The sequence below is a fragment of the Ischnura elegans genome, chromosome 6 (genome assembly GCF_921293095.1).
Source record: "Ischnura elegans chromosome 6, ioIscEleg1.1, whole genome shotgun sequence".
NCBI classification, from domain to species: domain Eukaryota; kingdom Metazoa; phylum Arthropoda; class Insecta; order Odonata; family Coenagrionidae; genus Ischnura; species Ischnura elegans.
The window spans coordinates 11198476-11342654 of NC_060251.1; the positions used below are offsets into that span (position 1 = coordinate 11198476).

General features: G+C 38.5%; 4 protein-coding genes across 5 annotated transcripts in view; 3 read left to right on the top strand and 1 right to left on the bottom strand.

The window, feature by feature from the left end:
* Positions 1-10215: 10215 nt before the first annotated feature.
* On the top strand, positions 10216-69459 carry LOC124160445 (protein takeout-like). Its single transcript, XM_046536300.1, has 10 exons — positions 10216-10395; positions 20024-20116; positions 26793-26934; positions 30484-30617; positions 32399-32551; positions 33587-33732; positions 54969-55075; positions 65583-65716; positions 68067-68219; positions 69225-69459. Exons 1-10 carry the CDS (start codon positions 10317-10319, stop codon positions 69380-69382), a joined length of 1299 nt encoding a protein of 432 aa, XP_046392256.1. The 5' UTR covers positions 10216-10316; the 3' UTR covers positions 69383-69459.
* On the bottom strand, positions 56724-57587 carry LOC124160477. The gene is made up of 2 exons (XM_046536330.1): positions 57413-57587; positions 56724-57243 (listed from the first exon to the last, which is right to left on the bottom strand). Exons 1-2 carry the CDS (start codon positions 57516-57518, stop codon positions 56750-56752), a joined length of 600 nt encoding a protein of 199 aa, XP_046392286.1. The 5' UTR covers positions 57519-57587; the 3' UTR covers positions 56724-56749.
* A 23924-nt stretch (positions 69460-93383) lies between the features above and the next one.
* Positions 93384-114620, top strand: LOC124161503 (protein takeout-like). Its single transcript, XM_046537841.1, has 6 exons — positions 93384-93730; positions 103240-103332; positions 105771-105921; positions 109057-109190; positions 111135-111287; positions 112767-114620. The coding sequence occupies exons 1-6, from the start codon at positions 93652-93654 to the stop codon at positions 112922-112924; spliced, it is 768 nt and encodes a 255-aa protein (XP_046393797.1). The 5' UTR covers positions 93384-93651; the 3' UTR covers positions 112925-114620.
* Positions 114621-129479: 14859 nt separating this feature from the next.
* The window catches only part of LOC124161505 (protein takeout-like), a 29316-nt gene continuing 14616 nt past the window's right edge, over positions 129480-144179 (top strand). The window contains exons 1-2 of one of the 2 annotated variants that reach the window (XM_046537842.1): positions 129480-129840; positions 142062-142154. In XM_046537842.1, the coding sequence (XP_046393798.1) occupies positions 129762-129840; positions 142062-142154 (172 nt within the window). In that variant the 5' untranslated portion in view covers positions 129480-129761. The remainder of the gene's footprint in view (positions 129841-142061; positions 142155-144179) is intronic. The other variant, XM_046537843.1, reaches the window with a different exon arrangement.

Below are 144179 nucleotides of genomic sequence, written 5' to 3' on the forward strand. Positions count from 1 at the left end.
GCATTCTATTGGTATGGTGAGAGTAGAGCTCGCCCGAGACTAACCAACGCGATGTGAAAGTTCAAAATTCAGGTTAGTGGTACCAGTTCCTTTGTCTTGACCATCTCTCACTTCGAGGAATTGTTATTTTCACGTCCGAAGATATCAGCCGAGATGTAAAATCCCAGACCCTACTGTCCGTAGCGCAAAGCTCCACCCAATACTAGTACATATATGCCACCATATTCCCTCCGGAGGATGAGGATCCAGAGAGAACCTTCTGAGGAATACAACGCACGAGGAGTAGGGTTCAAGTTCCGAAACTGATTTGCCCATAGATCTTTTATACAGTTCAGTTGAAAGTTTATGAGTTGAAAATAGATTGAAAATAAATCTTACTTGTTCTTAATCTTGATTGATTATTAGGTATTCGAATTTTATTTCACGAACTAAGTTATTTGTCTGATTTTATTCAAAATCTTGCTCCAGGATATGGTCCCTTAAATGTAGAAATAGGGAAGTAATAGCTGTCAATACTTTCATCGTCAATACACGGAAAATATCCTTGTTCCGTAACTTGCCGGATGCCTGAGATACTATGAATGCTTTTATTTTCTTATTAAATAGCGCATGCACTGCATTACACGTACCGTTACTCAGTAATAAATATATTCATGGCTAATACGGCATTATTTTTAACAAGAAAAAAACTTAGCAGTGAAAAGAAACACAAATTCCTTTCAGGAATCTCTCATCGCAACCGAAGGCACTACGCGTATTCACCACGATGCTGACCCGAGTCACGTGATACACGACCAGCTTATGTTGACCACGTTTACGTGACGTCATGCGTCATCTACCTATATGAAAGATCTATGGATTCGCCCGGTCATCCCGGAGAGGGGCTTGGTGGGGAAGGAAAGAAACAAAATTCACTAAGTCTTGGTTAACTATGTGGTATTCCATTATTTCCTGGATATAAACAGTTACTTATACCACTTATTTAATATTACTATTTAATTTACTATTTAATAAGTGGTATAAGTAACTGTTTATATCGAGAAAAAAAAGGAAAGAAACGCCGCGGCTCCAGGGTGAGGATAGGGTTGGGAGGGAGGGGGGACAGAGCCGTGATTAGGGCGACGTGGGCCACTGCTGGCGGTGCATGATTTGATGTATCTACGGAAGGAGCAGATTTCTCGAAGGAGAAGGAAAATCTTTCAATTCTTCAGTAGATTAATTCCGTAGATAGATTTTCCCTCAGTTCTCCCATGAGCTAAAATGCTAACTCTGCCGTTGTCAATCTCTTTCGCGTCCTTCATTACCTATTCATATATTGCGTTGGAGGCATAGATTCTTTACCGATCTTGCCAACTACTTACTCCTAAGCGATTGTTTTCATCAGGCAATCATTCAGTTTGGTTGTCTTTATTTTTTTTCAAGACAAGTGAAATTTCAAAAATCCTCTCCGTTTTTGTAAGTTCCTGAATTTGTTCTCGCGAACAGGGATAATTTATCGAATTTCGCGTCTAGAATAAGAAACTAAGGTTAGTTAGTGACGCAATAATGCAATTTAAGGCACATAATAATTTGCCTTTTGTCTGTCGGCGAGTAAAAAATGAATGCTCTCCATGGATGAACTCGAAGGCTGGAAAAAAGGTAATTTGGTATTCTAATGAGAAGAAAACTATGAATGCTCGTGAATGAAAATCACCGAAGGAAATCATCCGAAAACATTTTCAAGGCATCAACTTTACCGGAACGGAGGATATTTGGTGACAAGTGCCATTGCAGGTCAGGTAATCCGCCTAGTAAGCCAGGCATTCAAGCGAAAAAAGAAATCGTGCATTGATATATCGACTTCAGCATTTGTTCTCTTATTTTTTAAAATAATTTTACAGACGAATCCATTCATAAATAATTCGTATTATAGGCCGATAGCAAAAACATAGAGGCCATTTATGCCATATTAACTGGATATTGAATTTAAAACTCTGACCACACAAACTTGCTTGATGCATGAGGAGCATTAATCTTCAAAGGAGAGAGACGTTGACGTTGACAGTAGCAAGTAAAATCAAGAAGGAAAGCATGCAAATTGTGGTGCTGCCGAATAATGATGAAGATAAAATGGATCGACCAAGTAAGTTATGAAAAAGTGCTGAGAAGAGTGGGAGAATAGAGATGTGTTCTAAAAGCCCTGAGAAGAAATTCGGACGAGTAAATCGGCCACATAATGAGACATATTGGCCTGATGATCACAAACGTCGAAGGACAGGTAGAAGGGAAGAAGTGCTAAGGGAGGCCCCGAACGGGTTACACGCGAAGTATTAAAGATGTAGAAGAGAAAGTATGCGTCAGTAAGAAAAGTTTAGCCACTAGGAGAGTGGAGTGGACAGCTAAGTAGCACAAAATTTTCGGGTTGCTGACTTTTGATGACAATGGTAAACAGGCTCGCCGAAATGACGATAATTGTGTCAGCTTACTAAAAACATTGATCAATGCTAGAAGGCACGTCGTGTTTACTAAGAACTGACATTATACTCGTTTTAGCATAAGAAAACTGGCAAAAATAAAACTAGGACTCGATATTACACTACATTTTAAGTTCTTAACAAATGAATACTGCAACTGGAATTGAATAAACCTCATTGTCTTGTGAAAATGGGACCATAGTCAGTCCAAATAGCAGGAAAAATTGAGCGCTAATATTTTACGATTAAAACATCCACATTTTGTTATCATACGTTAAGTTTTTTGTACCGTGTGGTATGCATGTGGGAATCCTATTGCATGCTGCATGCTGGTGATTGATCACCCCCTGCCAAACGCCCTGGAGGTGGCTTGCAGGGTATTATGTAGATGTAGTTGTAGATGAAGAAGTCAAGACTAACATTAAAATTGGGAAACAAAACTGGTAGAGGTGGATACTTTTGTTATCTGGGATGCTGGACAACTAGCAATGGGAGATACTAGAAAGAAAACATCAGCAGAATAGCCCCTTCGAAGAGAGAATTGCACATAAAGAAAGATCTACTTACAGCAGGAAATTTAGACATACATATAAGAAAACAAATTATAAGAACTTACATTTGGAGCATGCTTCTCTACGGGAGTGAGGCACGAATATTGACAGCAGCGGAGAAATCAATGGTATAGGTCTTAGAAATGTGGAGTTTAAGAAGAATGATGAGGATGAAACGGATCGAAATGGAAGTCCCAAGAAGAGTAGGAGAGAAGAGAACCCTCATGAAAACTTTGACAAGAAGAAGGAACAACCTAACATCCACCATATCTGGAGACATGATGGCCTGGTGAAGACAATCATTGAGGGACAAGTAGATGGTGAGAATGGAAAAGGAAGACCTCGAATGAAATATGTGAAACAGGTAAAGAAGGATGTGAAAGAGAAGAAATATGTAAAAAATTGCGTGAAAAGATTAGGTGATGGGAGAATTGAGTGGAGAACTACATACATGCATCAAACAAATCTTAGGATTGTTGACCAGTGTCTGATGATGATGAATGGTGCTAAACCTGATTTTATTGAGAATTTTGAAATAATTACATATACCATGCTGAAGACGGTCTTCGACGGACAAGTAGATGGCAAGAACAGAAAAAGCAGACCTTGAATGAAACATATGCAGCTGGTAAAGAAGGATGTGAAAGAGAAGAAATACGTAGGTGTTAGAAGATGAGCTGATTGGAGGATTGAGTGGAGAGATGCGTGAAACCAATCCTAGTATTGTTGAGCAGTGATGAAGAAGAAACTTTTTTCAACATGACTTGCCAAAAGTATTCGTTTTGAATCGTGAAGTGGCTGCTCAACCCCTTATACAGAGAATGAAGGGGTATGGGAGAAGTTGATTCGTTACTTTTCCCGAAAAAATTATCTTCAATTCAAAAAATAAAGTTTCATATATTATCTAACTTCAGTGAGCCTTCGAGCCACTTTGTGTTGCACGTTTCATGTGGCTCTCGGTGCAAGTCATATTTCTCTGAATCGCGTTTCTAGGTATTGGCCAGACATTGCGGGAAGATAAGCGTTGTGTCCTTACGTACTCACCATATGAATGTCCCATGTTTTTCCGTAAATGCCGCCAGATATATCCATAATTTATATCTGATAGAAAGTTTGTATGCATTAAAATTACGACCAAAAACGTTAATAAACCCCATTGCTAAAATATTTATGTGACAGCATCGTTTGTTTTCTGCAGGGGCAACACTAACAGCACTTGAGTTCGTTCAGAAATGTTCACGATCAATTTTTTGAGTGGGGTGCATTAATGTGTTTCAAATTAATATAGCCCAGAATAATACTTTCGAAATTACAACACTTATTATTATTAAGAACTAAATCTAAAAATCCACCATCCGCTTGGGTGGCAAATTAAATCAATCTTAACCAAGCTAATACATAACCTTACGATTAAAAAAGGAAATACATGGGGAAACACATAACTAGTAATACAATAAAAACTTAACCCTAAACATAGTAAACATGCAAACGTGAAAGATCCTCACAGGTTATGTTATGGGAAAGGTTCAAAAACTGCCTTTTAAAGACCGTCGCAATCCACTATCCCCGATGAAGGAAAAAAATATATCAAGGAATTTGAAATTCCCGGGTCCAGCTTCACCTAAGCCTACGTATTAAGAAAATATGAAGTTTTTCTGAAGCCAGTGGCTACAGAGGCCATATAGAGATATGTAAATACTTTGTAGTGTGTGTAATTTTCTGGAAATTATTATCTTTATCCGGAAACATTCCGTTAGGCAGATATATGCTATGTAAACTTTGCAATCGCAGATGATTCGCTGCTCGGCTTACGGGTACAGTAATAGCACAGATAGAAGGATAACGGGTCATACCTTCCAATAATAAAAGTTAAAATAAGAGTTTAAAATTGAATATAATAGTCATACCGGTGCAATATTTCATAAAATGGACGCTACACTTAATAAACACTGAATTTGTTACCTACGACGTTGCACATGTTTCGGGTGCCTCATGCATTGTGTATGTTTACATTTGCTGTTGATCGGCCAAAGTTGAATCTTGTACATAAATAATGCCAAAATGGAATTGTATCGTGTATTAATGTTTATGAAATTTGCCTGTCAAATAAATCTTTATGCTTGGTTTTGTTTTTCTTTGACAATCAAAATGTTTCGACCTTTTCGCCTAGTTAAATTTAGGATCACGCCCTTAGTCGAGTTCTCGCGTGCAAAGGTTCATTAAATGAGGTAGTAAGGCTCTTTTTCAAGTGCTTGGATAGTATAAATTTAATAATAAACGGAAAACCTAGTCATTTGGTAATTTTTCTTACATAGTTGGGTTGAGCACTAACTAAGAGGTAGCACCCCTCTTTTTCAGAGGCTTTGACTTTGAAAATGGAATAATGTAAAATAAAGTCTTAAGGTATTTCTGTGTAATGCCATTAAGAAAATTATTTTAACATTGGGTTTGGTCAATATTTGCATCGCACAGGAGCAGTTCATGACGAGTTGAATGGAGACGAATTATGTACGCTGAATTAACGACAAGTGCATAGCAACATCTTCAACCGATCTTTCATTTCCGATTTTAAGATTCAGATAGTTGAAATTAATGAAAGTTTCGAATTGCCAGCCATTTCTTTGAGACTAACACTGAGTCAATTTTGTTTGACAAAACACCTCACTGTCCGTCGATAATTGTCTTCCTGCGGGTCACAACGGCTCTAATCGTAAATAAATTAATTCATTGGGCATGTAATATTACTTTATTCCATCGTACCTTTCGCGAAAAATGTCCAAAGGCATTATTTTATGAGTAAAGAGCAAAAATTGGTCGTTGCCTTGTAAGAATCTGTGTTATAGCGGGGCCTCGTAACATGGCTAAATGCGTAATTTGGCCACGCCCCCTTGGCTTCACTCCCCGCAATTACAGAACATAGGGGGCGCCCCCTCCAGAAACCTCTATGTTGCAACAGCTACGGGGTGAAGGACGTCAACCCACGCCCCGACCTCACCCTCCCCCCCAGCAACCACAACCCGACTGGGCATAAAACCAAGCAAGAAAGAAGTCTCCTGTGCCACTAGTCTTGAGAATCATACAGTGCATCGAAACTAGCTGACGACAATGCGAATGTGTTTGTAGAAAAGCAAAGTTGTTATTTCTTCCTAACCCTGCAATGGATTTTTACAAAGTTAAGGCCTCAACCATTCAGTGCACCGAGGCTTTTGATCAATCATACTTTTTTACTTGTCTTGAGGTCTTTGCTCCGCAGACACGATTTTATTTTTTTTTTTACTTTTACGTCCCAAACCGTCATCAAGTTCAATTTTTTACTAAATTACTCTCAAGGATGGACTCATTCAAAGATGGCCTTGGAACGCTTGAAATCGACACTCCGTTCAAACCAAGGATGGGGGCAGGTTTTCAAAACGACTCGTGCGTTTTTTCTGTCCAATAAATCTTACCCTCTCGTCTAAACTTGCGCGGATTACAACGGCTAAGCAGTCTCCTTTATGGCGGATGGAATCCTTAAAAATGGTCGTCAAGGTTATCGACTCCTCGTCCGACTTGCGAACAGGATGTTTAGAGGAAAAGATTGGAAGTGCTCCTAATCTACCACAGAAAACGAGTGCTTCAACGTAAGAACAATTTTCCCTCCAAGAATAAATTAAAGCCGGCAGCTGAACAGCGATGCATATTGGCCTCTAATCCTTAATTTTAGAATAAATGTTATTCTTCTAACTTATTCAATGAGTTAAAAATATATGCAAAGACGAATTTTAGCTATTTCCACTAGGTAAAGCCTCAAACTGTTGCTTTGATCCTCATGTCCTATTCAAATATACTGGCGACACTTTGGAGTAAACATTGAATACTTACTTAAAAGTTTTTACTTAGCATAAATTTTAAGGTAACCTGCTCATATTTTCGTTAGTTGTCAGGATAGAAATTTCTTGAGAGTTTCTGTCAAAATAAAACTAGGTTTTAGTATCACCAACAATTTCCAAGGTACGCTAGTATCCTTAACATTGGTAAATGTGTGGGAAAATTACAGTTCGATTAAAAGTAGAATGAATACTGTTTTTTGCGAGGGGAGTAAAAGGAATGTCATCACAAGAAATGGGTGAGGCTGAAAATCATTTATTCCATCCAAGACTCAGTACACTCACGATACCTTCCCTAATTACACCAAATAAACAATATTTACTAATCCAATCTGTCGAGGAACCTCTAGCTATCATTAACTACATCAAATTTTTCTTTAAAATCCTCCAGAAAATAGTTTTATCCGATTCGAAGCGTATGAAACTCGAATAATTAGTAATAAAAGCAAGTAAGATAGCAAATAGCCAATTTATACTATCTTTATATGACGAGTAAAAAAACTGGTGAGTCTATAGAGATTTAAATCACCAACCTTGCTGGAACTTAAATTTTACATAAACTTAACCCCCTTCTCATTTTAAGGAGGTATATTTCTCCCTATGGAATAAAAATAAATAGCTTTCCTTTGAAACTACCTTTCATGCATTACTTTTCAGAATATATGCACCCAATCGCAGCACAAAGAAGTATTACAAATGGTGGAAGAGGAGAGGTAACATAAAGAGGAGAAAAGAAAGAACCAGATGGTGTGGATTGAGCAAGAAACCAGGAGAGAGGAGAGGATCCTAAGAAACGGATAGGAGGATGGAATGTTTGTTAAATCGAACCGGGAGAGGAAAAAAACACGGTTCACGGATAGAATGAAGGATAATAGGAACTATGCAAAGATGTATAAATGAATAGCACATGAGAATGGGGACTGGGAAGGGAAGGGTAAATTGGTAAAATTGTTGCCTTGTGTTTCATGTAACTGAAACTTAACCGACATACTACCAGCATATGATTGCAGCTCATCTGGAATTCCCCCTTCGTATGTCTGATATAAACAATTTTTTTCATGCTTGCTTAACCGACACTTTGACTGCTGGATTAAAATGCCTCCAATTAATATGAGTTAAAACTCTTAATGTAATGGAAAGATAATTATCATGACAAGGAAAAATTGCATTCGAAACTATATGCGGAGCATGCTTCTTTGCAGGGGCGAGGGATGTACGTTGACAGCAGCGGAGAGGTAAAGAGGGTAAGCATTAGAAATGTGATATGTGATGCTACCGAGGAATGATGGGGATAAAATGGTTCGACAGAGTGAGAAATGAGGAAGTGCTAAGAGGAGTGGGAGAAAGTAGACGTCTAATAAAAATCAGAAGAAGAATACGAGACAACTTAATCGGCTTTATAGTGAGGCGTGATAACCTGATGCAGATAGTCGTGTAAGGATAAATGGACGTGAAGAATTTTATGGGAAAGCTCGGAGTGAGTTACATAGGACGGCTTACTAAGGATGCAAAAGGGAAGGAATGCGCGGATATGAAAAGATGAGCAATCACGAGAGCGGAGTTGGGAGCTACGTCACACCAGTCTTCGGAGTTTTGACCAACGATGATGAACCTTTAGGGCTGGAGAAAAACCGAAGTCTAACACAGCTCCACCACAAAATGTCACCTTCTCTACGACAGCAATAGCTTGATAAGTATAATAATGGAAAACTAAAAAAATACTAGATTCAGTCGTCTTAAAAAATATCTACCCCAGTATCAAACTCATTTTTTGTAAATTCGCTGCTTAATAATAGCGTTCTCCAGGTGAGAGTTGAGAGCGATTCTAATTTGAGGCCTATCTCTAATGACTTCATTTTTTTCCCAGTTTTTAATTTTCACTCGCTACACACTGCGCAGGGGTACATTAATGACTAATGTTTAAAAGCTCATTAGGTAATGTGGAGACCAATCACCGAGAGGGATTTCAAAATATTATGAGAGCAAAATGCCGAAATGTCTTATTTACCTATTTATACGAGTATTGATTACAGAGAGATTTTCATAAGTGGATAAAAAAAGAGACAAAACACACGTACTCGATGTAAAATTTTGATGTCTTCTGTACCTATCCTTGGACGGTTGGGTTTAGCTCGAAATAATCACGAGTTCTTGCGTAGCCAAACAAAACAAAAGTAGTTAAAATAAAGGAAGCCATTAGGGCTTCCAGCATCATCATTATAAGTTAAGAATTAGACTTAGATAAGTTTGAAGCAGCTCTTCATTCCAATCTTAAATCTATTAGACTTTTCATATAGACTTATTTATACTCTTTTACACTATCAATAATAACTGACAGCCTGCCCTACGTAGCTCACTCGCGGCCATACCTTATCTTTCTTCCCGCACACGACCATTATCTTCATCGGGCCGTCATATGTCATAGCGTGGCCGACTAAGATCTACTAAGGTCTTTTAGAAGTTAAATACGCCAACGGATGAAGTTCGCCATGAAAAAATATTTGACTTTGCCGGGATTCGAACCCGGATCTCCCGCTAGCACCATTGGTGTCGGAAGAAATGTTTCCGATTTTAAGCTTTTTTTGTGAAACAGGTTGAAATATTGCCTTTAAAATACAGAGAGGCATTAAACCATCCTAGAAACTCATTTTTCATAGAGCCAGAAGCGTTTAGGAGTAGCACTTTGGAGAAAGTTAATTCAATTTAAAACAAAGATACCATAAAAATACAGCATAACACTAACTTAGAACAGTCCTCCTCGGGCTCTATAATTCGACAGTTTGAGGGTTAATAAAGAAAAATCAATTTTCATTGTTTTTATTAATAATCATTTAGAAGTTAGTACGCATAACTAATATCAAAGCTAGGGTCCCTTAATCTTAACTTCTTCCCACTGAAATTTGACGTAATATAGAAATATTCGCTACTCCAAATTGAAGCCGCTATTTTACTTATTCTGATTTCGTATTCACAAGGTCTTGCTTTGAAAATAGAATTTGGAAGTTATTAAAACGCTGCCTCTCTTTCTAATCACCCAAAAAGGTAACTTTACAAGGATAATTGCTTACCTTAAGTAACATGTGCAAAACTTATTCCTGGGTTTTAACCTTGAAGCAAATATATCGTACGGGTGAGTCGATTAATAAGTTAAAAAAAAATATCGAACCAGAAATTCGAACACGACTCGGGAAAAAAATGACGCGGTTGATGCTGCAGGAAATCGATGGCGGATGGCGTTTCGTCTTTTTTTTGGGAAACTCACACGAGAACGCGTGTTGGTGGGATATAGGCGTGGAGGGGGTTAATGGGGGAGGGGTGGAGGGTTGGTCTTATTAGCGAAAGGATAGCGATCCGTGGTCGGAATTGAAGACAGACGTCGCAGCGGAGTGAAACTGGTGGGCCGAATCTTCCGGAGACTTCAACGAGCGGAGAGACACGCACACACCATGGCTGCGAAGACTGCGCTGACTATGGCGGCGCTAATCTGCATCTGCGCCAACTCTATGGACGCCGCAAAACCACTGCGTGAGTGAGCTGTGGCTTCCCCGCTACGAACCGTGCTTCTAAAGGCGTTTCAATCCGTGTGCGATTACAGGAGTTAGCCGATTTTTTGCAGTGGCGAAAATAAGAAAGGCCTTATCAAGCGTCTGATTTGTGCGTCGTAGCTATTCGATCACTCCGATAAACAGTTACTCAAGTTCACTCCGTGGAAATTCATTGCATAAAGATGCAAACATAGGGTTTAGTTTGCCGCACTATGTTACTCACTCAAATAAGAATTAAACTTTATAAATTGATAGAAAGAAATTTTAAAAAGAATACAAAGAAAGATATATGATTCGCTTAAGAGCTAATAAAATACTGTGGAAAATGACTTCATCCATTCGTATCCTAACACTGCAATTAAGTCCGATTGATCAATGTTTTCGCCATGCAAAAATTCCAAGGGAGAGCATTCGTTGCTCAAGACTTAGATACGATAAAGGACCTTATAAATTTGCTGTAATTACTCTTAGCACGGAAGCATCCAAAAAATCGTCTCCTCCTCTTGATTTGTGATGAATTCAGAGTCGAACCACTTAGCTACTTAGAGATTCTAATAAAACCTTAGTTGCTAGAGTGTATTTACGAAACAAAGGTTTTTCTTGTTGGGCCTTCAAAAATTTTCAGAATGCTAAAATCGCATTGAATGATACGTTTAATCGTAAAATAGAGAAAATAGTTTTCATTGAAGCTCTACAACACCTGAGCTAGTGCAGTGTAGTAACTATATGATTTCCTAAAGTCTCCATAAATTTCCGCGGTGATGCTGAAAAAGATACAGCAACAGTTTTTTTCTCTAAAAACAGCTCTATATTGAGGTTTTTCAATGAATTCAATATCCTCTCCCACACCTTAGCAGTTAGATCAAGAATACAGGGCTGTTATTAATACAAGTATTATTGTGTATTACCAATTATTTTCGGAGAGATGACGTTGAAATAAATAAGTGTAGCAAAACTATAATAAGACAGGAAAATCTGTTCGTCTGATATGGAAAAAGGAGACACTTTGCGTTTGAATTCGAGTGATTACATGAGCTGACCTTCTCATTCCCAAGTGAAGTTGTGTAGAACGTCCCAAAATGGCTCGTTTGGGCGCAAAAAATTCAAATGAATTTACGAATTCACGAGGTCATAACATGTGGAACGACCAATAGGATTGATTCCCAGGAAGCCGATACAGAAGGCGAAGGCTGTTAGGATATCAGTCGTATAAACGAAAGTGTCTCAGATTCAAGTTAAAGCAGTACATACTAGTAAAGAAACTAAAAAAGTACACTGGATAATAAGCGATCGTAATCAAAAAGTAGTTCATATAGGAATTAGCTCTGATCCAGTTAAAGTGAAATCAAGTATCCATCAAGGAAGCGTAATTGGCTCCCTTCTATTTATTACACGTATAAATGACCTCTGATCCCGAATAAGCAGTAAAATACGTTTATTTTCTGACGACGGTGCCACCTATCTTTGAAAGAAGTCATCACTTTGCCTTGAAAACGTAATCATCGGATCTTAACAACGTTCATTCGTGTAGCCAAGATTGGGGACTGGAATAATCTCAGAAAATGAACGGCGGTACGTTTCTATTTCAGCTACCCCATATGTTGTGGATGGCGTTACCATAAAAATGACAGATGAAGTGAAATGTATAGGAGTTACAATAACTTCAAACCTTTAGTAAGAACAGCATACAAGAAACATTGGTGGCAAAGTCCTGAAGATGCAAGGATTAGTCAAGCATGCCGTTGGACGATTTTCGGATGAGAAAGAAAAAGATAGTTGCCATTCACCACTTGTAGGACACATCATGTATTAATACAGTGAACGCAAGGGATCCGGCGGAGAAAGAGTGAATCCAAGAGCTTCATAAGATAAAAGGAGAGTAGCGCGATTCGCAATAAAACTACTACGGGCGTTCAGACTTGACTTAGATTTTATTTAACCTGGTCCAGGTGAGGCCCCAATCCGGCCCCCTCTTCCCCTGGGCCAGGGCTCTTTTACCGAGTTTGAGGAATATTGTTGTATCATATATCAGAGAAAATAGTGTTTATGGTTCGTAGGCCGATATAAATTCCCGTTTTTCTAGTCAAGCCAGGAAGACTGCCACCGGAGTGTCTTTCATCCTCCATGATTTGTCATTAGGCAGCTACCGTTAAATCTCAGGTCGGGGATGGCAAGAGTAAACAGAAAATAAATAAGATATAAAAAATACATAAATAAAATAAATAATAGATATATTACTCTGAATAAATTATTGAATTTAAAGGCTTTAAATTATTAAAATTTGAAGGTAAAATTAAAAACGCTTGATAAAACAAAATACTGACAACGTTACAAAGATGTTTAACGAATTAGGCTGGGAACCGATAGACTCTCGAAGGCTAGGCTGCTTGAGCAATTACATATCTTCCAAAGCAACACGAAAAGCATCAAGTAAGATTCTTACTATATTTCCAGCTACGACTGAAACGACAAGTTCAGAGAAATATTTTGTCCACGAATAAATATCGGAATTCGTTTTTCTCCTGAACAATTATGGGGATTAAACGATAAAACATGCGGTATTTAAGCTGACAGGTATTGCTGCACAAGCATTGTTCCCAATTGTGAGGAGCTTACAGCCATATTTTTAGGGAATCCAAAAAAATATTTTCAAAGTTTCTATGTGAGGATAAATGAGAATTCAAGCAAAGATATCGATGGTCAACTTTATATTCCTGTGGTATTAGTGCAACAGCCAATCCACATACACCCGTGTTCATCCGAAAAATGCGATTAAATCCACGCGTAAGTTTTCTAGGAACCAAAATTTTGCTTTTCGATTTTACAAAAACAGGTAGTGCACTCAAATGACCTTGCGATAGCATAGCCACATAATATACAACAACTCCAATTTCCACGGTATAAAATATCTTTTCAAATTTATTCAAGTCAGGATAGTAGCTTTGTGGGTTAAATAGTTGGATTAACGATACTGCGGTCCCGGCTCTAATTAAGTTCATGCCACTGGACTCCGCATAAAAATTTTACGCAAAAATGTAATTGTCGATAACGTTGTGTGATTGTAAGGATAATATGCCTACTCGTCTACTCATGGCATCCATTTTCTTAAAGTGTTATCAGAGTAAAAGGAGGTGAAAATATCGCTTATCATTAAGACGTTGCAGCAATTGCCAAGAGCAACCATTTATATGTAGGAGTAGGTGTTCATCGTCTTACTACATAGCTTTAAATGCTTCATTTCCACAAAGGCTAAGGAAAACAGTTCTCAGTGATCATGAACTTAACATCTTTGTCCCTCAACTTATTTTCTAATATAGACCACTTAAATAACTTTTCATACTTTCCAGGCCAAGGTCGAAGTCAAGTCTTCTCCGTAATAATGCGAAAATATAAATGTTATGGATATCGCACGCATCAGGGCAAGATGTGATTCAAATTCATTATTCCATGTCCTTCAATTAGCAATAATTACCCATAATAACCTCTTTCACGTTCGCTAGCGTTGAGGTCATTTTGAGCAATCTTTTCCCTTAGATGGAAACCTTCCGCGATGTTTTATTTAAATGATTTCCTGACTTAATGAACCCTTCAACTCTGGCAAAGCCATTAAATAATCAATTTTAACGGAAATGATTTACGTTCCAAGCCACAGAATGCTAAGATAGATACTTGAATTAAAGCAAGCTAGGTTATATCCTTAGATGCTTATTAAATAAGGGCTAGTAACGAACTAAGATCCTTCAGCCATTTACAATTTAAAATCAGGAGCCAACACTTCTCTTTTCTTTGTAGAAATGGTTTGAAGTCAATCAAAATAACATTTCAAAATTCGTCAGTTATTTGTGATGACATAATGTTAACGCAGTTCGAAAAACATCGGAGACGAAAAAATATACATTCAACTATATTTGGCTATACTTCGAGGGAGAATCTTATATCAATGAAGTCATGTGTACTTTATCATAAGAATACTGGAAATGGAAGAGAACATAATGATTTCATGGATACAAAAAATGCCACTCTGTGGTTAAATATAGTCTTTATACGGTCTTTACAACCAGTGGCGTAACTATGGCGGGGGAATGAGGGAGATAAATCCCTCCAAAGCTTCAGAGAAAAAATTATTATTAAACTATTGCCTAGTTTTGATGCATAATGAATTCATCTACATAAAGAAATTTTAAGTCCTAAAACGATGTAAAATGAATTTCCCGGCATGTCATTTTTCAAACATTTTCTCGGACCCCGATTGCTTGGGGTGGGGGGAGCCGCCCCCTCGGCCCCTCGCCCCCCCCCCCCCAAAGCATATTCCTAGTTACGCCACTGTTTAAAACTAGAGGTCGCCATGCATAGTTTTGTTGGTGGACCAAACGCGACAAAAAATCGACATGTATATTCAAAAATCAACATTCATGTTTCATTCAACATGTATATTCAAAACATGCATTCCTACTTGCTATAACCTTTACTCGCTGTCTTATTATTTGCATAGAAAAATTGTAAAAAAATGAAATAATTAAATGAACACTATCGCATTTGGCAGATTTATTTGCAATTTAAACAGAAGTGCCGAAAATAAATTTTGGTATCCTTGGGACAAAAGGCCTTATTGAGGTGGGTCAACGACAAGTTGATTGTTTCAAAGAATGATAGCAGTAAGAGACCCTTATAGGGGAAGGTTGGGGAAGTCCTACCGGTTGGAGATAACGTGGAGGCTTAGGATGGCAAAGAGGAATGACCACAACTGGTTCAGAGAATTCCCCTTCCAGAACATTTCATTCAGAATTTCAAAGCGCGTCAAGGTCGCTAACCTATATACTCAAGTTTTTTTCAAGGTAAACCTCAAAATCACAATCGCTGAGATTAATTTATGATTCACGGTTGAAAAAATAATAGTTTGGGTTTGAGTTTCTCACGCTAGTCTGGTTCTGACTAAAATCTCTATTATTTCATCTATACAAATAAAAGAGGACGTCTGTTTGTCTGTCCGCAACGCGTTTCCAAAGGGCTGCACGGATTTCGACCAAAGTTACTACATAGGTGTACCTCATGCTCCCAAAGCCCATAGAGCTATTTTGGTTGCGTCCGACGTTTTCTCATTACACTTTGTTACGTCACGTCATACAATTTCTGTGGTTGGGCATCCTGCCGGGTAGGCACACCTCTCGACACGCTCAAAGGGAAAACATAACTCAAAGGATTATACACTTCACCATCAATCCTCTTGCTGCGAACCTATTTGCTGGAGTTTGGGTACGCAGGACGTATTTATTCTGCGCACGTACGGACACGCATCACGATCAATATTGTGGAGCACAGTGGCGTAGGTAACTAGGAATATGATTGGGGGGGGGAGGATTGGGGGGCTTTGGGGGGTGGGAGGGTGGGAATGAGGTGGGTTAGTGGGGGGCCCAAGAAACGGGGATTTCAGAAAAAGTTTTGAAAAATAACATGCCTGAATATGCATTTTATATCATTTTGGCACTTAAAATATAACTTTTAGAAGATGCAGTTATTGTATATTGTTGTTTGCTGTTACGTATGTATACCACCATCATACATACTTTTTTTCAATAATCTAATGTTCCTGCTGTGTGACCATGAATCCCAAGCTCCAAATTTCTCACTTCTCTGGGTAACATCCTTCCTGAGCAACGCCGGGTTGTCTGCTAATATTTAATATATTTTCGAAAGAAGTGACCACACCTATATTTCAGTCAGGTTTTGGTTAAACATTCTATCTCAGGTGAATCGTATTATATAGTGGTGAACTAATGTTGGCTCGGAATGGAGTACCTTAGAATTTCGTGGTTGAACAATTCAGAATAACACATGACGCACTCAGGACAACAATTATGGCCACAGTGTGGCCGAATTGTGGTTTACCTGTGGCAACTATGGCTATGGCTATAGCCACAGCTTGCAATTTTATGGCCCGACTGTGGTTGCCATCTGATAAGCCATAGTTTGGCTTGCCGAACACATGCGCAGCTATGGCCACACTGTGGATCGTCTCAGGAAGGCCACAGATTGGCAAACCAAACATTTGTAAACATAGGTATATTACGGTTGCTATTGATACAGGTTAGTTGGTGAGACAATTATAATTGAGGTTGGTTGATTCTATTGATATAAAGAGAGAATATAAAGAAAGAAGAAAACTTTATTATCCATACTTAAGCCACATTATGGCGGGCCACACTTTGGCCACAGTGTGGCCGGGGGTAAAAACCATTGTGGGGCCATAATGGCAACCCACTATGGCCACAGTACGGCCACATTATGGCCACAATTTTTGTGTTGACTGGGGAAGCAATCATATTTCATCCAGACGGTTTAATTGTACCACACTGGTTTCAACGCATTAGCGTCATAATCAAGAGGTCACAAAAAAGATGAGACGCTTTTTGTAACCTCTAGAAATTGATGCCACCACGTCGAAAAAGGAAGAATACAGTAAAACCGTAAGGAAAAGTAAAGAGTTATTTCATTCTAAACCATAAGTAAAGTTCGTTAAGAAACCCCGCCGACGATTAATTTTATATCATGGCAAAGTGTGAGTGTCAAGAAAAATTATTTTTTTCAGCGGTACACAAACACCACACATCGCTCGGGTCTGAGACATGAAGATGCTCGAAGGATACCGAGAGAAACGTCTGTCGTCACATCGGTGTATATGCGGTGGCAACCAGGAAGATGGTCAACTCTTCATATCTCCTGAATTCACATCCTTGCAAGTGTTCAATTTTGATTAATAAAGTTTTAAAATTACAAAATGAAAAGCATCCAACAGTATGATTTGAGGAGACCTCATAAAACGTAGAGGAGATTGGAATATCATTGGAACAAAGATGAAGTCAATTTATTTCCAAGTTTTAATCAACACATTGAAATGAAAGATAGTAGCACTTTACCACAATTATTTAAAGCGTACGACGCGTCCCGGATAACAGAGCCATCATTTGGTACCAGATGATGGCTCTGTGATCCGGAACGTGTCGTACCCATTAAGTAATTGTGGAAAAGTCCAACTAACTCTAATTTCAAATATGTCAAACTTCCACTTTATCACGCCTGAATAAGTTGAAGTTATTATGATAAATAATTACGCCAGAAAAAGGCCAGGTGTGCCCTCTTAATGTGGTTCCTTGGTAACAGAAGGTTTCAAAATAATACTTTTCGCATATACTTCAAGACAGAGGAAGACCCTCTAACAAAAATTTTGCTTTCCTGAATTTTATGAAAATAACCTTACCGCAATGGCATTTTTTCATTCTCAGAATGTTCTTCTTTCCTCGCTCTCCCGTTTCTCCGTGTCCTCATCTTCTCGTTCCTTACGTTGGATATTATTCAGTCAGGGCCGGAACTAGGAATTTTTCGGAGGGGGGGGATCAATTTGCCGCCCCCCATTCCGTCTCGCTACCTCCTTCCCCTTATTCTCATCACTTAAATATAATACGTCCGTAAGCTACCTTTTTGAGATGTGGAAGTTTGAAATTACGCACCGTATGTTTGCAATTAAGAAGTTTTATTAATACTCGTATTATAGCTCAATAATTTTTAATTTAACAATTACTGTTGTAATTGAATTATTAAAATGCTGTTATTAAATATTTTATTAAGAAAAAGCAAATAACTTTTTCAATAAGCTTTTCAAATTTTACCGCCCCTTATGCCCTAGTTAGGGGCTTCTTCTGTCTTCAGTAAATATTGCTGTGTCCACTAATTTTATGATCCATCCGAGACCGAGAGTTTTGCGATATTTCGGAGAGGAAAAATGATGATGAGAGCGATAGAAAGTGAGTGGGCAGTCTTGGAAGTAGTCCCAATGTCAAACGGCCGGCCGTAAAGTGAGAAAGAAGTTCAAGGTCGAGCGCTGATGGACGGCGAATAAAAAAAGGAAATTACGGCAGTTACGTGCGGATTCTCGGATGGCCTAGTCCGAAGGGGAATTGGGAACCATTTCTCAAGGTGCAATAGCATGCGAGCAGAAACATCCTTGGAACATTAAGAAAAAGAAAAATGCGGCTTTGAACCGGTTGCTCTAGCCCTACACACACAACTCCACAAAAAAAGTAACAGCGGCTGATATTTAGACATCATTAAAAAAAGCCAACGACTCATTTTAATTGAAAACTGGATTAACTGAACGGCTAACAGAACAGTACCATTTTACAATACCACCTTATGCTTCTCCAAACTGTTTCTTTCTCCCGCCTCATAAACTTTCTACGAACGCTTTTCGTCCACTTTAAACATCTACATATACATACACCCTGCAAGCCACCTGAAAAGGCATGTGGCAGGGGGTGTTAGAACACCATCCGTCTACACATAAAAAGCAAATGCTCCAACAAAATTACGACTAGTATTTGTTAAACTCCTGTATGGTTCGGGGGAAAACTAATTTCCATATATATCCGTTCGGCAAAATATCTCTCTCAACATATTGCCTCAGTGGGATATGGAAATATAGCAGGGTTCTAAAATGATGTTCTACGTATCGCTCTTAAAGATATCTATTCTCAATTGCTCGAGCAATCTAACTGTAAGCCTGTTTCGCAGCCTCCGAGTCTCAAGCGGCTCCCAGCCTAATTCGCTTTATATCTGGGTAACGCTGTCTGTAGGCCCGTAGCAGTTTTTGACGAACCGCGCAGCTTTCCTTCGTATTTTATTCAGTTCGCGGACTTGTCTTTCTCAAAGTGCCAAAGGATGTGAGCAGAAACATTCTTGTATCATTAAGAAAAAGGAGAATGTGGATTTAAACCGATTGTTCTGGTCCTTCTCACACAACTCTACAAATAAGTAACAGCGGCTGATATCCTCAATTACAAACGTGAACACAACTGAACTCAATTACAGCATACATCGTTATTTTGCGAAACATTTACAGAAAAATATATTTCCTGCAGACATAGAAACTATTTTAAGGGCCAATATTACAGCTTGATCACTATAATATAAGCCTTTTAAAAACTATTTTCCGTTGTTCAAAAATGATACGCACGGATTCGTACCTATTTCAAATCCCAAACCCAGATTATAATGAAGCATAAACCTGGCCGTGGTTCTGTGTAGTTTTACCCCATGCCCGGGAAAAGTTAACAGTTGAAGAGGGATAACAAATAATTTGTTTTGGAGACACTGATAATTCAAGAAAAAAAAGTACACGAAACGGTAGGAAATATATTGATCAGTATTTCGGTGCAATATTTGTTTTTTCTTTGTAATTTGAGGAAAAAATACAAATAAATCTAAATAAAATATCACAAGACCTTAATCCGTCCAAATATGCCCCTATTTATATGTTTTTGTTCTTCCCGGCGTATGGTGCTGGTGAAATCATCTCGGGTTTTCCATCGGGTGAGTTGTTTGTAGGCCGACGCTTCGATAGCTACCGCTGTCATCGTAGGGCATGGTCATCGTCTCATGTCAGAGCCAGCCATCGATACATCGGCCTACAACTCCCCCTATTCATTTGAGAATTTTTTACGCCACCATTATTAAATCATCTGCATTGAATATGGACGAACTGAATCCATGCATCCACGATGATGGAAGCATCGAATATATTATTCTAATTCCAATATTTTTCTTTCCTCTTGCAGCTAGCATCATCAAGCCATGTCCGAAAAATGACCCCAAGCTGAATGAGTGCGCGGTTGTCAGCGGTAACTTGGCCATACCAAAGCTTAAAAGCGGTAAGTTTCACTGCAGCGTACCAGGTGTCAATTATTTCAAATTTGAGATACAGGCAAATATTTATAAGAATCTTCTAGCATATACAGACAGTGTTTAACGGCAAGCATGTAAGTAAAACAATTAAATGTACGCCAACGTGAGTGCATAGTTTAAAACAAAAAAATTGGTTTATATTGTACATAAAAATGTTTGCCCTCTTGTATTATTCACGCTTTCTTTGAGAATAAACTCAAAATTCGGCGTGAAAAATTGAGGAGAACTTTTTAAACAGCACTAAAAAATATGAGGGTTGGTTGACTTTGATTCAATTCACTAATCCCGAATAAAATCCGAATTCAAGTGTAATGGAGTGGAATTTTTCCGCATTGAAATAAATATTGTTGCAATTTTCGACGATTATAAAATATATGACGAATTTGATTTCAATGCTACTACATCATCTTCAAGGGAAAGATGTAGTGACGTTGAACATTGGGTCGTGATAAATTTTATATCGTCGAATATTGCAAGATCACTGACCCCGAAACTCACAGTATGAAATTATGCGACGATAATCTCAAAATGGATCACATTAGGCCTCACAAAGAAAGCGATTTTTTCTCCCAAAAACCAACATCGAAGATAACAAAATTAATGAAATAGAAATCGCATGGCAAGTAACATTAACTGCAAACGTGATAATACTTCTCGAGTTTCCAACTGGCTGATGACTTGCAAAGAAATGCACTGTATGATCAGCGTGGCGAAATCAGCAAGAGTGAAGAGTGAAATATGATTTTATGCTTTCCCGGCAAATGATGTGGGCAAACTCTTCACCGGATTCTCACCGGGTTAATTTTTCCATAATGGCCAACGTTTCAAGCTCTGACTCAGGGCTGAACGAGCCAGACGTGATTAGCGTTCAAAATCGATCAGATGCTTTTTTCGGCGTATGCTGGTAGTGGAGGCTGCTCGGGTATTCCACCGGGCAATCTCTTTCATGGCTAACGATGGGATACGAGTCGTACTCCATCATCAGGGCTGAGTCATGAGGATGCCCTGAGGATGAAGTTCGACGCGTAGACCGAAACATCGGCAGCCATTGAGGATATAGCCCTGTGGAACACCCGAGCAGCTTTCACAAGTGATTAGCGTTCATTTTCCCGAAAAATCTGACATCCCCTATTTTTTCGTCTTGAAAAAATCTCTCAAAGATTACAATTACATTATAAACTTTCACATGAATCACCTAAATTGGGAACGTAAGTTATATGAATTCCTCTATGGTTTTCCACCTGGCCCGGCTTTCTGCTGCCGACGTTTCAATGGCGAAGTACGCCGTTGTCCTCAGGGCGTTCCCTTCCCATAGCACGATGGTGGAGTCAGCCTCAGAAACGTCGGCAGCGGAAGAGCTGGTCTGAAAGAAAACATGAGAAAATTTAATCGAATAATTTCCAAATAATAAGTCCTTCCCAACCCAAAGGAGTTTCATTCGATGCGTTTGACTCGCTAAAGACATAAATAACAAGTTTATTTCTGTCCCACATAATAATTGCTCAAACAGCACGAAACTGTCAACACAACACAAATTGTCATTTTACCCTAAATTTAGCAGAAGTAATTATTAACGAGATCGATAAAAAAGAGGCTCCATGAATAACAATGATTTCTACGGATAACCTAACTTAAGCAAGGACTTAAAAACATTGATCATGGACGCACAAACGCTAAAATGTTTTTCAAAGTTGAATAGTACCCAATATTGCCCTAGCATGAAAAAGAAATTTTATGCAATTCCTTTTTTTTTGTAAGAGTGATAAATAATGGGAGACTGCACTAGCTATTGCTACACGGACATTTTAGAAGTAGGTATAGCACATTGAGCGGCTTTTGAAAAACAGGTTTCATTACATTTCAACAAAATTATAATTAAAACTCGGTATCGAATTCAACGACAACCACTATTTCTTCGAGTTTTGCGCAACATTGCGAGTGAGAGGTCGACATTGAGCCATTTACGATCAATTTCCTTTTCCAGATGCGGAATACCTGCACGAAAGGGCGGGTTAATGTCAACAATCATACTGTTTCTCTCCAAGGACAGCTGGTGACAATGATTCCTTCAGTTCGGTCTGTGGTCTCTCGCTTCGAATGCTGCGTTCTTCAGTTTTGACCGCAAGAAGACATTTAAATACGAAGCCGAGAGATGGATTAAGAATTCAACGAGACGATATGTTCGAGTAAGGGTGATAACTGTCAACCACAATGAAATGGTTTCCCCGACGACTGAGTTTTGTTTCCGAGGGAATATAAATTAAAATAGACTACCAATATTTATAGAAAATACTACAACGCAACCAAATCAACAGACGTGTGATAGGACATCGGCAGTCTACAAAAAACAACGAGAAAATTAGGCTCCTTCTGGAGTGGTTTTTTTATTCTAAAGCCTGAATCACACGACCATTTTATCCGTCATTTCCGAGTGATCACTATCGCGATCGCTAGAGTGATCTCTCGCAAGTGATCTTCGCCGGCAATTGTTCTCCGGCCATCACTATTTTGCATCACTTGCCCGGTCGCTTTTTCCGTCGCTGAAACCGTCACTTAAACCCCATATCAGCCATTCGGAACGCATGCCCGTATGGAGCGATTTCAGTGCAACGTTTGACAATCGTGGGAACGACATAGATAAACAAACACGCAATATATTTCCGTTGTCCGGGTCCCATGGCAACGAGCTGTGATGTCGAAAGTGATGCGAAAGGCGACGGCGGGAGGGACAGTGAGGGTTTCAGGAAAAGGATCACTCGAGCGATCGCTCTAGTGATCACTTTTCGCGAAGGAAGAAAATGATCGTGTGATTGAGGCTTTAGTCCCGCTTCTTCGTATGGCTATGCCTATTCGTTCGGCAAAATGTATCCCTGATGATTTAATTTTCTCGGACCTAGCAATCAATCTTAGCCTAGCACGTACCCTCCGAGTCTCTCCTAATATCAGGTCATACTAGTCTAAGAGCCCGTCTGCCTAATTCGTGTGAAATATGTGTTACACTCTCTCTGTTCTCGCTCAGTTTTTTTTATTGCGTAGCTTTACTTTGTGCTTCATTTACCCTTCTAAAGCGGAGTTTTTTTCCGAGTTTTTTTGTTTTTTTTCCTGAAATACCGCTTAATTACTGCCCAAGCATTCAGACAAACTATTTTGGCCGATGTCCTATCACCCTCATCCTCGCTATTCAGATTATGATTATCATCTGCAGATGACGCTGTAGTTTATAGGGAAATCCGTTACAGTAAAGATAGGGATGAACTAACGAATGACCTTGTGGCTATCCAAGCACTGTGCGATGCATGGCAGTTCGAATTATACTTGAATAAATGCGAAGTAATGAATTCCTGGAAAAAAATAAGTCTCCACAACATCATTCAGGATACCCAATTAGAGACTAAAATCCGTGAAATATCTAGGAGTTGGACTCAATATGATCTATCGTGGAAGAAGCATCTTAGGGAAGTAATAAGCAAAGCTAATCGTAAATTGTGTTTTGTTAAAAGAATATTAGGAAAGCGCGACGACAAAGTAAGAGAATTTAGCTACTTCTTCCTCGTTAGATCCGATATAGAATACGCTGCCAGCGTTTGTGATCCTCATGAAAAAGGCTTAAAAACAGTTAGAACTCGTGCAAAGAAGAGCTGCTAGGTACGTGAAAAGTCATTACGATAGTCTTGTTAGTGTTACTGACCTCTTAGATAAACTCGGATTGGAATCTCTGCCAGACCGTAGACTGAAAAACAGACCGAACCTTTTAGATAAATTCAAGAGCAGTGTCTTTTCTAACGAGGTTAGCCATCTTATGAACGCCAACATACTACGGAAGATCAGATCATATAAATAAAATAAGAGAGATAGACAGTAGAACACATTTAGAATGTCTTTTTTTCCACGATCAATGAGAGACTATAATGGCATCGTTAGAACTCAAAAATAGATTGGGTGACTTGTATTGAAGCCTATTAACTTATGTGTACAGTAATACATGTGTCTGAATTTTATTATTTTTTCTAACAGCGTGTTTTGTATGTACGAGCTTTGTTTGCAGACAACTTAATGAGTAGTTGACTAGTTTTGCCTTTGATTGAATGTGGAAGCACAATTTGTTAAAATGCGTAACTTTATTTTGGACCGTGTGGTGTGCATGTGGGAATCCTATTGCTGGCACTGGCATCCTTCATTATTTGGTCTATAAACTGGAGCCGTGGTCTTCCTCTTGGCCTTTTTCCATCAACATGTATCTCTAGGATTGAAAATAGGATCCCCCCTATAACTCATTATGTGCCCAATAGGTTGGGATCTTCCATTTGCGACCAATATCAACATGGTTCTTTTCGCTTTCATTTGATTCGATGATTCTTCATTTGATATTCTGACGGTGCAATTAATTTTTAGCATTCATATACATCACCGTAGTTCGAATGAATTCAGTCTGGTCTTATCCTGTGCTCTGAGACAAATAAACGGTAGGATTAAATTGAATACTTTACTTGACAGTCACCTAGCAGGAATAGAATAAAATTCGTCTTACTACAACTTGATTTTCGAAATTATTCTTTGTAATACTAGAAGAGGATATGTATTATTATGATATAAATATGATATTCTACTTAGAGATAATGAAAGTTCAAACAACTTGATTAAAAACTACTAATATGTTCCCAAAAGTCCTCAAATAAATGGAGTACGTATCAGTGACGGATAAACAAAAATGAATGCATGAAAAAATGTAACACAACAGTACAAGCATGCCTATTGAAACAAAATATTTCCTGAACCAATTCGTCATACCGCAGGACCGCAGGACCGTGACGAGCTTTCGTAGCAGTTCCAATGAGAAGCAGCAGATGGCGACGGACGGTGCAGGTGATGTTGCTATCGATCGCGGCGGGAAGTTCATCAGTGAGCGAAAGCATCGCGTTTCCCTGCCCCTTTCCGAAAAATCCGCAAATAACAATGCCAAGGCGACGACTTGTCTCCCGTTTCCAAAGCATGTTACTCCGTGGAAGTCGAATTTCTTTGCCACGCAAAGCGCTACTGGGACCGCATATTTAAGGAAGCCATCGAGATCCCTCTAAATCCCAATAACTTCAATCGCGACACCGGCTTCCATCTTAGCAATACATGAAGACATGTTATCAGCTGCATAAAAAACTTAAGGGAAACACGCAAATTAAAATTTAAACGACCTACAGCCAATCGGACGACACTTCAGTATTATGGTTGTTCTCGCTAAATGATCTATCTGGTTCAGAGTGTAATTGGACTGTCATTGAGTAACATGCCTTGAAAGTGGGAGGCAAGTCGTCTCTCGAAACGTTGGCATATACGAATGAGTTAAAATGGTTGAAAAATCGAGAAGAATTCATCATTATAATTCACTAGGAGAAATTAAATTCGTTTACCAACCATTTTCTTCTACAGAGGGCCTATTTTTGCATTAAAAGGATTTATTTATCCTTCGATAGGCTTATATGCATACACATAGTGAAAAATCACCATAGGACACTAACAATATCCATGAATAGATTATTTCACGAAGAGAGCAATTTAAGTTGTAGTTATAGATACACCAGCGTTAGAACAAAACTTTCAATGCCGATAAATGATAAGCATTCAGAATTATGATATTATGCTATTGTTGGAATTTACGATTAATTAATTACTTATCAGTCTTATATTACCGAAACAGTGCCATTTAATCTTAGCTTATGTTAAGATCTATATTTATAAATTAACGGTTCCATCCTTTTTTAGCCGTTACCACAATTTTTGTTCACAGACATCAACATCATAATAAGAGATTATAGGGTCCTTAACAATTCTAAATAAGTTACTATGGTGATACCAAATATATCAGTCTTAAACGGAAAATTGACATTTTAATTTGCACTTTTCAGAATCAATTACAACTGTAACAGATACGTTTTAAAATGAGGTGCTAATTAATTAGTGATTGGTTTGAACTCGCGATTACTAATTGCATTCACTTACACGGAAGATTTATTGCATTCTACTATTCCATTCTTGTCCATCATTGTAGTCGCTCGGTTCCCCAAGAAGCACAACTCATCCTCAATTTTATGGTTTCTCGTTTCAAGTCAGTCAATTCAAGACAGGAACTACTCCATGCTAATAGCAGACCAATAATTTGGTTACCTTGCCATTGATTTTCAGCATACTATAGCTAGTAATTATCAAGGACAGCTACGGTGTCTTGATTAATGGAAATAATGGCGTCTTTCCCTGAGTCAATTCATGGCATTAAAAATTTTTTTTTCATCGTTCGAATCTTGCATGGATTTGCTATAGGAATTGATAACAGTTAACAAGTGTTGCCTTTTCATGTATGTGCCCGTACATTTTGTTAATATGCGTAATCATTTTATGACCATATGTTGTGCATGTGGGAATCATCTTGCATGTTGGTGATTGATCATCCCATGCCAAACACCCCAGAGGTGGCTCGCAGGTTATTATGTGGATATAGATTATGTTTTGCTAAGTGGAAAGAATTTTCTTCTCATTTTTTTTCTATCGGCGGCATGCCATTTTTTCACCGATGATTGTTACCATCCCTGGGGATTTCTCATTCATTTTATTTATTGTAATGAAATTAAAAATAAATCTCAATTACTTTCGCAGGTATTCCTTCGTTAGGCGTTCCTCCAATGGATCCGTTCTTCGTGAAGAAAATCAACGTCGAGGGCAATGGCATCGGAGTGCACCTTATTTTCCGAGACGTCAACCTCCACGGTTTGTCAGACACCAAAGTCACGTCCATCAGGTGAGCGGGTCCATCAACTCACGAGGTCGGAAAAGGTGGAGGAAAATTATGTCAATTAATTCTAACCCGGGATAGGTGATGCCAGTAGGAACCGAAATTGTTGTCAACGACTTTCGGGAGCAGCAGCGTACCTATTGCGCTTTGTCACGCGAGCTTTCGCGGCCATTGCATGTCGCATCATAAGGTGACCCAAGCGACGTTGCCACTATGCGATGGTTATACACTGGGAGACCGGAAGAGGAAGCAAAAAGAGAAGGAGGAAAAGTTTGTGAAGCCCCCATCGCTATTTTTTTATGGATTAGTCCTAGGAAGGAAGAATATGGGCTGAAGAACAATAATACGTTAAATACACGTTGAACACGGTAATATCTTGACGCTGCATATCTCAACAGCTTTGCTAACCGTCAATTTCTCGTTAACTTTAGATGTCAGCACTAAAGGGCAGCACAGGTTTTAGCCATCGTCGTGTGAATACACGATAGTTCCAACGATCGCTGGAACGATCGTAATCTGAACGGCATTAGTGAAAAATCGATTTCCGATAAAAATCGAAATTCGAGCTTTGTTAGTCAAAGATCGAGGAAATTGAGGTCGAGCCATAACCTTCGAGTTTCGATCGAAACTCGATTTTTCAACCTCTATCTTGAATATTTCTTTTGATCTCAGCAGCGTCACAACCGGCCTATGATAACTTCATCCATACCCTATGAAATACTACCCTTGAAAGCCTCGAGAGTTGGAAAGGTACGCGCTCGATCATTAAGAAAGCATCTCAAACAGTTGATCATTCTTAAGGCCGCTATACACGGTGAATGATCTTGCACATGATCATGCGCATGAGGAAAAAGATCGGATGCTTTCCCGGCGTATGCTGGTAGTGAAGGCTATTCGAGTTCTCCACCGGGTAATCTCCTACATGGCTGCCGACGTTTCGGGGTACGAGTCGTACTCCGTCTTCAGGGCTGAGTGTCATGTCTGGGAAGATGTTCGCCTTATATAGCGTGCCGGGATGTCAGGTTCCCTCTGATTGGTCCTTGGTATTAGCCAATCGGATTTTATTCAATACGGGTTTCCATGCGTTACTGAGGGAGTAACCGCCATCTCTATTGAAGTTTTTGTCCATTAGCCGGATCTCTATGGCCTCCTCCGTAATCCTTTCCCAATAATTCTTTTCTCGAGAGATGATCTTCACATTTTCCCAATGAATGGCGTGGTTTTGTTTGATGCCGTGTTCGGCCACTGCAGATTTTTCCGGTTGACATTCCGGTTGATGTTCCTTTATTCTCTTGGCAATTGTCCTGCCAGTTTCACCCACGTAAATTCAAAGGGAATCTGGTATATCCCGGGAGTTGCGAGGCCACAGGGATCCTTGGCTCTAACTAGTTGGTCCCTAAGCTTAGTACAGGGCCGGAAGAAGGATTCAATACTGAGTCTTTTCAAAATTCTGGAGATTTTTCCGTAAACCGTGGACACGTATGGCATTCCGGCTCTTGCCACAGTTTCCTAACGTTCTTCATCCCTACGGGCGCCTTCTCGATCGCTGAAGGCCCTTTTAAGGGCCGAAGATATCTCCCCTTTGTTGTAGCCATTCAGGCGGAAGGTCTTTTTAAGATGATTAATCTCCTGTGCTAGGTTATCAGAGTCGGATATGGCCCTTGCTCGGTGGAATAGCGTGCACCAAACCGATCTTCTTTGGGATGGAGGATGATGACTAAGTCCATTCAGGTAAAGGTCGTTATGCGTGGGTTTCCGGTAGACGCTGTGTCCCAGATGACCATCTTCCCGGCGGTATATCAGGATATCCAATAAAGGTTGCCGAACATTCTTCTCTACTTCCATCGTGAAGAGAATGTTGGGATGCTGGCTGTTCATATGGTCTAGGAAATGTTTCAGTTGGTCCGGTCCATGTGGCCAAATGATAAAAGTGTCGTCCACATAGCGGAAAAAACACTTCGGTCGAAGTGGAGCCGAAGAAAGTGCCTTTTCCTCAAAGTCTTCCATGTAAAAGTTCGCGATCGCCGGAGACAGTGGAGATCCCATGGCGACCCCATCTCGTTGCTCATAAAACTGCCCATCGTATTTGAAGTAGGTGGATGTCAAAACGTGGTGAAAAAGATTCACGGTGTCCTTGTCAAACTTGGCGTCCAGCAGCCTCAATGTATCCATAAGCGGGACACGAATCACTTTTTACCGACGTTTCGGGTACCGACTCATTCTCAGTAGCCGTGAGAATGGGTAACGAGTCGGTAGGCACCCGAAACGTAGCGTCGGCGCTCTTACAAAATCTTACCCGCGCGGTATCCCGAGAAGGGTTTCTCTACATAGTGTTCGCCGGGAAAGTGTTAAATCTTACATAATAATAAGCAAGTTTTTCTACAAACTGTATTTAAGCAAAGCACCGTCGATTATTCGATTAATTGATCTTTTGGTTCAAATTTCGATTTTGGCTGAAAAGTCCAGATTTTAAATTCGATAAAAATCGATTTCTCCAATAATAGAATTTTGAACACATATTTTTCCATGACTTCGCGGACTCCCTCTAGCCTCGCTTTAACTGTTTAAGCGAATTGCGTAGCTTAGCGACCGGCATTCAATTTTTAGAGCTCGGTTCCTCACCACATGTGTTAGCGTCTAATTTAATATATACTAACCTTTACTAATCAATGAGAAAAAGTAGTTTTGATTGTTATTAGGTTATAATTATAAATTAACTGAAATTCAAACAACGTCACCTATATGACCTTACTTGCCTTACTTTCAAAATGCTATCTTCTAGTAACCCACCTTATTATCAATTCGAAAGATTATTCTGGAAAAGAAATACTCCTTTAATACCCACTAGGAATCACAATGTTGACATTCCCCCAACATAGTACTTCTCACCTCAAGACATCCTCAATGGTAACTCTGCTAGAATATGGAATTCATTGCAAACATAAATAAGAAATTTACCAAAAATACCAGGGTGTTTTTTGACCAAAAAGGACAAATTACTACTTATTAATTATCCCTAAATAACTAACCATACTGGTATGACAACTTACTAACGTGATTAGGACATGAATACATTTTTGAATTTTTATATAGCTCTGATATTTTTTCTACATTACGTTTTACTGTTAACCTTAAATACACTATTTATATAAATATAACATTGTTTCCAATATACATAAAATGAGCGGGCATTTTGGTAAGCTCTAAGTTCCCAGGTATCCACATTCACGATACAAATGCGTACATGTCACTTAGGGAAATGTTTTTTCTTTGTATTTTTCTGTTTTATTTGTATTCACACTTATTGAACCTTATTGTAATACTTTTTACACCGCTATCAATTAATTTTTCTGTACTGTTATGTAAAATTTCACACGTGCCAGAAAGGTCGACGATTATAACTGAATTGAATAAGTTCAGCTTCGGCAATGAAGCTATCCAAAGTTATTATCATCAACAGTGAACTTTAAAAGAGTGATTCAATTATGAGATAGTGAAAATAGGATTCGTTGCACTACATTCACTCTAATCAACCTGCTCCTAATCTTTCTCCAGGATAACACATGATCCCCCAAACTTCATTTGGAATATCCACATTCCCGTGATGCAAATGATTGGCAAGTACGAAGCCAGCGGAAAAGTTCTTCTTCTGCCCATCACCGGAAAGGGTGACTTCAATGTTACCATGTGTGAGTACATACCTTGCGTCCATGATGCTGAATGAAACGGTGAAATAGAGTATGCTAAGTGAATGCCACACAATTAAGTTAAGGTCGTACGTATTGTTACTTCAGAAACAAATTATCCTTAAGAATGCTCATCGCCTCATTAAACGTGGGTAATTTTATATAAGTCCGGGCAAAGGTTTGTGGAAGCTTACGTCATTCATAATTAAAATAACGAGTAGGAATAAATACTTGCAATTTTTCACTCTCTTGCCAGTATTGTATTAATATTTTTTTGTACATTTTTGCGAGAAAACAAGTATAATGATACACCTTCTTCTCTATTTAAAACACAATAGGGTAGCTTCCTTCATCAAAGAAAACGAAAGGCAATGATTGCGATCCGTTACCCACAATTAGTGTATTCATAATGTACAAATTATTTGGTTTTACAAATCCTAGTTTAGACGAATGGCAATGGTCAATTTTATCCTCATTTGAAAAAGGCAAGATTGGCGCCCATGCGACGCCACTCCACGTGACGTCACAGGGACGTAGTTTCTAGACAAGAGGATAGGAGTTTTACATCGTCTGAGGTTACCAATGCATGCATGAGGCACAGAGCTCAGGGAAACATGTCTTAATAATCACCTATTAAAACTGGCTAAGGTTGGAAAGATTTCTTCGTTTGATAAGGCATTAATAATCCTTAATTAAGCCAAGCGCTACCAGCTAGCATGGTATTCTGCTATCTGCTAGCATCCTGCGTCGTATCAGCGCTCAGAGCCTCGCCCTAAGGTCACCTCAGTTGCGGCAGCGGGAACCAGAACGACGTCACACGGACTTTTTCCCGGCATTCATATTTAGCCGTCGCGTTTTCGCGCGCTTGAAAATATTCACTTTTCATTTAATCACGAAAAATAGATATCGTCGTTTAAAAATCTAAAAGCGTGAAATACGTACTCCAGGAGTAATAATCTTTCGATTTAGGCTATAAAAAATAATAGGAAACAACCCTATTACACCATTTTCTTAACATACTCCTTGATAGCGGTTAAGTGCGAAATTTTTGCACGGGTTAACAAGTCAACTAAATTAATTAATAAATCATAACTCCAATGACGTCAACAACACAAGAAAAGTGAGCGGTAACTTTCGCAAGTTCTAATTTTTAACTTGTTCCGCAAAAATAGCCTTTTAAATGTAATGCCTGACTTTCTCAATGTTTCTGAAACATTTTGTGAATCCATTTTGAAAAATAGTGGTCATTTTTCATTTTTAATACTGCATAAGCAGTATTTTCACACGATCACCTTCACATACACCGAAAGACGGGTTACGAATCTTGCGCGATAGATAGAGTTTTGTTGTGGCGCGCTATCATTTTCTGTACTACTGTATCATTGTAATAATGCAATTAAAGTGTAATGGAGCTAAAGATAGTTACAGACGACAGAGCTAAAGCTGATATAGAAATCCAACTGCAGTATTGGTATAATGAGAAATGGAAAAAAGATAATGAAATACTAGAATATGTTTATTTATATATCAGGAAGGACTGACGGCTTCGCACTCTGCAATTTTCATAAATTCATTCTTACGATAAAATTATACTTTCAGTAAATTCCACGCTTGTTCATTTCTCGAGTGACGATTAACTCTTAAAAACTGAAGCTATCTTTGTGATTTATAATTTGATTAATCGATTTTATTGAAAGCAGAAAATTGATCTTCACATCACATGCTGAAGTGTGTGACTCGATCTCGAAAGTCCCAGAAAACTAACTGCCATATTTGCATTACAGTTGGCATGGACGTACAATATGAATTTAGCTGTGATACTGTGAAGAGGTCGGACGGCGAATTATACTACTCTCCTTCTTCAAACAAAGTTGAGTACAGCGTCAAAAAAGTGAGTTTTCAAATGGAAAACCTATTCAACGGAAACAAGCTCCTAGGTAAGTGTATTATGACATTTTCACGACCATTTCCCATGATGAACGAAATAAAGTTATACTGAACCCATAAAATATTTTATGAATTAGTTACTAGCCATTTATCATAAATGTCAAGCCAAAATTTCGTGTACGCACTATATCCTCAAACACCACCAAACCGACCGCTTTTTGAGTAATTAGTCAATAGTTCCTATTGAAATTTCATAAGTTGGTTATATGAATATATATTATATACAATGAATATGCTTGCTAAAATGTTTGAAAAACCATTAGTTTAGATGAATAACCATGGTGCATTTGAGAATCACTTCGGCCGTCTCCATTCCCATCTTGAACTCATATCTTCAAATAAGAATACCTACGGTCTACCCTCTTTCATTCTGTACATAAATGCTATTCTCTTCATTCCTCTCCCCCGCACACCAGCCATTGACCATTCTTCCCCCTGGCACGGGTGATTAACTTCCTTAAAAAGGATATTTAACGTTAACATTCTCCTTTGGAAAGGTAAATGTAAATTTTAAAAAATAATCAACCTCTAGCGCTGAGGAGTCTAGCTCGTCATGAATTCCCGATGCCAAATCTCGCGCAATGACGATTGTAGCTCGTCATCGATTTAAATAATTTTAGCACTATTTATAGGAGCGATATTAATATTTTGAATGTTCAACAACGTTAAATCATCCATAATGTGCATAAAGGTTTCATATTTCATGAAATGGGATGCATTGGAAGTAATGAAACGATTTTATACGAGTAGCGATAACTGTGTACTCGATATTTTTAACTAGATAATTTACAACATGAAATAATAATAAAAACCACTTTTTTATTTCACTGTTCTACGTTGATTGAAAAACTGAAAAAATATCATTTCATTACCGACAATTCCGTTTGAAAAGAAGCACAGAGAAAAACAAATAGAGGATAAGAGCACGATATTTAGAAAACAAATTGAAGTGGAAGTGGATCATAGAGAAAAAATATATAACTAATAAATATTTATGCTTGTAAATTCATACTTTTCATTTGCAGGAGACGAAATGAACAGATTTTTGAACGAAAACTGGAGAGAAGTGGATAAGAGCTGGGGACCGGAGGTAGCGGAATCCGTCGTCGGCGCCATGACAGTGGTCACCAGAGCAATAACGAGCAAAGTTCCCGTGAAGAACTTCTGGACATAGAAATAGCGGCAGAGAAGCAAAGAACTGAACTCCTTTATAGTTCCTTTGAATTCTGAAAGACTGCAACAGTAAAAACGTCTATAAATCCTCGAAATGTGCTCTGCGTCATATGCGAGGGCTGTCATTTTTTCAACCTCCGATCGCTCAGCAAAAACACCATGCAAGCGACAGGCGGGTGCGGCGCAGGTAGGCAACTACCAGTCTTCCGTCCCACACCCCCAAGTCATTTCTTACCGTAAGTTGTTAGTTTAAGGCTAGTGGCGATCTCATTAACTACACTGCCTCAATTGATTCTCCCACCAAGTGTGCACTGCGGAGAGACAGTCAGAAAACTCACCGAATGGCTTTAACATTGACATGTCTTAACCTTGATCCCGATAAAAGAGATTTTTTTTTTAATTCACTGTGTTTAGAGCAATAAATCTTGCGTAAATTTACATTCAAAACAAAAGAAGAGACATGCTGACTTCTGGAAATGTTCTGATCCATAACAACCCCCGTCATTTCAGCGCAGATGCATCCTAACTGCTCCTTAAACAATTTCAATGGGACATTTTTGATTACCCGCCGTGTAATACCGGCTTTGTGCCGTGGGACTTGCATATTTACGCTGAAATGAAGGTGTGGCTTGGAGGGAAGCGTTTTCAAACGGGCGATAAGCTTCAGGACAAAGGCATAATTCATTGGAAGTCATTGACGGCAACATCCTACCAAGAAGTATAATAAAGCTTGCCCACAGCCACGACCAATTCCTCAATCGCCGAAGCGATTATGTCGAAAGGACACCACAGACGCGGTATAATATTTAGCAGTGAAATAATTTCATCAATGCCTTCGTCTTCTGTTTATGACCCATCAGAGGTTGAAAATTAAAAAAAACAGCCCTCGTACATAACGCCTTCTGTCGGCATGGAATTATAATGCAGCGAATGAAATGCTTGACATGCGGTACGAATCTCATGCAGTGTTCGTAATGCAGCTATTCTTTGGCGAATGATGCCTGAATCACATAATCACGTTTGCCCTTTCTCTGGCAATTCCCATGCAGGAACTGTGAAAATGGCGCCTGGACGTGTCATTTCTTCCAAAGCAGCATACCATATCCATCGTATATGTAAATGTTGATGCATCCAAAGCATGTTGCAATTAGATACACGATGGATATCTTGACAACGTTACATAAATGTCCTATTTTTAGCATCCACAACAATGGGCGTAGCCAGGGCCAGTCCGGGGAGTCTGGACCCCCCCTCCCCCGAAATATATGAAAGCACAATTATTTCCCTTCATAAAGGGAAAAAAACTATTGAAAGATCATGAATTCACAAATTATTTCTAAAAAAAATGAAGTTTTTTAAATTATGAAAAGTGTTAAAAATTAGATTAAATCCCTCTACTTGGAACCCTATTTTTCAAAAATCTTCATGGTTTGACAAGAAAGAGAGCAGTTATCCTATCCAATAAGTATTAGTTGCGAATGTGTATATTTATAACTACTAGAAGACTGTTTAATTAAGAAGCTGCCTGCTTTTGTTGTTCACTCTTACTAAAAGAACTAAATGGGAATATGTTGGGATTATAGAATTTCTTACTTCTAGAATTTTTCCCCTCCTATTCAAACTTTTGCAGTATCTATTCAAGAAAAGGAAAACAACCATAACTGCCTTAAACTCTCATGTTACTGAATACTATTTTCTGCAACGTGTACACATTTTTTTCCTTATTCATGAGTAAAGTTATTTCTGCATCACTGATTCTATTAGTTTTTTTTAAATATAGATTTATATGATTCCAAATGAGGGTATAGATAACAAGATATATGTAATAAGATAAGCAGTGTTGGTAAGAAATGGAGAAAAAGTAATCGGAATACTTGTAGGGATTAATTTAGCGGTAATTTGTACTTGTAACGATTACTCTTTGCGAAATGTAATTTTTACTTGCAATTTACTCCTTACGGTGAAAATGGAATCGTTACTTCCGTTTTAATCGTTACTTCCTCGTAATCGACGACTGCTTTCCTGATTTCATGATTCACCTCTAGGCGTTCAGATAACTTCGAATCCCTGAGGACCATAATTTGCTTTTTTAGTTTCAGCCACCTTTATATAGTAGCCTACTTATGAAAGGTATAAGGTATGACACCCCTTTTATTGTTACAGCAGTTATAATTCTACGCATCGTAGATAGAATTGCAACTTTTGCAATTTCAAAGACTTATTCCAAATTTTTACTCCAATATTCGACAGTTGCCAGGTGGTTTCTAAGACTGGACAATCTTACCAAAAGTAATTATAACTGGTACTGAATGCTTTTTATAATAACTAATTTCTGCTCGTAATTGATTACTATTTTGACGAATGAACTGTAATTGAGAACGATTACTTTTTCTCAGTGCTTTTACCAACACTGAAGATATGCCGGATGGCAGAAGACCTGTGGGAAGACATATGGCCTATTCCAGAACCTGACTCTTTGTTGAGTCCACAGTCAAATCGATTACACAAGAGTAACTGTGGCAACTTTCAGTGGTAAAATTTACAAAATCATACATTAACCTAACCTCTTGTCACTCACGGTCTCCTCATCATAAAAAATTATGCATTAGTGCAGTATAGCATTACACTTGGAAACATTTTACGAGAGACATTTCGTGTGAGGGGGTGAGAAGCCAAGGGGTTTAAAGTGATGTTTTTCTAAACAGAGTGAGGTAAAATTAATTCTGACAGAAATATATAGAAAAACTTGGTAGTCAAGGGGTACGAGTGAGTTTCTGTGTGTTGCTGACATCGAGTGAAAAACCAGATGCATTGCTAAAAATCAAATTGATATCGTTTGTATTCCTTACTTAATTTCTGAACTAAATTCTGAATAGAAAAAAATCACTCGTTCTCCTAGGAATCCTACCCTTTCAATTGAAATACGTAAGTCGACGGTGAACTCTTGGAACTTGGCGATTTCATTCGAGTCGGGACTAAATTGGAATATAGTTTGATCAATCATAGGGGCTCAAGTGAGTTCTGGTAATATGAATGTGGAATGCGGACCATAATAGACCGCGCTGCGAAGTCCACGTGGGTAAGTACGTGAGAAAACTGGGAGCATGGATGGAGGCTCCAGAGGATTGAAGTGAGTGGTGGCAGATTACCGAAGAGGCCGAAAACCATCTTGGGCTTGAGTGGACACAGAAATAAGTGAATAAATAGGGCATAACTTGATTGTGACAAAGTTTATGGAAACAAAAAATGCCCCAGTTGATAAAACAAAATAGGTAGGAAAATTCACCACGAAAGGGATGTTCTTCCTTTTCCCCTAAATCGTTAGGTATTCGTGATTCTTCTATCCATAGCCGGCATCTTTACGCAATTATACTTCCTTCCTTCTAAGACAGGTATTCTTTTCTTGGTCTACCTCTTCCATCATGGCCCTCTATAGCTCCTTCCATTAAGGTTATCATCCACCCGGAGTGGCGTAAAAGGAAGTCAATCATTTAATTACTTAATTTACTATTTAAATTTTGCTGTTTTTGTCTCTCCCCAATTCTTCTTCGTACTATCGTGTTCATAAAAATATGTTTCAATAATTTCGAAATAACGCAAAATGCATCACATTGATGAATATAATTCAAAAGAGATTGATACGGATTCATACCCAAGTCGTCACTCACTCAGTGACTCAACGATTGGTATACATTATTATTTTTGCGTGCATTCTTCTTGTTCATACTCCCAAAAAACACTTCATCTTCAGATTATTGTTGAGGCTTCTGAATAGATGACTACATATACAGGTAAGCAGTAGTAGATCGTGTAAATAGTATACAGTTGAAGAAAGTAAAAATAAATACAACACCGGCGGCGTTGAAACTAGTTGCAGCTGAAAATAAACTGGCGGAGAACAACAAAGGTTTCTTTACATTTACGAGAAAAATGTAGTTTCTTCAATGATGTGGTCGTTCTTACATACATGGTGATTGCGTATAATTGCGCACTTGACATTCTCTCTCGCATTCACAGAAATGACTGTTTCTTGCTAGGTGTGCAATCCTTGAATGAGCGCAAAGAGAGACTTCAGCTAACCTCATCTGCATTAGACTATGGAGTGAGAATTGCGAAAGAACCCATCTCCAGTGCTAGCGTTCACCAATGCAAAGCGTTGACATCAATGTAAACAAAGCGCCCTAGGCTCAATTTACGCCTACGGGTGACGACAGCGGCCCAGTGCACCCTGGAGTTTCGAACGCGCTGTCACGAGCCCCTTCACAGTTGATGCTGGTAAGGCACGCGAAGAGATTGCATCTGAACATCTTAAAACATAACCTTTCCTTGCATCACCATAAATCAACAATCCTCAGATTGATGCACAAAGGTTAAGAAAACACTTAGCTGGCCAGATGATGATACGCTGTATCGAAACCGGTCGCAATATATTTTATTTTGTGAAACAGCTAAGTGTTTTCTTAACCTTTGTGCATCATGAAGGAGTTTCACCATGTTACGCCAACCACCATCGCATTAATCCTCAGATTGATTTGACGCAGCTCTTCATTTCTCTCTTCTAACCGATACCGTTTTCATAGCGACGCATTTCTCCTCTTTCACATCCTTTATAACCCTTTGTCCTCTGTAATTCATTCGGGGCCGTCCCTTGCCATTCTTCCCTTCCACCTGTCCTTCTACGATTGCCTTCATCAGGCCATCATGTCTCATTAGTGCCCAATTAAGCTATACCGTCTTCTCCTCATGGTTTTCGGAAGACTTCTCTTTTCTCCCACTATTCACAGCACTTCCTTATTCGGTCTTCTTATTCGGTACACTTCCTCACTCGGTCGATTCATTTTAACTTCATTCATCTTCGGTAGCACCAAATACTTAAATCTTATTGAAAATGTTGTGCTTTCATAGATGGCATAAATTGAAGCCAATATGGTGAAGAGAGCGTGGTAAATTCAGTTTTTTTTAGATTTTCCGATTTGCCAAGAAACATGTCACCGTAACATAATTCCCACGCGGCTAACATAATTTTACTTCATGGTGAGCATATATTTGCTAATCACAGAACAAATAGTAAGGTGATTAATTTATTTATTACTATAAAGAGTAAATTATTCGATCCATAGGAATTTTGTTCCATGTTGTAGCTAAATTTAATGGTAAATAAGAGGCTTTCTACATGACCTTGCATTTAATGAACAACATTTTTAGTTTTAGAAATTACTGGAAAATATTTTACGAATAACATAGCATATGGATTAAGGAGGTAATAAATAATCAATACAACCACAGCAATTCACTTCAACAAACCGTCCAAAAATACTGAATCATATTTCCTACGTATCCCTCGATTATTTATCAGAATCATAATAGTAACTAAATACCAAACGCATATCTTTATCTAATGTTGGAATTAAACTTTGAAATTTCAGTATATGTGATGGGCATGGTACTTTTTGGGCTGCATGGTAGTCAGCAGTATTATCTGAAAAACGCTCTTTCAGTATTAGAAAAATCAGTAACATCAATAAATATTGGTACCTTTAAATTGAGGAGAATGTAGCTAGAAACGAAATACATGTGAATGTCCTGAAGGTTCGCAATACGCTCTACCAATTTCATTCCATCCACTGACGCCAGAAAAAATAGGCCTGGCGAGCTACAATATCTTATCATTGCATTTGTAAATGTGCATTCTTATACGGATCATTACATAAATATATATTAGATAAATTACTAAATGCACACGTTCAAATTAAAAGCTACCGGAACTTTCTAAAAAAATCTAATTTCACACCACAAACGGTTTTTTGAGAGAAAATACAAAACTGTACTGAAACCGATCGTGAAGTGTTATTTGAGGATTTTTTGAAATAGTCTGAAATTTGGTAAAAATATTTTTTAGAAATTGTGACTTCAAAAAACTTTTGACTTGCTAATACGTGAGTGTTCCACCAGATAATGCATAAGAAAACTGGCTTTACTGACTACTAATGTCCTTAAGAATTTAAAAAACTATTATAATCTTTGGTATACCTAGAATATCACGCCAAATATAAAAGTTCAGCAGATTGGCTTTTGGGTTATAAGTAACAGAGTACTGCGAAACCATGTAAGGTGCGTAAAAATTGTTCAACGATTGGCCTAAATAGCTCAAAAAAATTGTGAATAAAAAAATACGATGAGTGAATAGGGTGGTTTCCTATTATTTTTTATTGCCTATATCGAAAGATTATTACTCATGGAGTACGTATTTTACGCTTTTAGATTTTTAAATGACGAAATCTATTTTTCGCTATTAAATGAAAAGTGAGAATTCTTAAGCGCGCGAAAACGCGACGGATAAGTATGAATGCTGGGAAAAGCCCGTGTGACGTCTGGATTTTGCTGTGTGAGGCCACATGGGTGCGAGGCTATGAACGCCGCTGGGATGCAGGCTGCTTGCTGCCGAGTATGGCGGTAGCGTAGAGTACACTGCTAGCAGGTAGCGCTTGGCTTAAATAAGAATTATTAATACCCAACCAAACGAAGGAAACTTTCCTATCTTAGGCAATTTTAATAGGTGATTATTAAGAGATGTTTCGCTGAGATCTGTACTTCATGCATGCATTGTTAATCTCAGACGATGTAAAATTCCTATCTACTCGTATAGAATCTAGGTTCCTAAGTGACGTCACGTGGAGTGGCATCGCATGGGTACCAATCCTTTTTCAAATAGGTTAAAATTGACCATTAAAATTCGCCTAAACTGGGATTTCTCAAACCAAATAACACTGGACGGCATGAAAATCAGCCCTGACACCATTCCTGCTCATTCTCATGTAAAATGACCTCCTAAATCCGAATATGAACTCCGTTTTTCCCCATCACCCACCATTTTCGGGGGAGCTTCCCCCCTCCATTTTTTATGACTTTTCGGTCATTTTGAGAAATTAAAAGGATTTTTATCATCCAAAATTTTTCTCGGGTTTTGAGGGGTGCAAAATTCTAAAAAAATAATATTTATAGTAAAGAGGTAGTTTTGGGGGGAGTTTGTCCCCGCAAATTGTGTAAAAACTCATTAAACATGATCATTTTTTCCCGAATTTTCACGTATTTTTAAAAACTTTCAGCTTCCATTTCACATCAGCCCCCCCCCCGAATGATAAAAATATACGACAAAAAGAAACAGCAGTAACAATAAAAATATTTTTTTGCATAGAATAGCAACAATAATTAAAATACTTCGCAATAGCTCGGAAGATTCACTTTACTACGCTGGCCCTTGCAATGCCTCTCCCGCTCCGGCTTGGATGGCAATTCTCTTGCTTTCGCAGCTAAAAAAGGAAAATTAATGCTTTCTAATTCCTTGAAAAATATAAGATTGAGGTTTTTATATTGTCATTGGAGTTAAAAAGTATTCTTTCTCCTTAATCATGGAGTTCCACAAAGTAGCAGCCTCTCAAAGCAATTATGCATATTGAAGTTGTCGTCATCTTCCCTCGGTATACCTCTAGCGATCCCAGAGTCAACTCTTTTGGCCAATGGGAATGAGTTTCCTTCTGTCCTATCTATATACTCTACCGATATGAAGGATACGTACGGAGATATCAGCCGAATCCTTGAAAATATTTATTATCGTGATTATAATTTCGCTGATCTGAACGTTGTCGCTCTACTCACGGGACTGCAATCAGACTTCACGAAATACTGCTGCTTCCTTTGTGAATACAGCAGCTGCGCCCGAGAAAAATATTACATCTTTCGTAACTGGTCTCTATGCGAAAGCTTCACTCATGGTCATAAAAATTTCTCAAATGTTTCCCTGGTTCCGATATTCACTTGCCACAATTGCACATCAAACTACGACGGATGAAATACTTTGTGAAAGCAATCGACAAAACAGCAGCTGAATTTCAATTTTCAACTTAAATTCCTCGTTTTAGTGAGTATAGAACAAAGGAAGAAATTCGTGAACCCCCAAATTAGGAAACTTTTCCAAGATTCAACGTCTATGAAACACCTGAATCATAAAGAAAATCGAGCTTGGCTTGGATTCTGAAACGTGTGTTAGAACCTTTTGGGTGACAAAGAAGTGATGATTATGTCGCCCATGTCGAGGAATTTCTGTCAGCGTATTAGGCCATTAGGTGTAACATATCACTAAAATGCATTTCTTTCATTCACACCTAGACCTTTTCATAGAATATTTTGGAGCAGTTTCAGATTAGCATTGGGGACGGTTCCATGAGATAACACCAACTTTGAGAGGAGATTTTCAGATAAGTTGAATGCGGGCAATTTAGTGTGCATAATAGGCCTGCTGCTGGTTTTTGTATGTGAAACTTCGACCTCAGTGTATAAAGGGTAATCAAATACCAAATTACTTATGTTATTCATCGTCTGCACCAGGGGCGGATCCAGGATTTCTTTCTGGGAGGGGCACAAGCAAGCCCGTATCCAGGATTTTGTTCAGGGGGGGGCACAAGGATACTTCGTCATACAAAACGAACGAAATGATAATGGGACCGTATTAAAAATCTAGCATACTTTTAAGGGTCTGGGGGGGGCACGTGCCCCCGTGCCCCCCCCCTGGATCCGCCTATGGTCTGCACAATAGTTATTTTTCTCTTTCTTGTTGTGTGGGTGGTATTGAGAGTGCCAGCGTGGTAGCGTACTTTCTGAACCATTGGCACACATTTTCATTATTTTTTCTATGCCGTGTTCTTAAATATTTTTATTATTGCCTATATAAGCTGTTGATATATTTTTACATTATTCTGGGATATTTCGGGTCGGGAAAGATGAAATGGGAGCTGAAATATGAAGAAAATAAGAGAAAAAATAGCGAAAAAAGAAAAGATTGATAATTTTTCATGTGTATTTTTTATCAGTAACGGAAACTAATCCCCCCAAATCTACATCCTTACCATTAATTATCATATTTTAGAACCTTTCACCTCTCAAAAACCCAATAAGAAATATAAATGTTAATATAATCCTTTTCACTCCTCCAAATTATTGCAAAAGTGACGAAAATTAGAGGGGGGCTTCCCCCCAAAATTGGTTGGTGATGGAGGGAAATGGATGTCATATTAAGATTCAGGAGGTCATTTTACATAAGAATCAGTAGGAATGGTATCGGGGCTCGAGAAAAATTATTTTTTGCCGTCCAGTGTAATTTGTATATTATGAATGCACTAATGGTGGGTAACGAATCGCAATCAATGCCTTTCGTTTTCTTTGATGAAGGAAACTACCCTATCATCCACATTTTGGGTAGCATTACATTGCTTCTCCACTTTTAAGGTTGTCGTTCATGGCGGGAAATTATTTTATGGCGGCACATATCGGAGGGAAAACGACTTTTTGCTTTTGGAGCATGGTTAGCCATTTTTAGAAATGGGCGCGGCAGAGAATTAATATTTCTTCACGGCATTTTTGCACACAAAACATCTTCCCTAATTTCATCAAATTCGCTACTCTAACCACAAAAGCCACTATAGTGCGAAGAAGTTTGAGCTATAAGCTATGAATTCTGTTGATTTGAGTTCCAACTAAATATGGATAACCCATTCGACTACAAAAAGCATCAGAAGAATACGTCAAATAGAAACAAGAAAGAAATTGGATAAACGCATACCTACAATGTGTTCAGAATCGAAAAGGCATCATACGAACAGAAATATAGAAATTGGTCATTTTTCCTAATTTCTAGATAATTTGCATGTGAACATTACTCTCCTCATCCAAAAGAATTTACTTGTGACATACTTTCACTTGGTGACTCCCCTTCGCTGTTAGCTTCTCATTCCTTGAAAGCAACTCGATTTTTACCTTCACCTGTTCGATTTTAATAACTCGCATGTATAATAATTCCAATCTTGATATTTATAATAAATTCTTACATCTCTTGGCGGCGAAAAAAAAATTTAACACAGTTATACGAGTGAATTTATAACGATAGGCTAATAATAAGCTTGATAATATATAAACCATATCTCGTGGAAGATATAAAAATTGCTTCCCGCCAAAATGGTCACTCCAACTTCCCTACTAATCGACGACAATGGCCATTCCACAACGGGTTTTCATTAAATTTGTTCAATAGTATGAAACATTAGGGTTATCCTTATTTTTAAAGTCTTCGAATTTCCTTTGGGACGCCCCCAGTTTTTCCATTTGGTGCGAAAATATTTCGTCAAACTATTTTTGCAATCGGATACCGGGAAAACGTGCCGCATTGCACTCAAAGTTTTGAAATTGTGGTATTTTTGGGTGTTTTTCGGACATTACTGAAGATCATGTCTCTCTCAAATTATTCTATCGCTTTTCTGTTTACTACAACGCCTCCTTACACATTTTCAGTGTATCACCTCAAGTATATTTAATTTCTGCGCTATGGTTTCCAGGATATCGCACCGAGATTGAGCGAGTCCAACCACAGGAAGACATTTTGACTGACACGCGGGTTGCATACGCTCAATATTTCTTGATCATTCTCGGCCGTCGTAAAACCATAAAATTCTTTAGATAAATTTTAAATTTCGTAAAAATAACATTTAACGCTATAATTATCATTGTTTATTGTCAAAACGGGCTTAGTAGCAGCGATAAATTCTCCACAGGTTCCTTCTTCTACATTCCCCCTAAATGTTCGCAAAATCTTTAGCTTTGGCCAGCATATAGGCCCATACCCCGGTAAAGGCCTATATGCCGGCCAACTTCATTACGTCTGTGTTATTTCTGAACAACCAACCTTTGATTCGATACAAAAGTTTTAGGCATCATTTTCAATTTTGCGTTTGTTTTTTATTTGTTTATTTAGAGGTTATTACCACTCTGTTAAAAAATGGAAAACTACCATTTTTCAAAAGCCAGATATGGTAATATTACGCCCGTAGCAAATAATGGAAGGTTTTAACGTGCACACATCAGCACACATAATTGTAAATCTCAAGAACTGGTTTCATACTAATATAAAAGGGAACGTGGTAGATAGTGACTCGAGTATTTAGCTAAGAATGGAGATGCTTCGCAAACATAACCCTTTAAAACCCCTCAAATACAATCCTGGCAGTGTTAGGTGACCCTAGGAAAGGAACTCGATTCCTAAAATTTCAAATGCCCGCGGCTTAGACTGCGTTGAGCTCTCGCCTCATCTATACAAACTAACCTTATGTTTTAAAGTTGAACGAGATAATATATTAATAGCCAATAGGATAAAATAATAAAATGAATATTTTACCAAATTATCGTGAAACTATGACAGAGTACGCCTTCGGAATTTCGGTAACAATCAATCCATGGGCCCGGGGGAAAAACCTTAGAATTCTTCCTACCCCATTCTTAATAGTTATTCTATTTTTTCCCTATTTATTTTATGAGATGCTACACCAGAATATCCCCGGCTAATAGAGCATTTCACCAAAATAAATATATACTTACAGCAGAAAATGTAAGCGTAGACGTAAATTCACCCGTTTCCTGCGTGATAAAGAGGAAGTTTCCTTTTAATAGCAAGGGAACAATTGATCACAGCTTACGTTTGGAGCAGGATTTTCTGGGGAAATGAGGTTTGGATTATGACAGCCGCGAAGGAAGCAAAGGTGGAGGCCTTCGAAATGTGGCGCTACAGAACAACAATGATGATCAAATGCATCGACTGAGTAAGTATTGAGGAATTCCTAAGAAGGTTAGGAGGGAAGAGAAGCCTCTTGAAAATGTTAATAAGAAGACGAAACAACCTTATAGGCCATATCTTGAGACATGATGGCCTTATAAAGACAATCGTCGAGGGACAAGTGGAAGGCAAGAACGGAAAAGGAAGACCTCGAACAAAATATGCGTAATAGGGAAAGAAGGATGTGAATGAGAAGAAATGCATTTGCGCGAAAATATTAGCTGATATTAGAATTGAGTGGAAAGCTGCGTCAAACCAATCTTAGGATTATTGACCAGTGAAGATGAAAAAAAATTGGCTCTAATATTTAACATTTAGAGGTCGCTCAAGAAAAACGTGACTAATTAAGCACCACAACAGCTCTAATTAAATCATAGGTATGCTAAATTCATGCGATTTTACTAATTTGCCATCAAAATTATCAGGCAGAATTATGTATTTTTGACAGGGAAATTATTCATGATCAAGATGATTTATTTCATTTTTCATAAATGATTTCAAGAAATATTTTGGTACATTGGCATTTTTAATCATAAACTGCATTTCTAAAAGAATCCGAAAATTAATGGAAATGAAATTTCGTCGTGCCAACTATCTCAATTGGCTGAAAGAGCGTTTTTTTCGGTGTAATAAATAGCATGAACGCTACCCTCCACGCGTGTAGAGGGGCAGATAACATCATTTCTCCTAGGCAGGAGAACTGGTCGTCTCGAGTAATGACCCTATTCCCGCATCGCAAACTCAACTCAGAGCGGCGTCGGGTATCCCATTTCGAGTTGGGATTATTCGCTTGTCGCAATGCATTTGGTTCTCCGAGTGCACCACCGCGGGGGAAGAATATTGCACCATCCCCCGAGAGCGCGAAGAGGGAAAGGTGTCCACGGCAACGGATGGCGGTTGGCCGTAAGTGCCTCCGCGCACGCCACTCTTACAAGACCACCGAAGGCGCCCGTCGACATCTCCACGGAAACTCCAACCCCCGCAAAGGAAAGAACCCCCTGTCCCCCCGAACTACTGTTGAATCTCTCGACACCATGGGATCACGTTGTCGCGCAGACGAACTGGTCACGGCGGCGGCGATTGTGTGTTCAATCCTCGTATCTGCAGCCCTTGGACTAAAGCTGCGTGAGTATCAATCCTCTTAGTCCATTATAAGGTTGTTACAATTATTTTACAAAAATAAAACTAAAGAGAATTCCAGTGTAAATTGATTTAAAAGAGAAGACAAAATTTTTTAACTACCTGACCGTGTCTGATTTTTTATTACAACAGTGTATGTTTTTGGCAATACTTATCATTTCTCTTATTTATTTCATTTTTTACGTGAGGTGATTTTGGCGAATTTGAACCTATCCCTCCCCCCTCAGTGAGATTTCGTTCGACCCCCTCCCCTCTAATCTCAATAATTATGTCAATCTGCGACTCTTTCCCATGTTAAATTATTCAACTAAAAATTTATGAAAAATGAAAAGTCTTCCCAAGCATAGTTAATGAGCAGGACATATCTATCCTAAATTTATTTTTTGTTTCATCCTGTGCCATTATTTTATGTACCATCTGTTTATTCCTTCAGTATAAATGTAAACCTGTAATTCCTGAAAATAATAAACAGTCATGGGTTATTAGTGTATGCTACCATGTATCACAGTTCTATGACTTCATTTACATTTTGCGAACTATCCCCATTTTATTTTTGCCAAATTCTATTCTCCTCCAGATAAACACTATTTCTTGTCTCATGTCTAGTTATTTACTGAGCGGAAGTTGTAATTGCAATCATCATCATCATTAGTCAACAATCCTAAGATTGGTTTGACGCAGCTCTCCATTTCTCTCTCCTATCCGCTAATCCTTTCATAGCTACATATTTATTCTCTTTTACATCCTTTATAACCTGTTCTATATAACTCATTCGGGGCCGTCCCTTGCCCTTTTTCCCTTCCACTTGTCCTTCAACGATTGTCTTCATCAGACCATCGTGCCTCAAAATGTGGCCAACTAAGTTGTCCCTTCTTCTGCTTAATGTTTTTAAGAGGCTTCTCTTTTCCCCCACTCTTCTTAGCACTTTCTGGTTACTCACACGGTCAATCCATTTTATCTTCATCATTCTTCGGTAGCACCACATTTCGAATGCTTCCACTCTTGACTTCTCTGCTGCTGTCAACGTCCAAGCCTCGCTTCCATAGAAAAAAATATGTGGAATATATTAGTTATCTTTTAATTTGATTTAATGGGGCCATTAAAGTTCTTAGGAATGAATCATTATTTCCTATAGTTTTCTAATAAACAAGTTGCATGTATGTTTCTGTAAAGTATAAAGGGCTGTAAAGGTCCACGATAGTAAACGTTTATTATTATAATTATTATTTATCTAGCATGAAATTGTTCAACATGTTTATTTCCTTGGTAAATACTTTAATCTATGCTTCATTGCGTTGGTTTCATTAAAAAAACAATTTGTTTCGCTGTTTTAATTTAATACTAGTTAAGACTAGTATTTAAGATTAATACGACCGCAATTTTCTTCCTTCTTCACTATTTCTTTCACAAAAAAAAATTACGTGATACTTTCCAGGACCTCCCCTCTCCCCCGCGTGAGATTGGTTGAGATTCGGTTTGACCCTCTACCCCCGCCTCCCCCTAAACGTCTCAAGTCATTACTGGATTCCCCATAATGTCGCGGCCCGATATATCGGCTTTTGTTCCTCAACCAAAAAGTGCCACGAACCGAAATATAGGATTTGAGGTAGTTCGCTGTGCAAATTAATGATAAGGCACAAACTAAACTCTTGAATAAAAAATCAGATCAATAAGAGTAAACTTTTTAAATCAGCAATTTGATGCACCAAAAACAGACACAAGAAATATTTTACCTCGAATTTTTTTCATTTAATTTAAATAATTCAAATACCTTTGGCATTTCTCGCCAGTGCCACTCTAAATCAGAGGGTTAACAGGGCTTTGGCAAGATTCCCAAGTCCTTGAAAATTCCGTATATTTTCTTCTTCTCTCCCAAAATTTTCATCCTCACTAACTTTTTCCCTTTATGTTAAGATAACTTCTTTACTAATTTTTCTCGGAACTGCTAATCACGATCAACTTCTTGTGATTTAAGTTATCCCAAAATATACGCACACATCTTACGGGTCATTCGAAGTAGACAAATATTCTGTGGACAAATTTTCTTTGGGAGAAACATGGCGAAGCTGAGCGTGAAGCAGGGGAATTTTTCTTCCACAATTTTCAGAGGCAAGTAAATAAAAAGAATATTTGGCGATAAAGTATTAACAATATGACGTAATCACATATATTATGTTTCCAAAATTTCCTTATACAGCGTTTAAAATTTTTTTATGTTGCATTCATACGTATTCGCAAACGTGCTAATTCGTCGCATAATTCCGTGTCAAAGACACAAACCCCAAGCTAGCTGACAGCGAGTGTGCTCATGACACAAATTACTCCTGACTCCAAGGAAAAGATTCCGTGGCCTTTCCAATTGGCCCATTTTCTCTTACTTATTTCAATCCCCCTGAATTTTCCCTGAATCCCCCTAATTTCCTGACCTCCAAGAACCCTTAGTAGATACTTGCAATGTATAGATATTGAATGCAGTACATGGCGCTTTCCATAACCCGAGAATTGGCGCGCGGTGAAGGCAACAAAAACATCGGTGCTGGTTGCCAAAAAATGCCACGGTCCAAAGCCTTGGATTCGATCGGTCATACTCGATCAAGATTAATCATCAATCCCCACTGACCTCTGGCGTTCTGTCTTCACTTCCTCTCATATTACTTTATATGAAAATATTGTTTCATTTGGGATATAAAAAATGATGGTAATAGTCTTTCCACATAATTCCTGAGAATTCAGATGATAGCGGCAGTTTTGGGCAATAAATACGTCAGGAATTGAAACCACGCCAGCGGATGTGATGTATACTGTTTGCGTGAGTGCAGATAGTGGAGAAAAACTGTGCCATGGAATTTTAACCCTGGACAGCTGATGCAATTGGGAACCAAATTTACTGATGATGTTTTGGTCCAAAACGCACCATTTTTAAACGAAATTCTACGATGGATACTAACTAATACCTCGATTTCTGGATAAAAATACACTTATTCTGCATCTTATTGCTGCATTAATTCCGTTTATATTGACGGTAGAGCTTCGTTCAAAATTTAAAATTTCTCAAAATAAAACACGGAATTCAATTCGAAGTCTGCCATTTATGTGCAAGCAACAGCTATCCATAATTCTAATTCATATAAACAAAGCATGATTGACCGCGAACCGGAGCTGGTAGGGTTATAAACCCTAAGGAAAGGAGGGAGCTCAACTACCCTCGGAGTCCGAGATAATGCGGAGTCCCCGCTAGGACACCCGTAAGGGTCGAAAAAGGTTGGTGCTAAGAGTGTGTAATAGGGTGGTTTCCTTCATCAAAGGAAACGAAAGGAATTGATTGCGATTCGTTACTCACCATTAGTGTATTCATAATATACAAATTATTTTGTTTTAGAAATACCGGGTTAGACGAATGGCAATGGTCTATTTTTATCCTCATTTGAAAACGGCCAGATTGGCGCCCATACGATGCCACTCCACGTGACGTCACAGGGACCTAGTTTCTATAGGAGAAGATAGGAGTTATACATCGTCTGAGATTACCAATGCATGCATGAGGCGCAGAGCTCAGGGAAACATGTCTTAACAATCACTTATTAAAACTGGCTAAGGTCGGAAAGTTTTCCTCGTTTGATAAGTTATTAATAATCCTTATTTAAGCCAAGCGCTACCAGCCAGCAGGGTACTAGGCTACCCGCTAGCAGCCTGCATCGTATCTGCGCTAAGCCTCTTCTCAAGGTCACCTGGCAGGGCGGCAACGGGAACCAGAAATACGTCACGCGGAGAGATTCATACTTACGCGTCGCGTTTTCACGCGCTTGAAAATTTCCACTTTTCATTTAATCGCGAAAAATAGATATCGCCATTTAAAAATCTAAAAGCGTGAAATACGTACTCCAGGAGTAATAATCTTTCGATTTGGGAAATAAAAAATAATAGGAAACCACCCTATTGTCCTAGAGACCCTTTCCAATTTTATCGGTTTCATAGAGAAGTCTTTCACATGGGATGGATGACGTTATCATAGGACGGTAATGATGCTGCTGAGAACAAACTAAATTTTAAGACAAAAGTTGAAAAATTGAGTTAGGATCTTAACTCAAAGATGAAGGCTCGATCTCGATTTCTTCGATATTTGGGCTTTAAAACGCGATAATCGAAACCGATTTTTCCATTACTAGTCGTGGTTGAAGTGCCCTCCACAACATGATAGAGCAAAGATCGGGAAGTTAATAAAACAAATTGTCATCGCCAGGAATACAAACTAGACCCACGGTGTGGAAAGCAAACACTCAATTCACTACAACATTTCTATCACCCAGTTGAAACATAATCTCCATTATGATCCATGGGACTGCAAGATAATATCTTAGGAGTTGAGGTAACTGACCGCTTTACCTATTTGATGAAATATCACGGACAGAAAGTTTGAGAGGATCCCTTTATGGAATTTGTGATTTACCGATGGTAATAAAACTATTACAGAGATTTCATTACATGTACTGCACCGAAAGTGGATAATATTAATCATAACGCATTAACCTCAAGTTACTACATAAGGTAATTAGCTTAATTACTGAGAAATGTGAATACAAATTTCAAAACTAAAACTCGAATTAACATAATTAAAATATTCCAATAAAAGTCTAAATCTAAACGATACCATAAAAGTGGGTCACTTTGGCCCACTTCACTACTCATTGGTACAAAATATATGTAAAAATCAGTCAATTTTAATCCAAGCGTAGGTATAATATTTTTCATATTACTTTTTGGGGTTACGTCCGTGTGTTATATGAATGTCATACGCACAAATAAAACGGAAATTCCCTCGTAATTTTTTTTAAATTGGGGCCACTAATGCCCCAACCTGGGGTTACTTTGCCCCACGCATGATATTTCATGTTTAGGATGCCTATTTTCCTGATGAGTCAAATTACCCACAGAAGGAAGTTTTCCCATCTCATTACTCTTCCATACTTTTTTCATACTTTAGAACCTTCAAAACTGTAGTAATCTCTAGTTATTTCTGTCACCTAATGTTAACAGCATTCAATTTAACAATATGTTGACTGAAACATTTTTTTATAATATCAAATCTATTCTTAGAGTGAGGACCCCAGCTTACGGAACCCATTCTTGAAATCAACCACTTCAATTGACAGGTTGATTGTAAAGGATACAAGGGAAATGTATCGTTACTATTTCTTTTTTATTTGAGTGGTCCTGGAAATTCCGCGGAGAATTCAACGCCGCCATGGAAATATTTAACTGCCGTTTATCTCAGAGATTTGAATGCATGCATTTCAGGTGCTGAGTAGGCAAATTCTATGCGGTCAGAGGCAGGTTTTATGGTCGGGAGCTCATAGAGAAAAGTGGGGCGTGCGCTATGCGACGGGAGAAGATAGGGGTGGGAACTTGTGGCTAGGCGTGTGGTTTTTTTTCCTCTCTAATTGTTTTTATTTCCAATCGGCCGCCGAAAGCCTGAACCCGAGGAAAGACTTGCGTAATTTTAAGCATGGAAAATTCGTTGGCAACTTGAGTTTCACTCCGCTTAGCTAATGACTCTAATGACGAAATATCTCAGGTTTTATATCCACAACACACTCGCTTATCAGTTTCCAAGAGAGAGGAAATGGCAGGGTAGCCGTGAAAACAGAGGTAGTCATAAATGGTGGTTACTTCCATTTAAAGAACTTGGAACGATTACATTCCAATCGCCTCATCTTAAGAAAACACTTTCAGGCATTTGCAATAAGAAAAAGGAAAAAATAACTGGTTAAAACAAGTAAAAATATATCACATAGGAAAAAAATATAAATAACTAGCTGACCCGGCGAACTTCGTACCACCTAACAATCAATGAACTTACGGTTTAGTTACATCATTTATAAATCAAGAACGGCTGTATCATTTTTAATCATATTTAAATTATTATAATAAAATAAGGATACAAATTCAATTAAACAACGTAAATGAGTATCAAAATTACTTGTCAGAAAGACATTTTCTTTATTGAATCTACACAGGGTGGAGCACGAGGACGCGGATTTTTTATAATGAATTTTCTTACGTTTTAGCTAAAGAAGTTTTGGGCATTGCGGTTTTGTAAAGCATTTAATGAAATAAAAATTATACGCATTCAGTTGCTAGCAATTTTTGTTATTAACCGTAAAAATATGTTTTTAGGCCCAAGTCTGTTGCGTAAATTTGGCCCGTTCACGGGGCAGGTTAACACAACGCCAGGCCGATGCTTGACTGATGCTCAAAATCGTGTAAAAAAGTCCCTATGAAGAAGCATCCGCACTGTCTTCATAAACATTGTTTTTCTGATTTATTTCCAAATTGTTAATTTTAAGTTTCTGTTAACACAAACATAGCATTTCACCCACAATATAGACGAAAGTGCACATTAACAATTGATAGCTAACTGGCTGGTTGGGGTGAACTTGGGTTACCGGGACAGCTTGTAACGCGCATGCAAAGAGTTAAGTAATGAGAATGTCTTACCTTTCGAAAAAATTTATGCCGAAATTAAAAAAAATGATTTAAAACAGAAATCGAATTATCAAATAAACATCCTTACTAGATATCATGAAATAATTCTTGATAATAGACGAAAATCACATGGATATATATAAATATCTAGACGGATTGAATTATTTTTAATCGGAGGAAATTTTTGGTTGAATTAATATCGATATAAATTTGAATAAAAAGGCAAGTGATAATTTATGACACTCAGAGTGAGAACATAAAACAAGCTTAAGTACGATTTCGACGATTTGTACAAATTGATGCAATTGAAAATTCTTCTAGTAGCAGATGCAATGATTTAAAAAAGAAAACTGATTCGTAGTTATACTTACTTAATATACTGAGCAAAAAGGCCACCTGGGTTCAGCTGCTAACGAAATATTAACTGTCGTTACGCGATTTTATTGGAAAAATACTTTTACTCGACAAGACTGAAGACCCAGCGTAATTCAACGATTCTTCGAACAAATACGGAACAACAAATAGAGAATTAGAAAACATTTGAAAGTTCTTTACTAACTCACTTGATTTTTCTAATTCGTATCAATATTTACTTCACAGCCGACTACATAAAGGTGTGCAGAAAAGGGATCCCCAATTTGGACGAATGTATGAAGGAGCACGCAGCCCCCTGTGATTGGCCGGCTGAAAAATGGTGACTGATTGAGATATTAAATTGTATTAAATTTTAAATACCGTAAACCGGAAAACCTTTGCCAAGTGGGAAAACTTATCCAAGTTTCGAAAAATATTATGTTTGGCACCCTATCAAGTTCCCGAACCAACCAAGAGAAGCGCCTGTGTTTTCATCGCACAGGCGATATAATTGAGCCACCTTACAACGAGTCCCGTGGCAATTTTTCCTTCTCTGACGACAACGTCAAAGTTTTCTTTTAATACTGAAGTTCGTGAATTTGAAAAATTCCTTCCAACTTTCAATTATTTGAGTAACTCAGCATACCTTTCTCCATATTTAAGATTTTTCAAAGTTCAAAATTGTTTTTTTTCCATTGCTTTATTGATTTTTCCACTGGTTATTGGCTCGTTCAATTAAGATGTCCCAGTTCCATGGAATCTTTGTCGACTATGGTTTTAATTTTTTCAGCGTATAAACTTTTACTTAAGTTATCATTTTTTCACAGGTTTTCGAAGTAGAGACCAAGAATAATGGTTTATGATGATTTCAAAGCATTAGCGTATCTTAAATTACGAGAAAGGAGTTGAAAAAAGCAGAAAATGTGTCCCGGTTTACGTTACTTGCTTATTTGACAGCAAAATTATTGCCGAGTACAGAAACCGAAATTTCCTGTGCATAAAAAATAGTTTTAAATGATATTAGAGTACATGACTACTAAGCTATATCCTGAAGAAATATTTAAATATCTACTCCATAACTTTGATGATAATCAAAATGCTATTGCGTGATATATACTACAAATTGGTAGTTACTGATAAAATGCTGCCTCAAAGAGAAAACTAAGTCTAGGTAAACGAGAAATTTAAACAGCAGTATTCATACAGAATAATTTTTCCTTCCCTTCAAGCCTTTCAATGTACCAAGTCACGAATAGTACAAAGTCAATAATTATTTAAACCCGATGATGCTGCAAGCGAAACCGGTCGTAAAATGAATATAAAATTGTGGAAATTGCTCTTGCTTCTTCATTATGTTCCGTTTCCTCTACATCTCGCCTGAAACCTCAGATTATATTCAATAATATTTCTCTGCAATTACGTGTATAGCCAGATTTATTTTTTTGTTTTATCCAGCTACCAATATAAAAAGTAAATTATCGCAAGGGAACAAGGATAAAAATCGTCAATAACTATAACACGATTCCTTCCCTAATAAAATTAAATTATTCCCTCTTCTCACAGGTATCCCAGAGTTCAACGTTCCGCCAATGGATCCCTGATATGTGAGGAAAATCAGAGTGGAGAACGGTGGTATGGGAATCTCCATGCAATCCGTCAACGTGAGGATACACGGATTGTCGAAATCGAAGCCCATTGGACAGTGGATGTAAGGGGGTGTCCCTTTGAATAATTGTTATTTATCGTTTGTAAATTTTTTAAAGAATTTTGATAGCCTCATTTTTAAATTTGAGATTTAGGAAGTCTTGAATTGCGTTCCTTCCGAAGAATTATATTTACTCAAAAGACCTGTTCACATGATGCATTAACACGCACGAGTTAATGTCTATTTATATGAACGATTATTGTGGATCAGAAAGGAATATCAAATTGCATGGACCAAATTAGAACAGGTTCTATTTTAAGTACATGAATTCACAAAATTTTGGTGGTTATGCGGTGTATTTTCGTGTTCATTTACGCGTTCATACATATAGCTCAGACATTAGCTCGTAAGGGTTAATGTACCGTGAAAACAGGGCTTAACCCTTGAGCTGCAATAGTTCACGATTTCAGGTTATTATTATTATTATTTATTGTTTCGGTAAATCAAAAGAGTTTTTAAAAAAATTTTTACATATTTTTTGGTCAAAGTTTAAATAAGGCGGTCGTGCGATGGATAGTCTGCGCCCCCTAGGTGGTTGGGACCCCTGCTTGCAATCTTCTCTCCCTCGCTTTTCCAATATCAACACGTTCGCCATTAAAAAACGGACCGCTCCTCGACGAACAGCAGGAGCAGATTCTCGAGTCCTTCAGCCCCCGAACGCGAGCACATCATATTTTCTGTTTCGACTGCAATCCCCCGCCCCACGAAATAGGTACAGTAGAGTGGATGCGCACTCAGTCCTAGGAGAGACAGAGAGAATGAGGGCTCAAGGGAGTCCTTCGAGGATACAACACACCTGGGCCAGGAACCAAGTCCGTGACTTATACGCCCGATCACGCGAGGAGGGAGAGGAGAGGGAGGAAAAAGGAAAGAGGCGCCGCACAGTGGTCCCAAATCGAAAAAAGCTGGCCAAAATTAATTACGCCGTTATTGTTATGTATATATTTGACCTAAAGGTCCATTCTCATTGTTTTTGATCCGCTTATTCTGAATTTATAACTATTTTTTATGTATTTGCAATAATTTTATTGTTATTTCACATTTTGTTTAAATAATTTTTTATTTAAACAATGGAATTCGAGATTATCCATGTGATAGTAAATACAAATTATGCATCTTATAAAACTGAATAACTTATTTAAAACATGTATATGCGTATAAAATGAACTGCATTGTTTATATTTGGACAATCTCTGAACAACTGATTTTGAATGACCCAAAAGAGCATTTTCTATTTTCCCATATGTTTGATCGTAATTGATACAAAAAATAAGTTAACATTATTGGAAATTTACAATATAAGTCTATTATTAATATTATTGTTTAAAAATTATAATATCTAATTCTAATTAAGTGGACAACTTTCTAGTTCCTTGAAACGTGCCAATGGATTGGGAAGCAAGTTTAAACGGGGTTCCTTATTTCTCAAGTTTCAATGGAGGCATTATTACAAGCATTGAAATGTCATAAACAATATTTCATAACTCCTTCAACTCAAGTTAATCGCCAAATTAATTGATACGCTATAATAAGCTCTTTACGCTGCTGGGTATAATTTAACGGGCACATGATTAGGTAAGAAAAATTAATTGAGATTTTCCATTAATTTTGGTTTTTTTAATTGTGAAAAAGTTAACATTTTTTCCTTCCCTTTCTCAGTCACTATTACAAAAAAAATTAAATACATTCATAATCTCTATCAGACAAACCCTCATCACTGTCGTCTTCACTCTGATCACTCAATTCATCAAGGATTAATAGACTCTTTACCTCGACTGGTAATTGAAGTAATTTCCTTCTTTGGACCTGAGAAATACTCGATATCATTGGGTCTGACGTTAAGAGTAATCTTTTAAACAGGTCTTCATTAGTGGCGATCCTGGAAAATTTCCTTGAATGGTGCTCCCCGAATCTTCTAATGTCCTTATTCCTCGCCTCCATTGCCTCCTCGGACAAGTGGCCAATAGGAAGGGCTGCTTCTTTGGCGATGGCTGATCCATGTATGAGTAGCTTATGGACGACAGGTGGCATGTGATACCATGCATACAGTTTAACGTATAAATCTGCCGTTGAGTAACAGTATTCTTTAAATAATGCGTCATTAATCTCAAGGCCACTCGCCAATGTCTTCAGGATGACTGCAAACCGGTTAATTAGGTTTTTGTCGATTCCTTGAAAAAAGATCATGGCATCATGTTTAGTTTAATCTCCATAGTAAAGGTAAAATTCGTAAGAAAAATTGTTTCGCCACAGATAGTTAACAATTAATTTTAAATAACAAGCTTTAAACTCACACGAGATATTCCAGAAAAAAGTGAATAATTTAAAGGTATCACCTACCAGTGATTTCAGCAGAGAGCTTTGCATCCGCAAAAAAACGTCTGGCCGTGTTGCCATCATTTGATGTCCCGTAGCTTTGTTTCGGGAAGTCCACATTGAGCCCCATCCTCGTTTTAAAGGAGTTCTGAATTTCCTTTTTCCAAATTTCCAAGACCTGCTTGCTTCCATCGTTAGACCTGGCCTAAAAAGATTTATCGAATCATATCTTTCACGTGAAACATAGTATTAAGAGCTGTTTTGCAACATTCAAAATTCACTTACCTTCCACTTCTTAATTTTCAAGCGGTAGGATATATGTAAAAGGCATTCAAAACACCGAATATAGCAATGAAGAATCGATAAACCGAATGAATATTTAGATTCATCTACTGGTCTTTTTTTCATTTCATCTAACTTATTCATTTCTGAAATGCTGGCCCCACAAATGTAACACCTCATAGAGCTTGTTTCTGTGAGAGCTCCACATACCTGTAAGACGCAATAATTAAACAATACATCCGCATAAAATATTTAAAAAATGCTCGCTACTCATTTCATATGTTTTAATATTGTAATTAACGAAGGATGGACTTACCTTTCCGTTTATCATCGTCAGCATCAAATGAAAATTCACGTTGATATTTCCTATGCGCACCTGTTGCAATGAGTCATGTTGTTGCGAAATATATTCCTCTTCCTCTTTGGAAATATATTTTGTCTCCCGAACCCACCGGAGGCGGATGGGACGGCAGAAGCAGGTTGATGGCGGTCGGCTATTTGCCCACAAAACGCTCCCTGCGAATGAAATTAATTATTTGAAACTTTTCGTAGAAACTTTGAGCAGTGAATAAAATGGATAAAGATATAATTTTTCATGACTCACCAGTGACATTTTCTGTCAATCGCAGTGGTACTAAGAAACTTTCGAATAGGTTTCCATCTGTCCCTTCTCCCTGTTTCCATTTCTGTTTGTATTCAGAATGACCGGAACTTCCGTCAAACCCGTATTTGCACATTAGAGTGCATTGGCTTTCATCACCAATCTCAATCTCTCCGGCAATGCAAGATAAAATTCTGGATGCAGTGTGGGTCAGAAGACTTTGCAGGTCTACCTCGCACTTCTCCTCTGAGATCATTATACCCTCAGGGTAAGTTGCATTTTTTGCTGCCAATACAGACTTGTAACTGGGGTACGTGGAGTGGCCATGCATTTTAGATGTCCGTCGGAGGAGCAAGTACTGATGTTTCGTGAAACTACCAGAAACGATCATGGAAAGGGCTTCCTCGGGAGTTAACTGACTTTGCTTCACCTCCTTGGCTCTCCATTTTGATAGCACTCGCCGCGCTCTTGAGGGAGTGGTTGTTGTAACCTCTTTTATTATTTTCGCCACAGACTCATCACCTTTGCTTCGATAACTCATGGATGTGGCAAAGGCTAGCTCCGCTGGCGATGTGCTGGCTCTAAGATCCTCCGTTGTCCTTCCCTTGGCCCTTTCACTGGACTTCTCAAATTGTTTTTTTGGTCGACCAATTTCAGCTAACTCTGGCAAACCTTAAAAAGTAGCAATTTTAATTAATATATTGAATTAAGTAGTATGAATATCACTCAAAAATCATCACAAATTCCGCATTATATACTTACCGGATGTACTGGGTAGACTTTTAATTAATGGCGAAGGAAATTTCAACTTCTCATTTAACCAATCAGCGAACTTTCTTCTAAAAAACCAATCATTTCTTTTGCTTTCCTTCCACCGGCGGAAATAATGTATGAAAAACCGACTATCTACAAATTTTTTCAGGATAACTTTAGAGTTATCGTCCTCATGTAACTCTAACTTCTTGCTCAAGTAGTTTAATACGTATTGTTTTCTAAATGATACAGATCCTTTTCCACTTTCAATAAATTTTTCATGCATCTCAAGACGCGTGAAATTTTTCATATCCAATGAGGTCTTAGCCGAAGGCACAAACAACGACAGATAAACCAAATACCCTTATCGCACCAAAAATAATAACGGAAGTGTTTGGCAGGGGTTATCAAAAAACACTACACTATAACACTATGAACGCTCTTCTTCAATCTTGCAAGTCTTCTTTACAAAACTTCGAGGATATTCGACATCTTCCACGCTTGAAGAAACTCACTTTCATGTCTTTCGTTTTGCAAAATCTGAGTAAAACTGAGTTCTGGCGAGAAAATTTCGGGCAAGGGATGTCTAGAAGTAATTTGGGTTTTCCATAGTGTGAGGAGTGTGAGGTTCGCAATGCTATTATCCCCATTTTCTAGGAAAATTCCCATTCGAAGGGTGGAAAGGCTTACTCCGTTCATCCCCGGTGGCCGAAGTGCAATTCATTACAAGTAAACATAGAGCTGTGTTTGGGTTTTCCCGGTGGGCACAATAAATAGCTTAGGCCTCTTCCGCAGTCGTTTGCCCTGCATGCGGTTGAGGAGGCCGCTAAGGAGGCGACAGAGGGACAATGTGCCGCGTGGGGACGAAAACTAATCCGTCTAACGGAAGGAAAGGGTGGAATAGCATTTGAGGGATTCTTTTTTGTTCTGAATGCATTCAAGTTTTTGAGGATTACAATATGCACAGCTGCGAACTTTCGTTCCATAAATATATCCTTCCGCTCGAGTCCTTAAGCAATTTTTATGAGAGCATGGGCACGCGTAAATATAAGGTAAGGTCAAGTGGAAACTGTTAATGATAAAATGTTCTACGTATGGCAAGAGATGTTTATTCATAGGGTAAATATTTTTTGTAAAAATAAAATATCTAACAATGTTGAATAACACCCATAAATACTGGATTTCCTCGAGCCCTACCACGCGCCAGCCAGGCCGGCGCGCCGCCCGCGTCAGCGCATTGCATCATTATAGTTAAATCAATCCTGAGGTCGGAGTAGCAACTAGTAGCAAAAATTTTCTTCACTACTGCGTTGCATATACTTTTCCCTTTGTATTGGTGCAAAAGACACCGTGCATTCACGTGCCTTTCTAAACGATATTGTACATTTTATTTGAAAATTCGGGTAAAAAACACTAAAAGTTACAAAATATATATTGTGCCGGTCCCGCCTCTCGGGTCTTGTATAGCCCAAAACCCCTCCCCACCTCCTTTCCTCCGCTACCCGTTAGGACGAGTGGGAAGCAAAAACGGGACGACACGTAAGAAATTTTTAGGGTTCGGCGATTTCGGGCGACCAGCGCCGTTGGCTTTGCTATTAAGACAGTAAAATTGGTGGGGGGCAGAAGAATCGCTACCTTAAATAAATTTCTTTCCGGTTCTTTTTCTTTTAACATAAATGACTTTTAATGAACCGACTACTATACAATGAAATGAAATAACCCCATCGACATTTGAATTACCCCTCCAAAAGAAACACACAAAAAAATTATACCCTACAACACAAATAAATTGAAACCCTTAATAAACCATCGAACATACAATAAATCATACAATGAATTTGCGCATATTTCAGTAACGCCTTTGTAGCACAAAAGCCATGTTTTAGTCTTAGAGGCGATTTAAATATTTTACAATGATGAAATCAACACTCGTGAACCAATGAGAAAACAATGAGAAATTGACACTAATCACTTATCGTTCCTCTTCTTCAGACGAGAGATGGGCGAGAGAGAGCACGAAACACTCACTGGTTTCTTTTAAGGGACACACTACTTTGGCAAATATCAGTTGCACTAGAAGGGAAATAGGGGCGTATAAGCTTACTCGTTCACTCGGTGGCGGGGATCGAGACCAGAAGCCACTCGGGCCAGCAGCCGGCTGATTGTGTCTGCTACACGTGGCCAGTGCTTCTTCCAAAATTCGACCCCTCGGCGATCCGGAACCTTCCTTCCGCTTAATCACAGCCCTCAGCCTTCTCGGGTGCGTTTTAGCCGTAGCGTGCGTCACCTTGTTCTCTCCGTTTTGTTCTCTGCTGACTTGTTCGTTGTTTTTCTGAGACCTGTGCTCTCCCGTGCACGGCCTTTTATCCATTCTTCCCCTACCCAGCGTTCACCGCACTAACGTCGTCTGCAACGCACATGTAAACTGACGACGTTAGCGGGGACTGAGCGAACTAAATTCTTTTTTTTGTCATCTCTCACTTGTTCAACGAGGCACAAATTTTGAATTGTAAGACAATACCCTTGATACCAAATTTATCTTACATAGAAAAATATAAATAAAATTTAAACCACTTAACAAAACAAAAATACAAATAAGGCGTTTCGCCACAATATAAAATAGTAAACATAGTAAAATCCGAATAAAATTTATGTCTCACTATGTAATAATGTTTACATTTGTAGTTAAAAATGTTTTTGGCCAAATATATCGCGTAAAGGTTGTCCTGCATGACGCTGAACTTCCTCAAAATCGACCGATTTCACGCAACTGTGATTTTTACGGTGAATGCTCCATGTTTGATGGATCACTGCAGCCGCTCTGATAAACAAAAATACTAACTTAGTAGTGTATTTTGTAGACCATATCCTATAGAAACCGAAAATAAGGTTGAAAAATTCCTTGAAAATTTTCGAAAAAACGACTTTTGGCCAGCTTTTTTCGATTTGGGACCACTGTGCGACGCCTCTGGGGTAGGATAGGGTTGGAAGGGACGGGACGGGGAAAAACACCTTAACGCTATAGAAGCGAAAAGGGCCCAATTAATAGCTGGAGTGTACGCCATACCATGTGAATGCGGAAAAACCTACATTGGAGAGACGGGCCGCACTATTGAGACGAGATTGAAAGAGCATCGCAGACACCTAAGATTAGGACAGCTGGAAAAATCGGCAGTGGCTGATCACAGCATCCTGGAGAATCATATGATTCATTGGGAAGAAGCGAAGCTGCTCTGTCGATCTAATGGATACTGGGACCACGTAGTAAAAGAATCTATTCAGATTCGGAAAACAGAAATAACATCAACAGAGACTGCGGCTATAATTTAAGCCATATATGGGACCACCTCCTAAAAATACGAGGGGACTGGCAGACAATCAGGAGACGCTGAACCGCCCTCGGCCTCAGAATTATGTATATGTACCCCGAGATTTTGAGGAATTGGTATTGGATTCCTGAATCCCTGAAGACGATGGGCGAGTTGCTCATCGAAACGTTGGAAGGTGAAATGGAGGACCTGACCCGGTGTGAAACCCGAGAAAACTTCACTGCAATTGTTCGCCGGGAAAAAACAAAAAATAAAAAAAAACAGAAATTATAGGGCCCAATTACATAGGAAAGACATAAAGAAATAGCAATGAGTCCTGATTCAAGGTAGGATGAGGAATGGACGCAAAATTCCACAACAATGGCGAACGGAAAGGTACAAGCCAGTACAGAAGAAACCCCCGACCACGAGGGCTGCTCTGGTAGACTTAGCGAGCTGCCCCTTAGCGATCCTTATGGTGAGGGAAAATGCAAGATATCCAGGTAGAAACAAAGATTTCGGGCAAATGCCACAGTCAGCGTGCAAAACGCATAAAAAACGTTTCCGCACTCTAAGAATTAATACAACAATGGTCTTGGGTGAAGTTTTTCAGAAAAAGTATTCCACCGGTAATGGTATATTAACACTGTTAATATACCATTACCAGTATATTATTATACCATTAATATACCATTAACACCAGGGGCGGATCCAGGATTTCTTTCTGGGGGGCACAAGGATACCCAGTAATACAAAACGAACGCAATGACAGCTGGACCGTATTATAAATCTTGCATATTTTTTATGAGTCTGGGGGGGGGGTTACGCCCCTTGCCCCCCCCCCCCTAGATCCGCCTATGCGGTACACTATTCAAATCACTCCAGCTTCTCTCTCTTACGTCATTTAATAGCTCTATTTAGTTTCCAGCGAGATCTGCAAGGTTCCATCCCACCCATAGCCTTATTTATTCTCTTCCTCTCCCTTCACCACCTATCCAAATTTCTTCCCTCAAAAGGTGATTTACCCATTTCTCCCCACCATCGCAGCCACACGGCTACATCCTACCATTCTGAAGCGGATACCTCTTGAAGAAAACCCGCACTCCTTTTTGCTGTCGAATTGTAACACATACATTGTTGAAGCTTGCAATGACTTAATCCACTCATTAGCTGATTCTTGAAGCCGATCGAAATAATCTCAATGACGAAAATAGACGGATGCGAAACGGAAATTCAGTATGGACGCCTACTCTTTGTGAATTGCATGCAAGAATCATAAAAATAAACAGAAAATCGTATTGTATACATAATTTTAATTTCCTTTATCCAAAAATCCTTGCCCTAAAGATTCATGCTTTCTATCAGGGTCACTCGTAGAAATAGGACGACATTAGATTCTGAGCTCGTTGAAGAGTCATTCTGAAGAAACAAGCTTATGTATCACCAAAATATTACACTGGATTTGTAAAGAAGACCATAGGAGCAACACACCTATATAACTTCACAATAACAAGCTAAACGTTTTCTGGACGGAAATGGACTAGATGAAAAAAATAAAAATAAGAACTTAACGAAAAATTAGCTTCTTAGCTTTGTGGTCTTTGTTGAAAAAATTAGCGTACACTTTACGCATATATCATTCCCCTGAAATACTATAACAGCAAACTACCGCACACAAGGCGTTGACATTGAGTCTGTCTTCTATAGAGTTTACTCATCAATTCCAAATCATATCCACGTTTTCTTCATATATGTAATTTAAATTCCGAAGGGTCTTCTTCCACGATTCAAATTTCGAAAAAGCAGAACGCGGTTGCAAAGCGCACTAAAATAAGTGTAAGCAACTATGCGTGTTCCAAGTTTAACGCTTATTTTCCCGTTAATTCAAAATCGAACGAATACCACACGCTTTTTCCCCCACAGTGTTAAGGCCTGGTTACACGATACATTAACACGTACGGGTTAATGTCTAAATGTATGAACGCGGGAATGAACGCCAAAATGCACCGTGTAACCACCCAACTTGTGCGAATGCATGCACAGAAAATAGAACCTGTTCTAATTTGGTGCAGAGAATGAATTTGATAATTCATTCTCTGAGGACGATGGAAGAGTGTTCCGTCGAAACGTTAGACCAAAAAAGTCTCACTCGGCTAGAAACCCGAGAAATATTTATATTCTAAATATGGTTAAAAAATTAAGTACTTTATATCGAGACGGGTTGCAAACCTTATGTGGGTGACACTATTCACTCCTAGAATTGTGGAAAACTATTAAAGAATTTTCTGGAAAATTTGAAAATCCATGGAATCGAAGTGTGTTTCATCCCTACCCCGTCTCACCAACTTTTTCGGCCAACCTGCTTCAATTCTCCGTTTTTAGAGGACAAATACTAGATGAGCGAATTTCAGTGCCCGAAGATGTATCTATAGCTTCGATAAATGGATAACATGCTCAAGATTTAAAAAAGAATGAGACCAAATGCGACGCATTTCTGACGATATTTTAGTTTTTTTCAGCTCTAATTTATTGCCACTACTTTTTCTACTAACAACTAGAGTAAACTTATATTCAACATTGCCCAAACAAATAGAAATATATTATGAACAGGGAGCAATTGAAATGGGATTCCAGAATTCCATCCCCCTCCCAGCAGCCTGAGATCCCTTAGTGGGATAATGAAGAGGCATGCTGGGATATCAGGCTCCAAAATCACCTAATCACCATTGAAAAAATAATACGCGGAACATTTTGAAATTGTCTAGTGATTATAACATTTATCTTGTGCGACAAATGTTCAAAATTCAATAAGAGAACTCATAAACTTCACAAAACCATTTTTTGTCACTATGACGGCTTAATGATATGATGTGCACTTTTTTCTTCCCCATAATTGATGCGTACTAAGTCCCTCAACAGGTTTCTTACTAAACTTTTTTATTGATCAACAAATATGAGTTAAGTTTTTGCAATTACTCGTGAATTGTTTCTCACTATTGCAGCCCTACCGCGGTAATCGTAAAATAATCTGAGTTTCAGTTGCTGTACTCTAATGCATTTTTCAGAGAACGCCAGCTAATACTTCCACCAATTTTAATCCCCAGTACATTTAACCAGCAAATGATGTATAAATATGAAGTATAGTGATCGGATCTTAGAGTTTTAAATCACAGACCCACACCATTAAGTCACCATTAGGATCTTTTGCCAGAAAATTAATGCTGTCTGGTCTTATTTTAAACCTTCCTAGGAATAAGGTCTCCCCGCCCAGTTTCCGATGGAATCTGTTTGCCCCAAGACTGGAGATAAACTCCAATCATGAAGTACACAGAAGAATCCTGCTCCTACCCATCGTTGGAAAAGGAAACCTCAACATAACCTTGAGTAAGATAAGTAATCCTAATTACAAGAACTAGTGCTGAAAGAGACATTTAAGGATCCATTGTCTCCGGCGATACTTAATGGAATCTAGTTAACACATTGAAATGAAAAAAACTTAAGAATTCCACATAACTTTAATACTGCTCGACCTATCTTTCGACGGGACACGTCATCATCTGGTACATTGGCATCGAAGACACAGAAGAAATAGTCACACACAAACTCATTTCAAACAGTACCGTTTTTTTTAAACGATTGAAATGAATTTTTGTGTGGCTATTTCTTCTGTGTCTTCGATGCAAATGTACCAGATGATGACGTGTCTCGTTGAAAGATAGGTCGAGCAGTGTTTAATTCATGTGTAGTATAAAGTATTTTACATTTCATTATATAATATTTAAGGAGTCTTCACCGGATCATCTGTCAAGCAATAAGTTGTTTAAGGTCACACCTGGCGCCATTACTGCACAGTTGGGTACAACCTATGTCAGCATAGTAGCTGCTAAGCGTGGGGGTATCTGGTTGTTGTGGTGGAGAGGCCTTTGGCTTCCCTCGCGGACGTTCCGCGTTCAAATCCCGGCGGTGGCAGATCTTTTTCAGATATTGCCCGATCGCTGATTGAGTTGTTTGTGGGGGGCATATACTCCGTATTTCAGATGGTACGTGTATCAAACAATTGACGTGAAACTTTCGCTTATATACAAAATTCACTTCATTTTATCTACCTATATTATCTTAATTGACATAAACTGGAAATTTTAAGTTTTACATGTTGTAATTAATTGAATTTATTGCTTTTCGAAAATGAGAAAAACGTAATTGTTCTCGGTTGCACTGTCAAAAGCGTGGTAGCCTGCTGGGAAGAGTACTTGGTTGCTGATCGAGGAATAGTGGGTTCATATCCCGGCTGGAACTTTTCGGCACCCTCAAATAAAATCCTCGAAGTGCGAGGTGGCCTTCCCTACACTTAATGTTAAAAATTCACTCCGGGGTGACCTCTACCCTCACCTATTAAAACCCGTCTTATAGTTGAATCTCTGATTGAGTGAATGATATCCAATGAGGATAAACGTATGCATTTGAGATATAGGTCAGAGTTGATGGGATTTACCCCATTTATCCTGTATACACCACGACAGTTCGTGAGGGATTGATTAATCGTATTAAGAAATACATACAGCGCATTTAGTGGATCAATTCCTCACTCATACTGGTCTCATTCATTTTCTGAATCCGCATTAGCCTCCGTAACATGAAATCCATTGACTTTGTATTACTAAAAGAGGCACCACTCTTCTCCACTCCCCTTTACTCCATTGCATCCCGACGGTCGCCGCACCAGTCGCTAGGATTCCTATGAATACAATAGGGTAGTTTCCTTCATCAAAGAAAACGAAAGGTATTGTTTGCGATTCGTTACCCACCATTAGTGTGTTCATAATATACAAATTATTTGGTTTTAGAAATCCCAGTTTAGACGAATGGCAATGGTCAGTTTTAACCGCATTTGGAAAAGGCCAGGTTGGCGCCCTTGCGATGCCACTCCACGTAACGTCACAGGGACCTAGTTTCTATACCAGTAGATAGGAGTTTTACATCGTCTGAGATTACCAATGCATGCATGAGGCACAGAGCTCAGGAAACATGTCTTAATAATCACCTATTAAAACTGCCTATGGTCGGAAAGTTTCCTGCATTTGATAAGGTATTAATAATCCTTTCTTAAGCCAAGCGCTACCTGCTAGCAATGTACTCTGCTACCTGCTGGCACCCTGCATCTCAGCGGGGCACACATGCTCGCCCCAAGGCCACCTCACTTGGCTGCAGTGGGAACCATAATGACGTCACATGGGCATTTCCCATCATTCATACTTAGCCTTAGACTTAGCCGTCGCGTTTTCGCGCGCTTGAAATATCTCACTTTTCATTTAATCGCGAAAAATAGATATCGTCATTTAAAAATCTAAAATCGTGGAATTCGTACTCCAGGAGTAATAATCTTTCGATTTAGGCAGTAAAAAAAATAATAGGAAACCACCCTATTATTTGCTCGCAAGAGATACGCTGCGCGGAGAATGTAATCGTTTATAGCTAAAAATTAAACTTAAGTCAACTGTTTACGAACGTATTTCGATTTAAAAAATGATGAAATTCGCCACGTAGCGTATCTCTTGCTGGCTAATATTGTCTACTGTACTGACAAGTATCCAAGCGACTGGAGCGCCACTATTTACGGGCACCGGCGGGAATGAATGCAGTCGCGGGAGATGAGAATCCTTTATGCAATACTTATGATGAAAACGGTGCTGCATTATTCAGAGAGTACAAAATATTTACGTTTCTTCGTTCGCAGCCGACGTGGACTACGTGTATAGTTTCGACTGCGATTTGGAGCGGAGGGAAGATGGCAAGGAGTATCTCGTGCCGAGGACCAGCCACATCGACTTCAAAAGCAGCCGAATGCACACAACCCTCACGAACCTCTTCAACGGAAACAAACTCCTTGGTAAGATTGATCCCCTGGACGATGTCAATCAGACAATCTTTGCAGTAATTACTTCATCAGTGATTCGTAAGCAGTCTGGCCACTCCAATATCAAAGTGAAATTCCAAGACTTTTAAGGCCGTTTTACACAGTACACGGAATTGCGCAATCTGACGTACGTGCGAAGGCGCAATCAAAATTGCGTCGTGTAAAGCGGTGAATTGCTAGAACACATGCGATAATGCGTGGATGCGAGACGGCATAATAGCCCCTGTTCTAATTTCATTCATGCATTCGTGCAATTTCGCGCCATTTTAGAAATTAATGCAGCTCTAACCTGCGCAATTCCATGCCCCGTGTAAAACGGCCTTTATAGGGTGCACTTACAAATTTCCAGACTGCTTCATAAGCCTGGTTATACAGTACATTAACATGTATGAGTTAATGTGTGAATACATGAACGATTTTGGTGAACCGGAACGGAACATGTACGAATGCATGAACCAAATTAGAACAGGTTCTATTTTGCTATTTATACGTTCGCACAAGTAGATTGGTTACTCTGCGCATTTTCGCGCTCATTCACGCGTACATATAACGAGACATTAACTCTTACATGAAAAAGTATCGTGTTTCCAGACCTATAGAGCAGTCTGTAAATTATTTATGTCTCCATCGACTATAAAAATAGGATTCAGTTCTAATAATGACTATCTAAAGTAAGGATATAAAAAATCAGGGAATTAAAAAATTCAAAATAAACTATCTGAATAAAATAGCATTGCACAGGTATTAAAATATTCTAAGTATTAAGTCAAACGCGAAATACTATTAAGAGTGTAAAACCATTTCGGCAACATTTACTCCCATTCTCACAAAATCAAAAGAATTTAAAGTACACTGGATAAAATCTTTTGCGACCACGTTGGGACTGCCACACTAATTTTCATAAAATTCCATGGACAAACCATAAAAAATTAACAATGGTATGCTCCTTAAATCACTTCTTTCCTTTTTCCTTTGCAGGCAACCAGATGAACTATTTCCTGAACGAAAACTGGAGGGAGATACAAAAAGAATTCGGACCTCCGATAGCCGATGCTCTGGCTAAAGCCATCAGGAAGATAGTCAACGGCATAACGAGAAAAGTTCCATTAGATGCCATTTTTCCAGAAGAAGTATGAAGCAGAATATTGATAAAATATGAGAAGAAAAGAGAAATTTGTGAGAGGATAAATATTTACCATACCAAAAATCACTTTGTAAATAGGAAATAATATTTTTATTAAAATATTTAAGAAAATTTATCTTTACCTACAACCTGATGACTAGAGACCTGAAAAAAGCGCCACCTGAACTTGCCAACTTTCAATCGGCTTGGGGTGTAATGGCGTGCTATGTGCATTAATATCCCTCGAGCGGGCGCGCTGGCGTATTAAGTACGCCAACCTTCGAAAACCAAGGATTTCAGCACTGTACGTACATTCTGGTTGAAAATGGCCTCGCATATTCTTACAGTTATTCTTTAATTGTCTATAGTGCGAGTTTTCCTATTGTAGCTACTTTATTTTTAGATTATCAAGAGGAACCGACATCCGTGGCGTACAAAGTAGTACGCCGGGCGATCGGCCGTGTACATCGTGCTTTGATTTTCTTGAATGGCCTCGCGTATTCTTGCAATGTCATTTTGACTGTCTACATCGTGATTTTTTAAAGCTCAATGAAATGTAGCATTTTTTTTTTTAGATCGGCCAGAGGAACACCCATGGCGTATAAATTACTCCGCGCGACCGGCCGTGAAACCTATATACCTTTATATATCCGGCTTGCGTACCTTTATATCTGTATCAACTACAATGTACAAGCTTGAACTGATTTCTATAAATAAAGATAAATTTTAACAAAAATCGAATGTTATCATGTAAACGCATACATCGTGAACAAAGTAAGCCACGCGCCTAGTCGTGTAAAAACATCAGGCGCGCCCGCTCGAGGGATATGATTACTCTCCAGGTATAGGAATTTAAAGCTTCCGAGTATGAAATGAAATATGGAGGGGTGTGGGGAGAAGGAAAAAGGGAAAGGGAGCGCCGCGGCGACGTGAGCTCGATGACGCCTCCAGGGAAAGGATTGGGGAGAAAGGGATGGAAGAATTCCAATGCCATCACTAAGGCGACGTAGGCTATAATATGCGAAACCATGCCTTGCTCTTCCTACAGAAATAGAAGAATAATAGGTAGCCCGTGCGAATATTTCGCAGTTTCGCTCAGATTTCATTTTCAATCTCTTTGCCTACTTGTGCCACGTTTTCTTGGTTTAGTTATGGACTTAACGGGTTTTTAAAACTTATTTTGTTGTTTAGAATAAAAAGAAGTGTGCCCACGGAAAATCTCAAGCAAGTGATCGACATAAAAAAATCGAAACTTTACTATTTACCCATTAATGTGACTTAAAAGTTAGCCAAAGAGTGAAATTTGAGATTGAGATAATATTTTTTGACAGAAGCCGGTGAGTCAACGCTTAAAATGATGCTTCATTTATTACTGTAGGTGCAGTATTAACGAATGACAGAAAAATACTTTTCTGTAATAAAATATATGATTCTATACTTAAGAATATTCCACAGATTTTTCCGTCGATAGCCATACGAGAGCGCGCTCAAGAGTAGGTTTCCGATTACTCCGCCAGAGTGCGGGCTTGTGAACCATTTCTCCGTTGAAAGCGTGGAATGGGAAGTATTGGCAGCCGACTGATTTTGGCCAAGTGCGGAAGCTGTTTAGCAGAGCTCCACTGATGACCCCCGCGACTACCTTGAGGCTATTCTATCTTCATTTTATCTTTGCCAGTGAGCTGGTGTGGATAAAGCAAGGGGGAATCTTCTCGTGGGCAGTGTTGCCAAACCTCACGCGTTCTCCTTGTATGTGTTCTAAGTATATGCCTTTCATAACCGGAGCATCATTCAGCGAGGTAGCTGACAATGTCATGGGCTTCTATGAAAGGGTTATCCTCAATACCTTCAAAATGAGCCGGTATACTGTCTCGGAACCGACGTTTTCAGTGACAAAGGAGAGCGGCTATGTACATTTGGCAACGTTAAGTTCGCTCCTCCTCTCTCTCGGCACTACCCTTAGACCATCAGCGACACCTCCCGAGAATTCGCGGGCTCTCACCCGGAAAATTAAAGTTTATATTTTATATCAATATGGATTTTTATAGTGTTAGAGTAAGAATGAAATCCAATGGCTGGCCATCAACTGAGAACACCCAATCACCGTTAAAACGAAATACTAATATCTTTGTTTTCTTTGCACTGATCTTCATGTGATATCTGGCCGTTGCCTTTTCCATATTTACCAGGCTTACAGCATATGGGATTTTTTCCAGAACTCCTAAAAATTTTCCCAGAAATCCCGTGACTTGCCCTGACTCTCCATGTTTTCCGGAAGATTGACCGCTCTAAGTATAAAAGAGGGATGAGAGATATCTTTCTTTTCTTGCGTCAAATAGTCTCCAGTTCACAGCAACATTAAATCATTTCCATAAGTTTTTCGTTATTCAGAGCGATCTCCCAGTCATATGGGATCAATTTTCTAAATACAAAGTTAACTTTCAATGCTGTTTGTTTTGAAAATTATGATAAAAAGTCGCATTTTTAATAACTCCTTCCGGCGAGCCTTGCTTTTAGGTTAGGTTGATATTACGTGCACTCATATTAGCCTTAGAATGAAAATGTCGTAATTATCAGAACAGGTTGATGCTTGTGCGCAATAGCTAATGTATCATAATATAAATGAGAAATGGATATCAATGCATTATTTTAAAGATAAAAGGAAATTTATTTATCCAAAATACGAGAGTTGAAAATAGAGCTACAGTATACGTGGAAGAGAAATTAGAGAAAGGATAAATATTTACCATACCAAAAATCACCTCGTAAATAGGAAATAATATTCGGTGGTAACCACAGGGAATTAGTTAATATAGAAATAAATTCATGCATTGAATCGTCTTTGTTCCGTCTAAACAAATGTTGCTATTTATTCTCAAAATAATGATAAGGTCAAATGTTTGTATGGGAAACTATATGTAACGTCAACAACATGTATGGGAAAATTTATTATGGTACAATTCAATGAAATCCATACGATTAACCATTCTTTCATCGATGATTACCATTAGAAGAAATTAACTTACTCCTCACTAACTTCGTTGTATTCCATAAAAAAGAAGTGATATAAGTAATAGTGTAATATCCAACAAAACTGATGATTACCATTCTCTTTTCATAACCTATTTAACAAAGGCTTCACTTCCCTGCTTCGTGGACAATTCCAAATGTCTTTCATATGGTTTTTTTTTATCTCGCAGAACATCAGATACCTAACATTCATCTTCATATCTTTCCACATCAGTTCATTATAAATGCAATATATTGATTACTTCCAGAATAATTCGATATTTTCAGAGAAAAATGCACGGAAGATAACTTAAAATACAATAAGTTTTCCCGAGAACGGATCTAAACCCTAAAAAACTCACAGGTAGGTTTTTGTACGCCAGATTTCTTTATGAAGAAGCGGGAAGGCATTGATCATGAAACTATAGGAGGTATCTAAGGATGGAAGAATCGATTCCGGTGAACATAGAAAATAAAGTTTTAATGGTCGAATATCGAGTAAATCGAGATCAAACCATGATATTCGAGTTTCGATCCAAACTCGATTCTTCAACTTTAATCTATATCATTTCTTTTGATTCCAGCAGCGTCACTACCGGGCTATGATTACGTCATCCGTACCGGGAGCTTTCATCTAAGGCAGGTAAAATTGGAAATTAAAATTCTGCTGGTCGTTCTGCGTCAAGATGAAGAGGTGCATCTATTCGAATTATAGAACGATAGCAACTGTATTATAATAATATCTTCGCAAATTGGCTGAAACCAATTTGAGTACAGGATTATTAATTAATGCTACATTTTGTATATAATCCTAAGCAAGTTAATAAACACGTAACTAGCAAGTCAACTGCAGCGCATTTCTTTAGCTTGAGGATATAGAACTTTCTGAGAACTATTGCAAATAATAATTCAAGCAGCCGCAGTTCTGATAAGCGACGCGATTCCTAGGAAGATTAAAAAAAATTAGGATTCGTATACCCAGTGGGACTGAAGAAAATTAATTTCAATGAACGACAACGACCAAGCCAATCATAAATTATTCTGGTAGTAAAGTAACGAAAACGTCACCCGTTATATGTTTACTTCTGTCACAAATCTATACGATTTTCGAAAAGTACTATCATAAATGAATATTACTATACTATATAATATATGTACTATCATAATGATGAACTCTCGAATGAATAACTAACGAAGGTCAGGGGTTCGAGTCCCGCCTGGATAGGTTGCCCCTTCCACAACATGGGCGTGTGTGATATCCATTGTTGATTTTCATATGTAGAGGACATGTTGTGCTGTTTCCGGCGTTCCTCGGGAAGTATAGTACCCACAGAAGAGGGAAACTTGGAACTCGTGGTCACATGGCAGAATTTTCAGTGAAGAAGAAAAGTAGACATGATGATGGTATGCATATGTAACAGCAAGCAATGGAAAAAACGATTTCCATGTAGTACTTCAGCTTACATCTCGCTCCACAACCTTGATCATTATGTGTATCCGTACGTGCGTAATCCAAAAACGTTGCGTGAACGCATAACTCAACAAAATTTTGTATCAAGAGGACTAAGTGTAGAATCGTTTGAGTTACGTTATCCCTTTAAGCATGCTAAGAGGTGTGCCTACCCGACAGGATTCCCCTACCACAGCAGCGCTATGATGTGACGTAAGAAACGGTAGTGAGAAAACGACGCAAACGACGCGTCGAACACGACTAGAAGTACTACTACCTCCTTTGAGAGCATGAGATACATCTTCGTATTAGCTATGGTTTCAATCCGTGCAGCCGTATGGGAATGCATAGCGGGCAAACATACAGACATCCTCTAATATAAACATATATAATAATAACAACATAAAAATATCCCAGGTTGGGCAGAAGCACACGACACAAAAGGATAATAAAACACTCACAGAACTAAATTTTCGGTGGTATACATCCACCTTCCTCAGAGATAGGTAGGAGACTCTCCTACTACTTGCTAGTTACGTGTTTATTAACTTGCTTAGGATTATATACAAAATGTAGCATTAATTAATAATAATTAGGTAGGAGACTCTCCTACCTAACTCTGAGGAAGGTGGATGTATACCACCGAAAATTTAGTTCTGTGAGTGTTTTTTTATCCTTTTGTGTCGTGTGCTTCTGCCCAACGTGGGATATTTTTATGTTATTTACCTCGTCGAGGAACATTTCGAAGTACATATTCAATAATAGTTAGATAGATTTCTGCAGCAGTTTCAGCTTATTGTATTTATTTCGATCAAAAGAAAACGACCAAGGTAGTGCTGTTGGACATTTACCCGAGACTCGATTATTAAATTTATTCAAATGAAATGCACACAGCACTTGGAGTGATCTCCAGCACTAATTCAAGGTTAGCAGGATTAAGTGACAGGAAGCTTAATCATCATGATTAGTATAAAAATGCATCTCAAGAATACATACGACATTTGTTTCTTCTCGCTTGAATGACATTACGTCCGGAGCCACCACCCACTTTTTCCACGAGAGATTGTCAAACAATGAGTCAGAATAAGCGCACTTTATATTTTTTACTCACAAAAGCGACAAAAAATGATTCTATTTTATACTTGCATTCGATTCTCGGTTCTTATTTCCTTTAAGATCAAATTTTTACACATATGAAACAAAATTGCGGGACTTAATTTCAGCAGAGAATTCCTAGAAAATATTCTATCAACAAAATACTGGCGAACAAATTGATTTGAAGGCGAGAGAGCTCATTAGCTATAATAACTATGGGTACCCCACCAAAATTCAACAAACATTTGTCCCTCAGGGTATATTTAGTTTGAAGTGGATATTTATTCATACAGAAATTTTTATCAAAATCTGAGATCCTAAGGGCAAACGCTTATTGTATTGAGGTGGAATGACCCATACATACTTGTGCTATTACAATAAATTCGCAAGTGGGGACCGGATTCGCGTGGTGGCTAGTGTTGGCTAGTGAACCAACCTCTGGATCTGGGTTCAAATCCCGGCGAAGGCAGAGATTTTTCAGAAACTCTCCGATCCCTGCTCGAGTAATTGGGGACGGCACATTAGTCATAGCACTCCGTCCGTCGGATCGGACGTTAACCTGGTTCCCTTGGCGTCTATCCCAAAGAGCAGGCTGATGCCAACGCCGGCAAACAAAACGCTGTGAGGCAACTAAAGTCACTATTATTTTTTACGCATACACGGACTGTTTTACCAAAAAAAAATTAGCCTTTTACCTCCACGCAACCTTAGTCTGACATGTATAAATAACAAGTAAATTACCAAAATTATAATGCTTCTTTTTCAAGGTGATACATATGGAGTACGTTTCTCTATGACAGCCAGGCTTGGACGTTGAACGCAGCAGAGAAGTCAGGAGTGGAAGCTTTCGAAATGAGTTGCTACCGAAGAATGATGAAGATAAAATGGATTGACCGAGTAAGTACCGAGGAAGTGCTAAGGAGAGTGGGAGGAAAGAGAAGTCTTCTAAAAATCCTTAAAGCGAAGACGGGACAACTTAATTGGGCACATTTTGAGGTATGATGGCCTGATGAAGGCAATCGTAGAAGGACAGGTGGAAGGGAAGAAGAGCAAGGGACGGTACCGATTGAGTTACATAGGACAAAGGGTTATAAAGGATGTGAAAGAGAAGAAATACGTCGCTATAAAAAGGTTAGCGGATAGGAGAGAGGAATGGAGAGCTGCGTCAAACCTTTCTTAGGATCGTTGACGAATCATGATGATGACTTTTTCAATAGATTATAATACTTACAGCGAATTCATTTTGTTAATATTATACTACCACCCGAAGGTAGTATAATTAATTAAATCTGCCAAAATTTTTCTAGAAAATGAAGAGGAAAAGAATTTCTACATGCAGTGGCGTAGCCAGGAATTTCGTTCGGGGGCGGGGGGGTCCAAAACCAGGGGGGAAATTTTTGAAAAACAAGGTACTAAGTAATGGCTTTTTAACTAATTTTAACACTTTTCATAATCGAAAAAACTTCATTTGTTAAAGAAACATTTTTTTAAATACATGACTTTTCAATATTTTGTTTTCTTTTATGAAGAAAAATGATTGTGTTCTTATATTTCGGGAGGGGGTCCGGACCCTCCTGGCGACGCCACTTTCTACATGACTATGTCAAGCTCGTCACTGTGTTTGGTTTTTACCATGGGTTTTAACAATCAGTATCACCGAGTAAGGATATTTATCGATGGCATTTTATGCTTACCGACAACATACTAATGTTTATGTTTTGAATTGTATTCAGCAATGTGAAATAATCTTCAACGTGTAATAATTATATTGAAACAATGGCTTCACATGTCACTAATACTTTCCGTCAGGTTTCTTTTTGGCCGCCGAGAAAGTTTACAATAGCCATCATTTTTAAACTGCACTAAATGACCATAAGTGAATCCTATCGGTAAATTAATACCTTTTTTAAACATGAATAGGTGAATTTGAATGATTTTAATGAATCCTGTAGTTTTTATCAATTCCATCCTGAAGCATCGGCGGAGTATTATTAGAACATGTCTCATTTTGAAGTGCTGTACCATAATATTTGAAAATTTACTTCTCTTCATTATCTAAATTCATATGTGGCGGTGAAAAGCCGAGGGGTACAAGTGGTATTTTTTCTTGGCAGACTTAGGTACAGAAATGGTTAGAAGATATACACAAAAACCTTGTGGCCAAGGGATACGAGTAGGTCTCTGTTCTGTGCTGACATTAAGGGACATATTGAATTTTTTCATCAAACTTTTTCCCAATAACACAAAACTACTTTAACGATATTTTTCCTCAAAACTATGAAAAAATTACTCATAACACATTGGCTTATTATCCCCTCATTTCTTATTTGCCTTTATTTAAAACACTTGCGCGCCACCCAGAAAATAATACCCCGCTTTATAAAAAGTAGGAGATATTTAATCTACATCTCTCCATCTCAATCAATTGAAACCCACCACCTCTTAAGGCCGTTTTACACGGTACACGGAATTGCGAAGGTTAGAGCTGCATTAATTTCTAAAATTGCGTGGAATTGCGCGAATGCATGAACGAAATTAGAACATGGGCTATTTTGCCGTTTCGCGTCCACGCATTCTCGCATGTGTTCTAGCAATTCACCGCTTTAACGCAATTTTGATTGCGCCTTCGCACGTACATCAGATTGCGCAATTCCGTGTACCGTGTAAAACGGCCTTTATAAGTATGGCACGGGCTTTCGGTATTCCTACGTAAGCAAATAATCATTATGCTGTTCACCACGAGTATATTTACACTTTCCCCACTGATTCGTTGCTCCATAATTTTTAGAAGATAAAATATTATTTCGACTTCGAAAAAAATGCATTAGCTTCTAATTCTAATGAATTCGCATTCTTGTCTAAAACAATTATTGCTCAGATCCACTACCACTAAGCTTTCTGAAGACTCGGAGTCACCTAGAGACTGCATCCACAAACTCAGCCCATGCTATTATTAATCTCTAATAGTACCAGAGAAATACGAATTAGATGCGAGAAAATAAAAAAAAACATACCTGAGTTAGTAACATAAACTTGCAACAGTGGATCGTGGTGATAGGTACAAGGGAAATTTATAAAGTTGAAAATCGTAAACTAGTCGCCAAGGGCAATCGTCATTAGACACGCTCACTTGTTTTCTGATGGAAGACTTGGGTGCGGCATTACATGATTTCACAGCGAAATATTTTCCTGGCTAGATGAAATAATGCCAGGAATCCATTCGGTTTGATGAAGGTTGCTGAAACCTCATTTCTAACCTTGACAGGATTGTTAAGCGAAGGGGAAAAAAAGTTTAGCTTACGATTCTTCAGAGATGAATGCTTTTAAGGTCGTTCAACCTTATAATAATGGTCAAAATGTATGTAATGTAAATGTAACTTTATACTCTTCCGCGCCATCCGTTGTTTCATCGTCATTTACAGCTATCACGCTACTTTTCAGTCACTGCTGTGCTAAACAAAATTAAAAAAGCAATAATGCACACTTTCACCTTTAAAAAGAAATAATACAGCTCATATAAATCGATGGCAAAAAAATTATTTGAATTTTTTCAATTCAAATGACACTGGACGGCAAAAAACAATTTTTTTTCGAGCCCTGGTACCATTCCTGCTGATTCTTATGTAAAATGACCTCCTGAAACGAATATGACATCCGTTTTCCTCCATCACCCACCATTTTCGGGGGGCAGCCCCCCACTGATTTTCATCACTTTTGCAATAATTTGTAGGAATGAAAATGATTATATTAAGATTCATATTTCTTACTAGGTTTCTGAGAGGTGAAAAGTTCTAAATCATGATAATTAATGATAATGATGTAGATTTGGGGGGATTAGTTTCCGCTACTGATTAAAAGTACACATTAAAAATTATCATCCTTTCCTTTTTTTCGCAATTCTTTCACTTATTTTCTTCATTTTTCAGCTCCCATTTCATCTTTCCCTACCCGAAATATCCCAGAATGATGGAAAAATATATCAACAGCTCATATTAGCAATAATAAAAATATTTAAGAACACGGCATGTAAAAAATAATGAAAATTTGTGCCAACAGTTCAAAAGGTACGCTACCACGCTGGCGCCCTCAATACCACACGCGCATCAACAAAGAGAAAAATGACAAATGTGAAGAACGAGGAATTATAAAAGTAATTTCGTATTTTATTTCCCTTTATACACTGAAGTTTTATATTATAAAAGTTTCTCATGCAAAAACTAGCAGTAGACCTAATATACATACCAACATGCCTGCATTAAACTTCTCTGAAAATCTTCTCTCCTTTGGTCATATCTACATGGAACCGTTCCCAATGTTAATTTGAAAATACTCCAAAATATTATATGAAAAGGTCCAGGTGTGAATGAAGGAAATGCATTTTTAATGATATGTTACACCCCATGGCCTAATACGCTGACAGCAATTCCTCGACATGGGCGACATAATCATCACTTCATTGTCACCCAAAAAGTTCTAACACACGTTTCAGAATCCAAGGCAAGCTCAATTTTCTTTGTGATTCAGGTGTTTCATAAACGTCGAATCTTGGAAAATTTTCCTATTCTGGGGGCCCACGAATTTCTTCCTTGGTTTTAGCCTCACTAAAACGAAGACTTTAAGTTAAAAATTGAAGAGCTCAGAAGAAGAAAAATTGAAAATTCAGCTCCTGCCTTGTCGATTGCTTTCACAAAATATTTCATCCGTCCTAGTTTGATGTGCAATGGCGGCAATGAGAGTATAAAAATCTCAATCTTATATTTTTTGTGCAATTAGAAAGTATTACTTTTCCTTTTTTAGCTGCGAAAGCAAGAAAATTGCCTTCCAAGCCTGAGCGGGACAGGCGGGAGAGGCCATCGTAGTAAAGTGAATCTTCCGAGCCATCGCTATATTTTGTATTGTTGTTCAATGCAATGCAGCAAAATATTTTTATTATTACTGATGTTTCTAGTTGTTATATATGTTTATCATTTGAGGGAGGATTATGTGAAATGGAAGCTGGAATTTTTTTAAATACGTGAAAATTTGCGAAAAAATGCTAAATTGATCATTTTCAATGCGTTTTTACACAATTTACGGAGACTAATTCTCCCCAAATCTACCTCTTTACGGTAAATATTAATTTTTTAGGATTTTGCTCCCCTCAAAACCCCTAGAAAAAAATTTAATTGCTAAAGCAATCCTTTTAAATCCTCCAAATGACCGAAAAGTGATGAAAATTGGAGGGGGGGCAGCTCCCCCCGAAAATGGTGGGTGATGCGGAAAAACGGAGTCCATATTCGAATTTAGGAGGTCATTTTACAGAAGAATCAGCAGGAATGGTGTCAGGGCCGATTTTCATGCCGTCCAGTGTGATCAATGAATTTCAATTCTCATTTGTAATAAATACTGACTGGGACACCTTTAATTTTAAAGATTTTAAAGTAAAAAGAACGCATTAATTCGTATTGTAACAAGCCTTAAAATTACTCAGTTGTACCGCTCCTTACAATTATGCACGGTGGAGTCGTAACAGTGGAAAAAATAACAGCATACTTGACGCCTGAAAATTGTGAGTATTTCTGTGTTATCTATTTTACAATGCGCATAATTTATTGAGTCGGTTTTACATACGTTTGCCAATAATTTGTACCAAAACAATCCAAGGGCCGGGCGATCGCGGCCCCACATCACAAAACTTGCGCTTTAATCACCAAAGGCAATTAATATCATGCAAGACCAAGAAGATGGAGTAGAAGAAGAAGGCAGCAAAATGCAGGGACGTGGAATGTGAGGACAATGATGAGGGCGGGAAAGTTAGAAAATATCATAAGGGAAATGGATAAAAGGAGGATAGATATCTTAGGATTATGCGAAGTGAGGTGGAGGGATAGCGGTGACTACTGCATCGATTTGGCCAGGGTTATGTACAGCGGTGGGAGGAAAGCCAACGAGGGGTAGCTTTAATTTTTAATGTGTAATAGAGTGGTAGGTGTAGACTTGGTAAGCTATAGGATTCTGGTGGTAGAAATTGAGGCGCGACCCACTAACCTTGTGGTGGTTCCAGTCTACATGCCCACTAGCAATCATAGGGAGGAAGAAGTAGATGAGATGTATGTACATCTCGAGGGAATGCGGGGAGCGAATGCTAAAAACAGAGATGGAGGGAAGACTTCCGCAATAAGCACACTCGCCAATTTAATGCGAGCAATTTATTTGGCACCACATACAACAATATCTGAATATTAATTGAACTAAGGATAGTTTTCCATAGATATTCGCTGGAAATGCTTTGGAAATATCCTGAAATAATTTCGAACCAGGCAGGAATCAATTTCTTCTCCTAAGGTCGACATAAGGCTTGGACTGCTCAATTTATTTTCCGATTTTAAGTCTCACTTTGACGGCGAGGTTTCTTGTGGGAGACAGGTGAAAAAAATCTAGGTTTTCCCATAAAAAAATATCTCAGTAAACAACTTTTAATGACTCTAAGTCGGTTTCTTGAAAAGACAACCTTGGTTCCCTTTCAAGGACCGGAGACACAAAGCGTCGCTTGTTGTGAAGACCTGTACGATGGTTTTTTGGCTCCACTTCCAGAGATACTTCAGCCAAATGATTTCATCACATAAACAATTCGACAGATATCACGTGTTACTTAAAGTTAGTTAAAACTACGGTTTAATCTCTCTGAAGTAAACAACAATTTAGCTCAATTAATATAAGATGACCTGGCAAACGTTGTTTTGCCGTATAAATTATTTTTAGTGAATATTTTGGAAGTCGAATGAAAAATAATTAACATAATGTAAGTGGTGTATGACTGAAGAAGGAATGGAACTCTGTGAACATGACGTACAGTAAAAATAACAAAACACCAATCATTCTCTAGCGGCTCCCAGCTCAGTTGTAAAAGTTATAAAGCGCAATCTCTGTTCGCTCGTAACAGTTTTTGACGCGCCACGCAGCTGTCCTTCGTATATTTTTCTCATAAGTTCATGTGTTGTTGCTTCCCTGCTGCGGAATCCAACGTCACGCTGTGTGTTCATGGTGTGACCTGACGCGTGCGGAATAGCGATTGCGATTAAGGAAAATGCTTCGAGAACGTGACAATTATGAGGAGGAAAAAAAATTGCTATCAAATGAGGCATTCGTAAGAAGGATACTACAAGAGAGTTTTGAAAGAGTGTAAAGAAGCAGATGGAAAACATCTGATACGGTGGTTAAGCCTGAAGCACACGATAATTTTTTTCGTTGCGAAAGTGATCACTATCTCAATCACTAGAGTAATCACTCGCATCATCAATGATCGTCGCCGGCAATTGTTTTTCGCGATCACTCTAATGATGAGGATTCTCATCGCTACTTTTCATCACTCGTCCGGTCGCTTTTTTCCGTCACTAAAACCGTCCCAAAAACCCAATATCAGCCAATCGGAACGCATTCCCGTATGGTGTGATTGCAGCGCAGCGCTTGACAATTGTGGGAACGACATAGATAGACACGACAAACACGCTATATATTTTCGTGATGCGGGTCCCATGACAACGAGCTGTGATGTCGGAGATGATGCGAAAAGCGACGGCGGGAGTGACCGTGTGATTCAGAAAAATGATCACTCGAGCGATCGATTTTCGCGACGGGAGAAGTGATCGCGATAGTGATCACTTTCGCGACGAAAAAAAATGATCGTGTGAGTCAGTCTTAAGTAACCACTGGTTACTCTTCTGCAGAGCGGAACATCGGAGGCTGACAAATGAGAAATAGAATACGTCGGAGAAAAGTGCTAGTCAAATATTGGAATGTAGAGAATATTCCTATGAAATTGTTAAATAAAATTAATGAGAACATAGAAATGGATCAAAATGTGGCACTATAATATAATACAATATCCTTGAATTCCTCCCACGGTGTTTATTATCATAGTATTTCTTTAGATGTTAAATGCCATTTTCTGCTCTCTGCCTGAGACGGATAATGTAGCGTTTTGCAAACACTACTCTCAGTCTTATAGGCTATAATGTCAGAGTAAATATTTGTGCGAATGCATGAAAATGTTTTATGAAGCCATTGCGTATTGTTCAATCAGTACTTGTACATTAACTGTGTAACTATTTAGGTTTTATGGCCATTACTAGGCAACGAGTTTAATTTAAAAAAAGAGCCTTGGTGCCCTCTAAACTACAAAAAGAGCTAACATTGGGTCAGATTAAGGTCATTCCGCGACGTTTTGTTGGTATGCATTATCGCTCACTGATAATACTACTTCTGAGAAAAGCGGCTTCGAGGCGGATTTTTAAGTATCTTCAACTGCTTCTTTAGTTTGTAGGATAATATCTTGCATAGGATATAAAATTAATGATTACCTTTTTTCCAATATTTACAGGGTTTACTGGGATTGGAGGGGGTGCGGTCACCACTGAACAAACCCGTAATTATCATGTGTTAAAGCGATAACGTCGACTAGGGGCATGAACCAACTCCATATGCATATTGGCCAATTATTTTCAGGCTAACTTCCACTTCCAGAAGTAAACTGACCTACTTCAGCCGTCTCGTCATTATCGGTACAAAAATCATATATGTACCTACGCAATACCCTCTATTAACCATGTTATTTCTTTTGGAAAACCAATTGTCTCAAAAAATTCAGTATTCCAATCTTGAAGCCAACAAAAGGACGCCAGCAGTTGTTGCTAAGACCATGCCAAACACGGTATTCATTTGCTTGGTTTCCTAGCTGAATTTCGAAAGACGGAGAAGTCTCAAAAATTCAACATAATCGCCTGTTTTTGACCCGAGACATGCAGAAGAAAGAGCATTGCTTCAGTGGCAGATCTCAAATACTAATGAATTCATCAGTTCATATGTGTCATATGACATTTGGAAGACGAAACCTATTGCTTCAGTTGCTTGCGCCATGTGGGAATGGTAGGTACGGAACGGTGGAGAGAAACCCGGCGTCGGCATTAGCCGGCTCATTACGAAATGCGCCAAGGGGACCACGGCTTAACGTCCCATCCGACGGACTGAGTGTTGCCCTTGAATGTTCTCCGCACAGCATTCAAGCAGGGCTCGTGCGAACGTCTCTGAAAATTCTCTGCCACCGCCGGGATTCGAAACCGGGCCCACGGGGTGTGAAGCCAACATTCTAGTCACCACACCAACCCCACACTCTCACAACATCAGGTCTAAAAATCGAAGATTAGAGGTATTTAAGTTAAAACAGTTAATCATTTACTAGGGCGATTTAACAGGTATTCTAATATCTTATAAGCGCTTATTTGACTGTCTCACTATTAGTACTAGATCTACTCACTATAGTCGATAGTCACAAGTAGACCTTTTAATATATCTTTGAAATTTATTTGTAGCACTGACGACGACCAATCAACAACTGTAAACTTCAAAGCAAGTCCCCTTAGCTCGGTCGCACAATGAAATAAATTGGGCCTACGTGCATCAAGTACAAAAAAGGGAGGAATTTGAGGAACTGCTACTAAGAGTGAGAACAACACCTCCGCCCGTATATAGCTGCCTAAGGGAACTAGTTTGAAGGGGATAGCAATATTTTTTGAAAAAATAAAATAAAAAATTTAGTTAGTACAAAATCAGTCCAATTACATTTCTATCTAACACACCTCGTATGACAAGATGGCGTGTACTGATGAGCATGTTATGCGACTAGAAGCACACCATTTTGTGCGGTTTTTTCGAAAATTTTCCACCAACGGGATGACGTCACGTTAGCTTAACTAGCTAAAGTACAAGACTGGAAATCAGGATTCGAATCTCGGTTGAGGCGAATGACTTTTTCTCTGACGAATTTTCACACAATTCAGAAAAAAGATAGGAATGAGGTTGAGTTTCCTCCAATCAGATGGAGAAAATGGTAAAATTCCGATTTTTTTGGCGAAAAAGCCCACAGAAAGTGCGGAAAGTTTACAATTAAATACCAAATGCTCTCTTGTGGTTGATGCTGTTGAGTTCGTCGTCTTCCTACCTTTGCTGGGGCTGCGTCTCTTATGTCGTCACCTGGCGACGAACACAGTCCACCGGCGGGCGAGTCCCTACCTGCAAGATGAAACGTAAGGTTTGAAAAGAGCTCAAAGTGAGTCCACTCAATCTCAGATGGAGAAAAGGATGACTTATTCCCAGTTTACATTGTGCTCGTACCGACCAAGATATCAACCAGCCGGAGTTACCATCGCAACTCAGTGGTGCCCACAGTGTGGCATTTCGACCATAAACAAATGAGAGGTGACAAATAAAGTTATTATTATTGATATATTTTAGTAAATCTAGTACGTTTCCAGGGGAAATTACAACACGCCTTACGTTATGTTCTCTCATTCTACCATGCGAAAGAATAGTTCATAGAATATGGTATTCACAGCCTTGGCACCAGCTAATTTCAGTATTGTAAACAACGGTATTAATTCACACATTTTACCACATTAAAACAACCAAGTGTACAATTAGACCTTTTAATATACTATTGAAATTTATTTGTAGCACTGACGACGGCCAATTAACAACTGTAAACTTCAAAGCAAGTCCCCTTAGCTCGGTCGCACTATGAAATAAATTGGGCCTACGTGCATCAAGTACAAAAAAGGGAGGAATTTGAGGAACGATTGATAGCACTGAAATTAGTACAAACATGAATGGCATTGAATTAATGAACTACCTATGTAAATTTACTTAGTTTGGGACATGTTTAAAACTTCCTTATACGTAAAGATTTCACTTCTTTTAACATCGCGATAAAGAAAAGTAAAGTCACAAAACATTGCCTAAGACTAAACTAAAAGGTAATTTTCACTTCGTCATTCAATTTAACGTCTATTTGTATCGGATCATCGGACTAAAACACCTCGAAAGAGGAAACCCATCATCTTCTGCACAATCATTATTAAACGCTAGAACTTTCTTTCCTTCTTCGATTAATGGACATAGACGCTCGTTATTATGGCATCAAGGCCGGAAAATATTACCACTCAACACGAGTAATACGTTCTTAGCACGTGTATTCAAGCTTATAAAGCCGTTTAAGTAATATCGTTGATAGAAAAGCGATGGTTTCCTAATCCATGACACCACAGCAATATACAAAGGAATCACTTTCATAATCGCATTCAATTTGTCTCATTTATCTCGTAAAATCTCAGACACGTTGACCTACACGATTACGTTGAACAAAAACCCTACAGTCGAATAATTACCCTCTAACAATCCTTTCTCGTCCATTACAGGATATTGAGCACTAGCTGGACTAATTTCAATTTCTCATTTCATCAATTCTTTCTAAAGAGAATTTCTGACTGATTCGTGATTGTTTGGTTAACTTATTTTTCTAGGTTCGGCAGTGCCAGATAATGTAAACCGGCAGTATCAGGAACTACGAGTTATGATTCAATTATTACTGGCTAAACTTTTGGGAATTTTGGACAAGATGATGGGAGTGATAACGATCAGACGATTTTAAACCTGTTTGGAGTATGCTGCTTTATTGAAGTCATTCTCCACCAGTTGAGATATTCCATGGACAAAGGACATTCGCCAGGAAAGCTCACCATCTTATTTCATGGTTCTATTTGGTAGTGAGATATGTGAGTAAATTGGAAGTCCTAGGAAGAGTAAGGGGAGATGCAACTTCCAACCATGTTCCAAGTGAAATGTCAAAGGTCCGTCGCCTCGCACCGTGGGCCGATATCGAGAATAGCTGGATAAATCACGAAAATGTTTTTTTTAAATTATGGAATCTGAAACTTTGCACCGTTCCTGCCGATACATAAGTACGTGTTTTGACTCAACCCGTTTTTTATAAGTTACCTTTTCAATAATGCACATGTCCTGAAGTTGAAAATTCGCAAAAATTGCCCGTATCGAATCTTTTCCGAAATTTAGCACGTTAAAATTTATGGCACATCTTCTATAGCAATTCAATAGAAGCAACAATTTCTATTATTATTAAATAGGTTACTATAATTCTTTTTCATTAACCTATGGAAAACGATTTGCGTCAAAACATGCTTTGATATGTTGACAGGAGCTGTGCAAAGTTCCAACTTTGCAGTACTTTAACAAAAACATTTTTTAGGGTATGAATAGCTTTTTCCGGTATCAGCCCACTGTGCGTCGATGATAAATTTGCCCTTCATAATGGAAATGTGATAATTCAACCATTGACTATGAAAGTAATCTAGTACCAGCCTGCCGTTAACGCGGGTGAGCCCCGATTTATACGCCCAAGTCGGCGGCTATGATAACTATTCAAAAACGGGATCTCACGATTATTATCAACACAGCGGTACCCCAATAGTGTCAATAGATTTCGTGAGGGAAAAAATGCAAAAACAAAAGAAGTGAAGGTGGCGAAATATCATTATTTTCATCTTCACTTCTATATGAGACAAAGTAATCTTTGCCGGTGTAGTTATATCAGCATTTTCCGCTTGCAATGTATCAATCCTTCACCAATTAAAATTCGTTGTTGGTGGCGATATAGTTTTTTTTTTAATAATTTGACTTGAAAATAATGGAGAGACTCGTATTTTTCCCTATTTCGATCCGTATCCGACATCTCGAGGCATTGGTGACAAAAAACCGACACCTTCAACCCTTTCGCAGATGAGTTGATGACGTCAAGAACAATTGCCTAGCGTAGCTCTCCTTCTCGGCTACTCTTTGACCTCGCGTATTGGTCTAAAGTGGTTCGCTGTTGTTTACACTCTTGCGAGTGACTCCTTCCTTGGAGAAGTTGTGGCGTAAGATCAATATTTTTCATCTTATCTTCTATGTGAGACAAATTAAATTTTGGCTTACCATTTATCCCTCAAAATTGATAGGCATAAACAAGCAAGATGACAACATATTCTTTGCCTGCGTAGTTAAATCAACGTTTTCCACTTGCTATATGTCAATGGTTAAATTATCGAAAGCTATTTCTTTTTTAAGTTGATGTGAAATAAGTGATATAGGAATTAATATTCGTACGAACATCGCTCTCACATTAAGTAGACGTTTGGGAGGATAATTTGAAACAATCTTCGAACTTCACGTGAATGGGGAGGTTTTTTTCCGCACTCCACCTGCACCTCGGATCGTACAACCCACGGACATCAGTCAAATGTTGTGTATACTAAATCAACCATCTTTGTCGTAGTACCCTAACTTAGTTTAGTGCACATGCTTAGAATGTTCCCCTGCACATGCTTAAGGTTAGTGCAGCAAGGAACGACCTCTGCACATTCTATGCACGTTCTAAGCACATTCAGTCTGAATTAATGCAACTCTGCACATACTTTGAAGTACTTCAAGCTTAATTATGCACAAACTTTCCCCAATGGTATGACAAAAAATAGAATCTTACCTTTACAATGGGCGTCTCCTTTGCTAGGCGTAGTAGCAGAACCAACAGCGGATGGCAGTCAACCAACACTGTCTTGGACACTTTCACGAATAAAGGAACACTTAAAGCACTATCACAAATATTCACACCCTCTTTTTAGCACTTAGAACTTCACAAGTCAAACGTAGGGACAACAGCACGCATACAAGGGGATGATGATGAGAAGATAGTGATCAGTGGGGAGAGGACAAAATGAACCAACACTAAAGAAGACTAGTATCAAAATAAAAAAATTCTTCCACTGAATACACGACAACCACATTATGCACTGTTGGACTAAACACTGCGATAAAATATAAACACAGTACTGACACTGACGGGTAACGAGTGAAAGACAGACTTCTAGTCTTCGTTAAATCGAGTATGAGTTTACGGATCAACCGATGCATCGTGATGGAGGCCAAGAATTTTCACTTAATTACCATGTTACGGAGCAATGGAAATAATGGACATTAAAAATACATCAGCAGATCGAATTATCGTCGTTGGTAATGTCCTGAGAAAGTTTAACACGGCTCCCTCCTCTCCACACCACAAAAACCTACTTTTTTCCTTTTGTTATTTATGAGCGTCGTCTCATTTGCATTCCTGATAACCTCTCCTGTTTCACTGGAACTAGAGCTTCCCTTGCCTTACTTCCCGTCCACTTGCCATCGAAGATTGTCGACGTTAGACCAGTATGACTCATGTTTGACTGATACATTGAAGAAGACGTATGGGAGCTATCCTCACTGGGCGCTTCAACTACGAAAGGTCCACTGTGCCAACATGATTGATCGCCCACGGAGGCCTATGACATTAATAAAGGCCAAGAGGTCCCTGGGCTCCATAAAAGGTTAGTCCAAGTGTCTACATCGAGTTTTCATAATTTCGGGGGTACTCTCATATTATATGCGTAGTTGAATCTTCTCCCATGACGCACCATCTACACTTTCCCGTATCAGCAACTCCCAGTAGGTGTATATGCCACATTGCGTGATAGTGACCAGTAAGCAGCCCAACCACTGCTCGAAGTTGAATTCTTTTCATTGGATGAAGTCTTCCCCCGAGTCTAGGGCAAGGATATCCAATAAGGAATTAAGCCTGGTGTAGCGTTTCTTGCCAGATCTTTAAGTGTTTCGTAGATTGCCATAATTTTATCATGGCCATCCACGTTGAGAGTGCAACTGGCACGAATGGTTCTGGGCCATTTGGATACAGGTCAGTGCCGGCCTTGGCCACTTGGTCTGCCTTTTCATTTCCGGTAATACCTACGTGGTGCATCGCCACCAATCCGGCAATACCTGCATGTCCCATACCCATAACAGTTCTCATTTACTTCGGCTGCCGGATTATTGATTGCCTTGTAATATTTACATAATAGCCTAGACCTACACCAAGGAGTCTTCAGGGCTTTTAGAGCCACATGATTATCGGTGCATATATGGATCGGTCTAATATAAAGTACACGAAGATTTTCTCTGGGTTTTCAGAAGATGTCTGTCCCACTCTTGAAAGGAATATCACCTTGTTTCCACGATCGAGAATTGATTTCCATCCATCTCTTATGCATGGAACACATCATATGCACTGATCCGCGACATACCGCACTAAAATTTTAATAAATAGCAGATAAAAATTTTCGGGAAAAGGAAATACATTTTAGGATCAGGTTCGTCCGATGATTTTCAGATATTTCAACCTCTTCCACTCTGCTGCGGCTATCGCCCACGCGCCATTGATATAATTGCATATACTCATGAACCTCCGAAGAATTATATCCTTTCTTCCTGTGCTTTTACTGTGAGCTGCCGGTAGATATTTCATTAGGCTTAAACCCCTATTTCCTTTGGCTATTACCAGTCCATACGGGATTGCGCAATTCATCGTAAGATTATGTGCTCGGCTGTTGATCGAAAGGTCCTCGGTTCAAAGTCCGGGGAGAGCCTTTGAATACCCGGTGTGGGGGCCAGACTGCTGGCGTACCATCCCGTGGGCTCGGGTTCAAATCCCGGTAATGGCAGATAATTTTCAGAAACTGCCCGATCCCTGCTTAAATGTTGTGTGGAGGACATTTCAAGCGCAACACTCCGTCCGTCTGAATGGACGTTCAGCCGTGGTCCCCTTGGCGCCTTTCGTTAAGAGCAGGCTAATGTCGGTGCCGGGTTTCTCTCCACCCTTCCTTACCTTCACTTCCCTCATGGTGCAAGTGACCTAAGCTGCCGGTCGCCTCCTCCAATTACCATACGGGGGATCGGGTTGGTGTGGTGACTAGAGTGTTGGCTTCCCACCCCGTGGGCTCGGGTTCAAATCCCGGCGGTGACAGAGAATGTTCAGAAACTGCCCGATCCCTGCTTAAATGTTGTGTGGAGGACATTTCAAGCACAACACTCCGTCCGTCGGATGGGACGTTAAGCCGTGGTCCCCTTGGCGCCTTTCGTTAAGAGCAGGATAATGCCTAAGCCGGGTTTCTCTCCACCCTTCCTTCCATACCCTTCCCTCATGGCGAAAATGACCTCAGCTGTCGGTCGCCTCCTCCAAATACCATTCCATACCAATTACCATACCATACCCTTTAGACATCCCCTAATAAATCCTTGAAGTCTAAGATGGCCCAGAGAAAGGAAATGGCTTCCAAAATACCCTGGATGTATGATGTTCACATGAATATGTCTTAGTATGGTATGAGCTATACCCTAACCTATCCAAACCAAACCCCTGGTTCAATGACTTGAGGAATGTTTGTAAAAATGGGGACCACGGTGCACGGGGTAGAAAAAAATCACTGTATTGGTATTTGAGTTTGATCAGGCACTGATAACATTAACTTTCAATATTCGCCTTCAGTATTTCAAGGAGAAACTCTAAACTGACGCTGACTGAGGGAAGACTTGAATTATCCAGTTAATATAAAGTGCCACTCCCCTGTATTCTTGCCATACAATCTGTGTATTTCCTTCAGCGTTGCGCGAGCCACATGTAATGCGTACCCCACATCTTGATAATTCGTCCGTGAGCATACAAACGGACCATCCGCACAAGATGTTCGCTGAGGCAGGTGAGCCAATTCACACTGCACAAGACATAAGCTCGTCAAAACGAATTGATCCACAGGTTAAGCTGGAAACAAAAAGATATTAGAAAAGATTATTTAAGAATAACCATTATCACTAAAAATTTGGCATACTTAACAACAGTTAAAAATTATACATTTTAATTTACCCATTTACTAATCTTTATACAGGGCTATCATAAAAGAATTGTGGGGTTTTAAACATGGTTTAAAGGAAAACAGAAATCTTTTATGATAGCCCATTATTTTAAGAGGCGGACTTTTATAATTGATAGGAATACATGTCTACATTTTTTAGCCTTGGTGGAAAAGTTGCGGTATAACGGGTTCTCTGCCACTTAAAAATCAATGCCATTCGCGTTCTATAGTATCATACTAAGGATTGTAAAAGTGAATCCTTTTTTCCCGTGGTGAAATTCACTTAAATTTCTAACTTTTTGTTTAATTTCAACGTGTACAAATCATATTTTGAGCTAGCTAAGACGGAATATTTGTAACAAATAGCCGCTTCTCATTTCGATGAACATAGATCATGATTCGTTGAAAAAAACACGGAAAAAATATTCGCGGGCTGAGTAAATTCACAGACACATTAACCAGACAATGGTCAGACACATTGACCAGAAGAAACATAGGGTAGCTAGTGATACCCAATTTTTAAACTCCCTGACAATTTACCAACTTCCCGGACCGACCACCAACTATATGAATATTTTATTCGTCTGTAATAAAAATTTGGAAAATGTTAAAAGCTGAAACCGATAAAGAAAAATATACTGGATTATCATGATGAAAAAATATTATAAGCCTCCCTATATAACACTATCATCCAAATCACAATTATTTACTTCAATTATTATGTAGTGTTAAGTTAAACATTAATTTTACCTTAAATCAATTATATCTTTCCTAAACATTTCTCAACTCAGTCTCGTAATAATAATTCTTGGCCCTGAAAACAAGTGTGGTTCATCCGGGGAATGATTCTCGACAATTCTGAGCGAAGGGCTTCCATCGCACTGGTCACTTAGTATTCTATTTCACTCTAACGCTCAATAAGAACACAGCTTTCCTCCTTGGAAAGGTCGCCAGTTCAACAAGTCGATGTATGTAAAGGGCGTTATTACCTGGGAGACCTCTCGTTATTTCTCAATCACGCGGAAAACTCCGCTTCCATTCCGGGATAGATTTCACCGGATAGATGACCCCACGACTACGCTGACTTCATAAGTATATAATTAGCATTAAACACTGGATTAATCATTAACCAATAAAACGAATTGTATTCATAAAAAAATGAGACGAAGGGGAAAATTATAAGCAAGTGGCATTATATTATCATTTAAAGTTAATTGGCACATGATTGATTCTACCAGATCGCCACATCGCCATAGCAAGTGCACTTAAGCGAATCCCGAACAAAGGGAATCATACATTATGAGAGAACTTTCCAGGAGCAGAGAGAAGCCGAGGTGATTGCTTTCCACTCGCTTATCACAACCCAATCCATTCCCAACGTTCGACCGAATGCATTAAAAGTATTTAGTGATTTTTCGCCGAGTCACGAAGAAAAAATGTTTTCTAAACTATGATTGGAGTCATCAGTGGCAGGGCAAGGAGGGGGGAGGGAGTATATTCGTTCAAGTGAAGGTAAAGTACCGCAATCTAAGATATCTCCAACAACATCATTACAAGCGCAGCAAATAAAAATTCCGATAAAAATACAAAACGTCTCCGCCAATCGTATACCCTCACTGCAACCACCAATCAGAGATCTTCCCCCACCCTTTCCCCTCGGCTAGGATGACGGAAGGGCGACGCTGGGCGTGATCTCTCTAAGCCTGCGCGTGTGATGAGGGAAGAAATAAAATTCAAAAAAGAGATAAAAACGAAGGTAGGAGGAAAAAAAGGATAAAAAACGTTTAGCAAAAAATACTTAGAAAAAATAAACGAGCGAGGGAGGCTACTGCGCATTCGGGAATGGACAGAACGGAAGGGGAAACGTTTATATACTTCGTCTTCGGCGGACGAGAATCGCTAGATCGGTGTCTCATCAGGATCTCTGCTCCGGGGAAGCAAAGTGTCTTCATAGAGCGCCGCTCTCTAGTCCAACGCGCCGGCATCCCACGAGGGACGATTCGCCAAATAGACTCACTCAGACGGATATCAATTCGGGAAGTCTAGTTTTCTTTTTGGCCGAAGCCGTGTCCGCGTGTAATCGGCTGGCAGTGTGTTGACCGTGACCGCTTTTTAGTTCAGCTACTTCTGCTGTCTGCAAGGAAAGAGATCAAGATGAAGAGCGGATCGGTCGTCGCTTTCTTCTGTCTGGCGTCTGTGGTCACCATCACCTCGGGTGCCGTGCTACCGCTACGTAAGTACTCCATAATGCGCTGTGAAATGCGAATATAATCTGCTATTGACAACCCTAGAAGGAGGCACGTAATAAAACCGTCCCTCTCCCGATGTCATTCGTGTGCACAGAAAAAATCGGAGAAAATTAAATGAGAAATGAATCAAGTATACTTTCTTTCCATTTAAGTTTAGCTTCACATAGCTAGATAGATTAAAAAGTAAACTTTGTTGTATTGCACTTTGTATTTATTTAAAAAAAAACTCAAGCAGTTCCGAACTGTTCAGGTGATTATGGACAGGTGAACAAATAGATATACATATGTCTGATAAATGACCTGATGATGATAATGATGAATGATAATGGCATAAAGAGGTCGATAATGGTTTGATGGTTTTAAATAAATACTGTGTGGAATACAGCAAAATTTAATTTTTATCCTATCATGTCGCGAATTATCTAAATGAACCTACAAACCATTGATTCATTCACATAGCTAAATAAAGTTAGTTGAAAAGGTAGGCAAAATTGAAATCTGTACGACTTAATTCCGGAGGATTATTTAGCTGAAGGATAGTGATTGTACTGAATGGAAAGAAACATGTTCTACCTAATACTGAAAAGTGCAGGCAAGAATAATAGAATCATTCGAGGGCAGCGAGTTTTTCAACAGAAAACAGGATCCAGCATTTTAAATCACTTTCAATGCAACCAGACTCCAGCGGATGACATTCGCAACACAGCAACTTTGAATGGTAGAGCGATCCGGTAACGCTTTTTATGAAGCGTGGAGTTCGTTATTCGATTCAGTAAGATTTATGTAATACAAAATTATTTATCATGCACTAGTACTTAAAGTTGCATCAGTATTTTCTGAAAATTTCAATTATAAATACATATATAAAAAGGCGCATCGAAAAAATCGGAGGTAACTTAGTAAGAAAGAAGTAAACATACATAGTTTCAACTTAAACTTGATTTCATGTAGCCATATCAAAGCTAGTTGAAAGCACAGAGGCATCTGTTATCATAAATTGCAGGAGCAATATCAGGAAGAAGGATAGTAATTATTTTGAATTGACTGAACATGTCCCATTTCCTACTAATGAAATTGGAGATACAAATAACAGAATCATTCAAGGGCAGCTATACGTTCTTCTGTAAACAGGATCGAGTATTTATAATCACTTTCAATGCAAGTGACTCCATTGGCAGCTTACATAAATCGAGAACGAGGACATTTCTCGCCTCTGTTATCCAATAATAGAATTTCCCATCGATAGCATGTCTCACAGTCCACGGAACTGCTTTCCATCAACCTAACTCTACGCCATCCTGTGAGGATGATGTGCGAAACTGCGTTAGGTCAGTATATAACCGGTATGATGATGGCATTATATATCCCAGACGCTCCATCGTTCCATATTATTCCAATGCTCTAATATTTCATTCCCGTAACAGATTCGCAGTAAATACAATCTTACTTTTTTCCTAATTCTAATCAGAGTAAAGGTACTATTTTTTCAGCCTGAAGAAAACACTTATCAGAGTAGAGATATTAACTTCTTCAGGCTATTGGAAATGGTAAATATAAGGAGGTAGTCAGCGTAAAATTGAAAAATACTGAAGTCTTATCACGTCGATTTAATGTCTCTATACCACAAGCTCCACAGGCTTGAAAGTTTAAATCAAGCAAACATAGATATTAAATTTTTTTATTTCATTCTGCTCCGTAATTTGAGACTTCTGCACTAAATAATTGTGACAAAAAAAAACGAAAAAATATAGATATCTACTTTTCACATCTAATTTTGAACCGTCATTGAAAAAGAGTATACAAATGTTTTTGGAGCAAGGAAAAATAAGTTTTGCAGCACTAAATCTTAATAGTATTCCGTTTGTTTTGATTATTAGATTTTCGTAGCAAAAACTTCAACTGATTAATCGGTTATCCCCAAAAATAGCAGCATTTGCTAATGCAAATAGCAACATGAAATTTTCATCTTTTATGATTTACAACAATATACATGACATATATTTCCTCTTTCATTGGCCTCAAGATATTCAAAGGGATGCATAAAGCATTGATATTTCTAGAAGTATACATATATCCCATAGGTTATGCCAATAGCCGCGGAGAATTCCAGTGTAATGTGGCTTCAAGGTGGATGGGAAAGGCTACTTTTAGATTAGCCCCGCAGAATCTTTCCAGCCCAAGGTTTTCTGCCAATGGAGGCTGTTTTCTAAGATTTTCAATGGCAATAACATTACCATATACAGTGGAACTTGGTTATAACGTCATAAAAGGGACCAGAAGATTTTTAACGTTATATCCGAGTGACGTTATAAAAAAAACTGCCATAAATCTGAGTGACACCACAACTTGACATTGCACAAACAAAATACAACTAACGACGTGTAAAACAGCTGTCAACAGACGCGATGCTCACACGGAGGTAGGTAGTGATGTGACTGATGATCTACCGTAACTAACAAAACACACAATACAGTACAGAGCGTGTGTCAGTCAGTCAGTGAGCGTCAGTCAGTAGAATGTAGGGGTGGGAAGGGATAAGACCCAGGTATGCGGGACTGCCCCCGCTCCCTCCAGACAACAATTAAACAAAAGAGTTGCATCTCGTCACCTGCTCCACGTCCAGCTTGTGACCTTTTTTTGCTTTTGATGTATCTACACATGGTTTCTATGAACTTTGGGACATAATACAATCACACTGCCACTTTTGCAACCTAAGAACCGCAAAATTTTTGACGCTATACCCGAGCGTCGCAATATTTGTTGACGATATAAACGGGTTTTCGTACAACATTAAATGTTCAATTTTGGCTGGTCTGTATAAAATGTGACGTTAAACCCGAGTTGACGTTACAGCCGATGCCGTCAAGTAATCAAGTTCCACTGTAGTTGAGCTAAAAAAAATTACGAAACATTTTTTGCTACAGATATTCACACGTTGACATTCCACAATGCATGTAGCGAATGAGTTCAGAGTATATGCATTTATGTATACATTTCCACAGTGGCGGATCTATGGGAGGGGGGCTAAGGGATATGTCCCCCTTGCACATCCAATTTACACTGGATAGGACGGCAAATTTTGTTCGGACCCGCAATACATTTGGGTGTTTACCCCATACTTAGATCCCCCCTTGTCTCTATCCTAGATCCGCTGCTGCTTCCAGTTGGTTGATTATTAAATCCGGAAATATCGCTTTTTAATAACAGGATTTCTTTTTCAGAGGTACATCAAGGTATTGAACTGAATCAGGTCATTTGCTGTATTTTAGTATAATTATAAGAAATATATTATTTATCATAACCAAGTTGGAGATACTAATGCATCGAAAGGTCTATTAAATGAAAAACTGCGTCACCTGAGGACGGGAATTTTCTGATGGTGGTGCATTGAAAAAGAATTGGAGAATTTTTCACAGGAAAAATGTAAGAGAAAAATGTAACACTTCATGCATGAAAAAGGACGTCAACTCAGATATATGAGCATCGAATTTCAAGCTCATATCGGTGAGACGATTCGCAGAGAAATCTGGTGTGTCGATACACATGCCTGAATACTCGTGCTAATTGAAATACTGCTCCATTAACAACAGCAAAATCCACATCTAAAGGCTGTGGGAAAAATACTACCATGGGAGTAGCGCAAATAACAATTGACTGGCCAAACCTATTTTTAGGCAACTCCGCTCCCCAAAATCCTTAACCTCCGAGACAATAGGAAAGAGAATTCAACGTATCCAGTGACTTTTCTCGTGGGAAACACACGCTGATACAAAACGCATTCTTTTAACACCAAATTAGTGATCACAAGCAGGAAAAGGGCGGATTTAATGGGGGAAGAGGTGAAATAGGGTGTTATCAAGGATGATTGCGAATTTTTCGTAGGGTCCTAATGCCTAAGCATAAATTAGCTAATGATTAAGGATAATAAATGGATAAGCGATTTGTAGAAAAAAACCTACTGTTTTAAACTAAGGCAGATTAAGATGACTGATAACCCTCTTTTATAATTTGACCATTAAGATTCGAACTTGGAAGATATCTAGCTACATAATTATTGCCGCAGAGGTCAATTTCGAGTGAAATTCATCCTAAGCTCCACCTAGAGATGTTAATCAACAATTTAAAACGGAAAAAAATTTGTTAATGGAACAGGTTTTTAAAATTGTCTAAAAAACGAGTAACAAATTACGATGATATAAATATTTTTTTAAGGGTAAAATTTAAAGCTGGAAAAAACATAAAGGTCTTCGTAAAAGAATAGGAGAAATAAGTAAACCTACATGGATTTTATTTCACCTGCGATCTCGTAAGAATTACAAAGTATTCCAAACACGCATAACAAATCCAAGCATAACTCGTACCAATTTTTAACGCGTAACATATGTGATATCAATAGCCCGCCACACAATCAAATCAATCAGTAATAAATGTGCTCTACGGCAGAGGGAAATAAACGTGAGCCGTTCTAACAATCGACGAGAGGAAACCCAAACATATTTCTTTTCTACACCGCAATATTAGTGGGGGAACATATCGGAATGATTAAAAAATTTTCCATGTTCACTATTCTTCACCATTAATGTATCTTGGAAACAAGCGATTAAAAGTTTCCAGAATTCCTTAAGGTTAAAAACAATCGCGGAGTAAATATAAAATCTTTAGATTTAATAATTTATTTATGAATTCCATTCCCTTTCGCATGAACAAGCTGAAATTATTACAGAAAACTAAGTTGGAAAAAAAAGTTATCTCCCTTACATACACGCAACATGAGATTCGTCATGAAAAATTCATTTGGCTTAGCTGGATGGCCCGATTACGGGCCCGATACGCTATCAGTTACATCATCAAACCATCTTCTTCCAAAGAGAATCTAAGGCTAGGTTTTACTGAACAAGTTTGTTGCCTTCATCTCCCTTCTTCATTATGGGCTAAAGACAGCCTACAGACGTATATGTCTCCAATTTAGCTCAACCGAAACTCATAGAGGTGATAAAAAGCCAGATGATGATCGTTAAAACATAGCGCAACATAATAAAAGCACGAAAGTTCTCGCAATTGACCAAACACTGAGTCGGCAGATGAACCACTGAGTAGCAATACGATTTCGTACCCTCGCGCCTTGGATCTTTTCCATAGCATTATGATAGCGAAAAAGAACATACGAATAATAATGATAAGCATTTATGATAACTCCAATTAAACTTTAACAAACAGAATTTTCATGAAATTATAATTACTGTAATTGGACAATAAATTGCAAAATTTTGTGAATTTTAACTATAGCATAATGTCAAACAAAAGTTTTCGAAAAATTATGGCTTTGTAATTCGGACGATACGATGTACTGATAAATTTGTGACTTGATTTGTTTTTATGTGAGGAATAAATAGCATAATCATGTACGGCGTTTAACTAAATCTACTAAAATCAGATTTTCAGTTTTTAATTATCTCCGCGATAACTATTGAGTCTACTGGTACAGTAATGTCCTTAAATTAAAGATAACTGGCCTATGAAAATATTTATTTATTATTTAATCTGTCTTTAATTTCGTAACAACAAACTACCATGAGTAACACGACGTTTGGGAGAAGAAAGCAAATACCAAAAAAATGTATATTTTCGCAGTTTGTCGCCCCCCTACCCGGGGGTCTTTCGGGGGAGTGAATCTGGATTTTTTATACAGGCCCTAATCCTAACAACACATCAAAATTTTATAAATTCACGAATTTATGCATTAGGTTCCCTTTTTTCGAGTAGATATGATTGGCCAAACTGCTTTGCGAACAATAACGAAAATGGTTTTAGCTTAAAATTTATGGCTTCAATTGCAACCTTTTTTACAATGGGACTAGAGTTAGATTAATTCATGCTTAAAATAATTTGTTCAAAAAAAACTTAATTTAACACATTTATTCAATACGTAATAGTAGGGTACGCAAAAATGGACCTTGTAGAGATTTGTGAAAGAAGGAGTAAATGAGTCAAGGTCATGGGGATGGAAAAATTAATATCCCAAACATTGGCCATTGAAAAAAGAATTCTTTCACGATACTCTGACGTGAATTCAAGAGTTTGAAAGGGGTAATAAATGAATTTCAATTTCATAAAACGTATATTAACGGAGTTTACTTACTGAAATACTTAATACACACAATTATAGAAGGTCGCTTTAAATTTGTTCAAAGCCATACTCTTATATGGTGAGGTAATTGCTTTTCAATCCTCTAATTGTCATCACTAACCTTCTGCTTAATTGTTCCCTTTTTTCTAATCCTTTCTTCAGAAAATAATTCAGCATTTTTAGTGACAAATTTTAAATTGTATAAAAAATATTGGCGCTATCCCTTGAATTAATATTTATTCAATAGTAATACGTATTAGCTCTAACCTGGATTGAATTTTTCCTCACATTAAGCATTGCAATTTCGCAACGATGAAATTTTTTCATTGGGAAATATACCTACACTTGCGTGAACCGTAATTGCGGCATTGAAATTATCATCATTGATCGCCTATTATCTATTGGAATCTGAATTCGATTGACGGGAAATCAACTTTCCAATTATTTTTCAATCCCACCAATCAAACGTTGTTTAGACTTGTTTATACCTTTCGATTTCGATGCAAAAGTGATACAACGGACCAAGGAATCAAAAATATGTATCATGCACTAAAGAAAAAACTTACAAATGCCCCTTCGATACTGTTCGACCCCTTCGAAGGAATAGTCCTTCAAAGAAAAAAATTAAATCAAGGATGGTTTCGAATGTGTTAGTATTTGATGTTTTTTGAGCAAAAATACCGGTTTATTTCATTATAATTCTACCTTCATAGCATTCCTATCGAATGTTCATAGGAGTCTAAGCCGCAGTTCGTTATAATTTGTGAATAATCGTAATTCATTTTAGCGATATGCATATTTATCGTTGATTTACATTAACTGATTTTGGTTTATATCTCAAAAAGGGAAAATTTATCACAAGGAATATGACACACATATTATAACTTAATTTACCCGAAGTGCTAATTTTTGACACGACAACAATACCATTGGAGCGATTTAATTCAATTTAAAATCAAATACAGCGACGAAGTGCTGGAGATGGTGGGTGAGGAGAGGGAGCTTGTAGATGAATTACGGAGGAGGGAGAATGTATGGATGGAGCGAGTACTTATCGAGTAGGGGATGTTGAAAACAGTGTTAGCAGGCAGAATGTTAGGTAAACGAGGGAGAGGAAGGAAAAAATTTGATTTTACATAGACTGAAAGGGAGTACGCTTTTCTGTGAATCGAAGAGGGAAGTACAGGAAGGAAAGGGAGGCTTGCCAGAATGCTTTTTAAGTACTCCATGGAAACCTACCTGAATCGGTATACAACTTAAATGAAAATAATAAACCTAAGGTAATTGTTTTTTCTTGCCAACTTTTAAGTCTTTCCGATAAATTAGTGTCGAAAGAAATGTCTTGACCCCTAAAATACGGTACGCTTTGTGGTGTTATCTCAAATCAAATGTGGTGCACCAAGATTGAGTAGAGTCGATGTAGGGGACCGTCGAGATTCCTCGGTCACAACCAGGATTATCAAGTGCTGGACTGGCCTGCCGTAAACCGCGTACTCTTCTGCCTTGGGCCTCCTGATGCGACGAGTATTGAAGGAGCGGTCCCTCTGGTTAACGCAAGAAACCTCATTAGCGCTAAAAAAAGCTATCCGCTTGGAAACTCTGTACGCGACACCCAATTCCCCACACCTGTGAGGTTTTCGAAACCTCCGTCGCCACATCCGCTATCTTTCTCGCCGTGACTACGCTTACTACACGTGTGAAATGGATTTTGGGCGATATTAAGTAAAATTCTAAAAGATTTTGGTCCCAGGTCAACGCTAAAAGAAGGACAGCTCGCATCCCTAACACACTTACTGCGGGTGGTGCATCGTATACAGGTGACACTAGGCCTTCATCATTCCACAAATACTTATATTCCAAATTCATCCATTCACCTCCAATCACCTGTCTCCTTGCTGTCCAGCCTATTTCCACTCATTCCCTCGGATCCATCTCCACCACTCCTCCAAAAGTGTTATCTCATTTGTCTTCTTCGCATGCGGCGAAATCAACTGGTTCCGATGACATTACTTCATTACTTCTCAGGCGTACATCTACCAGCCTTAGCACTCCAATCTTCAACATGTTCTTTTCAAGAGGACTTTTTTCTTCTAAATGGAAAAAATTAAATGCAACCCCCATTTTGAAATCCGGCCCTAGGGACATAGTTGAGAACTATCGACCCATTGCAATATTACCAGTTTTATCTATTATCCTTAAACGTATCATCCATAACCGCATACTTCATTTCACTCTCCCTTACATATCACCTCCTCAGCATGGCCTTTTCCCTGGTGAGTCCTGCCTCACTAATCTCTCTATTCTGCACCACCATACAATTTCTGCATTCGAAAACAGGTCCCAGCTGGATGTCTGTTACATTGACTTTTCTTAAGTAATATATCCCGTTAATCATACGAACATATAAAAACCATTGTTAACAAGGCTATGGCAGTGGTTAAGTCCCTATACCGTCTGAACGAGATATCCAAACCGAGTGCTTTAATATCCGTCTTCATTGGGTGTGGTCAACCCATCCTAGAATGTTGCTCTCCCATTTGGTCAACTGCTTCTCCCACCACACCAAAACTATTCAACCGTCCACTCAATTTCTTCTTAGCAATAGTTCGACATCGCATACCTCACCTCAGACTGTCTTCACGTGGAGAAATACTACTCCCACTTATATTATTGTAACGCACCCGCCGCCGATTGTCATCCGACATCGAATTTCTTCGCTGCATCATGAATGGGTTCCTCAGATGCACTGATCTAATGTCATTCTTTTCACTCCAAATTCCAGCCCGCAAAACCCACAATACTGAGACTCCACACCAGCCCAAATTCCGACTGTCTATTTCCATAATTCCCTTTTCTATCATTTACCTTCTCTCTTCAATTCCCTCTCAAGTTATTCTTCTTCTCTTGACCGCTTAGCCTCCCGCACCAATTTCAAAAGCCAATTGCAAAGACTTTCATTTTGATACCTACCTTTTGTATTTGTCGTATGTGTTAAACATGTTTGTCATATATGAGATTATTTTTATACTTGTTTTTTATTATAATTACATAATTTTTTAAAATTCTTAGATGCAATTGTTCAACATTTTATGGGAATCCACCATTTTCTTGTTTATTTCCAGCAGATAAGTACTTAAAATAGCATATTTTTAAAGCAAAAATTCTCAAAACACTGCATCTAAATTCTGCCTAACATTATTATTTTTTTGGCAGCTATTTACTAGTATATACATGCTTGCAATATTTTAAGGAGCTGTATTATCAGTTATCACCGTAAAATGTTTAAGATCATTAAAACATATTGATTGTAGATAATTTTTGGCACAAATTGTTTACTATGTAATTATACGAAATTCATTTTTTCAGCTGATTTCGTCAAACCCTGTTCCCGGAACGACCCAAAATTGAATGAATGTGCCCTGAAGCAAGGACCTGTGGTGATTCCAAAGTTAAAGGATGGTAAGTGAAACTAAATGCAAGGGTTTCCCCACCACTCATCCAAGTAAAACGTTGTCACGCCAGAGACGGCCATAAACTTCGCGTTTGTTGAACGTACGGCCTTCAGAGAAACGTATGGGGAAAATCTAGGCACAATGCGGAATGTGGAAGTTTTCGGACACTCTGACGCAGTTAATCAACTTGTTGGATGCACTTATGAGAAAAAATTGTGGTAGAGGCCAGAGGAAGCCAGCATTTATAAAGATTGCTGTAAAAAGATTTCCGAAAGAAAAAGCAAAGGAGAGGCGCTATATATCACTCGTATGGATAATTCCTGAATATACAGTGAGCACATGATATCCGGCGCAAAAAGCAACACCCACGAACTTTACAAAATACAGAGGAAAGACGTGCGATTCATCAAAAACTTCTTCGGACGCACAGAAACCAATTCGTTTTCCCCCAAAAGTTTAAATACGTAAATGCTAGGCGGACCTTCGTAGGAGGAATTCCTTATTTTGTCTTCGACAGCAGTTGTGCTAACACCCCCGCCACATGCGTACTGAAACGGCTTGCGAGATTGTATATACAATTACATACAACCCCGCAAGCCGCCTACAAAGGCGTGTGGCAGGGGGTGTTAGGACGCCAACCGCATATATATAAAAAGGATATACTCCGACGATATTTCGATTAGAGTTTATTAAAATCTTTTATAGCTCGGAGAAAAAACGAATTCCCATATCTATTAGCTTGGCTAAATATCTAATTTATCGCTTCTGTAGGACTTGGAAATAAAGTGGGGCTCTAAGATCATGTTCTCCGTGTCGCCCCCTCGAGATATCTATTTTCAATTGTTCAACCAACCTATTCCGAGCACGCAGCCTCCGAGTCTCTAGTGGCGCCCAGTCGAATTCGTTTTTCATCTGTGATATGCTATCTGTACGCCTGTGGCAGTTTTTCACGAGCCGCGCAGGTGTAGGATCACTGAAGATGAACTTGTGAACTAATTGGATAAAAAAATGGATTACAACAAAAACTAGTTAGAACATAATCAGAGTTTCCTGTCTAGTGAATGGGATTAAAATGCCCCACCCCAAGTCATCACAAACAGCCACCTCTCAAAGCACTCGTTCATACATTTCAGATGGGTCATCCGCGACTGAGCAGCTCAAAGTAAAGAATACATTTCATCTTTTAAAATGAAAAATACCGCTTCCAAGATGCTTTATTTCATTTCATTATGCAACACAAGATTAGGGTACATTTTAATGAACGCTTGTTTAAATATCACTTTTTGCGGCTCTTTTTCTTAAACCAGGCTACGGCGCCCCTTTCATTTTAACTGTGGATTTTTACTTAATTTGCAGTATTTATTTTCCAATTACCCAAAACATGACGCAGCAGTACTTTAAATTTGGTGTTACTCTGTCCAAACGTTATATGTTTCTATACGTGGTTCGCCCGATATCTTAGAACAACTCTCAATGTTTTGCTTCGCTCTTTAAAGAACTATAGTTATATTTATTTAAGTACACCGGGACTAGCCACGGTGATAACTTTTACGGAGTCACCCGCAATGCACAAATTGTGCGAAAAATCCACAGATGAAAAATCATTCACCTTGACCGGGATTCGAACCCGGATCCCTCGATTTCCGGCCGAGTGCTTTAGCCAGTTAAGCTACCGAGGCGTCATTCTCCTCTGTGGAAATATATAGTTATTTATAGTACTATAACGTTATAACTGTACAACTGTATAACTATAGTTATTTGTAGCACTCTTAAGTTCTCACATAAATCACAAAAATCTTACCTACTCGTTGAAGGTCTATGTTTTTTCATCATAACAGATAACGCAGCTTATGTAAGAGATCAAATACGTTAATCATCGTATTTGCAGCATTGAGTTCCTAAACATTTTAATCAATTATAATGTCGTCAAAATTATTTTGAAAATCGATAAAAATTTGTCAGACCATATTTTTGGAATCATTATTTCTGGACCACCATCAGTACATATTTATATTGATATTTTTGTTAATATGATGACAGTTACATTTATTTAAATTCATAAACCAAATATTTATGGTGACTGCATTGCATGGTTTAAAAAGGTGCCTGAAATTCTATACACTATAGACGAAAAACTTCATTTTTTCGCATGATTATTTGCCTTGGCACTTTTAAGTTTCACAGTAAGAAATACACACATAAATTTAAATTATCCAGGATCAGAGATAGCATGCATTTTTTTAAGTAGCAGATAATTTTTCTAATTTGTATATTAAATGCGACGCTAAGATTGATCTAGTGGGCAATTATTTCAAACACTTTTTTATTGTAAATTCGACCAACCATCATCAATGTATTCATTTAAGTGATCCTTTTGGAAGATCAATGATGCAGAAATCGTATATGAAAACTGACTTCTATCCTCTCTTAATTTATCCAATCAAGGCATTCGTAAATACCGCATCCCAAAGTTGGAGCCACTGAGGGTTGACCAGATTAAGGTGGACCAGGATCAATCAGCTGCTGTGGGAATCAACTTGGTCGCCAACGACATCGACATTCACGGAGTATCGCAAGCCCAGCTTAAGGACATTGAGTAAGAACAACACCTACCCCAATATCAACTACGCCACTATTCACGGCGATAAAGAGTAGTCTCCACAGCCATATTGGCAGCATTCACTATGCTTTACCCCATTTGGATGGTTAAGGTTGTACCCTTAATGTATTATTATTATTATTATTATATTACTAAGTCAAGGACATAATCTAGAAAACATATTGAAATGAAAGCTTGCCATTTACCTCTATTATGAGCATTTATTCAGGACTAGATTTTAGATGGTACTTCATCTTTTGAAGGGTCAAAATGGTTGAAGGATAAGGAACCATTTTGAAACTTGAAAATGATATAGTAAATTCGAAAATTGCAAGATTTATTTCCACCCCTAAAAAATTCCACTCCATCACGCTCGGTTTTCCTATTTCACATAAGGTGCTCCGGGGTAATTGGGGCGTAGTATTGCAATGTGATAGTACAATATTCATTTTCAAATATTTTTTGTACGGATAACCCTGGTGAATGGCTGAGAAAAAACACGTAATGATTTATCAACAATTGGACTAGCACATCATGTGACTTGAATATAATTTCTACCAGTTAACAATATTTCATATAAATATAATTTTCACGTCTCAGTTGGTCCTAGTTACCCCACAACTTAGGGGTAACTGGATAACCCCATGGCAAATCCCATTTGAGCACTGCCATAACTATTTTGGGCAAGTAGAACTATCAAAGTACTTTAAATGATAAGAAAAAAATATTGATTAAGGCAGCTTTTTTATTATTTTGAATGTTGTATGGCCGTTGTATTACTGCGGTAACGGAGACCTCACGGATTTTCCTTTCAAAACATATAATAAAGTAAGCATATTACAATTAGCAGAAACACAAAGCAAATTTTCCGTGTTTTCCCTACAAGAGTTGATTATTTTTCGCTGATCATTCTAATAAAATGGCGCCCATAGGTTTTGAAGGAATCCTGACAGAAGGAAGTCTCGTCTTAAGTGAATATTTGGTCTGGCTTCCCTTTCAAACCAAGTTTCTGAACAAGATCCGTTAATTTTAAGAAAAATTCATGAATTACTCCAGGATCAGTTGGGTCACAACTAGAGTATTGAATGGTTTGGGGAAACTTTAATGGATAGGCTATTTCCTTTTCGGAACGAAAAACACTAGTCTGGGCCAGGCCGCTGATTTTTGAATCTGGAATCTAGTTTGCTTAGAACTATGTAACACTGTACAACGTTTAATATCTTTTCGCCAGAAAGGCCAAAGTCATTTTTTCCATAACTTTTATTGCATTGGCAAATTCCTCTGCATCAGCAGCAGAGAAATAAAAAGTCACACGCCCACCTCCCTTGCTTGGGCATTGAGATATGAGTCCTTTCCCCTGAGTTTCAGAAACATGTTGTTATACCGTACTCCAGCAATGGGATAAAATAATGCTGCTACAGAAGCAGTTTTTTAAATATTTTTTATATCATTTACAGCATTTTCAAGATCTTTTGTTGAGTAGGTTAGACCCTTCTGAGTTTTTTTTTATATTTTCGCACCATTATCTGCAGCTGAGCACAAAGGTTATTTTAAAGCAGTTTTTAAGCTATTTCAGAGACAGGTGAGGTTACATAATAAATATCTCCGTGCAATTCTAATTCAAATTAACTTTTAGGGTAACTGGGTCCCTCTTGATCCAGTTACTCCAATACCATGCCTCAGTTACCCCATTTATTAAAAAATTTTGGGGTAACTGGAACACCCCAATTACTAAAACTACAGAAAGTTTATGAGATATAACAACCACATACATGAACAAAATCAACCTTCATGTTTATCCTTAAGTAGTTAATAGTTTGAAATTACTCACCACATAACAATAAAAACCGGGTAATCTCACTGAGCTTTGAAAAATCTCTACACTAAAATTCCACAGCAGCCCAAACTCACTAAATGGGGCCAAATGAGGTAAGGCGCGTTGTTGAAGGAACAAAAGAAGGAGAAGTATGTACATGTGCCAACGTGATAAACTTAATATTTCCATAAATAGGTATGCATTTTATCGACCCATGTTCCAGTTACCCCATGGTCACAGTTACCCCGGAGCACCTTATGAACGAAACAAGCCAAAATTGCACCCCACAGTTTTAATTATTATACGTTGAAACGATAAAAACCCTCCACCACAAAAAAATATGTTATTCATATTTCAGGGTTAATCAAAATAATTTCCGGTACACATACTATAATAATAGCAATTGAACCATCGGTAATCAATTGATCAAAAACAACATCCAAGTTCTTGCCAACTAATGTGGTATCATGTTTGCTTTACGCGCTCAAATGAGATAAAGTTTCTTACTTGGTGGTCGAGTTAGAACAATAATATTTTTCAGGGGTAGCATGGCTATTTTTTCAAAACCTAATTCTATCAATAAAATGGAATCCAAAAACAACATCAGATTTTTCCTATTAATATGGAACGAAAATTAATGATGGAACGAAAAAGATGCATCAAATGGGCAACTATTTCAATTCTTTCACTGAGGATCAAGGATGAATTCATTAGAAACTGAATCGGAACGAAGAATATAATAGGGGTTCGCAGTCCATTTAAATAAGATGGTTAGTAGAGAGATTTATTCTCTTTATTGCTATATTGGCAATATTTCTTTCCAAGCAAACAACACCCGTGGGATCGGCGTGGGATAACCATTGTTAATAAGATAGAAATTACACAAACACAACGATGCGCAAATTCTATTCTTTCTTTGCGAATACCATGACCTCATCACATTGCATGTATATGCCTGCCTCTCTGCAAGCGCAATGACACTGGGAAGTGTTTATATTCCCTTCCAACAGGATGTTCAGCATCCACTACACGCACATCAGTCACTGTACTCACACCCCCGGCCACCCTCTAATCCTCTCTTAACTCCCCTCCACCTTAGAACACCTTTTTCCTCTCTGTCCGTATTATTAATGAATATAAATATCCAAGCGAATAGTAATGAGCGAGGTGAATAACCTATGCTTTATTTGGTGAGTCGAGCACTCTCATGGACATCGTAGCACGCATATTTTAAAATTGTTCCTTATAGACGATTTTATCAATAATAATCTTTGCTGTCCCACTCAAATTTCAACAGATTTCAACTTTTTCTCCAGCATCCAGGTTGATCCCCCAGTCTTCAAGATGAAATTTTTCATACCGCGAGTGGAGCTGCTGGCCAAATACGACATCAGCGGGAAAGTATTGATCCTCCCGATCCAAGGCAAAGGAGACGCCAACATCACAATGGGTGAGCAAGCCAAACGCATTGAATTCAATTTAAAAATAGGAATATTTATCAGGCTATAATAAATTATATTATCCACTTACTTTTGATTTATTTTGTTCGATTGCTGACCAATCATGATTTGTTATATTATGGATGTAAAAAGACATTTCTCACCTATGTTTGAAACACAAATTCCACACCTCTTCAATATCTATCAAAAAAAAATTGAGATACCAGTTAAAATGAGCACTTATTTCATAAATCATTTGCTTAAATTCTTGTCCATTAAAATGATATATTACCGCACTCAGGCATTTAAACTTGCACCACAATATTCTTGCAAAGTGCGGCAGTGGACCTGTCATAACGAGAAACACGAGGATGAGCCTTTCCCCTGCCAATTTCTTGAATATAAATTTACACAGAATTGTCGTATTCTGTCTCAACTCTGATGATTTTTTTTTGTCTCAGTTTTCTGGACGTTTCCTTCAGAGACTCCGTATATAATTGTGTTTTATTTCTCTCTGCATTAAACTTTCGGCAAATACCTCTTCCTATCTTCGGTTTCTTGTGAGATGTAACTTGACCAGTTAAGCATACATAACAATTGCACAGGGCTAATTCATCCGACTAACTTGTACCTCTTGGACTTATTGAATTAACTCATAAGCCGGCACCCTGGGTAAGGGTCTTTTGGAACCATATAGATCGTAGTCAACGAGTGTATGTTGACTCGTGGTACAAATGGCTCGGGGATATTTTGTGTTCATCAGGTTTAATTTTCATTTGACCAGTTTTCGCATTAATTCCTCAATATTATCACTTATTCTACAAAGGTCGATTTTTTTCGTTCCTGGAACCAGCTTTCGACCACAAGGTGCTCACAGTTTCGATCGCTTTTCCGCGTGATGACAGATTTTGGATGAAGGGATCGGCATGATGGAGATCTGTAAACTTAACGCTAAATCCCAGAATGAAAAGAATGCTGAAACACAGTTTTTCTCCCAATAGTCGCACAATATTCAAAGTTTTATTAAATAAGTTATAATAACAAGCCGCCGAAATATGTAGCTGTACAGAAATTTTTGGCTACGTTAGATTGTGTTCCAATACAGTCACAAGATAGACTTCTTGCGGCACTAATATTTTTTTGTGTAACAGTTTTAAACTATACACACAATCAGATCGTCATTGGAAACCGAGACAGATTGTCTGTGCGAATATTATGAATTTGTGAAGGGATGCAGTGCCGATAGATAAGTGGGGGAGGGTGTATGGGGGAAAGGGTATAAGCGGGAGGGGGGGGGGAAATAAATGCTCATTATACCCTACATATATATAAATATAAAGTATGAAGTTCATATTTATATATTATATGAATTTTACATATTTAAATACATAAAAACATACGATTACAGGCCACCATATATTTATTTTCTGGGTCTTTTTATCGCCCCGTGTAGAAAATCATTTTTTGGGCATATTTTCCGTAAATGAGCAGCCCATATTTTCATTCCAGCGGATTTTGACTTCAAAAGGCATTTCAAAATACACACCCATTCGTAGATTTCCGACCCATTCTTGACAACCCTAAGCATTATTGAGGATAGCTGTTGTATATATATGTGAACAAAACCCATAGATAATAAAAATCACAGAATTAAATAAAATACCCAGGGTAATCATCTCTAAAATTGATTCCCATTCGTATTGTTCAGTAACAAGGACAAAACCTAACCATAGTCTTTCAATTTAGACTAAAAATGAGAGAATGGAAAATTGAGATAACCACGGTAAGATATTGATTCTATTGAAAAGGGAAATGGTGTATATATTTTAACAATGCATTCACAACCAAAACGATGTATATCAATGTACCCTAAACATTTTGACCAGGTGTTGCTAAATAGCACCTAAGAATAATGACATTTATTTTTTTCTCTTTATTACCCTTGCATCAAACAGTAAACCTTAACCTTGACTTCGACTTTGACGGAGAGTGGGTCAAGAAGGAGGATGGCCTTAAATACATGAAGATGAAGAATCACCACATCAAGTACGACATGGCCAGAAACTACATCAAGCTGGATAACTTATTCAATGGAAATAAGGCCCTTGGTGAGACATTTTTATGACTTTTACATTCTTGTCTCAACTACTGAGAGATCGCGCCTTTCCAAGGATTACGGGTGGTATAAATATCTCTGTGATTTAAATCTGGAAAAAGACGAAAAAGAAAAAAGATCAAAAGTCGCGATTATATCATGGCAGGATTAAGCTAAGCTATATGGATTTTCTAACACGCGTAATCTCACAAGAAATACAAGGTATTCCTAACTATAGCATAAAAAACAACTCAGATAATATAATTTAGATAATATATACCAACTGGAATATTTTAAGACTAACAAGATAAATATTTACACAAGGTAGAAATTATGATCGGATGGAAGCAGGGGACATCATTTACCATTTAGCAGACTTAACCAGTTCATTAGGCTGGGAGTCGCAAGTTACTTGGGAGGCTAAGTGATGGGCTCAGAGTGCTCAAGAAATTAAGAACCAATAACTTCAAGAGAGACACCAAGAGCATTATCTTAGAACCTCACTTTATTTCCAGGTCTCGCAGAAATAATACTGGAAGCGAGATATTTCGCCTGACGAATACGTATCGGGACTCGATCATCTACTGAATAATAGTGGACTTCAATAAAAGCTGGGCTATGTGGGCGGGTGGCTCATTGGTAAAATCACTCCAAATTGCGTATTCAGTTATTGCATTTGTCACAGTCTGGTTTCCAAAAACCTCGCAGCACCCCCCACCACACGCCTATTGTGGCTGTTTGCGGGGTAGTAAGGAGACGGATCGTGGGATTTGTAAAATAACTTCATAACGTTAAGATCATGCTATTAAATCCAGATTTCGAAAGACATCACAGGATGAGGGTGTCATGGCGTACAATTTGGCACCAATTGGTACGTATTCGTCAGGCAAAATATCTCGCTTCCAGTATTATTTCTGCGAGACCTGGAAATAAAGTGAGGTTCTAAGATAATGCTCTTGGTGTCTCTCTTGAAGCTATTGGTGTTCTTCTCTCCTCCTCCTTCCTAAATGACCACGTTTCCGCACCGTAAAGCGCCACCATCCAGATTAAACACATCACTTAACTTTACTCTAAACTGTCACATAATGATCCTCTCCGAAGCTCCTTCCTGTTCATGAACGTCTCCTTTGCTAATGCAGTTCGCTTCCTGATGTCTTTACATCTGTATCCGTTTTCCTCTAATGTGTTGCCTAAATAGGTGAATTGATCAACCCTCTCAAGTTTTCCCCACCTACTTTGATCTTGCGTCTCACTTTCCGTTCTCACGATACTTTACAAAACCGCATTAACTTGGTCTTTAATGATCATTCCTCATCCCACACTCCTTGCTACGCATGTCTGACGCATCCACTATATCTTCATCATCCTTTATATTTAGGAATTATTCCGACGAATCATATTCAGGAATAATTCCTTTGCGGCATGCAGGGCGGTCTGTAGATGTTGATATACAGCAGCTTTTGTTCTAATTCCCCTCCTCTCTGTCTCGAAGGTGACCGCATGAACGAGTTTATGGACGTTAACTGGCGCGAGGTGACGCAGGAGCTGGGACCGCCAATCGCCGACGCCCTCGCCCTCGTCATCAGGAGCATCGCGTCCGGAATCGTGGAGCAGGTGCCACTGGAAAACATCTTCCCGGAGAAGGCTTAAGCAGCCAAGGACCAATGGGAGGGAGAGTTATTGGAGGGGGGAGAGTCACAAGAAAGATGGGAAAAACAAAAGATTCTACAGAGATGGATTGAAAATTCTTGGTACAGGCGTATTTAGAGGCGTCTGAATGAGAGAAGCCAATATTTTATGGGAGGGTTCTGTGAATTCGGAAAAAATATGCATCTCATAATATGGCAATTAAAAGATGATTACTGAAGTAGATATTAGACCCGAAGGTTATTTTGGTTAGCGGAGGACAGAGCTGACCCCGAACTAACCCGCATGCGTTTGAATATCGCACATTCCTACCCATGGGCCGGGGCATTTGGAAAAATATGCATTTAGGGGTATGAAAATTTGGAAAATATATCTTAACATAGCATTTTGAAGATTACTCAAAGCCTCAGAGATTAGGCCCGAAGGTCTTTATGGGAAGGTGAGGGTAGAGCTCACTCCGGACTGAACCACACCCGTGTCAATGACACAGATATCCTTTCCTGGGTCACCTCGCACTTCCGACGATTTTATGTCCGATAGCTTCACTCGAGATTGAAAATGTAGCTAGCGTTGAAATTCTCGTTGTAATAGCATTATTTACAAATACTTATCATCATATTAAGTTCTTTGAGTTTAGGCCAAATAATTGAAAAAATTATTTGCCCACGTTCCGGTTTATTTAAAAAATCCTCAAGGTCTATTATCACAGGATTGTTTACTATTATTACGGGTTTTTTACTTTATTTTCGTGTAAAGAGGATTGTTTTGAGTGTTATGATATTTTTGTGCAATTTTATGGTTTATTTTGTTGAATACCTTCGTAATTTTTTCAGATAACTTATTAATGTAGATTTAAGGAGGTATTATCATGTGTACGGTAAGAATATTAAAATTTACGGGATACATTTTCATTAATATGAAGATGAATACCCTCTTATAAATATTGTGAATTCTCTTTGACATGTACAATAAAAATCCTGTGAAAATAAGGTCTGAGGATGGTTTAAAATAAACTTAAACCTAGACAAATTACTTTTGCATTATTTGGCTTAAACTCCGATAACTTAAGATCATTATATAATAGATGTCTAAACATGAAGAAAAAATCTAACAAACGTTATCGAAAAATTCTTCTTCTTAACACTGGTGCGGTAAAGTAGTATGACGTCATCTGATAACCCAAAGGATAATACATGTTAACATACTTAGTGACAAAATGCAGGTGTGCTTTGTGCCTTGAATTCTTTGTCTGTTCTTAATTTTTCTAGCAACTACAGCTTTGCTCGTTGTCTACGCGTGTACAGTGTCTCCCATTTTACCCTTATAAAAGATATCGAGCTGAGGAATAAAACAGTGAATGAGTTTTCCGAATAAGATCTAATGGGTATAAATATATTTTTTGAGGATTTTCCCGTAAAGAAATCACTTCTCCTATTAAATATCTATAGGTATATCTCAGTTAGCTAGGAAAATGCTGCAATTTTGGCGAGAACACCGCAGAGTAACGCTTGCATAGATAAAAGAAAAACAAAACTGTCACCTTTCCACTAGTGCCCAATGCGCAAGTCTTATCAAATACTAAAACGTTCCTTTCGTAAGTAGGCTGATATATTTAAAATATCAGATCTCTTACGCAAAATGTGAGATTTATGTAAACATGTACTTTCTTTCCTGAAAGAATAAAAATTATGTGATATAATTCAGTTGTTCTCACTTAAAACAGTTTTTTTTCATACTTTTGTTTAAACTGTATTTTTATTCATAGTTTTCACATAATTTTTTAATTAATTAAAAGGTAATAGCCTCAATGAAACCGCATGCGATGGTAGATGAGTGCTCTGATGTCCTTAATATATTCCTTCGCCTGGCAGCCAAACATTGAACGCGTCTTTCGCAAATTTTCTATGCAGGGTCTCATCATCATCATTGAACAACAATCCTAAGATTGGTTTGACGCAGCTGTCCACTCAAGTCTTTCATCAGCTAATCTTTTCGCACCTACGTATTTCTTCTCTTTCAAATCTTTATTTACCTGTTCTATATCTTTTATTCAATGTCTTCCTTTTTCGTTCTTGCTATCGACTTGTCTTTCGACAAATGTATTCACCAGGCCATAATGTCTAAAGATGTGGCCTATTAGATTGTTCCGTCTTCTTATTAAGGTTTTCATGGGGGTTTTCTTCTCTCCTACTCTTCTTAGGTCTTCCTCATTACTAACTTAGTCGAACCTTTTCATCTTCATTATTCTCCTGTTAACCACATTTTGTAGGCCTCTATCCTTGATTTCTCCGCTGCTGTCACTGTCCATGCCTCACTTCCTTATTGGAGTGTGCTCCAAATTTAAGTTTTGATACACTTTGGCTTTACTAATATATGTATATATTTCCCGCAATGAGTAGGTCTATATTATGGTGAAAATTTCTCTTCATCCCTTTCCCTTGGGCTACAACCTTGTCCTGGTGGAATGACTTGCGAGTTCCTATGACCCCTAGAGCTGCATTGTCGGGATTAATTCCAAATCATTCTCGGTAGAACCACTCCTGCCAGATAGGTCGTACGGTTGGAACTAGACGAAAGGTAGTCCACAATATAATGTCACGTAAAAAACACATTTGGAGTATAAGTGGGAAACCCTACAAACTATCTCTTCCCTGAGAACATGGAGTACGACCAAATGAGCCTCGGAATCTCATCGAACGTGACCAGTCCGCAAAGGTCGTGTGTCGTTCACGGCAGCGAGGTCGGCAAGGTCCTCCGGTTCGTCAACATGTGAAATCCTTGCAGAGACTTATCATCATCATCATCAGCAGCAGCAGCAATGAGGAAATAAGAAAAGAAGACTAAGAAGATGGAGAAGAAGAAGTCGGCTATAAATGTAGGGACGTGGAGTGTGAGGATTATGATGAGGGCGGGGAAGTTAGAAAATATCAACAGGAAAATGGATAAAGGAAGGATAGATATCTTAGGATAATGCGAAATGAGGTTGAATGATGTTGATTACTGTTGGAGTGATGGGTATAGGGTTATATATAGTTGAGGGAAAGAAAGCCAAAGAGGGGTAGCTTTAGTATTAAACGGGAAGATGGGTAAGCGTGTGGTAGGTATAGACCAGGTAAGCGATAGGATTCTGGTGGTAGAAATTAAGGCGCGACCCACTAACTTCGTGGTGATTTAAGTTTGAATACCAACTAGTATTCATAGGGAGGAAGAAGTGGATGAGATGTAGGAACAGCTCGTGGAAATGATTAGAGAAACACCGGGTAAGAAAAACCCTGTAGTGATGGGGGACTGGAATGCGGGATGGAATGGACACGAAAAAGGATATTTTGGACTATGAAGGAGGAACGACGGGGGAGAGAAAACAGCAGAATTTTGCAGGAGAAACAAATTATTCGTCACAAACACGTGGTTCAATCATCATAACGGGCGAAGGTACACTTGGAAAAGTCCAGGGGATGTGAGGAGATATCCGATAGACTAGATTATGGTAACACAAAGTTTAGGAGTAGTGTGAAAAGCTCGCGCAGCTTCCCAAGAGCGGATGCGGATTCGCACCACAACCTAGTGCTCATGGAATGCAATTTAAGATTCAAAATACTTATAAAATTCAGAAATGCTAGGACATGGAATGTAGAAGCGCTGAAGGGGACTATGAGCAGAGAATATCAGGAACTCCTGGATATCAGTATACGGGAGATTGAAAGTACTACGACTGTAGAGGAAAGATGGGATAATATTAAAACGGGAATAGTCAAAGCGGTTGAGAATTCAATTGATCACGTTGACAGTAGAAGGATAAAGATGCCGTGGATAATGGAGAATATGATAAGGGAAATGGAGGAGAGGAGGAAGTGAAAGAACGTGGACACAGAACAGAGCAAAAGAATGTGTATACAAATTAATAATCGAATACGGAGTGAAACTAAGAGAGCAAGGGAGGCTTGGTGGAAAAGACTGTGAGGAAATATAAAAAATATCAGAAGAAAGGAGAGGTAGGCGCGTTATATGGCAAAGTTAAGTCACTATCGGGCGGCAAAAGAGAGCAAACATGCATAAAATTAAGGCTAAAAATTGAAGTATGCTAACCGAGAGAGAAGAGGTACAGAGTAGATGGAAATAATACGTGGAGGATCTCTATGAAGGAAGGAACAGGCCGGAGAGATTGATTTTAGAGGCTATGAGTGAAGAGGAGGAGTATAATCTTGGGCTGGGGATATTATATTAGGAAATAGAGAAAGCACTTCGTGAGATGAAGGCTAGGTAAGCAGTAGGTGTGGACAATATCCCGTGTGAGCTTCTGAAGAATCTAGGGAAGGAAATTATGAAAAGGTTTTTCGAACTAGTGCGCAGGATCTATGAGGAGGGATGGTGGCCGTAGGATTTCGTGAAGACGGCTTTAATTCCGCTTCCGAAAAAGAAGAAAGCTGTGGAATGCGGAGATTATAGGACTAATAGCCAAATATCGCACGCGGGTAAAGTGGAACTAAGGATATGGAACACACGAATGGAGGCGAGGGCAAACGAATATTTGGGTGAATATTTGGACGAATATTTGTATCAGTTAGGTTTTAGAAAAAGGAAGTCAACTAGTGACGCAATAGTGATAATGAGGTCCCTGGAGGAGAGGAACCTAGTATATGACCAGTACGTGTATGCCTGATTTGTGAATGTTTAAAATGCATTTGATAGAGTGAAATGGGTTAAGTTAATGGATATTCTCAAGAAAATAGGCGTAGATTGGAGGGACAGGTGATTGATTTGTAATCTGTGCATGGCCCAGACTGTGCAAGTTTTGCTAGGGTAGCGGACGGAGAATCTGGATGGGTGAGTATTGGCTGAGGAGTGAGGCAAAGCTGTCCTCTTTCGCCGCTGCTGTTTAACGTGCACGCTGAATAGATGGTAAGGGAAGCGTGGGATGAGTTAGAAGCTGGAATAAAAGTGGGAGGAATGATGTTCAAATCAGTGATATTCGCGGATGATCAGGCGTTGATTAGCCAGTCAGAGAAGGGGCTTCAGGCTCCAGTGGATGCGTTATAGGAGCGTTGCGAGGAGTATGGGATGAGGATTAATCACAATAAGACTAAGGTAATGCGATGTTGTTAAGCATCACGAGCGAGGAATGTGAGACCTAAGATAAAGGTGGGTGGTAAAAAAACTTGAGCAGGCTGAGCAGTTCAACTATTTATGCATTACGTTATAGGAAAACGAATACAATAGTAAGGACATCAAGTGATTTTAAGTATAATAGTAAGAGTTAGTAAGTTGATAGTAAGTAAGAGTTTTAAGAAAAGGTTAGTTAAAAGTTTGATATGGAGTGTAGCTCTCTACGGTGCGGAAACGTGGACACCGAGGAAAGAAGACGAGATAAGATTGGAGGCATTCGAGATGTGGGTATGAAGAAGAATGGAGAGGGTGAAATGGGCGGAGAGGAAAAGGAACGACGAAGTACTGGACATGGTGGGCGAGGAGAGGCAACTTTTAGATGAGATACGGAGGAGACAGAATGTATGGATGGAGCGAATACTTAGTGGGGATGTTGAAAATGGTGTTAGAGGGTAGAATATTAGGGAAACGAGGGAGGGGAAGGAAAAGAATGGGATGTTTCGATAGATTGAAAGGGAGTAGGCCTTACAGTGAATTGAAGAAGACTGCGCTGGAAGGAATAGGAGGCTCCCAAATCTCTTCTTTAGCATTCCATGGAAGCCTACTGTAATCGGTAGAATACTATAATAAAAAAATGTCAGAGTTCAGTTTCCGGTCAAAAAATTTTGAAAAAAATCAGGATGGTAGAACGTAATATTACATAAACTTAAAAATCAAGAAAACGATTTAACGAAAATAAAAACAGGAGATGTGATTAAAAAACTAAATTCTTGTTTCAATTTGTTTGGGTTATTTTCCTTTGTTAAGGCCTAAACTCCTGGAGAATCACATACTTTTGGATGCAATTTAAGTGTTTATTTTTATTTTTCAAAATATCTGGGGGCACTTATCATTATCTTAACCTGCTAGACCCTTTCACCGTAAATCACGAGGAAAACGAATTGTGAATGGAAAAAAAATGCATTTCTTTTTCTTTCCAATGGCTTATGTTTCAACTATACGTGACAATCATCATCGATTAAAACATTCAAAAGAAAAAAGGTCTGCCGGTATTAATAACGAACTTTTCACGTATTTATTATGGTAATGATACAGGGTCCAATCCAGGGCCTCATGGGCCCTGCGGAATAATGAAAGATAGTTTGCATCCTCTTCCCAGATTTACTGAATAAAAACACAAAATTTCATTGGAATCGGTCCAGCCGTTACGGAGGAGTTTGGCAACAAAAAATGCCATACGAGAATTCTATAGATTAGAATATTAGAAGATAAAAAGTAATATTATTCCTGCGAGTAACCAACATCTGCACACTACCCCGGAAGCCGTGTAAATAGGCGTGGGACAGAGGTTTCAGACACCAGCCGTTTACAAAGAAAAGGAGAAAGAGAAAAGGGAAAAGACATGCGCGCACTTAGTCCCACCTAACAATTATTAAAGCCCTTCATCATTGGGGGGAGAATCTAATCCCGATACCTATCCCTACGACAAAGAATTAATCTTAATTTATCGTTCCTGTCTGGCTGAGAAATACCAACGAAGTTATGAGTTTTATATTGGTGGGACGGCAATCCTGCGGGGGTTTGTGGCAAAGGAATACCCCTACTGAATTTGTGGAGTCCCCATGGCCCTTTCTAAGGAAATTAGTTTAAATTAGTTTCTTAAAACAACATTTTAAACACTATATAAGGGTATATTTTACTTAAAATCTAGATGCTTTTGTTATCATTGCACTTGAATGAGCTATTTACGTACTTTTTTCGGACAAATTACCAGTTAAGTTGAGAAGGCCAAACTACGCCAATGCTTGGAAATATAGCGAGTTTTTAAAATGGAGTACTTCTCATTGCACGGAAAGGTATCCATTCTAAATAGCTCAATAAAAACAAGCCCACCACATCGCCTCCGAGTCTCTTGCGGCTCCCAGCCCAGTTGTAAAAGTTATAAAGCGCAATCCCTGTTTGCTCGTAGCAGTTTTTGACGGGTCACGCAGTTTTCCTTCGTATATTTTTCTCATAAGTTCGTGTGCTATTTCTTCCTTGCTGCGGAACCCAATGGCTCACTGTGTGTTCATGGTGTGACCTGATGCGTGCGGAATAGCGATTGCGACTAAGGGAACTGCTTCGAGAACGTGACAATTATGAGGAGGAAAAAAATTGCTATCAAAGGAGGCATTCGAAAGAAGGTTATCATAGGAGAGTTTTGAAAGGGTGTAAAGAAGCAGATGGAATAAAAATCTGATACGGTGGTTACCCTTCTATTGAGGCTGACAAATGAGAGAGAATACGTTGGAGAGAAGCGCCCGTCAAATATCGGAATGTAGGGAATATTCCTATGAAATTGTTACAAAAAATTACGTAGAATATAGAAATAAATATAAATGTGCTACTATAATATAATATCCTTGAATTCCTAGTGATGTTTTAAATTATTTGTGTAATTTATTTGTAATATTACTTCATAATATGATTATTCGTCTAGGTACTACTCAGTATACATCACATATAACTACCATAATAGTAGTGAAGAATTCACGGAGCACCTACCTTCATTTTCAACATGCCATCGCACACGTTATGTTTTCTGACCTAAGACCAAATATGTTCAATTTCATAAATTACATAATGTATTTATTCTACATCCTGGTAATAGTAGAGTTTTAGCCTTATTTCGTCTAACATTTTTTCCTCACTATCACTTTGTTTTTCCTGCGGCACATTTTATGCACATAGAAGTCTCTCATTTAAATCATTTGCGAGTCGTTAACAATATTCACAATATCGTTCAGACCTTAATTAAGTCATTGTCATTCTTTCTCGTTTAAAGTCCTTGGATATTGTACATATTGATGGCTAAGATCTAACAACACGCATCTCAAAAATAGCAACTTTTCAAGAGAGCAAAAAAAAGATTATTTTTTTTACTTCTATGCTGAAATTAAAAACAAAAATTTAATAAAACTGATAAAGAAGCATTGGTTTTTAAAAGAGTTTTTTGCTTGTATTGTATTTTGTTAATGTTACCACTCTTTGCTAAAGATACCCGTCTCAAACCGGCCGAATTTCAGATACCTACGTGTTGATAGAATTAGCCATCGATATATAACAGCCGGTATAATGGCTCATAATTACTTATGGCAGGATAAGTCCTTTATTCCTTCAAATGCATCACCCGTACATACACGTTTTCCGTATTTCTATATCATTGTGATAGCATTACCTTTTGCAATAAGGGATTAAATTGCAGCACATTTAAATGCTCCTGCAGAATTTGCTTCCAACTGCCGCATTTGGTAGTGTTTTAGAGTAAAAAGACTAATCATTATCAACAACTAGTTGCGAATCTTATCACCTTTTTCTCGCACTCAAGCCAAGACTTTCAGAAGACTTCTCTTTTCACTTACTTTTCTCATAACTTCCGCATTGCTCACACGATCGTAAAAATAGGACAGTTTGTAGTAAATGTATAAGAAAAACACAGTGTAGAATATTTATTTTACTACTGGCCAATACTGAAAGCTACCAAACATCGACAAGTTAACTGACATCAACAGCGGACTACTGTCAATTGCCAAATAGGTAAAACAAGTTGAAAAAGAGACATTCTCATTTTTACCTCGTACTAAACTGCTCAGAAAAGGATATTTTCTCTCCATTAACGTCGTAGCCATATTAAGGTTTTAAAGTGATTCACGAATGCAATGGAGATTATTTAAGAGAATCCAAAGATGCATTAAAATCTCAACATTTTCTTCGTTCGGCTGCTGCAACGGTGTTTATTATCCTAAGTATTTCTTTAGATGTAAAATGACATTTTCTGCTCTCTGCCTGAGACGGATAATGTAGCTTTTTGCAAACACTTGTCTTAGACTTATAGGCTCTAGCGAATGTAGCTGAGTAAATGATTCTGCGAACGCATGGAAATGTTTTACCAAGTCATTGCGTATAGCTCAACCAGTACTTTTTTAAATAATTGTATAACTATATAGGTTTTATGGCCATTATTAGGCAACAAGTTGAATTCAAAAATTATTTTTATTTCTTTATATATTAATTTTATTTATTATTTTTATTTATTTATTTCAAGGCAGGGAAGGAATTTTAAAAGGTCCACCAGGGGCATAACTTCCACTTCCAGTAGTAAACTGACCTCCAGGAGCCGTCACGTTACTATCGCTACCAAAATCAGGTATAGCTCGGTCAAATCAGCCCAAAAAATAGACATTGACCATTACATAAATTCCCAACAAGCTAAAAATTTCCAGGAACGTTACGAATACCACTCTTATGAAGTCCTAGAAAGTGTGCAAAAAATTTTACCCATGGTCAAAGGTCACAAAAATGGTTCTTTGCGTTTTTAAGCCATGCGGTTAGTTTTACGTTAAAAATTGCTCAGACTAAAATTCTAGATCAGAAAATTACCTACAAAATTGTAAATGTCTTTTTTCCTCAGTATTTACCATTTCTGAGAAAAAGCCATTCGATAGCTCTATGGAGCTTTCCAATAAGGTTCGGAGAGGGCAACAATTTAGCCTACACATTACGGAGAATACAGCTCTAGCTCAAGGCCATATGAAAAGTAATGTCCCAAATTTAATTTTTTTCATGTTTTTTTTGCCAATTTTTAGTTAGATTTTTGCCAATGCATATACCACGGTTTAAAACCTTGAGCATTCAGCTATTTTTCTAAGCAGTCATCCTGGCATTCGATGGCTTTGCAAATCCGTGAGACGAACTTTTGCACTCCCTCTTCGAACCAGCTCCCTGCCGATTCCCGTAAGAAGGTAAGAGACACTTCTTGTACGTCGCCGTCGTCGTTAGCGAATTTTCACTCTCTTAAATATTTTTTTAGGACCGGAAAGAGATGTCATTCACAGGGAGCGACAACTGGACTGTAATATTGGTGAAAAATCACCTTCCATCAAAATAGCTCGATGAGTGACGCTGTTTTGTGGGCCACATCCTTGTCCCTTGTGGGCATCACGCCTTGTCGCCGTGCAATCAAACGACCTTTGTCTTTTCTTCTGGATAGCCCTTCGAAGTATGCTAAGGGTCTCATAGTTCCTCGCGTGGTAGATTTTTGTATCATTGGACATGAAATCGACCAGCGGGGCACATTTTATGCTTCATCATAATCTTTTCCGCTGATTTTGAGAATTCCACTCCTCGTCATGAGCGTTGAGGCAGCAAGCCGTACATTTTATGCACCAATTCCGTACATTTTTCAGGTCTTAGCACTTGGAAAACACATTCCCTCCAATTGGCGACGAATTTCAATCGCAGCAACCATCATCGCATGCAGAAACTTAATTATAGACCGCAGTTCACACTTGGCGGAATCACCAATCGAGACCCTCAATGCGAATGGGTGCTGCGCGGATAATTATCTTGCTAATGAGGAACTGTTTATGCCACGGCAAGGGGGAAGGACCACTAAACACGACAGGGTGGATAGATTGCGAGTAGTGCTTCATGCTGCGACGCCTAGGCATTGGAGATCTTACTTTTCATGTGCCCCTCGTAGAAAACCTTCCGAGGCGTCATTCCCCTCTGTTGAAATTTACGGACTACACCAGACAAGATGGCATGTACTGCTTAGCACGTTATGCGACTAGGAGCACACCATCTTTTGAGGTTAAGTCAACAAATCTCCACTGAAGGGATGACGCCACGATAGCTTAACTAACTAAAGCACTGGACTGGAAATCAGGGAATCCACATTCGAATCTCGGTTGAGGCGAATGCTTTTCTCTGTGTGAAACTTTCGCACAATTCAGAAAAAGGAAGGATTGAGCTTGAGCTGCCTCCAATCAGATGAAGACAAAGGCAAAATTCCGATTTTTTTGTGAAAAATCCCACAGAAAGTGCCGAAAGCTTACAATAGGGTAATTTTCTTCATCAAAGAGAACGAAAGGCATTGATTGCGATTCGTTACCCACCATTATTGTATTCATAATACACAAATGATTTGGTTATTGGAATCCCAGTTTAGACGAATGGCAATGGTCAATTTTAACCGCATTTGAAAAAGGCCAGATTGGCGCCCATGCGATTCCACTCCACGTGACGTCACAGGGACCTAGTTTCCATACGAGTAGATAGGAGTTTTACATCGTCTGAGGTTACCAATGCATGCATGAGGCACAGAGCTCACGGAAATATCTCTTAATAATCACCTATTAAAACTGCCTATGGTCAGAAAGTTTCCTTCTTTTGATAAGGTATTAATAACCCTTATTTAAGCCAAGCGCTACCTGCTAGCTGGGTACTCTGCTACCTGCGTTCCCCACAATCCTCCAACAAAGCAAAATCAAATCCATTCTCGTCCATTACAGGGTAATCAGCACTAGTCGTACTCTAATCAATGATTTCTAATATTTTTTTTCTGACTGATTCGTTATTATTTGCTTGACTTTCAGATACATGGACACACGATTATAGTGAACAAAAATCCCCGCATACGAAGGTGAACTTAAGAATAATGTCTCCAAAGTCGTTGCTGCATGAAGCACTAGGCGCAATCCGCCTACGCCACCGTGTCCCGTGATTCCTCCTCTGTCTCTCTACACCACCGCGAAGAACTTTCGATTTTCGAATCTTGGCACAACAGCCGTATCCATCGAGCTTCCCCTCACGTCTCCGTCCAAGTTTGAAATTCGGTCAATGATACGAATTTTGACAGTGAAAAAGTTGTCACCTATCGACATTAATCCCCAATTGATTGAAGTTAACTGTGAAAAACGCATGGATGTCAAAAACGTTCGTAAATGTTGCCACGAATTCCTTTCCGGACGCCCAAACGTCCACTCCTAGGTGGGTGCCCAAACAGCTCGCAGATGACTGGGAGAGGTAGCGCGTGGAATGTGCAGAAGTATTTGGGTGTCCTTTCAAACATTAAGGAGATGATTTTTCGGTCTGTGTCCTCAGTTATTTCCAAATGTTGCTCGCCTTGGAAGAATACCGAGAAGGATTGAAGTTCGGGACGGACGACGAGGTGCAAGACGAGGTCAACGGTACCTCCGCAACGCGGACGCAAGCTGGTATGACGACGGAATTGAAAAGTTCAGCGTGCGGTTGGGGAAAGTCATCCAGCGCCAGGCAGACTACTTCGAAGAATAACTGAAGCCATGGCCTTTCCTACGATACTTCCAAAAACTAAAATTAATGTAATATTTATTGACAAAAAAATTGGAGACCTTACTTATAAGTTTACTCTCGAACAATGAATTCTTGTCCATCACAGGATACTGAGTATTAGTTGGGCTATTATCAATGCTTTCTAATGATTTTTTCTAACTAATTGGTTATCAGTTGCTTAATTTCTATGTAAACCGGTAGTATCAGGAACTACGAGTTATGATTCACATTTAATGGCTTAACTTTGGGGAATTTAGCCATGATGACGAGACCGACAGCGATTTGGTCATTTTAACCCTATTTGGAGCATGCTGCTTTATTGAAGTAATTCTCCACCAGTTGAGATATTCCACGGACAAAGGACATTCGCCGGGAAAGCTTACCATCTTATTTCATGGTTCTATTTGGTAGTGAGATATGTGAGTAAATTGGAAGTCCTAGGAATAGTTGGGGAGATACAACTTCCAACCATGTACCAAGTGAAATGTCAAAGGTCCGTCGGGCTGATATCGAGAAAAGCTGGATAAACCACGAAAAAGGTTTTTTTTTCATATTGGAAGTTGCACCGTTCCTGTCGATACTTAAGTACGTGTTTTGACTCAACCCGTTTCTCATAAGTTACCTTTTTAATAATGCACATGGCCTCAAAGTTGAACAAATTTCGCAGAAATTGCCCGTATCGATTGTTCTTCGAAATTCAGCACGTTAAAAGTTATAGCACATCTTCTATAGCAATTCAATAGAAGCAAACATTTCTATTATTATTAAACGGTTACTATTATTATTTTTCATTAACCTATGAAAAACGATTTGCGTCAAAACATACACTGATATGTTGACAAGAACTGTGCAAAGTTCCAACTTTGCAGTACTTGAAAAAAAAAACATTTTTTAGGTTTTGACCAGCTTTTTTCGATATCAGCCCACTGTGTGTCGATGGTAAATTGGCCCTTCATAATGGATATGTGATAATTCAACCATTGACCATGAAAGTAATCTAGAAGCAGCCTGCAGTTAACGCGGGTGAGCCCTAGTTCACACGCCCAAATCGATGGCTATGATAACACCTGAAAAGGGTCATTCTCCCATAATCGCGCAAAATTAAGTCCATGGACAGCCATAAAATAACAAATAATATTAAAACAAAACTAAACTGACATATTATTTTATGTACCCTTTTGCTAACATTGGTAAAAAATTAGTAAAGAAAAAAATTATATTCCCTAAATTTAATGTCCATAGGCCCATATAGATTTTCAAAAAGACTTTATTGTATAAACAACCTCTGCTAAGTTACTTATAATAAAATCTACCATTAAACAAGTTAAAAAAATACAAATATTTTAAAGTAGTCTTTATGGGTTGTTTTTATTTCATAGTACTAGTTTTTATAAAATAAAAGATATTTGCCCTACCCAAATAAGCAATGTCCGTGTACACACAGGATGAAGACAGAATTATTCATAGTACATGGTGGCAGCCCTGAACAACCAGTGTGTAGAGGAGATTGTCTGATAGATTGGGTTTTTTGAGTTTATACTTGGTTTAGTGATGTTTAAATGCTGAAAGATACATTTTAGTTCAGTGTTTTAAAAGAGCCCAGCTCATAAGTCATGTCCGTGGAAAAGTAAAAATTACTAAAAGTAAAATATTTTAATAATTACAATGGAGATATCTTTTACAGCCATAAGATACAAGTTCAATGTAATAAGGACAGCGTTCTAACTTACTGTGTGCCCAAACTATAACTTAATTTAGAGGAAATCGTAATGTCCGTGGACATTATATTCGTGAATTCCGCAGTCTATGGACATGACGGATGGTAGCGAACATGATGATACACTACTATATGACAGTTATGAAGTAACAGAATGTCCAATGACAAATAAAACAAACTTTTTCTCGGTAGTAAACACGCTATTCCTCTTATGCTGTGTCCATGGACATATATATTATGTCCGTAGACAGCAAAAAAGTAAAAAAAAAACAAACTAAATAATACTAATGATCTCTGCCTCTTATGACACTTGACAGTACTCTTACAAACTTTAATTGCACAATTTTGGTTCTTATTTAAGATAAAACATTTTTTTTTTATTTTGCCGGTAGAAATTGTATGTTTTTGGAGATTGTCCTAAAAACGACATCTCACGATACTTATCAACACAGCTGTACTTCAATGGTTCCAATACGTTCAGTGAGGGAATAAATACAAAAACAAAAGAAGTGTCTTCACTCGAAGGAATCTTCACCTCTATATGAGACAAATTAAATGTTGGCTTGCCATTTATCCCTCATAAGTAATAAATAAAAATAGCAAATTGTTATCGTATTCTTCGACGGTGTAGCTATGTCAGCATTTTCCGCTTACCATATATATTAATCCTTCACCAATTAAATTCCGTTGTTGGTGGCGACATAGTTTTTTACAAATAATTTGACTTGAAAATAATGAAGAAACTCGTATTTTTCCCTATTTCGATCCGTATCCGACATCTCGAGGCATTGGTGACAAAAAACCGACACCTTCAACCCTTTCGCAGATGAGCTGATCACGTCAAGAACAATTGCCTAGCGTAGCTCTCCTTCTCGGCGACTCTTCGACCTCGCGCATTGGTCTAAAGTGGTTCGCTGTTGTTTACACTCTTGCGAGCGACTCCTTCCTTGGAGAAGTTGTGGCGTAAGATCAATATTTTTAATCTTCTCTTCTATGTGAGACAAATTAAATTTTGGCTTTTCATCTATCCCTCCAAACTGGTAGACATAAACAAGTAAGATGTAAACATATTCTTTTCCTGCGTAACTAAATCAACGTTTTCCACTTGCTATATATCCATGGTTAAATTATCGAAAACTATTTCTTTTTTAAGTTGATGTGAAATAAGATATAAAGGAATTAATATTCATGCGAACATCGCTCTCACATTAAGTAGACGTTTGGGAGGAGAATTTGAAAAAATCTTCGAACTTCACGTGAATGGGGAGGTTTTTTTCCGCACTCCACCTGCACCTCGGATCGCACAACCCGCGGACATCATTGAAATGATGTACCAAATCAACCATCATTGTCGAATTACCCTAACTTAGTTTAGTGAATATGCTGAGAACGCTCCCCATGCACCTGTTCAAAGTCAGTGCAGCGAGGAACGACCTCTGCATATTCTATGCACGCCCTAAGCACATTCAAAGGGGAAGGAGGGGAAACTGGGTAGGGTCGGTAACTGAATGTGAGGATAGCCAATGGTGTTTATTTGGTGAGAAGAAAGATTTGAGATTACAAATATACGAAGAGACTGTGGGAGCAATGGTTGGAGCAAGAATGAGCGCATTACCCGGAAATTCAAGTCTAATAAATTATATACGTCCTCAAATTCGCGTGGCAAGGCACAATTCGGAGTTCCATTTAAAACCCATACTCTAATAATAAGATGAATAATATCGCGAAGTAACAAAATTAAATGAACGGGGATGAGTTGCAACAGCGATTTCTAAAATTATGAAAACGAAAAAAAAAACAACTCTCCGCCGAAATTCGAACCAGGGACGCTCGCGTCAAATGTCAATGGAACAGCGCCCTCAGCCACTACACCACCGAATAAGGTGATTAGCCAAGGGAAGTAATGGTGAGCGAAATCTTTACATGCGAATACGTCTCGAACCCGGGCCTATGTGGAAGGAAGTCGTGACACTTTTTCTACCTTACCTATATAGTTTCAGAAAATACCATCGGCATACAGGTCACGAACATCAATCGCCCGATGTCTACTTGTTAGTATTCCATTTCCCTCTAGCGTCCAAAATTAACACAGCTTTCCTATTTGGAAGGGTCGCCAATTAATAAGTGATGCATGTAAAGGAAGCTATTAGCTGGAAGACCTCTCGTAATTTCCCAATTACGCGGTAAACTCCGCTTCCATTCCGGAATAGAATTTCACCAGATAGATGACCCCACGACTACGCTGACTTCATTGATTTATTAGAAAAAGCACTCGCCACAGGACTAAAAGGTACTGCATTCAGAAAAAAATGAGGCAAATTAAAAATCAAGTGGCATTATGGTATCATAAAAAGTTAATTGGGACACGATTGATTCCACCGGATCACCTCATCAAGGATGACGGGAGGGCGACGATGGGAGTGATATCATTAAGCCTGCGCGTGTGCTGAGGGAAGAAATAAAATTCAAAAAAGAGATAAAAACGAAGGTAGGAGGAAAAAGAGGAAAAATAACTTTTAGCAAAATTTACAAAGAAAAAATTAAACGAGCGAGGGACGCTACTGCGCATTCGGGAATATATATAACGGGAGGGGAAACGTTTATATACTTTGTCTTCGGCGGACGAGAGTCGCTGCATCGGTGTCTCATCAGGTTCTCTGCCCCGGGGAAGCAAAGTGTCTTCAGAGAGCGCCGCTCTATAGTCCAACGTGCCGGCATCCCACGAGGGACAATTCGCCAAATAGACTCACTCAGACAGATATCTATTCGGGAAGTCTAGTTTCTTATTGGCCGAAGCCGTGTCCGCGTGTAATCGGCTGGCAGAGTGTTGACCGTGACCGCTTTTTAGTTCAGCTACTTCTGCTGTCTGCAAGGAAAGAGATCAAGATGAAGAGCAGATCGGTCGCCGCTTTCTTTTATCTGGCGTCTGTGGTCACTATCACCTCGGGTGCCGTGCTACCGCTACGTAAGTACTCCATAAAGCGCTGTGAAATGCGAATATAACCTGCTATTGACAACCCTAGAAGTAGGCACGGAATAAAACCGTCCCTCTCCTGATGTCATTCGTGTGCACAGAAAAAATCGGAAACAATTAAGTGAGAAATTAATCAAGTATACTTTCTTTCCATTTAAGTTTAGCTTCACATAGCTAGATAGATTAAAAAGTAAACTTTGTTGTATTGTACTTTGTATTTATTTAAAAAAAAACCCAAGCAGTTCCGAACTGTTCAGGTGATTATATAGACAGGTGAACAAATAGATATACATATGTCTGATAAATGACCTGATGATGATAATGATGAATGATAATGGCATAAAGAGGTCGATAATGGTTTGATGGTTTCAAATAAATACTGTGTGGAATACAATAAAGTTAACCTTTTAATCTATGATGTGGGATGCTACAATACGGACCTCCAAACCACTGATCCATTCAAATAGCTAAATAATAGTTAGTTGTGAGCGCAGGCAAAATTAAAACCTGTTCCTCAAAATCTATAGGAATATTTAGATGAAGGACAGTAATTATATTGGCTAAAAAGAAGCATATTTTCACCTTTACCTAGTACTGAAAAAAGCAGGCACAAATAGTAGAATCATTCGAGGGCAGCGAGTTTTTCGGTTGAAAACAGGATCCAGTATTTTAAATCACTTTCAATGCAACCCGACTCCTGCGAATGGCATTCGCAACACAGAAAATTAAATAGCCTACCTAAAGAGTGACCCGAAAACGATTTTTCATGAAGCGTGGAGTTCGTTATTCGATTCAGTAAGATTTATGTAATACAAAATTGTTTATCGTGCATAAGTACTTATAGTTGCAGCAGTACTTTTTTAATCGCAGTCATAAATACATATATAAAAAGGGCGCATCGAAAAAAACTGAGGTAATTTAGTAAGAAAGGAAGTAAATATACATTGTTTAGAGGAAATGCCTTCCATCAACCTAACTCAACTACTTCATTTGAGGATGATGAGCGATGTTGCGTTACGTCATTATATATCCGTTATGACGATGGCATAGTATATGCCAGACGAGTCAATGCTCAATGTCAATGTCAATATTTAATGCTCTAATACTTCTTTTCAGAAACAGATTGGCAGAAAATACAATTTAATTTTTTCCCGAATTCTCACCAGAGTAAAGGTACTATTTTTTCAGACTAAAGAAAGTACTCATAAGAGTAAAGGTATTAATTTCTTCATACTATGGGCAATGGTAAATATAAGGATGTAATAAGCGTATGATTAAAATATACTGAAGTCTTATTACGTCGATAACAAGTTCTCTATACACCAGGCTTCACATCTTGATATTTGTAACTAAGAAAACATTGATGTACTTATTTTTATTTAATTCTGCCCCGAAATTTGAGACTTATGCACTGGTTAATTGTGACAAATACGAAGACATAGGTAGCAATCTTTCACATCTAATTTTGAGCCATCATTGATAAAGAACAATCACATTGGGAAAAACAAATACTTTGGGAACAAGGAAAACTAAGTTATGCGGCCCTCATAATGGCATTCTGTTACTTGTGATCAGTAGATTTTTCATCGCGAAAACGTCAATCCAGCATTATTCATCCAAATAGAATATAAGGCTGGATTTTACTCAACATGTTGACGACTTTATCTCCTTTCTTCATCATTGGTTAAAGACAGCCTACATAAATTAGCACAACCGAAACTCCGAGGTGATAAAAAGCCAGATGATGATCGTTAAAACATAGCGCAACAAAATAAAAGCACGACCTCTTAATTGACAAAAACTCTGAGTCGGCAGATGAACCACTGAGCAGCAACACGATTTCCTACCCTCGGACCTGGAATCTTTTCAATAGCATAATGATAGTAACAACTAATATGCGAATAATAATGATAATCATTTATGATAATTCCAATTATACTTTGATAACAATAATTTACATGACATTACAATTAGGTGCTGTAAATGGAAAATAAATTGAAAAATGTTTTTGTTAACTATAGCATAATGTTAAACAAAAGTTTATTAAAAAAATATGGCTTATTAATTTTTCCTTCGGACGATAGGATATAATGTTAAAATTGTTACCTGATTTGTTTTTATGTGAGAAATAAGTAGCATAATTATGTTCGGCTTTTACCCAATTGTCTACTAAATCATATTTTCGGTTTTTAATTATCTCCGGGATAACTTTAGTCTACAGGTAAAGCAATGGTCTCAAATTAAAGGTAATTAATTTTTGAAATATTTATTTATTATTAAATCTGCCATTAATTTTGTAACAACTAATTACAAAAATAACACTAAGTTTGGGAGAAGAAAGCAAATATCTAAAAAATAATAATATTTTCGCAGTTTGTCGCCCCCCCCCCCCCTCCCCACACAGGTCTTTCTGAGAATCGAATCTGGATTTTTTCGTAGTGAAGAGTATACTTTAATGTTCCTAGCAACACATCAAAAATTACAAATTTATGAAGTTATTTACCAGTCCCATTCATGAATTGGCATGAGAAAAAATTCCCCTGAATCGGAAATCGAACCACGGGCCTTCGGCTTTCAGGGCCACTGCGCGAACTGCTACGGCATTCTGGTTCCTGAAGTCCCGCAGCAGTTGCACCGTGCCTCAAGGTACTAGATATTGGGTCCTCGCGGTCTTTCAAGGATGGCAACGCTGAAGATGATAGTGGAGGGAGGACTTCCAGAAAGGCACAACCGGTTGAGAGCCTCAAACCTTCGCTTAATTCATGATTTTATGCATCAGATTCCCATTATTTTAAGTACATTTGTCTGGACAAACAGCTTTTCGAACGCTTACGAGAATGGTTTTAGCATGAAATTCAATGACTTCATTGCAACCTTTTTTCCTGTGGCTGGGGGCAGATCAATTCTTGCTAAAAATCTTTGTTATACATTTAATATTTTCATTCAATGCAACACAGCAAGGTACGCAAAAATAGACCTTGTGGATTTGTGAAAGAAGGAAGAAATAAGTCAAGGTCATGAGGATAGAACAATTAATATTCGAAACATTGGCCACTGAAAATATATTTTTTATACAAAACACGGACATAAACTCAAGACTTTGTAAGGGATTATGAATAAATTTCAATTTCACAAAACGTATATTATCGGAGTTCACAAAATGAAATATTTGATGCATAGAATTTGAGACGGTCACATTAATATTGATCAAAACTATACCCTTATATGGTGAGGTAACTGCTTTTGAATCTTGTAATTGTCATCACCAACCTTCTGCTTAATTGTTCTGTTTTTTCTAATCTTTTCACCGAAAAAATGCAGCATTTCTAGCCACAAAATTGAAATCGCATAAAAATACTCGTCTTATCAGAAAAGTACAGTATTTGATTAATATTTATTCAATAGAAATACGAATTAGCTCTAACCGGGATAAATTTTTTCCTGTCATCAAGCATTGACATTTCGCAACGATGAATTTTTTTTCATGGGGAATTCTACACTTGGGTAAACCAAAATTGCGGCATTGAAATGAATATCATTGATCATTTATTATCTATTTGAATCTGAAAAAGTATTGATGTCTATATTCGATACCTACACAGAAAATCGTCTTTTCGATTTATCTTGCGATCCAATCAATTAAACATTGATTAAACTTGTTTTCCTTTAGATTTCCGTGTAAAAGTGACACATCCGACCACACATCAAAAAATAAATATCATGTACAAAAAAAACTTCCCTAAATGCCCTTCGATACTGTTCAACCTCGTCAAAAAAATAGTCCTTCAAGGAAAAAAAAATAAAAACTCAGTCAAGGATGGTTTCGAATGCGTTATTATTTGATACTTTTTTAAGCATAAGAACCGGTTTATTTCTTTATAATTCTGCCTTCATTGCGTTCCTATCGAATTTTCATAGGAGTGTAAGCCAAAGTTTGTTATAATTTGTGAATAATCGGAACTCATTCAGGCGATGCGCATATTTATCGATGATATGCTGGGACCCTATATCGTCTGAGCGAGATATCCGAACCGAGTGCCTTAATTAATCAGTCTTCATTGGATGTGTGCGACCCATCCTTGAATATTGCTCTCCCATTTGGTCAACTGCTTCTCCCACCACACTAAAATTAATCAACCGTCCACTCAAATTCTTCTCAGCGATAGTTCGACATCGCATACCTCACCTCAGATTCTCTTCACGAGGCGAAATACTTCATTCACTTGGATTGTTACACCCTAACCACCGCAGATTGACAATAGACATCAAATTTCTTTCCCGCATCATGAATGGGTCCTTCAGATCCAGTGATCTCCTAACATTCTTTTCACTACGCATTCCAGCTCGCAAAACCCGCAATACTGAAGCTCTACACCAGCCCAATTTCCGTCTGGCAATATCTCAAAGATCCGTCTTTTTCGGCCTACCTTCTATTTTCAATTCAGTCTCCAATACTTCTTCCTCTCTTGACGTCTTTGCCTCCCGCTCCAATTTTAATAACCAAGTAAAAAGTCTATCTTTTTGACACTGACCTTTTGTATGTATTGTTTACGTTGAAAATTATTGCTATTTATGGTATTATTTTTTACATGTTCATTAATTATATTTACATAATTTATTTTGTTTATAAGCCCAATGTAAAGGCCTTAGTGCTGTTTTTGGTGTAATATAAATAAATAACTGATTTTGGTTTATATCTCAAAAAGGGAAAATTTATAACAAGCAATATGACACACATATTATAACTTAATTTACCCGAAGTGCTGATTTTTGACACGACTACAATACCATTGCAGCGATTTAATTCAATTTAAAATCAAATATAGCAACGAAATGCTGGAGATGGAGAGTGAAGGGAGGGAGCTTGTAGATGAATTACGGAGGAGGGAGAATGTATGGATGGAGCGAGTACTTATCAAGTAGGGGATGTTGCAAACAGTATTAGCAGGCAGAATGTTGGGTAAACTAGGGAAAGGGAAGGAAAAAATTGGATTTTTACATGGACTGAAAGAAAGTACGCTTTTCTGTGAAGTGGGAAGTACAGGAAGGAAAGGGAGGCTTGCCAGAATGCTTTTTAAGTACTCCATGGAAACCTACCTGAATCGGTATACAACTTAAATGGAAATAATAAACCTAAGGTAATTGTTTTTTTGTCAACTTTTAAGTCTTTCCGATTAATTAGTGTCGAAAGAAATGTCTTGACCCCTAAAATACGGTACGCTTTGTGGTGCTATCTTTAATCAAATGTAGTGCACCAAGATTGAGTAGAGTCGATGTAGGGGACCGTCGAGATTCCTCGGTCACAACCAGGATTATCAAGTGCTGGACTGGCCTGCCGTAAACCGCGTACTCTTCTTCCTTGGGGCCTCCTGATGCGACGAGTATTGAAGAAGCGGCCCCTCTGGTTAACGCAAGAAACCTCATTAGCGCTAAAAAAAAAAGCTAGCCGCTTGGAAACTCTGTAAGCGTCACCCTAGTCCCCAGACCTGTGAGGTTTTCGAAACCCCCGTCGCCACACCCGCTATCTTTCTCGCCATGACTACGTTATAAGAAAGGGATTTTGGACGATATTAATGCTAAATTCTAAAAGATTATTGTCCCTGGTTACCTCGGAAAGAAGGACAGCTCACATCCCTAACACACTATCTGCGGTTAGCGCATCGCTCACTGGTTACACTAGGCCTTCACCCTTCCACAAAAACTTATATTCCAAATTCATCCATTCACTTTCAATCACCTGTCTCCCTGCTGTCCAGCCTATTTCCACTCATACCCTCGGATACATCTCCACCACTCTTCCAGAAATGTTATCTTATTTTTCTTCTTTGCCTACGGCGAAATGAAATGGTTCCGATGATATTACTGTCGGCGTCAAATTGATGTGCCGCTGTATTTTGCAAATTTATCTCTGGACTTCATTGCATGCCATATTAATGAATACAACGTCATTTTTCAAAAAAATTTATTTTCAATTCTGATTCATTTATTGCTTTATGAAAAATTCAAACATCAAGTCTCGCGAGTGCAGTAAATGACTCGGCGCAACATAAAATTAGCCGTTTTGTCAACTTTATGAACTTTATAAACCCATGAAAAAGTACTACGTCTACTACATTCATCTTCCACAATATGTTGCAAAAATTAATGTAGATTAATAAAATGAATTTAATGTATTTTTATAACGCATATTTTGTTGTAAAAAACCAAAATGTTTAAACACTATCTAGTCCTACCTTTTACCCCGAAAGAAAAAATAAAATTAATAGAAAAACTTCTTCATTTATTTTAAAATTTTCTATCATCCAAAAATACAATATTTTTATGTAGTATAGATTATATATTGGCATAAAAAAGTAGACCGGACCGAACGAATGCTGCGTTGCCACGTCTTGCGCGCGAAACTACATGCTTCTTGATAACCGGCACTGGCCCGGCGCAGCCCCTTTTGGCAACACGACATTAATGGAAGTCATTAACATTCACAAGTATCAATATTTTTATAGATCATAAATTTTTTAATATAAATTAAGAAGTACCTGTATGAATTTTATTGTTTCTTTTGGGGTAGAAGGTAGGACTAGATAATGTCAAAACATTTTCATCTGTTCACAACAAAATATGCGTTTTAAAAATACGCATAAGCTATTTTATTAATCTAAATTAAAGTTTGCAACTTATTGTGGAAGATGAATATTGTTGACGTAGTAGTTTCCCCTAGGTTGAGTTGCAAAGTTCATAAAGTTGACAAAACGGCTAATTTTATGTTGCGCGGAGTCATTTATTGCAACGCGTGTCTGGAAGTTTGAATTTTTCTTAAAACAAAAAATAAATCAGAATTGAGAATAAAAATTGCTTAAAAATGACGTAGTATTTATCATTGGGGCATACATTGAAGTCCAGATATAAATTTGCAAAGTACGGTAGTTCATTATTTCTCAGCCGTACAACTACCAGCCTTTGCATTCGAATCGTAACCATCTTTTAGAGGTTCTTTTCCAGTGGAATTTTTTCTACTCAATGGAAAAAATCAAATGTAACCCCCGTTTTGAGATCTGGCCCTAGAGACATAGTTGAGAACTGTCGACGTCTTTCAATATTACCTATTTTATCTATTACTTTTTAACGTATTATTCATAACCGCATTGTTCATTTCCACCTGCCTCACATATCACCTTCTCAGCATGGCCTTTTCCCTGGTGAGTCCTGCCTCACTAATCTCTCCATACTGCACCACCATACAACTGCTGCATTCGAAAAAAAGGTCCCAGCTGGATGTCTGTTACATTGACTTTTCTAAAGCTGTTGATTCCGTTAATCATACCCTCCTCATCTAAAAACTACAGTCACGTTATAATATCCATGGCACTCCCTAATGCTTAGTGTCTAATTCCCTGACTTCCCTCTACCAAAGAGTTGTAATTGAAGGTATTCCGTCGAATTACCTGTTTCTTCTGGCGTGCTTCAAGGCAGTGTATTAGGTCTAGGCATGGGCAAAAAATACCGGTATTCGGTAGTACCGAGTACTATTTTTTTTCTACTTCGGTAGTACCGACCAGTATTTTTTTAGCGGTACTACCGGAGTATCGGTACTAGAAATACCGGTACTTCGACGGCGCTGCCATCTTATGTGTTATCAATGAACTACCTACCCAGCTACTTAAATAATTGAGTGTTAATAATATATCAAGCAAAGAAGGCCATTTCCAAGAATTAAACACCAATTCACAATGACTTGTAGTAAGAAGTGTTTATTTAATGAATGTCAAGGATATTTCTCAAGAAATCATAACAAGAGACAAGAAAATGGAGATGCAGACTTATGCAATAAGTGCACAACTTGTATTTAAGCTCACTAAAAATAATACCATCTGTTTATTTTAATTTAAACTGATGGTATAAGCACTAATACAGTTAATCAACGTAGGAAGAGACTGAAAAATAGTGATGCTATCATGATATAGGCTAAGCTGGTTTACAATAGTCATCAACTTTTTTAATGTATTAACAATGTTCATCCGTTTCTTGTTTTTTTTACATACAACCAATCAAGTGCACCACCAAAAGAAGACCAAATAAATTTTGCTCCTTAATTATTAAGATGTGTATTCTTGCTGTATGTTACGCTAATTTGCCGAAATACCGGATAATTAGGGCAATACAAGCGTTAAATCTTGACTTATTAACATATTTTATCAATTATGAAAGTACCGGTATACCGGTATTTTTTCGCCGGTACTACCGGGAGAGTACTATTATTGCTTTTTAATACTCATCACAAAAATACCGGTACTTTTTCAAGTACCGCCCATGCCTAATTAGGTCCACTTCTGTTTAGTCTCTTCGTCGACGACATTGATGATGACATTCTTCCCTCTAGCTATGGTGTTCTCCTCTATGGCGACGATTGTAAAATATATGAATGGGTGAACACCGCGGCCGATTCCCTGGGTCCACAAACTGCTCTTCAAGCACTGGAAACATGGTGCAATAAATGGCAGTTGCGTGTCCTGGAAAATCAACTGCGATGACTTTTTTGCTGTAGAATATCACTAAAAACTCCACTTATACTTAAATAATCAACTCATTCCCTCTGTTATTTCCCACTCCAATTTAGGCGTCACTTTAAACAAAAAATTAACTTTCTACGATCATATAAAAACCATTGTTAACAAGGCTATGGTAATGGTTGGAACCTCAGAGGAAATATATCCCTATCCTTACTCTGAGGTTGGGACCCTATACCGCAAGAACAAGGTATTCGAACGAGTGATTTGCATCGCTGGTAGATCGAAGTAAAAACACCGGCATAACATAATACATGATATCTGGATTAAAAAAATTCGGGTTCTTACCTAAATAACTTTAATTGTCTTCGTTTGTTGGATGCCGTGCTCCACGCAGACATAAGAATTTCTCCACCAACGCACAGCTAGATACGAACGGATATATTTCAATCGGGAAAATTCTCCTCCACTCAGAAAAAATAATTAAATAAATAAGGAAGTGAAAATTCCTTGTCGCTGGCTACGAGTGACATTTTTTACCTCTTGAAGTTTCCTCATTTTTCTGCCGAATTGAAAATAGAAATTTTTCCGCGTCGTGCCAGAAAAGAATGAAGATGGTGACCGGTGATGACGGCACTTTGGTGACAATTATTGACAGTCTCGAAATGGGTAACGAGTTGAAATCTTTCGAAACCGCAGTAAATTACCGATTCTTCAAAATATTGCATCGATATGTCGCTCTCCTACACACCGATTGGACATATCACCACAGCCAAAAGGCGAACTGACGTCACGCCACGACGGCGCACAGTGGGCTAGAATCAAAAAAAGCTGGCCAAAAGTCGCTAGAGTCTAAGTTATAAGTAAATTAACGAAACATTTTACAAATTGTGCATTGTAAATGTGTAATTGAACTTATTTAGGATTATGTAGGCCAAAATGTTGTTTAGAAGGGCGATGACAATTAAAATAGGCGAATGTGATGCGGGAAGCAAACTCTACAGGGGCACGCCTATCTTCTGCTCAGGAAATATCAAGGGAAAAATAGAATTTTTTCTACTGTTAACAACGTTAAAGCTATCAAATAGTTGTGCATAAGGTAAATTTTGAGTCAAAAAGCAAACTTTTCTGGTATGTTTTACCCGATTTTTTTTTCTTCTAATGTTCTAATCCTTGCGTCGGGCTTCCAATGCCTCTTCGCAAAGCTGCCCAATAGGAAGAATGTCATATTTCACGATTCCCGCTCCATGTATTAAAACCTTGTGAATAGTTCCCTCTCTATTTGCCAAGACGACACTGTGTAAATCTTGACTAGTCACGGTCGTTGTATCCATGACTGAGCAACTACTCTGTGAACGTCCTTCGGCAATTCGACAAGGAATACTGAAGGGAAACTGACTCAGCTAGAAATGAGCGAGCCAATCGCTTAGACGGCTTATTTTGGCAAAATTCAATTTCTAGATTGGAAAAATTTGCACGTGTTCAAAGTAAAAGAACAAATCTGGGTACACAAATCGGCAGCCGCCGATTGAAAAGGGCTAGGAAAGCGCGCGAACCGTTATGTTTATTACCGTCCTCCGCCTCCGCGCGAAGACCCAATGGTAAAACCGTCAGATAAGGGTACATACCACAAAGTCACCGCAAATAATAAGTAGTTGAGTGCAATGTAACATAAATGTAAACCAGTGGCAGAGACCATAATAATTTATAATTTTAATATTGAAGAAATAGCTAATAATTTTACTATCAAAAACTTGAATCAAAAAGACAATAAAAAATATCAGGTAATCAGTTCCATCGACAGCCGAACTATCATCACTCTTACATGGGTAGCAAAAAGCAAATTGCGGTCTACAACTAGGAATCATTTTAAAAACTTTTCTTAACTTCAAACTGCTTCTCGCCACAATGGAAAGTAAAATCTTTTTCGATGGTTGCAGAGTGCACTTATTGAAGTCACAACGAAACGGAAACAGGTGCAAGGAGGCTTTAGTTCCCAGGCACAAATAGGTAACTATATCCTCATTTGAAGCGCTTCTGACGTTGAACAGATCAATCCAGTGTTATAGTGGATGTTCACTCGACACTCTCTCTAGGAAAACTTGGACAACTGATGGATGTGGTACGCAAAAACAACCGAAAAACCCCTAGGGGCACTAACTAAGAATTCCATTTGTCGGAACAAGTGTCGGTAAGGGTCGGCAAAAATAAACAAAAAAGTGTAAAATGCATAACATGGGATAGCTACCGATGAATTAGGGGAAGTAGAAAAGACTGGTAAGGTTGTAAAACCAGCATTGTCGGGCCAGTGAGTATGGATGGTCGCAAATGCTCAACCAGTCGGCGCGGGCGCCTGTCGCTGCACGTGCATGACCTTCCTAAACCCCTCAACCGCAGCCTGCCCATGATGCTTTAGGGAAATCCGAAATTCTGAGAAAATCCTTTCAAATATATTTTATTCCATAACTCTGCTGAGAAACCTTCCAATGACCTAATCGTAGAATTGCCAGTCACCAATATAGCAAGAAATTGTTATTTGCGACAAGATGTTCGTTGAATTTAGCCCTTTACAGTATGATGTGCAAAAACAAGATGACAATTATTCATAAAATATGTGTTCAAGTGACAAATGTCATTGGATTTTTAATATTCCGTAGTATTTAAGCACGGATATCATACCCTTTCTTCGCTTAGTCCCGCCGCCGTTTCGTGGCCGCCACAGTGGACCGTGCGGCCGGGGTGGATTCACATAAATATGGTTGTTAAAATTAGGATCGCAAGTTATCGCAAAAACTGCATTCTGGGCATTGTTCTATATGCTTTTGTCTATCTCACAGTGCAAATAACTCCGAGTAGCTTGATGTAGATACAAACGATAATTACCGTTAAACTTAAAATTCAATTAAAAATCAACACAGTTTTTGAAATATTACAAAAATATGAATTAACTTGTAAAATGAAACAAACACTGTCTCTATTCATTTTATGAAGACCAATTTTATGGATAAAAATACTTTGAAACCAATATTCTTAACGACGACTCTGTAATGAAGCTACAAATTTAGCTATTTTCAACGGAAAAAATTTGGTCGCTAAAATCACTCCGACATGCTCTAATTTGAACAGCTGTAAAAATTATATTAACGTAGTCCATGCTCTGTATGGTATCCTATCTTATAGAGTACATGCTTAATAATGAATATCAACTGTTTTGGTTGATTTGCGCTAACTAGAGTTTTCGACTTTTGGCCAGCTTTTTTGGATTTTGGCCCACTGTGCGGCGGGGACTCCAACCTCGCACATATGAATGCATAGCTCACTTCAGATAAAAATAACCAATACTAAAATTGAACAATTAAAAGTTTAAAATAGTAATCAAAAAGTAATCGCTTTCAGTGATTGGATTACTTCAACTTGAATACTATCCATCACTTATCTTTATATGCTATTGTTCAACATTTTATGTGAAACCACCATTTTCTTGTTTATTTCCAGCAGATAAATACGTGAAATAGCATATTTGTAAAGCAAAAATTTTGAAAACATTGAATCTAAATTCTGCCTGACATCATTATCTTTTTGGTGGCTATTTAATAGTATTTACATGGTTGTTATCACCGTGAAATGTTTAAGATCATTAAAACATATTTATTGTAGATATTTTTTGGCACAAAATGTTTACTATGCATACGGAATTCATTTCTTCAGCTGATTTCATCAAACCCTGTTCCCGGAATGACCCAAAATTGAATGAATGTGCCGTGAAGCAAGGGCCTGTGGTGATTCCAAAGGTAAAGGACGGTAAGTAAAACTGCATGCAAGGGTTTCCCTACTAGTCATCCAAGTAAATATTTGTCACGCCAGTGACGACCCTAAACATCGCGTTGGTTTAACGAACGGTCTTCAGAGAAACGTAAGGGGAAAATCTAGGCACAATGCGGAATGTGGAAGTTTTCGGACACCCTGATGCAGTTAATCAGCTTGTTGGATACACTTGCAGGAAAAAAATTGTGGTAGAGGCCAGAAAAAGCCAGGATTCATCATGATTGCTGTCGGAAGATTTCCGAAAGAAAAAGCAAAGGAGGGGCACTATATCGCACTCGTATGGCTAATTCCTGAATATACAGGAGCCCTTCGAGGATACAACACACCGGGGCCGGGAACCAAGCCAGTGGCTTATACGCCCGATCACCCGGGGAGGGGCTGGAAAGGAAGGGAAAAGGAAAGAGGCGCCGCCGCGATAGGAGCCCAAGCATAAGCAATTAATGTGCCAGCGATTTTAGTGGGTTTTCCTATGAGGAATAAAAAAATACATCGATCAAATCGTTAGATTCCTGAATATACAGTGAGCATATGGCCCCAGGCTCGCGAACGAATCCTTCCTACGCTCTCTTAACCCACCACCAAACCTCACCCCGTCGGAGTCCGCTTCTCTCAAGAAACTCCGAAAAAACCCAAGTATAGTGATTACCTCGGCTGACAAGGGTTCTACGGTCGTTGTACTTGACACCAACGACTACACCGCAGAGTGCAATAGATTATTAGGGGATTCCTCCTCCTATTGCCCTCTCTCATCATATCCTAACTCTGAGTTCATCGGAGAATTGAACGAACTTCTAAAAACAAAAGGTCCCCCCGAAGGTTTAAGCCCATCTGACATTTCCCTTCTCTTACCACCTCACACCACCACGCCTTCCTTCTACATCCTTCCAAAAATTCATAAAGCTAATTATCCAGGCCGCCCCATAGTTTCCTCTCGAAACTCTCCTACTGAGCGCATCTCTGCTTTTGTTGATTTCTATTTCCAACCCTTCGTTCAGTCCCTTCCATCATACATCAAAGATTCACATGGCTTCCTGTCTAAGCTCAATTCTATTTCTCTTCCCCCCAATCAGCGCATTATCATGGCCACTATTAATGTAACCTGTCTGTACACCTCGATCCCTCACTCTGAGGGACTCGCTGCTCTCCGTCACTACCTTTCACTACGACCCACACCCCAAAACCCCAGCACTGACTTTCTTCTTGATCTTTCCCACTTTATTCTCACCCACAATGCCTTCTCTTTTAATAACAAGCACTATCTGCAAATCTCCGGCTGTGCTATGGGAAGTAAGTTTAGCCTTTCCTATGCAAATCTCTTCCTCGGCCTGTTCGAAGAAAATTTCCTAACAAATTACCCTCTAAAACCTCTCCTTTGGCTCAGATACATTGATGACATTTTTATTCTCTGGTCGCATGACATCAATTCCCTTAACACCTTTGTCTCTTCACTTAACTCTTCCGCCTCAGTTTCTTTCACTTCTTCCATCTCTAATACCAACATCACTTTCCTAGATGTGGACATTCTTCTTTCTGAAAATAACAAATTCAAAACATCGGTCCACACCAAAGCCACCAACAGACAGCGATACCTTCACTATGACAGTTGCCACCCACCACATACCAAACGTTCAATCCCTTTTTCTCTCTCCGTCCGTGGTCACAAAATCTGCAACAACTCCGAAGACCTTGAGAAGTTCCTTTCCAATCTACACACTTTTCTTCTCCGCCGCGGGTACCCCGATAAACTGTTAGTCAACAAAATTAGAAAAAAACCTTACAGGTCCAATAAACCCCGTGCCGAAAAGAATTGCTCTCCATCTCTTCTCACCACTTACTTCCCCGGTGCTCATGCCTTACAGGACATCCTGAAGGACTTGTACCCCATTCTCTCCAACCACAAATCCACCTCACAAATTTTCCCCTCTCTTCCACGGATCACGTATAAGAGACCACCTAACCTCAGCACCATCTTCAAAGCCACCCGCTCCCTTCAAAAATTGA

Excerpts from the sequence above, each read along its gene's own strand:
- LOC124161503 (XM_046537841.1), top strand. The coding sequence starts at position 93,652 with ATGAAGAGCGGATCGGTCGTCGCTTTCTTCTGTCTGGCGTCTGTGGTC. Across the intron at positions 105,922-109,056 it reads GCCCAGCTTAAGGACATTGA|CATCCAGGTTGATCCCCCAG; the intron begins GTAAGAACAACA and ends CTTTTTCTCCAG. Across the intron at positions 109,191-111,134 it reads AGACGCCAACATCACAATGG|TAAACCTTAACCTTGACTTC; the intron begins GTGAGCAAGCCA and ends TGCATCAAACAG.
- LOC124160477 (XM_046536330.1), bottom strand. The coding sequence starts at position 57,518 with ATGGGGCTCAATGTGGACTTCCCGAAACAAAGCTACGGGACATCAAAT. Across the intron at positions 57,244-57,412 it reads GCTCTCTGCTGAAATCACTG|GAATCGACAAAAACCTAATT; the intron begins GTAGGTGATACC and ends TCTTTTTTCAAG.
- LOC124160445 (XM_046536300.1), top strand. The coding sequence starts at position 10,317 with ATGGCTGCGAAGACTGCGCTGACTATGGCGGCGCTAATCTGCATCTGC. Across the intron at positions 20,117-26,792 it reads CATACCAAAGCTTAAAAGCG|GTATTCCTTCGTTAGGCGTT; the intron begins GTAAGTTTCACT and ends TTACTTTCGCAG. Across the intron at positions 65,717-68,066 it reads AAACCTCAACATAACCTTGA|CCGACGTGGACTACGTGTAT; the intron begins GTAAGATAAGTA and ends CTTCGTTCGCAG.